The sequence below is a fragment of the Nilaparvata lugens genome, chromosome 10, assembly GCF_014356525.2.
Source record: "Nilaparvata lugens isolate BPH chromosome 10, ASM1435652v1, whole genome shotgun sequence".
NCBI classification, from domain to species: domain Eukaryota; kingdom Metazoa; phylum Arthropoda; class Insecta; order Hemiptera; family Delphacidae; genus Nilaparvata; species Nilaparvata lugens.
Genome location: NC_052513.1, coordinates 21,802,932 through 21,935,489, shown reverse-complemented (window position 1 = coordinate 21,935,489; position 132,558 = coordinate 21,802,932). Strand labels below are relative to the sequence as shown.

Genomic DNA, 132,558 nt, shown 5'->3' with positions numbered 1-132,558 from the left:
AAATCAGTATCAAAATTCATGTATATCACTGAGCTGAGCTTAGTTTTTCTCTTTCAGATTATGTTATTCAAATTCTTCAAAATTCAAATTCTTTATTAAAAAAAAATGAAATAAATAACAATCTAATACATTCCAAAAAGCAAATACAATATTGTTTCCTAATTTCTAATGTGTTCCCTATAAATAGGCTACCCTGTGTGGGGACACTTGAATATATATAATAAAATATTAATATACAAATTTAAATATTATAACATGAAGAACATAATAATTGAATATGACATTATATTGAAATAATCAATATGTCAATTATAATCATTCTTGCACACATTCACAGATACAAACACACACACACACACACACACACACACACACACACACACACACACACACACACACACACACACACACACATACACACAAAACTTAAAATTATGTACGGAGTGGTTGCTGTTTTTTCATATTTAGTTCAATTTTAATTCATAGTTAACGTTTCGTTTATTTCAAAGTGCTGATGTAATTAGACCATAAATCAATGAATACGCGTTTTTGAAGAAAGAGACAGTTATTGAAATTTAATACTGTCTTACTGTTATCTATCATTATAGATCATTGTAATAATAATTTTATTGATAAATAAATTATTAATTTTGCTTTTTTCATGCTATTCACTAACTTCAAATTATAAATATATTATATGTAACAATAATAAAATATCTCATTCATATGAGAGTACAATAGGTTATTCAAATAGAGTAATCTCAATATCTTATTTCTGACTGAAGTGGTTGTCCCAACAGTCATAAGCTTTATTGGTACGGTTTAGACAAGCGCTGTGCTGTTGATTCTTCACATGGAAGGGTGGTTGCTTGAGGCCAGCTCCGCTAAGAGACATTTATTTGCTTCGACTTCCGATTGGTTTGGAACCCACTTAAATCTTCATTACTTGCTTCTTCACCCATACACAAGCCTAAAGCTCAAGTGGACATCATCCTCATCAAAAACTAATACAGCCTCAATTTTTTATAATTTGACAATTTCAGAAATCAAAATAATTCTATTCCATGCCATGAAATAAGGTGCAGAAATCACGTATTACTCGCAGAGAATAATGAGAAAACGTGGATTTTGTTGAAGACATTCAAGTGGAATATCAAGTTGCCTTCTTATGGTTCTCCACTAGTTTTATCATTTTCATTTCAATGCTATTTATACTGGATTTGAATGCATAATTAATGCATTCATGTAAATTTTCTTATTTATAACTTATTTTTTATCAGCCTAATTTCTTTATTAAATACAATATATAGTGACCTGGCTGGCTCTGGTCTGGTGTCAGAGTTTTCAGGTCGCACCTGATCAATTTCAGGTCCTCTGACATGGCCCAACGACTGTTTGTAGGCAGCCGTGACCGATGAATTAACGTGTCCATCTGAACCACGGGAGTTCCAATAAAATGTATTTATTTGAAATACAGCTTGCTATCCCTGCATGACCATTCTTATTCTATAGTACTTTATTGATAACACTTTTATTCATTATTCTTCAGTTTCTATTCTTATTGAAATAAAAATTGAATTAACTTAACGCTACATATGCTAGGTAACAATTTACTTAAAGTTAATTCTAACCAGTCATGATGAATGATCCCATTTATCTAACATAGTGATCACAGTTTGCTCATACTAATTTGTCTACACATAATATAGGATTATAATAATAATTGTTATTTTCAATTATTCATGTTTGCATCCTATCATCTAACAATAATTACAACGAATGTCTGAGCTCACATTATTCTCCTTAACACATCATGTCATCAAATGAATATCTACTTTTTTCATGACTGTAATGATGTCAATGTTATTTTCAATTTATTGTTTAATGTCAGAGTTATTTCCTATTTTTTGTTATATGTCAATGTTATTTTCGAGTTCCAGTGCTTTTTATCATAATGTTAATAGAACTGGAATGAGAAGTAGGCTCGAACTTGAAATCGCTTCCCTGTGATTTGGAACCCACCTAAAGCTTTAGGACCACTCATCTCTCATCATAATCCGTCTCATGAGGGTTCCGACCCAGCAAAAATCTAGACTACAGCAATTCGCATTGTTACAATACGGTAGGGTATGGTCAAGTTACTGTTACTGTTGGTGTGGTCAAGTTTTTGCTTGAATACTAATAAATCGTACCGATAAAAACTTCAACTACTTATCACATTTACCTCAAACTACTCAAAAATAAAATTACAAATGTAGCTGTAAATGTAGGCCTATAGCACAATAGTTCATTTATATTGTGATTCATTGAAAATTCTGTTAATACGATTTTAAAATCTTGAAAATATTTATATGTGGTGTTTTTCAAAAGATGAAACCCCAAGAATTATATTCACAAAAGTGCCCACAATGGAAGGATACACAATTAATAGTGTGTCTATTTGAAGAACCTGTTGAATAGTTCTGATAAAGTTCATGAACATTAACAAATATTCTAAATTTCATGTCCTGTTGAAATATTCTTTTCCTACTATAGCGATCCACAATTAGGTTTTAATAATGAAAATTTTTCAATATTAGGGTAAAATTATTCAAATTTGAGGTGATGCAATTAAAGTCAAACTAGTCTCCGCTGTTGATAATTTTTTGTTTTCTAGAATAAGATCCTATGATTTTTTCATCAATCAGATTCTGAGGTTCAAACGCCTTAGTAAAACCTCTTTTTCGACGGACATTTGATACCTAGCATTTGAAAACAATGCCATCATTCAATAATCGATGAATCAACAATCATGATGGCCCATTTTCCAATCTGGTACACGGTGATCAGTCAAATTTGTATTATTATCTTTTACATGCTTTTTTCTTACTAGAAGAAACATGTATAGCTATATTTGTTTGATAATAGCTGATGAAACATCAATTGTACACAAATAGTATTTCTCATATCATTGTTTGAATTTATTTGTGCTGAAATCACAAAACAAACGTCATTGAAAAATAAATTGTGATTAAAAATATAATTTCATTAGCTCAAATAAATGACAAAAAATTATTTTCATTCATGACTGGGTATTTTTCCTGATGTTCATTTGTAGGTATGAACTGAAGTTTATGAAAGTGCTTCTAGGAACTTGTTACAATAAAATGTTGTTTCCTTTTCAATTAAAATTTGTTTTCTCATTCATAAGATAACGATTATTCATGAATGAATGTAATTTTAGGCCTAGGAGATTACCAGAAATTTACTATTGTTTCTCAAATATGGCTCTCATTCATCAAAAAATATATTTTTAGTAAAACGCAGTGTTATGGCGGATCTTACAGTAGAGATCCAATAGCAACAGAATAATTTCAATGAAATTTAGCTTCTTTAAGGATGTGTAGTTGGAAACACTTCTATTGAATAAAAAAAACCATGTAACTCAAGATTATTGTCCAAATATAATTTTTTAGAATGTTAGTGGGTTATAAAATCATTGAATTGTGCTGTATTTTTTTCAGAATACTGTACTCATTACAAACTGATCAAACATCACATAAATTTCATATATTAATTATAAACTTAGTTAGATTTTTTTGTTCTTCATTTATATTAGGTCTATATGACATTTCAGAACCAAAATCTAAAAGGCTACCGTACTATACGTTGGTACTGTACTATGGGTGTTTGCCGATTACAATCATTAATTAAAAGATTGCTTACCTGCTCTATCATAAATTATGAAATTATTATCATGAAAAATATAACATTACAATGGAGAATTGAATTATTTTAGAACTTGCAACCTGTATAAATGAAATTTGTATGCTTTTCACTTGAAAATAACTTGACAATCGACAGCAATGATTAAGTTGAATACGGTAATATTTTATAAATTTTTCTTCAGCTTTTTTATTTAAACAACACCAAAATTTTCGAATTTTGAAGAACTTCTTCCAAACTCGCAATCCTTCTTTGAAACATGCTGGCCAGGATAGCCAAGGCGACTAATACGTAGCTCCCGACAGTCTGCTAGCGCTACCTGGCTGCTGGTTCGAATCCCGCTGGTAAGCTTGGACGTTTGATCATTGCACTTCCCATTACCAAAAAATCTCATGTGGGCACTACCCGCAATAGAAAAAATAAAACACAAGAATAGTTTAGGTTTAGGGGAAAAACCATTTTGAGATGTCACTCTTTATTGTGTGTTAATGGTTTTCAGTTACGGTATTCAAGTTTTTTAGTTTTTATGCATGCGCCGTAACCCTAAACAAGAGTTCAATAAAGCTAAATTGATGAAAAGCCATTCCAAAACAATTTTATAACAATTTTTATTCAATATAAATATTTTTCAAATACATAAAAATCTTAATACTATATTCAACTAAATTTAATCTGAATTATTTACATCATGATCAATGTTCATTTATAACTCACTCACAGTAAAGTTGTTCCGGCCACCTTTCCTGATAACTTATTATCACTTCACTCTTTCTGCTCAGTGTGGACTTTTGAACCACTTCGTCTGTCCTCTCCTGTACTCAACAGTTTATAGACTGATGAGGAATCAATGCTGACTTCGTTGTTACTCCTACTACTTACTACTGTACTTCGAATATTATTCTCTCTGAAAAAAATAAATTATTGTACTTGGAATTCTATAATTCGTAGCAAATAATGCAGCAATCTACCTGCATAGATTTTTTCAAGTATTACTGATATACGGAATTTATAAATACCGTACTAACGACCAATCTTCAAAAGTTTACTTCCTTTTATCTTGTAGGATCTTATAAAAGTACTTTTACCAATATACCCAAATTGAAATTTATTTATTCTGAAACTTCGCGTTACATCAAATTGATCAGACATCCTTCTTGATGAGAAAAATTACTCCAGCTACCGTAATTTTAAAGTAGGTAGTGTGTTTCATTTAACATTCCTTTCCTTATTGAGAATTTTATTATCATATGCCATAGTTGAAGGCAAATTATAATTCTAGTCTAATGCATCAAGTAAGGTTCCAAAAAGATTGTAATCTAGTTGCATCTTTTAGTGGTGTTTGTTTAATCAAGTGAAGCTGAAGACAATAATTTTACAAATACATTAGGTAAACTTGTGCTGCCTGGGTTTTGTGTGGTGAATACCCTTAAATAAGTAAGTTACCTATGATTCAAATATGTGTCTTATATCAAGAATTCATTGTTTTATTCCCCAACCAAACAATTATTGGGATAGTTCTTATGAGAAGCGTTCAATTATAAACAAACATTCACTTTTCCAATTACAGTATCGATCTCGACAATAGACTGAAAATTTTAGATCAAATAAGTCAATCGTAACTTTTTTGTGAAACCTCCTTATTTTCATACATTTAATCAACGGCCACGGAGTTTTAAATGAAATCCTTTGCTTCATTAATTGATATCTATATTAATCACCAGTTCCCTTATTAAATCAATTTCATATTAAACAATATCAGTTTAATTGTGAAGTGTTCTTTCCATATTCATAAATTTGCATTGTAATTTTTGAAAACCGGAATGGATTACTTGGTAGACAATAAAATATTATTTCTCTCCAAAATGAATAATCAACCGCTGAATCATCTTCTAATTTAAAAGTCCATGCTGCTAGCTCAAACTTGGCCTATTTCTAAATAATTATGCAATAGTATATCAGTTGCAAACAAGATCTAGAATTTTTTTCTCCGTCAGCTAGAGTAGTTACGGTGCCTATACTACTACAACACATTTTGTCATTATTATCCCATTTCCAGTATAAAATAACAAGTAAGATAGTTAAACTAGGCTTCTGTACTAGATTTTCGCTATATATTTTATCATAAATATGTAGCCTAGTAGTGATGGACTGTTAGTTGATTGAAAGTTGATTGGATTCAAAATAATTCATTTTGTGGAATCCTGCATTTTTCATAGGCTTACCAAAAAGAATTGGAATTCAGTATTGGACACGTTCACACATTCAATCCACTAGCTTGTTTGAAAAATATTATATACATTCATGAGAAAATTATATTTATTAGAGAAGATTAATTTTAATTTGAATAAAGCTATGATCTATTACGTTTTGGATAATCCAACAGATAGTGCTAGAGTCAATTTTTTGTTGAATAGGGTAGGTACTGTTATATATTAGCGGTTACCCATTTAAAAATGTATATTACTGTGATGTTTTTTCTTTCGCAATACATTCCTTTTCAATTCTTCGAAACTATTCATGCAATATTGATTCAGTTATTAAAAATATAAAAAACAAAATAAAATGTTTGATCAATTATTGTTTTATTCAGGTATGCCTAACTTTGTATCAGAATGAATAATTTAAGGGTAAAGTAGATTGTCAGATTTACTCAGAAAATTCTGCGTAAAATAATTGTTTTCCTAGTGTGATATAAGATTCCCTGGTTTATTTTCAAATAGTTAATCAGTATTTCCCCCAGCGACTTATAGTATATCAACCAAATATAATATAAGTTGATATAATATGAGTCGCTGATTTCTCCACACAGTATATCAATAGACTAATATTTATTATTGAAAAAAAATCCCAATCAAATGCTGTAGCGACTTATATTATATCAAGCAAATATAATTTAAGTTGATAGAAGTCGCTGATTTCCCCACACAGTATCAATAGACTAATATTTATTATTGAACAGAAATCCCAATCAAATGCTGTAAATCATTTAAAATCATAAGTCTTCGGAGTGATTTACATCATCTTATTGGGATTTTTGTTTAATAAACATTAATTAGCATTTAACAAATGCGATTTCCAATTTCGTATCAATAATATTGTTGAAGTAAAAATAACTTATTTAACTTGATATGAAAGGAAAGTAAGTACCGTACCGGTACCGTAACTTGCATGAGATATATTTTTCGATTCTGAATAAGGTGACAAACAACTGGTAAATAAATAGATAAATAAAATTAATCCTACTTACAATTGTAATTTTCCAGTACCTCTGCTTTCCATGTGCCATCTGATCACTGACCACCCCAACCGTTCATCATTCCTTCATTTCCTTGACTCCTCTGCTCCTGTGATGAAACACCTGCATCATCTGAGAATCTTTTTCCAATCGAGTTAGTTTGAGGCGTTCCTTGTCCAGATAGCATTTCCTGATCAGTTACCGGTTCTACTGTTGCTGTAGGTGGAGGTATAAAACGATTACTGTATGTAACATACCGTTTGATCAGGGTAGGCGGCTGGAGAAGCATCTCTTGGTTACTTGATGGATTCACAAATGACGTTCCATCGTTTATCTGATTTTGAGTTGTTTCAATCGTACAAGGGATGCCTGAAGGGGTGAATCCATCATTACAAATTTCGTTGGTTGATATCCTTTGAAATCTTTGTTTCCCTGGTATTCCATTGGAATGTTTTTGTATCTGCGGTGACATCATCCTGCTCTGTGTTGGAAAATCGTTGTAGAACTGTTGATTTTGTGGTGTTGGTTGCATCATCTGTGGTCCCCACCCTTCCTGTATTCGAATTTCTTCTGGTTTCATTAGCTGATTCAAATTTTGCTGTATCATAGATCTACTACCCATTTTTTGTATACTATTGTCCTTTATTCTATTCTGTCGTTGAACAAACTGATTGTTTTGGTTCCAGGTTTGTTGATTCCAACCACTTTGTCCCATGTTATTCATCATAGAGTTCTGTGGCGCTTTCTCAAATTCAAAATCCTGCCTACCAAAGTCTTGCCCTTGTCCAGCACCTTCTTTCCTAAACCGCGAATTATTTTCCTCAATTTGTGAATATTTCGACGAAAGAAACGGCTTCGCTTTATTTTGTCTCTGATCAAAGTATTTCGAAGATACTTCTTGACGGTCGATGGGATAATCTCCAAGTCCTCTCATAGTCCTTGCTTGTTGAGGGGATGAATACCTAGAAGAAGGCTGTTTAGAACCATCACGAATATTCCCTGAATTCTTATCAGCTCTTGATTTATTTTGTTTTTCGCGATACAAATCCATTAACTGCTTTTGATAGTTTGACAAAAATTGAAGTTTTTGTTCATCGTTCATACCTTTCTCCCAGCTTTCTTTAGAATCTCTTAGTTGATTGATCTTTTGACTCTCAGTTTTCTCCTGATTTTTCATTAAACTTTGCTGGTTAGCTTGTTGTCTCATTCTCTTACGACGCTTCAACTCCTTTATAATATTGTGTAGCAGGATTTGCTGCTGTCTGGCTGAGTCTGGATCTTCGACTGATTCATCATCCTCTTCTTCACTACTATTAGCACGCTTCTCCAGACCATCATAAACAAAACTTCCTAGCTTCTCAATAATATTCTCCTTTCCAAGTTTCTCCTGCTTGTTGTCTATATTTTTCAAAACATTTTCAACTGACCTGGCACTCCTTGCAGACCTCATAAAGTCGCCTTGCCCACTTCCCATCGGTGTCATATCCAGCAGATGTCGTACTGATTGTACAATTACTGTCTCCAAAGCTTTTCCCATCACGTCTTGGAGTGGACTCTTTCCATAATTGTTGTTTGGTTGTCCTCGATCAAACGGTGACTGTTTAAAAGGATTGTTTGAAGCTCCTGGAAAATCATTTCCGCTGCGTCCAAATCCATAGAAATTATTGGGTGGTGAGTAAGCTGGGTTGAATGGGTCGGCTTGATTTGGACTCCCCCATTGATATCCTCCGGACTCGTAACTCCTTTTGGATCTGTCATCCAAATTATTATCGTCTATTGAATTAGTAAGTTGATCGTCTGTGTCACTTTTCAGTCCTTTCTCGTCTATTTCACTTATTGGAGGCGTCGCGAACACTGCACTTATTAGAAGCAATAGCAAATTCAACTCTAACAACATTTTCAAGCAACTACTCATTGGAAATATCTAACAAAATCACACAAACTTCTAGATACTACTATAAAAACTTTCTTAAACTCATTCTTCACTTCTCTCTTTCTACGTTCTCAATATACTGACGGTCAGTGAATAGGTCTACCTAAAACCCAATCGTAACAATACTTTGTTTTGCTTTCAATTTATAATTTACTATTATTCTTTACAAGCATGCTTATTTATTATTTATTTTTACCATTCCATGAGCGTGCTTCCCAACTCGTCTTGTCATTGTTGAAAGCTTTGAATAATAATAGATGTTTTTGAAAACAATTGTGATTTTTTCCATTCAAGGTTTACAATAGTTGTAGTGGTTAAGTTGAAATGTCACGTTGAGTGGAGAGTCAATCAGGCTTGCTTTAAGTTTGTTGTATAGGCCTATGTGAGGACAAAATTCATAACAAAATATTGGAAAATTGGGAGTCTAACCTATAACCAATTCTGTACCGTAACCATTACAATTATTTTTTAGGCAGATAATAGAATGAACTGTCTAGATTATTTATTTATAAACTATAATTTTTATTGATGTACGTAGTAGTATGTCGATATTCACCAAGTTTTAATAGTAGTGATTATAGAAAAATAATAAATACATATTCCTCGAAGTATTTTTAATTATGCAATTCTTGTTATTAAACTATCATGAAAAAGTAATGTGTTGGATAGCTTTTGGCTTAACCAATTTTAATATTGAAAGCATTGCAATACCAGTATTTTTTATAAACTGAATTATATGAACTAGAATATCAATCTCATTCTGTTGGATTGCAGATTGTAATTTAACTATGATTGTCAAATTATTTAGAAATCTGCAAAAGGGTTCTGCCAAAGCAGCAAAATGAAAAAAGATGCATTTTTTCCATCCTTGAGTGATTATTTAAATAACTGTTGTATGGTATTTATTACTGATGTAATTATTTAAAGAACTCGTATCCGCTTCAAGGCTTCTATTTTTTGAATACCTACAATTTTCCTTGAATAATTATATTGTCCAAAAACGTTGTATATTCCAACATGTGTGAAAAAATTGATTTGCGATGGTAATCAATAGAATTTTAACAAACTACAAATTTAATATAGAATGTGATTAGTATTTATGAAGAAAACCTATTTCTAGCTGTCTTTTACCAATTATATACCAATATGTAGGAGTAAATGCAATAAGCAGGTAAGTAGTGCAGTAGTCTGTATGGGTATTCATTCTCTGCAATCTGGAATTCAGTTTAGAGTATTTTTCACGTATTTCATAGGCATATGAATGAGAATATTTTCTAATTTCATTATTCATTTTAATTCGTAGAATCAGTAAATATTCATTCATTTCCAATACGGTACCATCTACTATATTTTTTATAGTACCTACTGTAGGTTTTTCAATGAGGATTAAAAACCTAGTTGTTTTTTATTACTGATCTGAGATCACTGCTGTGTAAATCTTATGAAAATGCATGATTTATGATAGCATTTATTCAATATTCTAAGCTCATTTAACTTGTGCTTGCTTGGTCCTCACATACGAACCTACTAAGAAAGTCCGTCACTTCACTATTCAATGAAATGAACTCTCAGAATATTGAGTAAATGCTATCAGTTGCATTGTAATAATAAAATGAACATTGATCACTGTAACAGAACACATCTTCTGAATTTTTATCCTCATTGAAAACCTGAAGTCTTCTTTAAATAACAGAGTTGAATGTGAATTAATTGACCGAGCGAAGTGAGGTCTAAGATTCAAGTCGACGGTTTGGCATTTCTCTTAATGTTTAAATGTTTATATGTTGCGCATTTACGGCGAAACGTGGTAATAGATTTTCATGAAATTTGACAGGTATGTTCCTTTTTAAATTGCGCGTCGACGTATATACAAGGTTTTTGGAAATTTGGCATTTCAAGGATAATATAAAAGGAATAAAAGGAAAAAATCTGGTGTGGCGCACTCACACAACTTTCCTTGCCGTTATGAAAATTGATCAGCTGACGCTAGTGTTCCCGCGCATTTCAAGTCTACTATTCAAAGATTTGAGCCAGCTGGTGACAGGGCGATAACGCTGAAGACACACGAGGTCTGCTTTCTCTTCATAGTGAATCATTTAATAGAATCAACAGTTGCCAACAGTTTGCAATTGGATAATCACATTTTCTCAAATTTCGAACTTATTTTTAATTTTAGGTGAAAATGTTACTGAACATTACTTGTAGAGATTCTCATGCTCAATCTTTTCCACTCGAAATTGTTTGTTTAAATTGTATCTGAAGCCTGATAATTGATAATCTAAAATCAAACTTTGCATAGATGGGGCGGAGCTCCTAGAATTTTTACAGATATGGGACTTGTGGCAGTTGATAGAGCTTATCGATGACTATTGTAGATATAACTTTAATCAAAATCGTTGGAGCCGTTTTCGAGAAAATCGCGAAAAACCCTGTTTTTGACAACATTTTCGTCATTTTAGCCGCCATCTTGAATCGCATTTGATCGAAATTGTGTCGGATCCTTATATTGTAAGGACCTTACGTTCCAAATTTCAAGTCATTCCGTTAATTGGGAGATGATATATCGTGTACACTACACACACACGCACACACACACACACACACACACACCACACACACACACACACACAGACCAATGCCCAAAAACCACTTTTTTGGACTCAGGGGACCTTGAAACGTATAGAAATTTAGAAATTGGTGACCTTAATTTTTTCGGAAAGCAATACTTTCCTTCCTATTGTAATAGGGCAAGGAAAGTAAAAAGGAGCCTCCTTCATACGCCAATATAAGAGTGAAAAAATCAGACTATAGAATTATAAATCATAAATCAGCTGTCGAGTGGATTAAAAAATGCATGCCATGACGCATGCAATTCAATATCTCAATGTAACTTGATAAAAAATCAGCAGCACTGTGTAGACTATAAAAGGCATGCCTCGTTGCATGCCTCATTGAATGCAATTTTTATGCACTATTAAAATAGGATGCAAAGAATCTATAACAGCTTGTCTAAGCGCCTAGATTTCTTCTGGTTTTCTCGCGCTAAATTCCGGAAAGCGTTATATGATAATTTATTAAATCTTGTGTAAGCATGATCTGATCAAATAAATAGTTGTTGTATCAGTGTGGATGTGCATATGGTTTGGGACGTCGTTCAGTTATAAATGTTATTCATTCTATTGATAAAATTTTTGTTCATTGTTTGTTATTATATTCTTTAATTTTTATAAGTTTTGGAATTTTGAATTCTCAGTTTGTTTTATTTTTACTTTTTCCATAAGTATTTGAAATCTTTGTATTTTTCATTTTTGAATTAAGTGGTATTTTTGTTGTTCGTATTATTTATTATTGCATAAGTTCGTATTATATTTATCATTATTCCTCTTTTTTCATTTGTATCTGTACAATTTTTACTTTCCTTGCCCTATTACCATAGGTAAGGATAGTATTGCTTTCCGAAAAAAATTGAGGTACACCAATTTCTTAATTTCTATACGTTTCAAGGTCCCCTGAGTCCAAAAAAGTGGTTTTTGGGTATTGGTCTGTATATGTACAATATAAGGATCCGACACGAACAATTTCGATCAAATGCGATACAAGATGGCGGCTAAAATGGCGAAAATGCTGTCAAAAACAGAGTTTTTTTTCGATTTTCTCGAAAACGACTCCAATGATTATGATTAAAGTTATACCTGAAATAGTCATCGATAAGCTCTATCAACTGCCACAAGTCCCATATCTGTAAAAATTTCAGGAGCTCCGCCCCATCTATGCAAAGTTTGATTTTAGATTCTCGATTATCAGGCTTCAGATATAATTTAAACAAAAAAATTTGAGTGGAACAGATTCAGCATGAGAATCTCTACAACTAATGTCTTGTAACATTTCCACCTAAAAATAAAAATAAGCTCGAAATTCGAGAAAATGTGATTATCCAATTGCAAACTGTTGGCAACTGTTTATTCTATTAAATGATTCACTATGAAGAGATAGCACACCTCGTGTGTCTTCAGCGTTATTGCCCTGTAACCAGCAGGCTCAAATTTTTGAAAAGTATACTTGAGATGCGCGGGAACACTAGCGTCAGGTGATCAATTCTCATAACGGCAAGGAAAGTTGTGTGAGTGCGCCACACCAGATTTTTATTATTAAGGACACATATTTGGGGAAACCCGTTGTCTCCATTGTGAATAAATGAATAAAATAATGAACTATTTATTGCAATAACACATGCAATTCAATTCAAATCAAAAATTATTTATTGGTTCTTCAACAACAATAAATATACAAAAATAAAAGAAACCAATCATCTGCAAGGAAAATCCTGTGCGCAGGTGAGAGTTGCTAATACAAATTCAATAGAGTCATTATGAACTTACAAAAGATGAAATAAGAATTTATATAATATAATATTTAATAAAAGAAGATGATGAATAAATGGAATAAGGGTGAAAGAAAGAAGGTGAAGAGAAAAAATGAAAAGAGAAAGAGAGATGGCAAACATACGGTACTATTGAAACAAAGATAAGAGTCACTCAAAAAGTATGTCCTCGATTTTACTGGTAATTATCCATTCAATAGTTCTTTTTTTAAGCAATGTAACAGAATTTAGATTAATATGCTCCATAAGGTAATCTGGAATTTTGTAATCTAATTAATAGCTAAAATAACATAGCATTGTCTCTCGAACTTCCTCTGCTTTGAACTCGGGCTGTCCTGTGTTGACAGTATGTCTTGAAGGAGATTAGCTTTTGATACACCAACCCCAACAGCCATTAGCCGTTTTCACACCGATATCTCGCCGACACGACATACAGACAGGATTTACTCTGATGGACAGTATAAGAGGAGGCTGCAGTTTATAACTGCGCGAGGTCTACTGTTCACAAAATTACTAGTAGACAACACTGTCTACTAACGTTGATGGAAAGATACATTTTTTTCAAGATGTTCGATGTTTTTGAACGGGTAGTATTAGGCCTATAGCCCACTAGACAGCTGATTTAAGCAGATTTATGGAATAATTCTATAGTCTGATTTTTACGGTAATATTGGTGTTCGAAAGAAACTCCGTTTCCTTTTGTATTATCCTTAAAATGCAAAAAAATTTAATATTATGTATACGTCGACGCGAAATTCGAAAAGGAACATACCTGTCAAATTTCATGAACATCTATTGCTGCGTTTCGCTGTAAATGCGCAACATATAAACATTTAAACATAAAGAGAAATGTAAAACCGTCGACTTGAATCTTAGACCTCACTTCGCTCGGTCAATAATCGTAATACTAGTAGTTCTGTGAACAGTAGACCTCACGCAGTATTCTCATCCACAAGTACCTGATTGAAACTACAGACCTTATGGAAATATAGCAATAGACTGGCTATATCTGTGTAATCACTTGTCAGCTGATTTATGATGAATAATTCTATAGTCTGATTTCGAATCAAATCAAAATTGTTTATTGTCATTACAAAACAAATATTGTATAACAAGGTCAGTTACATTTACAATTTATAACATTCTTCATTCATCAATACATGAATAAGTATGGTAACGTTTTGTAACACTAACAATAATAATAGTAATAACAAATCAACAATATAAAAACAGGACAACAACAATAATATTCCATATGTCTATAGATGTGTTATCAAGTGTCAAACATTCTACAAACTCATTAACACTATAGACACAAAGCTCACGCAACATATCTTTCACGCATTTTTTAAAACTGCTCATATTTAATTCTCTGACTTCCGTTGGCAACAAGTTATAAATTTTCTTACCAAATTCATGAAAACTGTTCAGAGTTAGTTGTAAGTTACATTGACTTCTATGCAACAATGTCTTCTGGCGTGTTCCATAATTGTGAATGTAATTATTTGTCTGCATTTCATGCATGTAACTTTTTACATACAACAGACTCTCAAGAATAAAAAGAGATGGAACCGTTAGTATTCTTAGCTCTCTGATCAAAGGTTTACAATGAGTTCTACAGTGGACATTAAAAATAGCTCTCACAGCTCTTTTTTGTAAAATCATGAGCTTTTTCATTTCAGACGAGTGTCCCCAAACCACTATGCCATATGACAAATGACTTTGAATGTGTGCATTGTAAATTGACAGCAATACATCAACATTGACAAAAGGTCTAAATTTCCTGATGAGAAATACACCCCTAGCAACTTATTTACTTATATTTTCAATGTGTATGCCCCATTTCATGTTTGACTCTAACGTCACACCCAAAAACTTCACCTCCCCATTTTCTGAATAATTAGCCAAGGAAAAATTCATCGTTTGGGTTTTGTTGCTGTTCAGACTAAGTGAGTTGGCTGCTGTCCAGTCTTTTATAACAGTATTTGCATCATTTATAAAACGTTCAACTGAATTTAAACATTTATTATTTACCTGAATTGCCAAGTCATCAGCATACATGTATGTATTCACTCTATCGTCTCCTATCGCTAATGGTAAGTCATTAACATATATTATAAACAATGTGGGTCCTAATATGGATCCCTGAGGTACCCCTGATTTGAGAGGCAGATATGCTGAAAAAGACCCATTAAAATAAACCGATTGGTACCTCCCTGACAAATATTCTTTAAAAAGTTGTAAAGCAAACCGATCAAAGCCATAGTATTTCAACTTATATAACAATATATCATGGGATATTGTGTCGAATGCTCTACTCATATCATACCAGCTCCCCATGACCTTTTCTCTACTATCTAAAGCATCCACACAAGCTTTCACAAAATTACGAATTGCAGTATTGGTTCCTCTTTTGGATCTGAAACCATATTGTTTATCTGAAAAAAGCTGTTCACCCTCAAAATATTTAACTAATCGAGTATTCAGCAATATTTCAAAAACCTTAGCAATAATTGGTATGATTGACACTGGTCGATAGTTACTACAATCAGATTTAGTACCTCTCTTATACAGTGGAATAACTTTTGACAATTTCAAGCACACAGGAATTACACCCTCTTTAACACATTGATTGAATAAATATGACAATACCTCCACTATATAAGGTGCAGCAAGTTTTAAAAGAGCAGAATTCAAACAATACACATCCAAACTCATACTATTACTGAGAGAAAAAATGGCGTTATAGACCTCTTCAACACTGAAATGGCCAACTGAGAAAACAGAGTTGATATTATTCTGTCTAGCATGAACAAATTTATTCAAATAATATGGCATATCATGTTTTGATTGTTGGATATTTTGTTTTGTTGACTCTACATTATCAAGGAAGCATTTATTAAATTTATCACTTGTGAGATCAGTTACCTGTGATACCAATGTTCTATCGTTAACATTCAAATTCTCTTTTATAACTGACCAAATAGCATGTGATTTATTTTTAGTCTGCAATACTTTATTACAATAATACTCACGCTTAGCATGAAATACCATGTATTTATACCTGGATCTCAATATCTTATACAATTCACAATGGTAAGCCAGACCCGTGTACTTGTGAAGACTATACATATTCAAACATTCCTCTTTGAGAGCTGATAAATTATCAGTGTACCATCTAGACTTTGGGGTTTTCTTCAATTTGGAGGACTTGACCGTTTTTAGAGGAAAAACTGTATCAACTATACTTAGGAATTTGTTCAAAAAGTACTCAAATTTCTCACTAATATCGCCTGTTGCATATACATCCAACCAATTAACTTTGCTCAGTAGAAGAGTGAAATACTTTTTATTACAACTATTTTTAATCGGACGAATGATTCGAGAAACATTATCACTCTGCTTCAAGTCATTTCCACCAGACAACGTGAATAAGCCAAGCAATGAGTGATGATCTGATACTAAGGTCGGTATAACAGACACAGACTTAATTCTATCTTTATGTATGGAAGTAGCCATATTGTCTATACATGTTCCTCTGTCAATACATATCCTGCTTGGTCTTGTCACATCAAACACAGTTAAATTAAGATTGAAGCTATTTAATAAGTTGACAAAAATAGATCTATGTACATCATTCACCAGTAAATCAACATTAAAATCTCCATTGAGAATAATGGATGCATTTGACTTATTTTTCTGTGATACTACACTCAAAACAACGTGAAGCGTCTCAATGAAATAATCAAAATTACACCTATCTGGTACTCTATACACCTCAAGACAAATCACATTCCATTTCGACACAAGAACCCCAGAAACTTCACATATACTGGCTATTGACATTTCCTTCAAGTAAGTAAGCTCACAGTATTCTAGATTATCTCTTACATAAATAGCCGTACCACCCCTCCGTTCTATAGGTCTACTGTATGCACTAGCCAATCTATAGCCAGTCAAACCAACCTCAATTATCTCACAAGCTTTCAACCAGTGTTCACAAATACCCAAAATGCTGACATTATGCTCTCTAATCAAATCACCCAACTCATCAGTTTTGTTCATGACACCCTGCACATTCCAAAAACCTGTGATTCCGGGTCTGCCTGTTCCGCATCACCAACAATGTTTTGGGATTCAGAGCACGACAATCCTACAGAACTCGATCCACTCCTAAAAAAGAGTTAGTGTAATAGTTGAGGGGGATTGAGTCAGATGTTTTTTCCTGTTGAGCTAGCTCACACACCACGTCCATGATCCTGTCACTCACGTATCTTTTCCCCAAAGTATTCAAATGGAAGCCCTGCGATGTGTGGAATCTCCTACCCAAGTTGCTGATATCCACGAAAGTGACATTTCTAAAATGCTTACACAAGTTCAAGTTCTCCTTGTTTGCCCTCCGAATTTCCTTGTTGACTACAGACCATCGTGGAAGATCATGCCTGTGAGGCACAGAAAACACAATCACTTTGCCAGCCCTCCGGTTTTGCAGATCACGCAGTTTATTTCTCAGAGCAGAATGCAGTTCTTCTCTCTCATTGCAGGCTATGTCATTTGAGCCAGCCAAGTAGACATTGACATCATTGTCGTTCAGTTGACCAGACTCCTCCACAGCATCCCTGAAGCGAGCTCCTGGTTTGATCATGGCCGTGAAGTTATTATTGTCACCCTTGTAGCTCCTGTGAACATCCCTGCCTTGGCTGTCAGCATATAAACGAACATTACACGACATCTTTCTTCGTCTCTTATATTGGCGTATGAAGGAGGCTCCTTTTTCCTTTTATATTATCCTTGAAATGCAAAATTTCCAAAAACCTTGTATATACGTCGATGCTCAATTTAAAAATGAACATACCTGTCAAATTTCATGAAAATTTATTACCGCGTTTCGCCGTAAATGCGCAACATATAAACATTTAAACATTAAGAGAAATGCCAAACCGTCGACTTGAATCTTAGACCTCACTTCGCTCGGTCAACTCACTTTGTCTTTCCAGAAGCTGAGGCCATGATTCTAGTTTTGAGTTTGGATTTATTGATAGAAAACATTTTTTTACAATTTTCTTTTTTATTCTTCAATGTTGTTTTCCATCACGAACTGCTTATTATCAAATCAGTTTTTGCTTTTAGAAATCTGACTGCTTGTCGTTTTTTCTAAAAGCAAAAAGTTTCTTTTTTAATCTGATGATTGAAATTGCAACAAATATTATGGTTAGTTTAGCAAGTGTTTATTGAGTGGCCTTGAGTGTATTCAGTCTTTTTTCCTTTGGTTATTGTTACAAAAGTTCAAAATAAATGTGTGTTTCGTTGGTTATTTGTGATTTTCTTGGAAGTCTACCGAAAGTTTTGTGTACATGAAACCAAAGTGAGCTAGTGCGCGTAATATGATAATCATGGCTGAAACATTGAAAAGTTTTGAAACTAGGATTAACCCGAAGCCTCTTGAGAAGGAGACAATCCATTCGGGACATTTCATGGTTTCAAAATTTGAAGCTGAAGAGCCAGATGATGACGATGATGTTGCTGTGCCTGTTCCGGATGCTATGCTAAATAAGGCCAATATGAATTTACAAGCGGTTACAAGTGTTACGGCTGTTCGCTCTAGTACAAGTAAAATAGTCAATATTCCGGGTCAAACCATAGCTATAGAGACTTCTTTAGCCAAACTTTTCCAGTGCATGTCTTTAGCTTACAGGTGAGTGATATTTTATTATAGGCTACTCCATAACTGCCGTATCTATTCTTGAGATTTCAGGAATGAAACGTCATTGTTCTATAGCCTAAAGTTAAAAATAAGTTTATTATGCTTTGCATGTTAAAATTAGGATTGCAGGTGTTTAAATATTTATTGATATATTATGCAAATTCTAAATTACATAATGACGCAACCTTCCCTGAATATAGGTACAAATATTAGTAACCTCCCCCCTTATAAATAAGTCAACCTATCTCGAAAGCACTAATCTCTTTTTTGAGACCCCCTCTGCTTCTTTGACAACCCCCCCATCATAGCTTTTGGCACTTTTTGATGAATAAGTTATTTATGGTCACGTTTGATATTTCACTGCAAATGGTTTCAAATATCCAAAGGTAAATATCCAAATCTTACTGACAGTGAGAAATAGGATACTCTTTGTAATCCTATTTCAAATTTGCAATTTGATGGCGGTAATTTATAGGCTAAATATCTTATCTCTTGGTTAAAAGCGTACGATTCTTTTCTTTACTAGAGATTTAATCTATGCACTCTTTCAGCTGGATCTGTAAAAAGATACCGTAGCCTAGCCAAGTTATTTGTACGCCTTGGTCCCACCTTGCTTCAATTCAGTTCAATATTACCACACTCTATGATCTCTGGGTACTTTTTGCAAGGAGGATTATTTGATTTAAGTTTACTTATTAGTAGAAAGAGTAGAGTGGAACCCAATATTCCGTTGTGAGAACCAAAGAAAATGTGGTGTACTTTGTGGTTTTTGAAATTATGCTGGTGTTATGTTGGCCAGAAAACATAAAGCTATGAAACAGGAGGTGATATTAAAGTGCCTGAACTTATTTTCAGATAACTGTTGAGTTGACAGTTTCAGCTTTTGATAAAATTATTGCTAGGGATGATGGAGTCAGGCAGTCAGATTCAGCTCTCCAGCTAGTGCCAGCCAGCTTGAGTACGGTATCATGTTGACTTTGCTGTATACCTAATAACAAATAGGTCTTAGTTCTATCCAGGAATACACTCAAGTAATTTAGATTACACTTGGAAAGCACTGCTTGCCTACTGAAGTCAACCCCAACCTGTGTTTGTGCCAAATATGGATACTGATATAAAAGAGAGTATTCGCTGCCTATATACTTTAAATTGTATAAATAAAATGGAAGAACTTAGAAACATTATTAATGTCAAATTATTTTGAGAGTCTTGTCTTCTGTAGTTTAGTACCTACTATACTTTATTCGTCAGAGTTTATGACCTTTTATAAACTATATCACAACGACGCAGCATGCATCTGAAATGTCTATTTTGGTATATTTTACAATCTCTTAAATATAGAATAGTTTCGTGAGGTGGTTCATATTAATTGGTTGAAGTATTGAGTACGAAATTAGGGAGATGTTTTGAAAATAAGGAATTTTCACCAACCTTAGTTTTAAATTTTTCCTATAACTAGGGTTATGAATTCATGTATGTATTTTGAACTCTGGCGGGCATTTACTTTATGAGGAAGAGTAAATTTTTTCACATGTGAAGTTGATTCCAATTCCATCAATACAAAAACAGGTATTCATTATTGAAAGATGAAACTCATACTTTACTTTACTTTACTTTACTTTACTTTACTTTACTTTACTTTACTTTACTTTACTTTACTTTACTTTACTTTACTTTACTTTACTTTACTTTACTTTACTTTACTTTACTTTACTTTACTTTACTTTACTTTACTTTACTTTTATTTTTACCACCTATATCATTGAGATCAGGGGCACGTCAGGTAAGGTAGGAGGGCGAGGTTAGGGTATCAGCGGAATCTCCGTTGAGCGCTTAGCTCCATGAATTCTTGTATTGAATACAGAGGGTTCTCAGTCAGATACTTTTTGAGAGCCTTTTTGAATTGGTTTTGACATTCAATTTGTTTGAGGTCATCCGGTAGACAGTTGAAAAATTTACACCCTGAGGAATCTGGCTGTTTTTGTGATTTTTGTAGTCTGTTGTAGGGAATTTCAAGATCATTTTTTCTTCTTGTGTTGTGCTTGTGGATATTTCTTCTGTGTGGCTTGTCTGGTTTGAATTTTTTTATATGTATTATTGCTTTAAGTATGTATAGAGATATTACAGTGAGGATCCTATCCTGTATGAAGTATGGTTTGCAGTGTGTATCGTGTGGTAAACCATTTATTATTCTTATTATTTTCTTTTGGAGAATTAATATTTGCACAATGTAGGTCTGCGGGGCTGCTCCCCATGCTATTATTCCATAGCCCATGTGTGATGCAAATAGCGAGTAGTAAGCCATCAGAGCAGTTTTTTTGTCAGCTATTGCCTTTATACGTTTGATGGCATAGAGGGCTGAGGATAGTTTACCTACCAACTTTTCAATGTGTTTATCCCATGTTAGGTGTGCATCAAGTGTAATTCCCAAGAATCGTGCTGTATCTGTCACCTCTTCATCAGTATCTAGTTGGTTTTCGGTTGCTGATCTTGTATTGAAATTTATTACTGTACTTTTGGATGTGTTTATATTGAGTTTTAGGTTTGTCAGGGCTGTTTTTGTTGAAGCTATGGTAGTATTATAATTTAATTGTAATTCGTCCTGGTCTTTTCCATTTATGATTAAAGTTGTGTCGTCGGCGAATAGAATACATTTAGAAAACATTGGTAGTTGTTTGGGCAAACCGTTTATGTAAATAAGAAATAATAATGGTCCCAGCACAGATCCCTGCGGTACTCCGTTTTTCATAGGTTGGGCTAGAGATCTGGCGGTCATGGTTTTGCCTTTGTCCTTGTATCTAAGCTCCACGCACTGGTATCTGTCTGTTAGGTAGTCCTCCAACCACTTCCCCGCTTGGCCTCGTATTCCTATTTTGCAAATTTCTGTTTTTAGAATGCTCCAGTCTAGACTGTCGAAGGCCTTTTTTAGATCTAGAAAGATTGCGGATACCTTTTTCTTTTGTTCCCAGTTTTGTGTGACAAAACATAAGAGGTCTGCTAAGGCTGTATCTATTGTCTTATCGTTTCGGAATCCATGTTGGTGAAGATGTAGTTTGTTGTTTTGTTTCAGGTAGTTCAGAATTTGCAGGTATATTGCTTTTTCCAGGTATTTTGATGAAGTAGGCAGTGTTGCTATTGGTCGGAAGTTTTCTATATTTGTTTTATCATTTTTTTTATACTTTGGATAGACAAGTGATATTTTCATGTAGTCTGGTACTGTTGCTTCTGCAATAGAGGAGTTTACTATTTGTAGAATCGGGTGATAAATTTCGTCACGACAGTGGTAGAGCAGTTTTCCCGGGATCCCATCTATTCCCGCCGAGTGTTTATGCTTGGTCATTAGGAAAATTTCAATCAGATCTCTTTTTGATATGCTCTCGAACCTTTCCAGTAGGGCCTCGTTTTCCTGGTTTGTGGCAAGATAAGAATTTGGTGGAATTTGCACTTGAATATTGGTTTGGCCAACATTTACGAAGTAGTTATTGAAATATTCCACTAGGGTGTGAGGGTCTGTTTCTAGTTTGTTACCCATTACCAAACTCAGTACGTCATTTCCTGTGCTCTTCTTCATTTTTCGTTCCTCATTTATTACCCTCCATGTTTCTTTAGTTTGATTTGTTGACTGCTTTATTCTGTCTGTTATGTATCTCTTTTTTCTGCTTTGACTTCCCTATCATATATTTCCTTTGACTGTGAGTATTTGATCTTGTGTTCGTGGGTTCCGGTCATCTGGTATAAGGTGTTGGCATCAAGTAGCCTCTGTCTTAGGTCTCTAATCCTTTCTGTAACTTCAAAATGTCTTGTCTTTTTTCTGTTTATTCTTCCTGCTTTGAAGGGGCAAATGCAGTTCATGTGGTATAGCATGGTCTCTACAAAAATGTTGTACTTCTGATTCACTGTTTTTGATCCCATTAGTTCCTTCCAGTGAGTGGAGTTCCTTCTTTGGAGTGCCAGTCTCACCAGATCCATGTTCTCAAGATTCAGTCGCCTAAAGCTCACCATATCGTCTTGTCTGCGGCTTATAGATGCATCAAGAGTGTATTCTATTCCCCTGTGGTCTGATATTACATTATCGATTACTTTTATTTTAGGATTGCACAGGTTTGTAATGCAGTGATCTATGCTTGTCTCAGAGTTAGATGTTTGTCTCGTTGGTGGAAGCTGTAGTGTTTCCAAGTTATGCTGGGCTAAAATGTTTTTTAGTTTCTTTAAATTGGGTGAATTTTGCAGTGAGTCAACATTCAAATCCCCCATTATCACTATGTCACCATTACCTGTCATGATATGTGTCAAGAACCTGTCCATATACTCGTAAAACTCTAGGGTATTTCCAGATGTTGGCCTATAAATACAAGCTATTGTCAGTTTCCTAGTTTTTGTCCTTAAAGTCAAAGCAGCCATTTCACTGGTGAGCTCCTTGGAAAAATTGTCTGTGTTCAAAATTTTATAGTTGTAATCTAGAGTGTCAGATGAGTATATGGCTACGCCGCCCCACATGTGAAGTTTCCTTGAGAAGTCGGTTTGTAGCGTGAAGCCTGGTATATTAGTAGTCTCTAGTCTGTCCTTGCTCAATCCGTGTTCAGCTATTAGTAAGAAATGGGGTCTTATTTTTTCCACCTCTATGATCAATTGTTCTATCTTATTTTGTAGGCCTCGTTGTATATTCAGGAAGAAAATGACTATATTTTTGTCTATTGTTTTTCTTGATAGGTTGCTATTTTTTCCATGGTCCGGTAAGTACTCTCCATTAGGTTGTGTCATTGGGAGTGGTCTTCTTTGTGTGCTTTGTCGTTTTTTGTAGCTTCACTCGGTGTGTCTGTATTCTGCATATTATTCTCTGTAGTTGTCATATTCTCCGTTGGATCAGAGGTGTCTGGGTTCTGCATGTTATTCTCTGCGGCCTTCATATTCTTTGTGCTTGTCTTTACTTTGGTATCATCCAGGCCACATGCTGAGTCATTTAGCGTCATGATTGTAGGATTACCCTGGAGTTTTGCATTTTTCATAATTATCCCGGCCAGGCACTCGGCTCCTTTTTTGTTTGGGTGAACCCCGTCATGTCTGTAGCAGTTGCTTCCACAGGCTGGTGATGTATCAATGAAGTAGGCTCCAAGTTGTAAACACATGAATTGAAATGCTTCGTTTGTCTCTGTAACATGTAGATCTCTTATGTCCCTTCTATACATTATACCATTTATGTACCATTTTGTGTTTTTATGCTTTTTCATGCCCGCCTCTATAGTATACCAGAGGGGTCGCATAATGTGGTTGGGTGTATTATAATTCATTAGGTTATTTGATCCTATGTTTATAACAATTTTTTCTGGTAGAGAATCTTTATTTGCCAGGAATCTGCTAATGTCCTGTATTCGCCCACCCGGTAGGATTTTGGTTTCTACATTGCATTGGTGGTTGTCCTTTATCATTGCAGCAGCAGCTCGAAGAGTTGAGTCCCCCAGCAGCAGGGCACTGGGTTCAGGTGCTTGTGTGATGGACACTCTGTGGAGGGTATTATGTATATTCTTTTGTGATTCTATGCCCTTTTCAGGCTCTGTAAGTCTCCTCGAGAGTTCAGTCGAAATTGTCCTGTTTCTGCTGAGGTCATTGTCTAGGTTGGTATTTGTCATTTTGTTTTCAATTATACCGTCATCAGATCCATTCACCAGTGTTATGGTATCTTTACGTATTTTGGTTCCAGCTTGGCTTGTTGGTTCTGGGTACATACCTTGTGCAAAATCATAAATTATGTTTTCCAGTTTATAAATAGTATCTGTTTTTCTTGCCACTATGTCGGACAGTCTGTTATTGTCACTCTTTAGAGTTTTTATTTCATTTTTTAGGTCTGTGATATCCTCCATTAAAATTTGTATAATTTCATCAAATTCTTTCTTTTGAATTGTCGTTTGTTTGTGAGCACTAGTTGTAGCTTGGTCACTGTGTTCTATCCAACACTATCCATCACTATCCAACATACTTGCTTGTTCAAAGACATCTATCGTATGAATTATCATCGTTTTGGATGATAACTGTCAACTTTCTTCCACTAGAAATTCTAGAATTTCTAACATAATTTTGATGTTTATGAACCGTATTCTGTATTATCAACAATATGGAAATTTTAGCGATAGATTTAAATTCTATTCACTAGTAATACTTATTTGAAGAATGATACATGACTATTTCATAGATTAGTATTGGAATGACATACACTGAGATACTCTAAATAAATTAACACTGCAGTCAATTGTTTACTTAATATGAAGCAACTATTTGTAGGATGGTGTTAGTGTGTCTAGTAAACTGCTGTGTTGAAAGTTCATGGAACGTGGGGGTGTGATAAGATCTTCTCTGACCCACTTTTGAAATATTTATAACATCTCTGTTCCAAGATTCAAATTTTAAAGGAATCAAATTACCGTTCGAAAGTCCATCAACATTAATAATTCTGAACTGGAACTATAGAAAGCCGGAATCTGAAATTCATTAGCTTGGATTTTGTTTTAAGAGAGCCAGAATGTAAAATTAATGGTCTCAGATTTGAAAAGAAAAAGTGCGCGTTTAGAACTCTTTCGCTTGAACACCTTTCATTCTGAGTTGAGTTACCGACCATCAATGATTCGTTCTGACTTCACTCTCTTCACTTCAATAGTTCATGTCTACTTTCATGCAATCTTGTTTGAGAAATAACAATAATAATTTATTGAAATGATTGACACCGATGTGTGGTTTGCTGAATCATTCATATTTTCATTATAGCCTAAATATTATGGAAGTAAAGTGGCGATAGAGGTTTTAATTGTGTTAGATTGAACATAATGTCTATCTAATGTGTTTAGTCTCATCATGTACACTAAATTATGGTCTTATGAATGAATTTGTACTATCATCGTGTTTACCCAATCACTGTAGGCTACCTGGTTGACAGCTGAAAGTGTCTTTAAATAACCAGACTGGCTCACCATTCTCACCAATATATTCCTCGGAGTGGAAACCTTAACACCAGGCCACGAAAATGTGGAAATTCAACAACAATAGGCGACCGCTGAAGAGTCACTAGAACTTCTACCTGTCCTTCCATTGTTTTCAGCGGCCCCGTCTCGTTTCCAAAACCCGGTGTCTCATAAATTTATCTGTATCCCTTGTACCAAAGACTATAGGAATAGATGTATTGTCATCTGTCGTACTCTGCAAATTTTTCTGGTTCTAAAAACATTTTGAATGATATAGGAATACTTTATTGATGTTGATAAATAGCATTAAAATCATGATCCAATACCCAGAATCACATGGATAAGTAAATGGTATCAATCTTGAAAGTAATTTGAAAAATTAACTGAATAAGTATCCGACATTACGAGCATTTAAGAGAGAATAACAAACTGTATAAGAATTAGGCATTACATATTTATAGAAATTAATTCCAGTGACTGAGTTCTTCTCTTACAAAGAGAGTTCTCTTTCCTAGAGTGTATTCTTCTGGCAATGCAGTATGTATGTTCATTTTTAAATGTACTCTATTCAAGTAATTCATTTCTTAAAATTCTCAACTATTGTATTATAAGTGAAATTACAGCTATATTCCCTTATTCTAATAATAATGTCATATTGTATTATGATGGAGATGTTGTATTGGATATATATCCTTAGGAGTACTTGTCCATAAAGTAAATTATAAATCTGTTTATTCCCTATTTCCATTTTTAAATGCATTCTTTATTGTGATTTACTTCTGACAACTTTTGCATTATAACTAGACAATTACTAGTATATATTTATTTCAGTATGTTCTCTTCTATTGAATGTAATTATGTCATAAATATGTGTTATCTTATACATCTCTAGAACTGTCCATAATCAAATACTTGTCCATCAAGTGACTCATCTGTTCACTCCTTATGATGTAAGCTAACATTTATTGTAATCTTTGTTCTAATAGCTTCTTCATCAACATATACATCTGTAACAATCAGAAGCATAACGTTTGACTGCTAAACAATGCATCTTGATTATTATTAACATCTTCACTCACGATCATCCAGAGTTCAAAGTCCAAAATGGCTATATGATTATGGATGCATTGTTATTGTTATTACTATACTATAATAGAAACTTAATTGTTATTGAAAAGATTTTCTGACCAAACTATGTGTTACTGCGCCGGTTACATCAAGGCACAAGTCGAATAGATTCTGTTTTCGAATTTATTGTTACTCCAATGTGCAAAAATAGCGTGTGACCTCAGTGTTATCAGAAAATGATTTGAACTAAACAGTATTATTAAAACAGTTTTGTTCTTCGTTATCTCTTAAATTTATGTTCAAAATGAAAAGAATCAACTTTTTCAGGAAAGAAGAAAAAGGTTCTTAGAGAATTGAAACAATTATGGGAAAGAATGAGTGAGTGAATAAGAAAGAGCAAATATTAGAGATAAAGTGGTGTAATCTGCTCATCACATAACCGTTATGCTTGCTAAATTTAAAGAAAATGGAAAGTTTATATCAATCAAATACTGAACAATACTGCCGTTCTTCTTAATTTAATTGATAAGCTATTTTTATTGATAAAATTTATTTTCGCTCAACCAAGTTGTAATGAGATCACCAGTTTGATGAACTAAAACAAAGTTATGGAGATATCAAAAATATTGAGAGATTGGCAGATTTCAGATTAATTCAAAATCAATGATAGATGAGATCGCAGGTTGAGAAATTGTTGAGTTATCTTAATTTTTAAATCAGATAATTACAATAATTATGATACCATCGTTTAGAATAACATTTCACGATGACTATATTCTTAAATTTCATATCAACCTATTCGTATATTATTACATTTTCTTTAAAAAATGACACTGTATCTCTTGCAGTGACCACACCATACAATTCATTTTTTATATTACTCATGTTTCTTCAATCAATGCTATCCTTTCCTCAAATGGAAAGCTTTACTAGTTTCAGTATTTATCATTATATTCTATATTCTATACTATAATAAAGGAAAGAACTGGCTTATACACGTACGGGATAGGAAAATTATGTTTGACTCTGAAATACTTACTGGACTGAGTAACTTGAAATTTTGCATAATATATTCTTGATTAACCAAGGATGGTTAGAGGCATATTTTCAATTCTTTAAGATTTCATCACGTCAAGTTTTAAAGTAGACCCTTGAGGAGCACGGGTTTCCTGGTAGTATAATATTTGGTTGAAGGGTTTTACGGTGAGAATAGTATAAAACATTTCTTGACCTAGACCTAAAATGAAGACGTATACTCTCTGGGTAATAATTAATATTACTTGTCCACAACCTGGTAGTATTATTAATTTACCTGAGAAATAAAAGGATAATCTTCAGAGTAGTTTTTCTTCTATTTTAACGTAGACAAAGTTTCTCCTTGTATTCCTCATAAATTGCTGCTTGAAAAATTTCAGCACCAATTGAGATTCCTTTACTAATGCTTTAGTAATCAAAGATTACCCAATAAAGCACAGGTTACTCTATAAATTCAAGGTTCTATCTCTTTTCTTTACAACTAGTAGCTCTAGTCAACCAAAGTGTGTAGATTTTTCAAACTTGTGGATGAATAATTGCAGTTTTGGGCGGATTCTGAACCATCTAGTCCCCACTAGTATTGTAAAGCATGTAAAAGATTCCTACTTCCTAAAAGTTCTAAGCCCTGATGTTATTCTGATAATTATATTATTGCCCGATACACGTGGATATAATTTTTCTTTTCTTCTCAAATAACTAAAGTTGAAAAACGTATTATGAAACGCAAAAGACTGCTAAGATCTGTTCAGCTGAGATAGATAAATTTTTTTGGGGGAGTTCCAGATTTTAAGAATATGATATAACTCGTTGTGAGTTATCGAAGTTTATTTTGTAGTCCATTTTGGACTAATGTTGTTGTGGATGAGAATACCCGCACACGCACCCGCACCCGGCCTACCATAGTCGGAGATAAACAAGCTGCTATAGTGTGAGATTCACTTCCGACTGTCAGCATTGGTTGACCCGAAAGCATGTATGTAATATATAAGGAATACTGACATTTTCAAGCCAATCTCACTGTAGCTGGCCTTGTAAAAACCAAGAACTTGCCAACTTGGTGCTTGGTCCCTTTTGTTATTAGCTGCATGCTTGGCATTTAGTGGAGTCCGATGTACAGATATACTGCAATGTAATATTTTAAAATATATAGATATACAAAAGGCATAATAATTAATATCTAGATATAGATATAAAGATTCTGGCAATCCGTTGAATGTAGCTAATACAATAAATAATCTATCGTAAAAATAGTTCACGTAATGTGATGTTTTCTGGTTGGCGCTTCTACTGTGTGATTTGTTTCTTTTTTCATGACTTCTTTTGATGGTCGTAAAGAGTAAATTATTTTTTCCAAAGTGACGCAATCTGTCAGTCATATTGCACTATAGATTAGTGAAAATTTGGAAGTATTGCAGGATTGAACCTAGTGGCACAAAATTAATAGAGCACATTTAGATCATTTTTTACTTTCCATGCCCTATTACCATAGGTAAAGAAAGTATTGCTTTCCGAAAAAAATTAAGGTACCCCAATTCTAAATTTCTACACGTTTCAAGGTCCCCTGAGTCCAAAAAAGTGGTTTTTGGGTATTGGTCTGTATGTGTGTGTATGTATGTGTGTGTGTGTGTGTGTGTGTATGAGTGTATGTGCGTCTGTGTACACAATATCTCATCTCCCAATTAACGGAATGACTTGAAATTTGGAACGTAAGGTCCTTACAATATAAAGATCCGATACGAACAATTTCGATCAAATGCGATACAAGATGAAAATCATTCGCTAAAATGGCGAAAATGCTGTCAAAAACAGATTTTTTTTCGATTTTCTCGAAAACGGCTCCAACGATTTTGATTAAAGTTATACCTGAAATAGTCATCGATAAGCTCTATCAACTGCCACAAGTCCCATATCTGTAAAAATTTCAGGAGCTCCGCCCCATCTATGCAAAGTTTGATTTTAGATTCTCGATTATCAGGCTTCAGATATAATTTAAACAAAAAAATTTGAGTGGAAAAGATTGAGCATGAGAATCTCTACAAGTAATGTTCAGTAAGTAACATTTTCACCTAAAATTAAAAATAAGCTCGAAATTCGAGAAAATGTGATTATCCAATTGCAAACTGTTGGCAACTGTTGATTCTATTAAATGATTCACTATGAAGAGATTGCAGACCTCGTGGGTCTCCAGCGTTATTACCCTGTCACCAGCTGGATCAAATCTTTGAACAGTAGACTTGAGATGCGCGGGAACAGTAGCGTCAGGTGATCAATTTTGATAACGGCAAGGAAAGTTGTGTGAGTGCGCCACACCAGATTTTTCCATTTTGGGCTCCATTAACTGATTAAAGTGCCTTTGGTTAGGTTCATAATAGTAGTTTATAAAACAGTTTTATGATAATGGTCTTTAACGCACGAGTTAGATGAAGAGAAGACGCAAGTGAGCGAGCGAGCGTAGGGAGTGAACGCGTGTCTTCAACATCCCACGAGTGCCATAATATGGCAGTTTTATAATATTATAAAACTGTTGTATGCACTATTTTATCTACAACCACTCAAGCTGACACATCACATTGCTGACTTGTTGTAAAGTTAGAAATCAACCAAAAGGTTCTCAGAGAGAGTAAACAGTAAATTTGAAATGAAAACTTTATAAACTGGAAACATGACGGATTTAAAACTTGCCATGCTGAGAACATGATGGATTGAAAACTTGACAAAATGAGAATTTGAAGTAATGAAAATTTGACGTACTGAAAACTTATAAACTAAGATCTTGACGTATTGGAAACTTTATAAACTGAAATTTAGACTAATTTAACATGCTGAAAACTTGACGGACTGATAACTTGACATGCTGAAAACTTGACGTACTGATAGCTTGATGAATTTAAAACTGAATAATTGATTTAGTGAACTTGACAAACTGAAACCTGCTGCCAGCATCAGAAACCTTGTTTTTAGGCTGTTCAGTACACTTTTAGGAGTGGCCGTAGTCGAGTGGATCAGATGCTGGCTTTATGATTCAAAGGCCCGGGTTCAAATCCCGACCCTGGCAAGATATTTATCTCTGGCCACTCCCGTGTTTCGGATGGACACGTTAAGCCGTCGGTCCGGCTGCCTAAAAAGCAGTAGTTAGGTCATGTCAGAGGCCCTGAAATTGATCAGTTGCGACCTGAAAACTCTGACACCAGACCTGAGCCAGCCAGGTCACTCGATATTATTATTATTAGTACACTTTTTATTATTATTTAAATTAGATAATTTTTTTCAATATAATTGTTAAGATCATTATAAGAGTGAGAAAAAGTGACAACTGAAATTTTTTAAGTGGTCTAATAAGCGAGTTATGGGTTATTGGAAGTGCTAACTTTCCAGATTCCGTTTTCTTTCCAGATCATAAACGGTTCGACTATATTATTAGAACTTGTCTTGAACATTCAAAAAATGTATCTTTTCAAAATAAAACATTTTATTCCCCTTATATTTCATAAATAAAAAAGTAACATTTTTTTGTAAATTCGATAACTTGTTTAATTTGGCATTAATCGCGAAAAAATGCATATTAGAACAAAGTCAATGATATACTGAATGTATTAAAAAAAAACTCAAATGGAAAATTGGAAATCGTTTATGATATGGAAAGAAAACTGAGTTTAGCACTTCAACAACCCATAACTCGCCTATTAGACCACTTAAAAATTTCAGTTGCCACTTTTTCTCACTCTCATATTTTATAATGGTTTACAATTATATTGAAAAAGATTATCCAATTTAAATAAAAATAAAAAGGTGTACGGAACAGTCTTAATATTGATGCCACCCACCTGCATCGGAAAACGTTTTAATGTTTAAGTCGTTGTATAATGTTCACATTATAGTATAGTTTTGAAAATCCATTGCGAAAAGGCCGCTGTTATGTGATTGATTATGATGTTGTAATGTTTCAATTATAACATGGTCGTAGATAAAAAATGAAAAGAAGTTTTGTAATACACAGAAAGCGTCTAACACACTAAAAATACTATTTTATTCGGATAGCAAATCTCTACCTTCACAATAATACTCCTTTCAAAAATATAATTCTCTGTTGAGTTGTGGACGATACCAGTGAATAACTGAATTAATTGAAAAAATAAGAATAAAAGAATAACATGTAACAGATTGTGCACTTCTTTATTAGCTCAAGTATTGTAGATTCTTCAGAACACTTCATTCTCTTACCAAATATTTATTTCCAATTTGTAGAAATTGTTCGTAAAACGTTATTCGTTATTTCCAAAAGAATTTGTTATCATATAATATGGATAGCATGAGTTATAAAATAATGTAATAATTCATGAGTTTTTACGATAATTTTCAATTGAAATCGACATATCCGAGTTAAAAAACGGTTTCAAAAGAATTCAAGTAAGCTAGAGATTACGCTTGCGTATTGATTGCTTAAACTTTTTAAAAGTTATTATTAAAATTTTCGACCTTGGTTTAAATTACGTGTGCTGTATAATCCTAGATATTTAGGAGTATTTATACTAGCGTTGTAATAATTCTGATACTATTATTAATACAGTACATTCGTAAATCAGAGGAGTATAATGCTCTGTCCACTAGAATATGATGCTCTAAAATATACAAAACTCTCCAGTATAAAGAAATTGGAATTTGAGATTAGTTTTTTTATTCTTCTACATTTATTTTTCATTTTCTTCTTGCAAATTCAAAATTTGCTTGTTTTTTTTCAAGTTTGGTGTGCAAATTGTTGATGTTGCACACATAACTCGTGTTTGAACTGTTGTACTATTAATTATTGTAATTTTAGTAATTATTTTGTGCTTGATCGTGTTGTGCAATTCCAAAAGTTCCATAATATTGAGAATAGTGGATTAAATAAATGTAAACAAAAATATGATTTGAAGCTACTTTACATAGCTACTACATAAATTAATAGGTATTAAACAATTTCGTCAATTTCGAAACAACTTCAACTTACTAAATAAATCTACAGAATCTATCGATTCATGTTGAAATTGGACTTGACTGGAGTATTTTTTAGTTTTCATAAGAATGTATGTTCACTCGATATTTTTATTAGCTCAGTACTCTATTTTATGAAGTGACTGATGATCTTCATTAATATCCAATATCTCGTTCCTGGTATTATTTTCCGAGCTTCAATAGCAGCAATTGGACATTTAAAGTGTTTTTTTTTTCATAATAGTAATCCAATTCGAATATTTTTAAGGTGGCTAGACTTTCATAGCTAGAAAATTCAGTTCTGAGAGGAATGACCCCTGATATTTATCGAATATTATTCCTGTTTTCCCTCGAAATTACATCAACATAATTCCAATAAATGATGTATAGTCCAGGCAATGAATGCTCAAAAAAGGGTATAGAGGTAAAAGTTTAGAAGACAATTTTTGACCCCGCAGTTCTGTTTAGGGTAGTGAGGAGGTAAACTTATAAAAAGTCCCCACCCCTACCCACTGTGCTAAGGGGGTGGGGGTGGTTCAAATGTACCATTTTTTGGTTTCTCGCATATAACTCGAAAATTATGCATTTTACAGACATGACTATTCTATAAGAAATTAAAGCTTACATAATTTCCTACAATATTGAATGTACAACTTTTTCTACATCTCTTTCACTTATTGAGATATCCCATCTAAAAGATGTAACATTTTCAAAAAACACATTTTCCTCAAATTTTTTGCTTTTATTGCTCTTATAACTTTTTAAATATCAATAGGAAAAATAAAATGCTAATAATGAGCTTAATAGAGCATCAAATTCTCTTCAATTTGATGTATAATTTCACAAGTTTACGCTGATTTCACAAGTTAAAAAATTAAAATTTCACCCCCCACATTGAATCTGCTATAACAATAGAAGAAAAATTAAGTATTGAAATAATACATCGAATTGAAGAGAAAACAAAGCTCTAAAAATCTACGGTGAGCACTCATTTTCACGATGCATTGTTGCAGAGTTGTAGGCCCTGAAACATCAAGAAATAGGATTGAAAGCTTTTATTTTAACAATTTTACACTTTCAAGAGCGTATATCTCGAAAACTGTTGGAGATATCACAAATCAACACAGAACAAATATTGTAGAGAATTTATCAAGCTTTATTTCTGAATGAGCGAGTAAACAAAACATTGAAAAATGTAACTTTCAAACCACCCTCATCTCTTTTGCACAAGGGGTAGGGATGGGGACTTTTGATATGTTTACCCCCTAACTGGTCCCAACAAAGCTGCATAGTCAAAAATTGTGTTCAAAAATGTTCTCCAAATTCCTTTTTCAATTGGTCTATTTTTGCATAACTGAAGATCTCACACTCAACACTGAAGCTGCTGCTTCAGTCGTGGGGATGTGCGTAAACTTGTGAAATTATACATCAAATTGAAGAGAATTTGATGCTCTATAAGCTCATGATCAGCATTTTATTTTTCCTATCGATATTTAAAACGTTATAAGAGCAATAAAAGCAAAAAATTTGAGGAAAATGTGTTTTTTGAAAATGTTACATCTTTTAGATGGGATATCTCAAAAAGTGAAAGAGATGTAGAAAAAGTTGTACATTCAATATTGTAGGAAATTATGTAAGCTTTAATTTCTTATAGAATAGTCATGTCTGTAAAATGCATAATTTTCGAGTAATAATAATAATAATATCGGGTGACCTGGCTGGCTCAGGTCTGGTGTCAGAGTTTTCAGGTCGCAACTGATCAATTTCAGGGCCTCTGACATGACCTAACGACTGCTTTTTAGGCAGCCGGGACCGACGGCTTAACGTGTCCATCCGAAACACGGGAGTGGCCCGAGATAAATATCTTGGCCCGGGCCGGGATTCGAACCCGGGCCTCTGAATCATAAAGCCAGCATCTGATCCACTCGACTACGGCCACTCCTATTTTCGAGTTATATACGAGAAACCAGAAAATGGTACATTTGAACCACCTCACCCCTTTAGCACAGGGGGTAGGGGTGAGAACTTTTGATATGTTAATCCTCTTACTATCCTTAAAAGAGCTTTGGAGTTGAAAATTGTGTTCCAAACTTTTCCTTCTATACCTTCATTTGAGCATTCGTTGCCTGGACTATATACTATAATAAAGTAAAGATCTGGCTTACTCATACACACGTACGGGATAGAAAAATCACGTGTGAACTACTGGACTGATTAACTTGAAATTTTTCATATAGATTCTTAATTAACCGATGATGATTATAGGCCTATTTTCAATTCTTCAAGATTCTATTACGTTAAGTTTTCAGTTTGTCATGTTTTAAAATAGACCCTTGCGGAGCATGGGTTTCCTGTTCAATCTCATCGACTCTTCTATAAACTTGACATTGGTTCTCTCTAAAAGGTTTGATATGCTCCAACCAAAAGAGGTGCTAACTCCCATCTCTTTTCACTGCAGTTCAATATAATTATTGCATTAGAAGATTTGAGAAGCTACTACCCTGACAGTCATTGATTGTCAGAAACCAACAATGTTTTCTTATAATAGCATAAAGGCGAAAGCTATTATCAACATCAATTTGAAAGCTAGCGAAATAATATGTCTTGGTTATTCAAGTCAATTAATATGATCAAAGCCTGACCGTATACAATTGATGAAATGTGGAGTTTGAACTGTCCCACAAGCAGCTTATTAATTCAAAACATAGCTCAAACTAGTGCTGTTCCAAATTACAGTTTAAAATGTTCAAGTTAAAAAAACGAATTCATACATTTTGAACTCTAATGACTCTTCCAACACTTATGTCATATCACTGAATGGAGAGTCAACCTTTTTCTTGTTTAATTGTGATAATGAATGAATGTGATATTATATTTGTTGAAAATTGCAAGAGAAACAATTCTCAGAGATTTGATTCTGCTATTTTTCTCTCATTGTAACTTGATGTATGAATAAAATCCATATAAACTCATGAGTGAGTTGAAAAAGGATAGATTTTATGAATACAAGTTAACAAAAACTTGGTTGACAACATAAGTTGAGTGAAATAAATTGATCTGTTTAGGTTCTTTATAAAATTCATACTACAATTTAGTATTGCAAATTGAGCATTGATAATAATAATTATAATACAAATTGGTAGAGTTCACCAACAAACATTGATATCTGTTTCTAAAAGTAGATATTTTGGATCTCGGTTTTTGAGTGTCACTGTAGGATCTGATACACGATACACATATTATTATATTGTGACGCACTTCACAACATCAAATTTCATCTTGTATTCTGTATCAAGCCATGTTTTGCTGGTGAACGCTTGAATAAATTAAGAATTTAACGGTCAGTCAAATCCTGTATTTCTGGTTTCGTTCACATCGTATTGAGTAAACAATTTTCAAATTGGCTGCAATACTGTTGAAAGAAAACAACAACAAAAAGTGTATGAAATTCAAATGGAACGCAATCAAATATTGTAAAACACTGTTGCATTACTTTGATATGCTATTTAATTAATTGCACCTATTGGTTGCATGTTTTCCTGTTCAGCTAAACTGCATTGGCAATGACTTGTTGATAAACATTCTATTCAAAAGCTTATAATAGAAGCAATACCTGTCACGTTCTCAAGATGAACAATTTCATTATGTTCATCCGCTTAGTAGTTGAAGTTTACTGATAATTGTTTCTTGAAACAATTTAGTGAGTACATGATGTATTCTAGATTTACGTCCACGTTCCAATCAGAATAGTGTATTTGTCAATAAAATCAAATTTGAAACATGGATTAATTCATTTAATTTCCAATTATTTGTACATTCCGCTAATAGTTTAAAAACTATTTACATTTCATTGCGAGAGATTCATTTGTACATTACATACTGTACAAGTTTTTAATCTCCATCTCAGTGGCATAGAAGTATTGTAATGAGAATTATTGTACAGATTTTATTTATTGAAGTATGCAAAAAATGAAAACCTTTGGAGAAGTACTATGCCTCTCTACTGAGATTCTATTGTTTATCACTTTCCAATTTCGTTTAGGCCTTTAATAATTTGTAGATTTTTCAACTCATTTCAAAAAAATGTGCCCGTTTTGTGTTGTAAACTGTAAAAGAGCAAATGAATACTGTCGTTTGTCCATAAGTCACTGTATAGCATGATCTTGAAATTCTGTAAGCATTATGAATTCGATTTCCGCGATTGGTTCATCAGAATTTTGATCACAAAATTAACCACTAATCAAGATCAGGAAAACGAAAGGGAGTCTCAATTCTAATTGGTTCCTAAACTAATTCATTACTACATTAATTTGCTCCAGAAAAGAGCTAATAATGTACATACATTAGGTTAATTGATTTTTCCTTAAAAAAAATTATGGGATTTCTCAAAAAACTATGGAGCTAATTGAAATTTGGAGATGTAATTTAGATCCAATAGAACTAAGAACCAATTGAGTGGGTAGTTGAATGTTTAAAACTTTGTATCTTCAGCGGTGAGCGATATTTGAACTCATAATGTGCTTGTTTAGTCATCAAGCAAAATTTTAAATTTGAGTTGAGGAGTTCGGTTTTATATTAGCTATTCAATCTTATAATTGAATAGGAAGTCATTTAGACGATTGCTTGAGTACGCCTCTTATGAGTGGAGTGGGTAATTATGCAAAATGAAAGGTGGGTTCCGGGTTCCAAGATGCCGGGAAACGATTGATCTTCTTCATAAAGAATATTGAGTTGAACCACGTGAAGTGATCACCGTTCAACGGAACGGGAGAAATGTATTTTACCTAATGAGCGATTAGGTTCAAGCTCGACCACAGACACAACCGCCTCTCTAATATTTTTATTCATTGAACTGCATGTTCATAATATTGTTCCAGTTTCCAGTAAACTGTCGAGAGTTGGTCTACAGAACAGTTAGATGAGTTGGTATGATAAGGTTCACTTTGACGTATCAGCATTGATTGTTTGGGATGTATTATTTATGTTATTGTTCTTTGTAAGGAATTCTGGCAGTTAATTTTAAAGCTTCCCTTTGAACCGTCAGCATCGGTTGAATCTTGATGATAACTGTTGATGCTATTTATACAGTACAAAGTGAATCTTTGGAGCGGAGGCTCGTCCTACTTAGACACACCTACTGCACAGAGGGACAGAGCTGCTACTTCTTCCTACTTACGTCTCTGTGACGTCATCGCATTGCTGCACAAATAATACTAGTATGCTCACTTGCAACTTGCAATAACAATGAACCGAATTTAGAAGCATCACTCGAAGTCACCGACCCGCGGTGTATGCTTTTCTTGGCTGTTACTTCACCATCAAAAGCTCTATTTTATGTGCCCCACGAAATATTTAGGTAGATTGATTCAATTTTTGCCAGCTCTCTGTATTATATTCATAACTTCAATGGGATGTTTTCAGATTGCATGAATTTAGTAAATTCAGTGTGCGATATATTGATGAAAATTTGAATTTTCTTATAAAATATGGGTACTTTTCAACTGAAAGGAAACTTAACAATGAGGATGAAAGGAAACTTACAATGAGGAGGGCTAATCCACTGGGTACAATTGAAATATTTAGAATTTGAAAAAAGAAGTTGATTAACATTTTTCTAAAGTCCTATTGCCAATCCATCTTCAACAAGTTTATTTTTTTCTCGCCAGTAACTCAACCCTCGTAGCGATCATACGAATTAACCTTGTATCTATGATAGGGAGTTCGAAAACTAAAATTTCCTGTGATGTCCTTCTACTCTCCTTTGCATAGAAATTTCATTTTGTTTGGTATTGAATTTCAATTTTTCATTTGATATTTTTCTTCAATCTTTCCAATCGTTTCCAATTAGATACTTTATTCACGTCAAAAAATTTTTTCTATTCTAATGTATTGAAAAAGCAATAAATTCCAATGTCAAAATAAATTAGTTAATGTTAGAATAAATAGTACATTCTTCCTTGAATGTACTTTATAAACGTTCGTGTTTTTTAATACTGCACTTATATGCTTACCAGAGATTTCATCGACAACAATATTAATTCTTGAGATTTTTTCCTCTTTTCTTCGGTGTAGTGCCTACTGCTAGTTTTTGCTTTAAAAACTTGTATCTTCCATTCAAGAAGATCTTATGCTTTGCTGTTATTATTGATATTCGTCCTTTTCATCCTCCAACGAAACTTATTGTTTCGCCTGTATTCTTGAGATTTCCTACCGTACTTAATCTACTCATACAAGACCAAATGAGTTGAATCATAATCAATTATAGAACGTGAATATACTCGTTATAAGCTAACAGGAAATTCCCAAGTAGATTTTCTTCTACCTAGAATCAGAATAGGCTATTCAGAAGATTATTGAGGAAAAGTAACTTTCAAACTGAGCTATCTAGACTTCTAAATTATAGGTTTGCAACAAAGTAACTCCAGTTCTTTCTGTATACCTTTTAAACTATTCGTAATTGCTACATAGATAAATTGAAACAAGACTTAGTTTCATTTTCGATTTCAATGATTTGAGTTTTAGTCCTTGCTGAATGAGTTTCAGAAATTCAAATTAACTACTGTCTTGAACCTTTCTTCCAGTTATTTTCAATTTCTCCTAGACTTATAATACTATCTCAGCAAAGGATCACATTCAATTCCTTTGTAGAAAAATATAGAGTCTGAAACAAAGAATTTGATGAAAAATATGATTGTATTATATCATTTATTAGGTTAAAATCTTTAAGGTTTTGGAAAAGAAATGCATATTTGTTCCACCCTGGGCTGATGACGAAAATCGTGTCAAATTCAATCATAGCACTGAATCTAATTAGCAATATTGATTTTTCCTCATTAATATTTCCACCTGTACTAATTGCATCACAAAATTTAATAGTCTGAAAATTGTTTAATAGTCAAACTTCAATTGTTTTGTTTGGATGAACCGCTTCAATACCTTGCTTCTGTCGTGGTTCATATTACACTCACTATTTTATTGCCGATTAAGATCTTGAAGTATTAACAAATGACCCAGTAAATTTTCTTTTTAGAACTTTCATCCATCCCTGAAATACTATTTGCTGATCCAAATTGTTTCGCAATTATTATTTCCCGAAGTTATTTGATACAACAAGAAATCAATCAATCTCATGCAATAAGAGACAGCGTTGAATAAGATGTAGATCACTATGTCTAATATGTAATACTTTGTATCCGATTCGAAATAATTATCAGAAACTTTAATTTTATATACAGTACGCTTTTTTATAGTAAATTGTTTACTTGAGTAATTTACATTATTAAGGTGCGTACAGATATACGCGCCGCGAACATGAGCAATTCACTTTTAATCAGCTGACTATATTTGTATTTTTACAGAAACGGTATAAGATATAGATATAAAAAGCTTGACATCAGCTGATTAAAAGTGAATTGCTCATGTTCGCGGCGCGTAAATCTGTACGCACCTATTGATGCATTTTAATTGGTTGTAACGATTTTGAAGTGCATTTATTCAACAATAATATTAATTTTCAATGATATTTGTTGAAGGAAAATTATCCATTTTAAAAACACTTATTGGGGGTTTTCCAAACATGATAATACTGCAACTTATTTCCTCTAATGACTAGTCGCTCAATTACCGGGTTAGTGGGGGGGGGATAATATACTTACAATCAACCACTGAAAAAATAAGATTCTATAAATTGTGGAATTTATTGCTGGTAATAGATGACTCTGATGATATTCGTTTGCCAAAAATTGAACATTAACAAGTTCATGATGATAAAACAACTTATTTTATTTTTTTGACAAAAAGATTACTTGATAGAATAAAATATGCAGTGATGAACCTTTTATTATGTGATAACCTTTCTTCCTCTACAAAGGCAATGTAATATTTGAATTTTTTGGCAAACTTTTGTAATTAACTCCTGTTTATCTTTATATGCTGACGTCAATAAACCATATTGACTGAATTATCTTACTTTTATCTCCTCAATTGATCAATTTATTATAGTTTAGCTAGCTTCCTTACAATTGTTCTGCCTGAAAACATGTCAATATTCTCATTTAGCACGCGCCATACTGATAACTGTCTCTCAACTTCAGTTGACAATATTTCCTATCCTGGAAAGTAGAATAGTTCAGAAATAATTTATTTTGCATGCTATAGTTGGAACACAATCGAAATTTTTTGGCTAAATGGAGGAAAATTTCTTTGTAGCGAATTATTTTATTATTAGGATTTATATAATTTAGATTTTCAGGTTATGACTTGTAACATTTCTTAGACATTCCCGATCATTATTTTGTTTCTATTTGAAGGTTTGAAAGTATAACTTTAACTGATTTATTTGATCTACAACTCAGTATTTATATTGTTTGCTCTTATTATTGTTACATATTAGTGGTAAGCTCTTCATTAAATTAGTTTGCAATTTTGGACTATGTTGCCAAGTTTCAAACTTTAATACTATTGCATATTCAACAGATGAGATTATTTGTCAACATTTAATTTTTTCTATCATACAATTTAGAAAAACTAAATAGTTCTTGCAATTGCAACCACTCTATTCACTAATTTTCTAATAAGTGAATAAAATCACTCCTGGTTGGGTTTACGTCTACATTGAACAGCCGGAAAGTTCTTTCAACTTGGAACTTCCAGTTTTGCTAATCATGTACTGTGTATAACTTTAATACAAATCAACTCAAACATTTGAAAACTATATGGAAAACGCGTTTTTACAACTGAATTTCTCTCCACCGATCACCCTTGAAATCGATGAAACATCTATGATGAAGTTGATTATGATTTTTTTTTCTATCACTTATTCAAAAAATGCTCTAGGTCTAGATTTTTTGTGTACTATTTCATAGATTAAGATGTAGATGAATGATTTAAAAAGACATATAATGCCACTAAAATCACTAATGGCTAAGCCCTCTGATAAAACATTCTTTATTCCGAAAAATAATATTCTTCAGTTATTTATCAAGAACAAGAAAATAATGTGAAGGTTCTTGATGGATGAAATATGCAAACAAAACAGCAATATTTATTAAACTTTCACGTTCAGTGCAATCATTGGAGATGCACCTGAAAACAATGGCAAAGATTCAAGCTATTTTAGAAACTATTTGAAGAAAATAGAAGGTCACACATCTCAGTTATTTGTTTGTTTTTAGTAAATTTTACACTTCAGCTCGGTGGGGTCCAACTCATGTAGTTAGAACGTTAGTAGTGTATTTGTTAAAGTGCCAACCAATAGGCATGAAACTCAGTAGTCCAGAAATAGAATGTGCTGTGTGACGGAACACATTTAGAAGTGTTCAAAATAGTTTCGATTTTGCATTATCGATGATCTTCAGATTTAATAGCTGCTCTGCTATTTCAATTACCTGCTTCCCTCTCGATTTGTTTATGGATGATCCGGTGCTGTTTACGATTGTGAAATCGCCTGATGTTGTACAGAAGTATCACAACGAAATAATAGAACATCTAAATACAGAGTTTTACCATCCTAAAACCAAGACAGAATTTGAAATGTAAGCTCATCATCCTTCCCTATTTTAAACTGTAAAAACCTCTGAGAATTAATGTGGCAGAAGAATGATGATAATCCCACTTTGGGCGTTATTTTATAAACAATTTTCCTGACAATTTTTAGAAGAGCACGCTTTGGGGTTTACCTAAACGTGCTTATAAAAGGTTTATAATTAATGCCATTTCCTGAAATCTACTTTTCATGGAAAGAAGTTTTGTAGTATTGATCCAACTAGTATCTTGCTATTCGATAGACGATCATATTGAATGAGATAACAAAAAATACATTGGAGCCTCGTTTATCCGATTTTGAAGGGACCAGAGTCATTACGAATAAGCAAATTACCGGATAAACCGTTTTTCCGATTATTTAGAGAAATAACTGAAAAACCTCTTCTGTTTCTTTAATACTGAAGTGGAAATCATTAAAAACTTGTTTCCTTGAAATTTTCCTAATATTGCGATTTCTAAAATCAATATCTGATCTGACTCAGCAGCGCTGGGAATGGCGGAAAAGGATTAGGAGGGCCGACCCCAAGAGAAATGGCACATAGGCTCGGAAGAAGAAGAAGAAGAAGAAGAAGAAGAAGAAGATTGCAATTTCTAAAATTGATTATCTTTACAGTATTTATACAGCCACTGACAGACCAGTTAATTTAGTCAAATGAAATCATAGGTATAAATATCGTAAGTCATCTAATAAATTGTTTTAATATCACTAGTACCCTTTTATTTCCTTTAACACGACTGGTTTTGTTTTGATATCATCTAAAATCAGTATGAAATTCATTATCTGAATATATTATACAGATTTTCACTGCCGGCGCACAAGTTTTCTTTGCCGGTAGTGCCATTTTGTAAGTTAGAATATTTATTTTATCAATCTGTATTATTTTATGGCAAATGAATGAATTTGAATTTGAAATTCTAGTATCATTCTAAGTATTTCTGCAATAGAAAAAGTATATTTAACAATAAATTATAAGAACTCTAATTTCCAAGATTTTTCCACACTCCACTCTTAGATATATATCGATCTAGGGAACAGAGCGCGTGTTGTATCAGAAAATTACAAAAAATATTGATCATATATTGGAGAAAAATATAATATGGGTTGGGTGAGACAATAATAAAGCGATAAACGAGATAATGGTAAGGGAGGTAAAGATTATGGAAAACCAGAGGCATTCTTGTTCAGGAATTAATAACTTATAATGTTGACACTAACTTAATAGTCCCTTCTCTTCTCTATTATCAGTAGTGTGATAACGGTTCTATGCTTGTAATCTTCACCAAGGTCATTGTCTTTTTGTTGTTGAATACTTCTTCTATGAATTTCATAAATACTGAACAATGCGTATGCGTGCGCTAGTCACAAATCTCATATCGATCTTCTTTTAAACATTCTCAAATTTTGGTGACATACTTATTTTCTATGCACACAACCAAGTCAAAAAAGAATGAATTAGTTTGATTTCATTTGCATTGGAAATTCTCTTGGAATAGAATTTACTGTTGAGATTATATATTATCTTATTGTGTTTTTTGTCTTCTAATCTAGTATTTTTTCTGTTGCAGACAAAAATTGACTTCACCCAAATGGAACAGGTTCAAAGGAATAAAATTGAGATGGAAAGACAAGATACGATTGAACAATGTCATTTGGAGATGTTGGCATATGCAATGTGAGTTCAAATGCAGTGTTCGTTATCTATTTGATAAAGATAAGGATGTAGATGATTTTATATAATATCTATTGCTTGCTACATGTATTGGGACATCGTGGACGTTTCGACTGTTTAATACAATAATAATAATAATTATTAAATTAATTATTAATTTCAAATTCTGAAAAAATCTTTTTGATTTTACTAGATTACTTCAAAACCGTTAAAAATACAAGAATACTAAGCCGAAATTGAAAAATAAAAACTATTTTATCATGACGTAACATGCTGATTATAGCTTCTGGTGTATTAACGTTATCTTCCGTAATACTGTATTATAATAATTTATTTATTTATTCGATACAAACATAGTCATAATGAAGAGGAGTTTTGTAAGCTGTAAGGGGAGAGGTCCTTCTAAACTTTGAATCTGTCGTAGATTTTTAACATCTGTATTTGGAGAAATTTCAAAGTTGAAGTTTTAGTAAATTGAAAACATGTTTGAGAATTTACTATTCAACAAAGGAGGTAAAACATCTTATTTATTAGTTGAATAGTTGGCTATTGTTGGTTTTTGTTGAAAAACAACTTGTTGGCTGAGAATTTAATCTTAATTACGAACAAGATTATTAAGTGTACTTTATGTACTTGACTTACTTTACTTAACCTAAAACATTAATTCAATGTTTAAAAATTAAGTTGAAGGAAAATGTGATCATTTGAGTGAAGAATCGAATTTTGGTTACTTATTTTAGATCTCTTTGAATTTTAGGGATCTGTATATTATTTTCTTACTTTCTATTGAAAACATACTTCTCATTAAAATGGTATTTTATATGTTATTTTTCAGTCATCACCAAGAAGAACTCCTTAGTGTGCCAGTTTGCCTCACCACTGGATGTGGACACTCACAACAAGCCAGAGGTAAAGGTCATGATCGATTCTAATATTACTAAAAACCTAAACTAAGAATTATACTAGTGAAAGCCACTCAATATTACTTTTACAAGGATAATTTGACAGTCGGTTTTATTGGGGATCATTATTCGAATTAAAAAACTACTCTTCTTTCGCTCCATCATTTTTGTCAGCCATCTTGAATCCGCCATTTTAATCCTAATTCATTTTTAATAGGAACGTGATACATTCACATGATTTCAATACAGAATTTGAATAGAAAATGTATGGCATAAACCTCACATCGAGACCTCATACCGTTTCAAAGATATTCACATTTATAACCAATAAATCATACAGAAATGGAATAAATGGGTTCTCTGCAAACCTAAACATAATCCAAATTATTGAATTCCACTTTTTAATTGTGAGTAAACATTCATAGTAACATTCACTTACATATTTAACACTGTGAACAAAAAAAATTGGTCTGTCATATTTTTAATGTACTCATTTGTATTTATTTTTTATATGATTCATTAGTATCTTCCAATGTGAATATCTTTGAGATATCGATGTACGGATCTAAGATGGTGGGCAACAATTTTGAAGCGAAGGAAAAGTAGTTTCTTCAATACGAATAGGATTCACCTTGAAACCTACTGTCAAATTATCCTACTAAAAGAAATATTAACCTGCTTCTATAATTTTCACCAACTAGGCCTATTTTTATTTGATTAATATAAAATTGAATAAACACAAAGGGATTCTGTCGCATCAATCATTGAATCTTCTAATAACAAATGTAAGAAAGCATGGCAAATTACCAAAACTTTATCCTCCAACAAGAATGTTGTAAACTTATCTACTCCTGAACCAAACAAACTTAATAATTATTTCACTCGATCAGTAGATGATGTGCACGAGAAGATAGACAAGCCATCAATTACAGCCAGTGCATTGCTCAATGATAATGTCAATAAAGTGCAAAATAGCTTATTCTTTTTTCATGAGGTGAGTCAAGAGATGATTTTTAAAGTGGTTCATAATCTTAAAGTTTCGAAGAGTGAAGATTTCTATGGTTTATCAAGCTGTCTTCTCAAAAATATTGCTCATTCTGTAGTGCCATTACTGACCATTTGTATTAACAGGTGTATTACACAGAGTGTTTTCCCCGATGTATTAAAAGTCTCCAAAGTTGTTTCCGTTCATAAGAAAGGCTCAAAAGAGGAACCTTCCAGTTATAGACCCATCCAAATAGTGCCTGTCTTCTCCAAGGTTCTAGAAATTGTCATGTATATACAGGTGTATGAATACTTGGTAAATCTTGGGGTACTATCGGAGCATCAATTTGGTTTTGTGAAGGGAAGATCCACTAATGACGCCTTTGATGCACTTATAAAATTTGTAATTGAGTCTTTTGAAAACAGGTGCTTTGCTCAGGCTGCCTTCTGTGACCTGAGCAAGGCATTTGACTGCGTGAATCATGATATTTTGCTTGAAAAATTAGCTTATTATGGAGTCAGTGGAAGGAGCCTTAGTCTTTTTAGATCGTACCTTGGCGATCGCCAGCAAGTTGTTTGTGTAGGAAATAAAGAGATCCGACCTTGCTAAAGTAAAGTACGGCGTCCCCCAAGGATCAATATTGGGACCACTCCTCTTTGTATTGATGATAAACGATCTTCCTCTCACAATCAACAGCAAGACTGTGTTGTATGCTGATGACACTACTTTTCTTAATTCTCATTCAGATGCACACACTTTACATAATATGACAGCTGATACCTTGGCGGAAGCTTCCAAGTGGTTCAGAGCTAATGGCTTTAAATTGAACGAGGATAAAACTCAGCTTATGACATTTGGTCTCAGGGATTACACACACAACAATAACAATAGTTTAAAGTTTTTAGGCTTAATGTTTGATCACAGGTTGACCTGGGAACCCCACATAAATTTCGTTTCTGCTAGGTTATCTAGGGTTATCTTTTTGTTAAGGCAGTTGAAGAATCTTGTACCGGAAAAATACCTCAGAAGCTCATATTTTGCTTTTTTCAAAGCATAATTGCATACGGAATTTTAGTATATGGAAACAGCTGCCACATCAATAAGGTCTTGCTTTTGCAGAAAAAGGCTATCAGAATATTGACAGGTGCAGGGTATCTAGATCACTGTCGACCTCTTTTCAAAAAAACAAAAATATTGACTGTCATAAATCTCTATATATTTCAAGTAATCATGCACACTAGAAAGAATCTCCATCACTTGAATAAGGTCCAATATTCATGCTTATGATACTAGGAAAAACACCACATTGATATTCCATATCAACGTCTTGTCATAAGCATGAAACACTATGACAGCATAGGCTTGAGAATGTACAATAAGTTGCCATTGGATATCAAATGTTGTGAAAATATTGTTATTTTTAAAAAATCACTTTTTGAGTGGCTGGTTTTGAGACCTTTCTATTGTTTGACAGAGTTTTTCGATTCTACTTGATGTAATTCTACTTTGTGACTTTAAACTATTGCTTTGACTTTATTATTTCGTAATTGTATTACCATGACTTTGTCAATTACCTATATTGGTCTACGACAATAAAATCTATTTATTTTATTTATTTATTATTTATTATCATTATACATACATTTCACGTAGGTACTCAAAACAGAGAAATACTATCACAGCCAACAGTCCCGCGTACTTAGTATCTTCACAGTTATATACAGTCATATTTCTAATTGGCAATAACAATATTATCATAGAGGTCAAATATTAACATGAAATATCAGCTGCCAACATCTCCTCAATCGAATAAAAAGCCCTATTTTTGAATAGTTTGGAAATTGCGTACCTGAACGATCTAGAGTTTTTATCACGGATACTTTCAGGCAGTTTATTAAATAATTTTATACCGATATATACATACATATTTTGTGTTTTGGAAAGTCGTACCCGTCCGGTATTTATTTGTTTACGCTCTCTTGTAAAGTGCTGATGTACATCGTATCTTAGATCGAATTGCCTCAGATTATCTTTGACAAATGTCAGAGCTTGCAGCATAAATATACAGGGCAGAGTCAATATGCCGTTTCTTTAAAAGAATGGCCTGCAGGAATCCATTCTACCAAGATTAAAAATGGTTCGCAGAGCTCTTTTCTGACACAAAAATATGTCACTGGCACCAATTGAATTGCCCCACAATAGGGTGCCATACTGTAAATGAGAGTGGAAAAGAGCAAAATTTGCCATCAACGTTAAACCAGCACTAGTACACAATTTCAACCTCTTCAATAAAAATATTACTCTGGATAAGCGACTGCAAAGAGCTTCAGTGTGGGTACTCCAAGTGAGTTTGGAATCAAGGTTAATCCCTAGTAGTTTTACTGATCTTTTTTCACAATTTCTACTCAAACCAAACAATATAGATTCTGTTTTGCTCTCGTTCACCATAAGCTTATTTGCAGAGAACCAAATATTGGCTCTGTTGGTCATAAATGTTGTGATAATTTTATTTATTTCAGAAGACTTATTTGAACACAGAAGCGTCGTGTCGTCTGCATAGAGAACAGTTTTATAAGGGATGTATGAGGGTAGATCATTCATATATACTATAAACAGGAAAGGACCCAGTACAGAGCCCTGAGGGACTCCTCCTGAGACCTTCTTACAATCAGATTTCTGCTCACCCATTTTCACATACTGGAATCTATCAGAGAGATATGACATGAAAAGTGACAACTCATTACCATTCAATCCATAGTAGTGCAGTTTTTCTGTAAGTTGCTTGTGTGGGACAATATCAAAGGCTTTGCTAAGGTCCAAAAGCAGAGCACTAACCTCTTCATCATTTTCAAAGCCATCAATAATAAAAGACACAACGCTTTCAACTGCTTTAGTAGTGTTCAAATTACGTCTGAAAGCAAACTGCGCCGACTGAAACAATCTATTCTGCTCAAAATATTTCTCAATTTGAATTTTTATTGCGCTTTCCATTATCTTGGATATGACAGGTACCAGAGAAATTGGCCTATAATTATTAATGTTGTTCTTATCTCCTTTTTTATATACTGGTACTGTCACAGTGACTTTCAAGCAATCCGGATACACCCCTACTCCAAGAGCCCAATTTATAAGGAATGTTAAAGGTTCTATGATGGCATCTATAATTTTCCTCAAAACAAAATTGGATAATCCAAAAACATCCTCTGCCCTGGAATTATTAAGTCTTGAAACAATCGTACAAATAACGTCTGCTTCAACCACACACCACACAAATGGCTGTTGATTTGTCTGAGGCTTCAACCCAGATGCAGATAGAATATCAATAGAACCAATATTGTTGCAACTATCACTCTTTACCGAAATCATATTAGAAATTCCTGCGAAAAAATCATTTAACTCTTTAGCAGATAGTGGTTCAGATTGTGACTTATTCTTTGGCAGTCGCCCTGTTTCATCATTTATAACCCTCCAGGATGCTTTGCACATATTATTAGATTTCAATATAAAATCATCATTTGCCTTTCTCTTAGCCAAAGAGAGTAAATATTAACTCATACTTATTTTAACTCATACTTCAATTAATTATGCAGTAATACCACAATATAACTCACAATAGAACTGTATTAAAATATTTTGCCCTTCATATTCAATATCTCCTGCTCAAGAATTATTGTATTCTCTACTCACTTTTTTGACTTCATTAGCTTGAAATAATAGGCCTCTTCAATGCAATTCTATTGATTATTAATGAATCATACTCAAAATGTTATATTCTGATTAACTGATTATTTTTTTTGCATTGAAAGAGTGTATTGAAGATCAATATTTATTCCTTATAATGGTGTGTGCTATATCATTTTATAGATTTTCTATGTTTGTGTGTGTAAAACAATCATTCAATATCACACATATTGATTTATGTTCAAGTTATGTTGTGTTCAATGTAAAAATGACAAAAATCAACGTACCTTACTTCACAATTTTTGAAAATAAAACAAAGTGAGTTCACTCACTTGAAATGACATGAATGTCGAAACATGTTGTGTGAAATAGAATAAAGTTTAGTTTAATAAAGCTGTATAGTCGAGTAGAGCTCGCACAGCATGTGTCACGTCAGAATTTTATAAACTTACATTCAAAAGAAACAATGTTTTGAGAGATTATAAAGTTGAAAAACGGGTATTTTGTTTTTTTTACTCTTATTTTAACTATACGAATAGCCCTTACCAAGAAAAAATATGTGTATAATTTATAGAACTAAATCAATTTCTTCACTTTTGATCAAGCATAAAACAAACATGCTCAATTATAATAGTTGCGTTGTAAAAATCAATAGAAGATGAGTTTTAGAATTTTTTGATTTCTCTGAAATTTTATGCCACTTTCGTTGACGTAATTGACGGTTTCGGAGAATCGTTGAAATTGAAAAAGGCCACAATTTACTGTAGAGTATGTTTTCGAGTAATTCCAGCTGAATAAGCAGAGTTTGTGGAACGGAAACAACATCTACAATTCCTTCTAATTTGCATTTCTTTGTCTTCCTACTGAAGGCATCCAATAGAAATATATGGATTACCGAAGCCCTAAAATCGTCTTCTGAAAGAATACCCTCCAAATGTGATCGACTTGTCATTCCAACAAACTTTCTATATATTTACTTTTCAATCAAGTTAGATTTTTCATAAATTTAGCTCAATAACCAAAAATTGATTTTGCATAAACTTTAACATTCAGTACTACCACAATTTTCATTTTATATTATTTGTTGGACTTGGAATTTTTATTCAAGCAGAACTGACTGTTTTTTTCTTCTTAGAATAATGAGTTGATTTAGTTTGTGTTGATTTACACTGAAAACATTCAATATTTTTACTTTCCTTGCCCTACTACCATAGGTAAGGAAAGTATTGCTTTCCAAAAAAATAAGGTACCCTAATTTCAAGTTTTCTATACGTTTCAAGGTCCCCTGGGACCAAAAACATGATTTTCGGGTGTTGGTCTGTGTGTGTGTATGTGTTGTATGTCTGTGAACACGATAACTCCATTCCTAATCAACCGATTGACTTGAAATTTTAAACTTAAGGTCCTTATACCATGAGGATCCGACAATTAGAAATTCAATAAAATTAAATTAAAAATGGCGGATAATTACTGAAAAACCATGTTTATCACAGTTTTCTCGAAAACGGCTCATACGATTTTCTTCAAATTTATACCATGGATAGCTATTTATAAGCCCTATCAACTGACATGAGTCTCATTTCTGGGAAAATTGCAAGAGCTCCGTAATATTCTTGAGAAAAATGGCGGATGATTACTTAAAAAAACATGTTTTTCACGATTTTCTCAAAAATGACTAGACCGATTTTTTTCAAATTCATACCCTGTATAGTTATTTATCAGCTCTATCAACTGGCATGAGTCTCCTTTCTGGGAAACTAATGGTGGGTCCACCCCATCCTTGAGAAATGGACTTTGTAACCTCCTTCTCGTGCATGAGGTAGGTAGGTAGAGCAGTTCATAAAAATCTGGTGTGGCGCACTCACACAACTTTCCTTGCCGTTATGAAAATTGATCACCTGACGCTAGTGTTCCCGCGCATCACAAGTCTACTATTCAAAGATTTGAGCCAGCTGGTGACAGGGCAATAACGCTGGAGACATACATGAGGTCTGCTATCTCTTCATAGTGAATGATTTAATAGAATCAACAATAATTTTGCAATTGAATAATCACATTTTCTCGAATTTAAAGCTTATTTTCAATTTTAGGTGAAAATGTTACTGAACATTAATTGTAGAGATTTTCATGCTCAATCTACTCCACTTGATTTCTTTTGTTTCAATATTGTATCTGAAGCCTGATAATTGGGAATCTATCTGCTTTGGTGGGGCGGAGCTCCTGAAATTTTTACAGATATGGGACTTGTGGCAGTTGATAGAGCTTATCGATGACTATTTTAGGTATGAATTTGATCAAAATCGTTGGAGCCGTTTCCGAGAAAATCACGAAAAACCCTGTTTTTGAGAACATTTTAGCCGCCATCTTGAATTGCATTTGATCGAAATTGTTCGTGTCGGATCCTTATAGTGGAAGGACGTTAAGTTTAAAATTCCAAGTCAATCGGTTGATTAGGGATGGAGTTATAGTCGTGTTCACACACACATACACACACACACACACACACACAACACACACACACACACACACACACACACACACACAACACACACCACACACACAACACCCACACCACACACCACACACACACACACACACACACACACACACACACACCACACACACACACCCACACACACACACACACACACACACACACACACACAGACCAACACCCAAAAATCATGTTTTTGCACTCAGGGGACCTTGAAACGTATAGAAAACTTGAAATTTGGGTACCTTAATTTTTTTTGGAAAGCAATACTTCCTTACCTATGGTAGTAGGGCAAGGAAAGTAAAAACGGGTATTTTGTTTTTTTACTCTTATTTTAACTATACGAATAGCCCTTACCAAGAAAAAATATGTGTATAATTTATAGAACTAAATCAATTTCTTCACTTTTGATCAAGCATAAAACAAACATGCTCAATTATAATAGTTGCGTTGTAAAAATCAATAGAAGATGAGTTTCAGAATTTTTTGATTTCTCTGAAATTTTATGCCAATTTCGTTGACGTAATTGACGGTTTCGGAGAATCGTTGAAATTGAAAAAGGCCACAATTACTGTAGAGTATGTTTTCGAGTAATTCCAGCTGAATAAGCAGAGTTTGTGGAACGGAAACAACATCTACAATTCCTTCTAATTTGCATTTCTTTGTCTTCCTACTGAAGGCATCCAATAGAAATATATGGATTACCGAAGCCCTAAAATCGTCTTCTGAAAGAATACCCTCCAAATGTGATCGACTTGTCATTCCAACAAACTTTCTATATTTTTACTTTTCAATCAAGTTAGATTTTTTCATAAATTTAGCTCAATAACCAAAAATTGATTTTGCATAAACTTTAATATTCAGTACTACCACAATTTTCATTTTATATTATTTGTTGGACTTGGAATTTTTATTCAAGCAGAACTGACTGTTTTTTTCTTCTTAGAATAATGAGTTGATTTAGTTTGTGTTGATTTACACTGAAAACATTCAATATTTTTACTTTCCTTGCCCTACTACCATAGGTAAGGAAAGTATTGCTTTCCAAAAAAATAGGTAAGGAAAGTATTGCTTTCCAAAAAAAATAAGGTACCCTAATTTCAAGTTTTCTATACGTTTCAAGGTCCCCTGAGACCAAAAACATGATTTTCGGGAGTTGGTCTGTGTGTGTGTGTATGTGTGTATGTCTGTGAACACGATAACTCCATTCCTAATCAACCGATTGACTTGAAATTTTAAACTCAAGGTCCTTATACCATGAGGATCCGACAATTAGAAATTCAATAAAATTAAATTAAAAATGGCAGATAATTACTGAAAAACCATGTTTATCACAGTTTTCTCGAAAACGGCTCATACGATTTTCTTCAAATTTATACCATGGATAGCTATTTATAAGCCCTATCAACTGACATGAGTCTCATTTCTGGGAAAATTGCAAGAGCTCCGTAATATTCTTGAGAAAAATGGCGGATGATTACTTAAAAAACATGTTTTTCACGATTTTCTCAAAAATGACTAGACAGATTTTTTTCAAATTCATACCCTGTATAGTTATTTATCAGCTCTATCAACTGGCATGAGTCTCCTTTCTGGGAAACTAATGGTGGGTCCACCCCATCCTTGAGAAATGGACTTTGTAACCTCCTTCTCGTGAATGAGGTAGGTAGGTAGAGCAGTTCATAAAAATCTGGTGTGGCGCACTCACACAACTTTCCTTGCCGTTATGAAAATTGATCACCTGACGCTAGTGTTCCCGCGCATCACAAGTCTACTATTCAAAGATTTGAGCCAGCTGGTGACAGGGCAATAACGCTGGAGACATACATGAGGTCTGCTATCTCTTCATAGTGAATGATTTAATAGAATCAACAATAATTTGCAATTGAATAATCACATTTTCTCGAATTTAAAGCTTATTTTCAATTTTAGGTGAAAATGTTACTGAACATTAATTGTAGAGATTTTCATGCTCAATCTACTCCACTTGATTTTTTTTGTTTCAATTGTATCTGAAGCCTGATAATTGGGAATCTATCTGCATTGGTGGGGCGGAGCTCCTGAAATTTTTACAGATATGGGACTTGTGGCAGTTGATAGAGCTTATCGATGACTATTTTAGGTATGAATTTGATCAAAATCGTTGGAGCCGTTTCCGAGAAAATCACGAAAAACCCTGTTTTTGAGAACATTTTAGCCGCCATCTTGAATTGCATTTGATCGAAATTGTTCGTGTCGGATCCTTATAGTGGAAGGACCTTAAGTTCCAAATTTCAAGTCATTCCGTTAATTGGGAGATGAGATATCGTGTACACAGACGCACATACACTCAAACACACACACACACACACACACACACACACACACACACACACACACACACACACACACATATATATATAACTTCATATATTACTTCGTATACTTCGTATATTACCAATACCCAAAAACCAGTTTTTTGGACACCAAATTTTTTTCAATTTTTTTCGGAAAGCAATACTTTCCTTACCTATGGTAATAGGCCAAGGAAAGTAAAAAGAACACAATAGTCGAGATATTTCATCTATAGAACAGCTGCTTTTACGAAAAATCATCGAATTTCACAATTTACACAAAGGAAAAAGTACTCTGAAAACAATAATTATTATATACACTTATACTGAAGTCTGATCGTAGTTTCAAATATGTTGCCGCCAATCGTCATTATGTTATTCTCCTAAATTATTCTAGTTTAAGAATGGGGCTTACAGTTCAATGAGCAAGGAAAGTTGTGTGAGAGTACCACACCAGATTTTTTCAAATGATCTATAATTTTTTCACTTCTTATTTCCAGTTTTCTTTTTTAATGGGTTTGATGCCCACATGAGCCCTAGATTTGTCGTTGGGTGAGTTGGCTGTGGTTGTGAAGGGCATTACTCTTTTTATGATCAGCCCATAATTTTAAGAATAGTGTACTGCATTTTAAGAAGTACATGAAACGTTACTTGTTATCCTAAATCCTACGATTAAATTTCATTTATTTATACCATTTTACATTGAGCCGTATTACAAAAATTTCATTTTAGTCAGAGTTTATACTGTTGATTCTAAAGCGAATTCTATTGTAACTCTTCAAATGGAAATCTTCGCCATAACTTATCTATAATTCATTATTAAATAAAAATACTACAATTTACAAATTTTCTATTGAAATAATAATTCTATTATACTATATATATATATATTATATATATATATATATATATATATATATATATATATATATATATATATATATTCTGTTATATTAATAACATATTCTATTCTATTTTTTCACCATTAGCATTTTATTTTCCCATCATCAAGCTGTGACAGCTACAAGGCGTTTTATTCAATATATGTATCCACTACAATATCACGTACGTCAAAGAAAAATTTATAATCAATTTTGTTGACTGTTTCAATAATTTCTTTCCTAAATCTGTTTCAGGCGGTAGTTCTGGAGGGAAAGTATTGGAAGAGGAAGCTGAATGCTGTGACTGCAGAGTACAAAAAATGGAGGATGTTCGCTCGAAATCAGGTGATGGGTTGGGGGCCCAAAGATGCTCAAGATGTGGTTTGTACCTCTTTCATGCTACTTTCATAGATAAATCTTCAACGGTGGTTGAACAAAATATAAATAATAATACCTTCATAAAGTATACGGCTGTGTCTTTAGACATCCAATCGCAAACGTCAACTCCACTCAAGGAGAAAAAGGTTGGAACTGTAGCAGCGTTAAGGGTAACCCACCTTTTTCTCGTGACTCAACCATCTAAATCATCCATGAATAAACAATTTGGATGGACTTCACTTCTATTTGAAATCCCCCAAAGACAGAGTTCATACTATAAGTTTACGAATTTTTCAAGCGTTATTCATTGTTCTCTTGAATGTATGAGTGGAAAAGGTTGACACACTTTTCAGCTTGAAACTGCGTCAAATCTAAAAACTACAAATATTGGGTTATGAACATTCCACTTGGAAGAGCACTATTGATTTAATAAGGTTGCTTCAGCTAACTTATATGAAGTCTAGTATTCTTTAAGATTATCAGTTTTACTTCCGTATTGTTGAGATATTATTATGCTGCTGGCATTACTTCACAAAATTCATTGATTTGAGAGAGCTCTTGGCATTCATGATTCAATATTATTCGACTGCAGTATTCTGCTATTAATTATTGCTTTAATTCAGGAATAATCATTTCTGAAAAAATGCCACAAGGAAATATTGTAGTTATTTTTAAATGTATTTTAGTGTAGTAATTTGTTTCACTGTAGATTTTATAACTCACTCACATTTCCTGTTTGAAATAAGGATTTTTTTTAAATGATCTAATCCTTAAAAGAATCTTCCTCTTGTGGATGAAACCACCTGAAAATCTTTGTCATTATTCATATCAGTATCTTTACTGGTTAATAAATAATGCATAGTAGAACGCCTACAGAATCTTTTCATGTCATTGCAATACGCACATGAGTTCTGTATTGGCAATACCATAGGAAGATATCCCATGATATAGGGCATTTCGGTTTCAAATTTTATTGTTAACTCAAGCCGATAGTCCTAGTAGTTATTTTTCATGAAGATATATGACGCTGGTAGTCTCTCATACTGTGCCGTTCTTACACTCTCACCCTCATTTGGAACATTGAGTATTTTCTTATTATATCTTTTATTTATGGCAATACTAAAGATAGATGAATAAAAAAGATTATTTTTTTATTTTAAATGATGTATTTGTAGTTTATTTTACCATCTCAATCTCACTGATTGATGTCTTCATGACATGATTCAGTTTCTTGATCCACTTTAATACAATCTATAAATATTTGGTAGATACAAAATTTTGTTAGATAGCCTATTAATTGTCCAAAAAGTCGGTTTGCTTTTTTTTACTACGATACATGAATTTTGATTGTCATTCCAAAAAATAAGTTATTAGTTGAAGTATACAATTAATTGGCGAGTCATCTTATACTAGAGGTGTAGATTATTTATGTTGAGTTGAATAACGCTGCATCGGTGATGGAATTCATTCACCCATCCATATCATCTATTCTACTCACATCATCCCTCATTTATAACATGTCTAATTCTCTTCTCTCACTTGGGGGTAACTGCAAGAGAGGGTTTTTATTGTTCCAACTTCGCTTGCAATAATTGCATTTTGTAAAGTGTGTTATTAAAGTAAATCATCTGTTCCTACTATGTTAGCACTTTATAATTTTTTGCAATTCATAAAGTCAACTATCCATCAAATGAAATAAATCTTTCAAAGGAAAATGGCCGGTTCGATTGCAAAGATTGCTGTAGAGATTCAGTTTTGGAACAAGTTTCTGCTTTCACTCACTTGGGCTGCACAGTAACCTATAAAAAAGACGTGGATACTTCAAAGAAAATCCGTAAATTTAATCTATTTGTGGAACAATTCATAGCAACCTGAAAAAAAGTCAGAAGAAACACCAAATTAATTAAAGTTTTACCAGAACTTGGGCATCCCTGTTTTGATGTATGGAAGTGAATCGTGCGTTCTTGGTTAGAAAGAAGCAAGCAGGATCCAAACAATCTAGAATCAAAAATTTTATTTGACGTAAAACTTTACAAAAAAACAATAAGCATTATCAGCAGAAGAAATTGCGCTTCCTTAGGAATGTTAAGGGATGTAAAAGACTGGATTTCTTACAAAATGAAGACATTCAAATTGAACTGAAAGTGGAAACATGAAATTATTTGATATCAAATGATAGAGTCAGATGGAAGGAACACCTTGAAAGAATGCCAAGCAGTAGGATCCCTGTCCAAGCTCTACAATGTGCACTAACAGGACGGAGAGATGTGGGGTGGCCTAGAGGGCACAAAATTGAGAGAAAAAAATGAAAAGAGCTGCTAGAACAGGGTCATTTTAAGGACCAGAACAGGGGGTGATGCCTAAACCATGGATGTCAGAAGATTAAGAAGAGAAATAAATTTTTATTTACACAATTTAAATTATTCCCACCTATAAGTTATCAAACTATGTAGGTATCATAAATTAAATATAGGCTTACCATTATTAATGATTAATCCATATTCAACACATTGAATATCAGTTCACAATTTACTGAATCCCAAAATCATAATTTCTTGATAGAGTAAATATTGAAATGAATGAAATTTCAGCTTTCGGAGATGGACCTACTGGGCTGGCAGCCTCACAGCAACGACTGCAGCCACATGATGGTGGATGAGGACTACATGGAGTTCATGTCGGACACTCTCTTCTCATCAATTGCGGCTCAACCGTTCGCCTTCCCTGACCCCAGAGAAATTGGTGAGTGCTCCACTGTCATTCGTCAATATCCATATCCGAGGAACTGCTTCAGACGAAGTCTAGTAGCATTGGCATTCAAAGTTGATCAATTGAGCGATTAATACAAGTATCATGCTGATTCAGTATGAAAGCTTCCATCTGAAGTTACGTTTAGAGTTGTGTACAAGTTTGAGGATTTGTATGAGATTTTTGTCAACTTGACAAGTACGAGGAATCTTCCCTATTACAGTTCTGTTCTTGCTGTCATTCACGGTATCCTCGATTTCTTGAAATGTATGAAGACACCATGCGAATACTATAAACGTTTTGTCTCATCTTATCTGTTACTCCTCATACTTGTCTACAAGTCTAATCGTACCTTAACTCTGGCCTTGAGCATTTCATTAGAGCATTAGTCGTAAGCATTTTATTTGAATCTACTAATAATGCGTTTGGTGATGCACCACATCTAACACCCATAAGCTTTTTTCTAACATCATCTACAATTCGACTAATGGATATTAATGGATTTTCTCTTTACTGTCTTGGTGTGATACCTTAGTTTAGTTTACGTTTAGGTTAACGTAAGTTTATTTCAGATGAGTTTAATGAATTTAAAGCTCCCTTTGGAATAGTGTTATTCAACTTTTGTTCTTTTGTTATTCCAACACTTATGTGCTATTTAGCTTCAAAGCTTAACTGAGGGTCTCTATTCTACTGATCTTACTTCAGTTAATTCATTTTTTGTAAAACATTCTAATACTAGAATCCAGGTCAGGAGTCAGGACTAGACTCTGATTATACCTGCCCATTTTCACAGGTATGATTTGAAAAATAGTGGATCTTTCCGATTTCGATAAGTATGGTTAGATTATTCGATTGGTAACACTATTTTCCCATATAACTGCGACAATAATTTTCATATAGATTGTTCAGTGACGAGGCAAAGCACGGCTGCCATTACTCTGCTGCAATTTCCACTTACTGTTGAATAATGCCAAACTTTTTCCCCGTTAATGATCTATGTATAACAATAGTGTGTACATCTTGTTTTAATGTTACCTCCTTTGAACCGTTGTCATTAAAGAGAGTCATTTGACTGGGAAAGATCCGAAGTTTTTGTTAGGAAGTTATATTGTAAGTTAAATCAAAATTTGTACCATAGAAAAGTTGTGGGAGTACGAATGCAGTGTCCAATTACTACTGCAGTTAATTCAAAATGAATTTATTGTGATGTTATTCAGTCTGACCCAGTTATTCAGACCGATCTATTGACCCTTCAGTCCGATTTTCATATACCTCTTATATTATTTTATTATATTATATTATATTATATTATTTATATTATTATATTTTATCATTTATATTCATTATTATATTTCTATTATTCTGATTTTTATAAGTATACTTTTTTTAATAACTAGTACTAGAACTCTCTCCTTTTTATTATTTTTATAAAATGTATTATTAATATGCCATATAAAATAAAAACTGAGTATCAGATATATATATATATATATATATATATATATATATATATATATATATATATATATATGATTTTTATGTATTATATTATTTTAAAAACTGTGGTCTATTGACCTAACAATAATGGCCGACCATGGTATTGAACGTAATTAATATTGCTAACTAATTGACATATTGGTGATTTGGGTATTTCTTTTAATTATGATAGATGAATATTTATATAAATTTCTAAGATTATTTGAATTTAATAATATAGTTCTAGCTCTAGTTCTAAATATAGTTCTAAAAATATTTGAAGACCAACATTGTACGGAAATACTGACTATTGATTATTAGCTCTATTTTTGCAGTGCTATCATAAGGTGTAACGATCAATTCTATATTAGTTATTTTTATTAGTTGTATATTTTTAGTGATAAGTTAAATTTATATCCAGAAAGATCAACCAACAATATATATATTGTTTCAAAAATAATTATCAGAATGAACAATAAAGTTCTGTAAATTGAATGAAACTGATTTATTCTTATACAAAGTATTGCAGAGTACTACTTTAAGAACCCTGAATGATGAACATCATTTGAAAATATTGAAAAGGTAAGAAATAATAGATAGTAGATATGCTACTATTATTTCGATCATTAAATTACAGATTCATCAAACTGACTCACAACTCCATTAGTGAGAAATACTTGTTAGAGGTAATCAAAAATTTAGATTTATTCAAAGCTTCCAGTTTTACTCTTCAACTTCAATTTACACTCTGAGGAAAAATACATTATGTGTATGCAAAATTGTAAAACAAAATAATAGCTGAAAATACTTGAAAATAAGTAGATTACACTAGGACTAGACGTAGTACAGATTTAACAAAACTTGATGAATACACCAATAATAGACAATTGGCCTACTAATTATCATAGACTGAACTGGTATGATGTTACTTTCAAAACTATACTATATTATATATTTTTTATTATTCCAGGAAATTGTTCTATTATTCTAAGATTATAATAATTAGTGCATTCATATTAGACTACAATACTATTACTGGCATTCATGTATTTTTGATGTCCATGTACTTTTTTAATACTTATGTCGAATAAAATTATTGATTCATCAATCAAGTGATTAATTGATTATTCCTTAAAAACTCAATTGGTTACATTCCTTACAAATACCCACCATTTTGTGAAAAATGATGTAAAGCATGCACGTATACGGTTCGACACTTGACTTATTTGAAGTAGCTGTGGTGGTAGGAGAAATATAAAAGTTGAATGATTAACAGTCTCGAAACCATTGTGATATCAGAGTTAGCTAGTCGATGCAGTTATTATGTCGGCTTCTACATTCGGCCAGCATTATCTAATAACTTACGAATAGAAATTTTCTTATCATTTTTGAGTGGTTGTTATCGGAACGTCGGCTTGAGGTCCAGTTTAACTGCACTCTCAAATCAATTTTTACAGTTTTTTCTCCTGAACACTAGCGAGAAATATATTCTTTTCTCGATGACTGGCCAACCGCTGATTTTGTAAAAGAAATTCAGTTTTCTCTTCGTGTGCGAGCACTTAGATTTTTCTAGTCTAATTTTCGGCACTTTGCTTCTCTTTGAAAAAGTAATGCCTCTAGTGTTTTTCAAGTCGACCAAGAGCATTCAGTACGTTTTTGGATTTATTAAAGCTTTGCACGTTAAGGAAGAGGTGATCTTTCCAAGGAGCACCATTAAGGCTTTGCTTGTCAAGGAGGAGGCAATTTACTTGAGGAGCGTATCAAGTTGTTGTACCTGTAGCGTGAAGCAGCGGTACACGGGTCAAACGTATGTATATTTTGATCCTATTATCTTTTTCCAAAATTGTAAAAGTTAATGTTGAAATTTTCTGAGTAATATTCCTAAATCACAAAACTTACTCGGATGGGAATGGTTCATGATAATTTAATCAATCGATTAAAGATAATGTTTTTTAATATGTATTAAGAAAAAATCCATGACTGTTGACAATGAACACCATGCGATTCGAAAGCATGCTCCAGTGAGTGATTAGTATATATTTTTCACAATTAATAGACCTATAGTCTGCAAGTCGTCATTTTACTGTCGAAACTTGATATAAAAAATACATCTTCCACTACCGATTCTGTATAGTCTACATAATATTCAAAATACGGATAAGGTATTCATTCTTATTATATAAAAAGTACAAATTTAATAATTATTCATTCGTTCAAGTATTTCTTATATAGGATTAACTATTTAAAAATACTGTACTCTCTGTTCTATACTATAATATACTATATTCTGGAATCTTCGTACAGAATTATGTTTAATTCAGACTACCGAAGAAATATTGTGATCAGCAAATTCAATGTTAGCATCATTGCGAGCATTGAAAAATAACATTCTTAATTTATAATTTTCTCACTGCAATACGGGATATTCTCATTTATATTATGGATATGTTTTTCTTTTAGAAAACTGCTAATATCGCTCTAATCCACCGTATAATACTTTCAATATTTATTTTAACAAATCATAAAATTAAATTGTGATTGAAGAAAATATAGTATTTGTGTTAATCAGGGAAATTAACATGATTTTTCCGTGACTCTATTATTATCCTTAGATCCATCCATCAAATATTTGAAAAAATACGGTGCTTTCATAAAGTAAATAACTCATTTTTGTTTTAACGACTTCACCTGATAGATAGTGGTACTCCACTTGATAGACCCAAAAACATTATTTCAATTCTAAACCATCTTACTGAAAACATATATAGCATTACTTTGAATATATTTCGCAATAATGCAATCTATTCTAATTCAAAGTTCAACATTCCAATTCCGAATCTTATTTCAATCAATGATAGCAGAAATTACTCTATTATTATTCAAAACATGATTACTATTTACTTTGTTTCCTCGTTGGGAATGCAGGTTGAGCACCGTATTGGTATGTCTGTGTACCGTTAACGAATGAACGACGATCGAAATCGAGCATTTGTTTGCTTTTTGGTTGCGAATTTCACGTGAGAATCGTCTCAGGCAGAAGAGAAAGACAATCACATAGATTGTCCGTTCGAAAATCGCCAGAATCCAGAGGCAGAAGCGCCGTGCTACAGCCGTGCTATGCTGAATGTGTTGCATGCAAGATGTCATACGTTCGGATGTCAGGCCCACGACAAACACAAATCCTACTGGCAGCGACTTTTCAATTCTGGACCACAGAGTAAGATTTGTTTCAAATGTTACACCTTAAAATGTAGTGGCTTAGTAATAAAGACATTAATTATTCTTTGGTTTGTTTCTTCAAATCACTGAATTAGATCTATTACTTTCAAAAGTGGTTACTTTCTTTAATTGGAATTGCATACGTTTCGATTCTGTGACTTCGATATCTATGTTAGATGTATTTTTATATTAATTTCTTAGCTATGCTACTGTAGTGAATCTATAAGATTCTTTTCTGTTATGTTGAGTAGTCAATGTTTTGAATGTAATTCAATATTATATTGCAAGAATGAGTAGTGTAAATTGAATGTGTTTCCTAGTTATTCTGTTATTGTAGTGAATCTATCACATTCTTCTTTGTTTATTTATGTCAGTTTATTATTTTTAATGTAATATTTTAAGTATTAGTAGTAAGGTTGTGGTATGTGGCGTATATAACATTCCATGTCTGAATAATTATTTCCATAGTATTCAATGTTGGAGCAAATAGATACAATTTTTTCAAAGTACTAATACTTCACTGGATTTCATTTTTGTTGATAATTGTTTTGATTGGTATAACAGGTAAACGGTTAGTTATTAAAAGCGATACATGACAAAAGCGACTTAGGTAGTTGTAGAAATGGCGTAGATGTTCAGTATTTCAAATAGTAGTTGTGCAAATCTTAATATTGAAATCTCTTCATTGAAATTTTATATTGTGTTTCTGTTCAAATGGCAAACGTATAATCTTTATAGTTGTTTGGTACACTTATCTGAGAAGCTTAATAGCTGAAAAATAGTTCCATTCAAATTATAATTTGATTATTCAATAATTAAACTGTTGACATTTTTGCACTGTGTTCCAACAATTTTTGCATTATTTTTTCTGTACAATCTCTAACAGATACTAACGATTGAATGCCAATTTTATCCTGCTGAAAATCAATGAATTTCCAAGAAATGATCTGAAATCAATTTCCAATAAAAAACGTATTTCTATACTTCATTGTAATTATTATCAGCTCATTAGAACTCTTTCAGTAGCCTATTATGAGCAAACCAGCATGTAGCTTTCCCAATTAAAATACATAGATGAATTATTAAGCATCTGAAATGACAGTTGACTCCTACATATTTTGAAAATATTCCCAGTTCAAATGAAACAGTGCAATTAATGCAGTGCGATCAAGAGGTTATCATTGTTAAGTTGAATGAGAATGCATTTCTCTTTGATTAAACAGCCACTGGATTTGTTTTTTGTTATGTGCTCGTGTGATTATTTATGATACACCTTGAATTAATCAGGTAAACTTGGCTCAATACTACTTGTATGGCTTATTTCAGCGATCCACCGTTTAATGTATTATTAGATTTTACCTTTAACACACACAATTTCCGATGGTTGACATAGTTATTTAACTTTAATAAGTAGTGTGTAGTTTGGATTAGTTGGGAAGTTCCATGGTTCCATTGCTTACGTTGATTGCATGAAGTAAAAAGTAAAAAATTCTTTTTTTGTTGTAGAATTTCATTGTTAATAACAATGTTTGCATGATAAGTTGTTTTCTAACAATCATTACTGTAAGTTACTGGATTATTGGTTGAGATTTATGATTTGGGTTTTACTGTGTACAGTAGCTACATTTAGTGAGAGAGTTAATATTAAATTATCTTGAGATATTTCAGTATTTTTCAACATTGATGAATTTTTATTACAATCTTTAGTTATGTAAAGTGCAATTTTTATAAATAAAGCACTTGGAATGCTAATTGAAGATTATTCAGAGGAAATTTTTCAGACAGTTGACTTATCATATTTTTCAACTTAAAAAAGGTGTGAATGACTTTCTCTTTGACAATTTATCTTTATAATTGTTTGAGAACAAAAAAATTGCTTCTGTGCCGTTTCGTTGAGTGTTGGATGTTTTAATATTGAGTTATCAGTTAATCCATACGTACGATACCCATTTATGAAAGTATCGATCGAGCTATTCAATTTTATCTGGTACTCGTGGAGATGAAAAGTCACATTTCTTGTCAATAAGCCTGTCATGATTTATTAGCCAATTGCTTGAGCAAATTTCCAGTTAATATGCGTCGCAAGTAAAATGTATGCAATTTAATGTATCAATGGGATACTAGAAAAGTATGATACTATAAAGTATTTATTAGAATAAATCAGTAAAAATCATTTTATTTGATAAAGGACGGAGAATTGAAAAATTTATGAGATTTATGATCATGATAGGATTTTTACTGATATATATTAACAACGAACCTGTATTTCATATAGTAGCTATGCTATTACCTCAACAATATTATCGAGATCAGTTGTGTTTAACAGCTAAATTAATTCTCTAGATCAATTTATATGTTCATGACTCATCAAAATAAGAATTCCCTATTCAAACAAATCAAAATTTGATTTGATCAGACAATTTAATTTCTGAAGGATCAAAAATGTAGAGGTTGAATGAACTTTTCCATCACGTTTTTACAGAATGCAGTGGAAAAATTGGAAGTGGTTACATTTCAAGCATTTATGTTTCTAATTCTCTTATCTCTATTGGAAATTTCTGATATCCAGACTGTATTTGCTTTAGGCGCTAAATGAGAGTACCGTACGTATAATAAAAAATGTGTTATTAAAAATCGACAGAAGCTCCGCGTATTTTTATCAGAAAATGGAAATTCACCTGCAATATTCCATTTTTTTGAGCTCTTGCATTTAGTAAAAATGGATTATCATTGACCATCCTTTTTCTAGAAAAAAATAATTGTTCATAACTATAATACGTTATTGTAAAAATGAGTTGTCAATTCCATGACACTGATAAATTTGAGACTTATGTAAGATTTTGACTATGGTTAATTTTCAGGTTCTTTGCGTCGAATGTTTTAGTATTGTGGAGTTGACTGTTCCAATCCATTTATATTGTGAATAGTTGAAAATATATCTATAGAAGTTCTTGAAAAATTATTTTCAATATGAAAAGTGTTATTGTCTAATTTAATATTCTCTGTATACTCATGCTTGGGTATATTATGAAAATTTGTGTATGATGAATTGTGACTAAGCTGATATTCTAAACAATTTTTGTGTTATTCAGCTCGGGGGGGAGCTGGCCTATGGGCTGACCTAATTCAACCCAGTCTGGTGCAGCTACAGCCAAACCTTGACGATGATGTTATGGACACATTTGAACCTCTGCATGGTGCGTATCCAATCACGCCCAACTCAACTTGTTATATGTTTGTATGCTAAAAAAGTCCTAACTCCACCCAATAATCGATTTTTTCAGCACTACAGCCCAATACGAGCTTTGGCCGCCTCCACTACAGCTCTCCACGCTTCTCAGTCCTCTGTTAATTGTCTCTTTCCTCTATAACCCTTTTTAACCCTGTCTCTCATTTTATCTTCTCACCACCTTATTCTCGGCCTTCCTCCCTTTCTTTTTGAATTTAGCCTCTCCTTGAATATTATTTTAGGCATTCTGTTCTTATTCATTCTACAAATATGTCCAAACTACAGTAACTATATTACCCACAGTATGGCCATTGACTGTCACGCTTCTGATTGGTTAGCTCGGTCACATGGTACAAATCCGCCATTAAGATTCTAAACAAACTTTCAAGTCCTATCTTATAGCATTCGACATTTGGAACTTGTCACTTATTTTACCGATTGGAAACATATTATGAACTTAAGATGAGATTGATGTATCATTTTCGAAGAGAAATTGATTATACTTTAATATAGACAAAAAATATAACTTTAAAAAACACTAATAAAGCTTAAAACATCAATTTTCCTTCTCTCGGACTCCTCGCGGACCACTTCTAGAGCTTTCGCGGACAACTTATTGGGAACCAGTGATCTATATAAATATGTAGAAAGATAAATTTCAATTTTGTATATTTCTTCATCCCATTTATTTGATCGAACTTTAAATAATCCAATTTCAAAATATTTTTTGTGGCTCAATTGAATATAACATTTTATGAAATATTTAACCATGATTAAGTGCTGATTAAAGACGTCTTGACTTCTCTGATTGATTCTCTTCAGTACTGAGTACCCTACCCACAACATGTTGGTACAATAGCTATTGATATGATTTTCGAGTTGCATTACCACGAGCAGTGGTTAAGATTAGAAATATCACTAAATATAAACAATAATGGTTATGTTGTGTTATTTTTAATTCCTTACATGTTTATTAAATTTAACAAGTAGTAATATGGCTAGAATAATTGGCTCTTCCAGAGTTTATATTAAATGTTGTGCTTTACAATATTTTCGTCAGACTTATTGGCTGAATAAAACAAACTATTTAAATGTTATGGAATCTATTGTGATGAGAATTCCACTATGCTTGAGAACTTTATTATTTGTCAATGGAACAAAATTTATTACAATATCATGACACATTTAAAAGTTTTATGGTATTTTTTTAGAAATTCAGCTTTCAGGTTACGTTACCTACCTTTCATTTTTACTTGCTATTATCTACGATTTACTATTTCAAGTTCCAAAACTATATTGGGAATATAGAGAAAACATGAAAGAAATAATTATATCGAAGTTAATAATCACAAAAATATACTTTAATAAGTAAAAGCAAGCGATTTTACTTATAATCCCATATAAGCCTATTTTAAAATTCAAATATTTGGAATCTTCATGGCGGCGGCGGGAAAAAAATTCCAATGGCCATACTGCGGGTAATATAGTTATAGACTATATAGTAATATAGTATGGAATAGTCCAAACCACCTAAGCTGCTGCGCCTTTATAAATTTTAAAATATCTCTGTCTTTAATCAATGCATCGAGCTCTGAATTGGTTATTCTCCTCCACTCCTCTCCTTCTTTAACTACTTCTTTAACTCGTAGATTCACAGCTGTAAGTTACAACAGGTCGAATTAGCTTTCATATATTTCAAGTTTTGTGTCTCTACATACGAGCCTGTTCTTCAAAAGTTTCATGTTACTAAAGTATGCTCTATTTCCAGCCAATGCTCTTTGCTTTATGCTGTAACTCATCTTGTTTTTGTTATTCAATTCAACCCCCAAGTAGCTGAAGTTCCTTATACCTTGAAAGACTTTGTGACCAATTCTGAGATTTTGTAGAAATCTTCTTGTTTGACTCCTTGATATTTTCATATACCTCGTTTTACTTTCATTTACTATCAACCCAATCTTTTCCGCCTCTCTAGCAACAAATAAGTTTCCTGCAGGACATATTTCCTTCTTGCAATTATTGCTACATCGTCCGCAATGCACATACCTGATACATTCGGTGGAAAATATTTCCCCTGTCAATTCCTTCAATAGCTCTATGCAATGCAATATTGAATAGAATTGCAGATGGTCCATCGCATGTAATATACAGAGTGTTTCAGAAGTAGTGTCGAACATTTTAGGGTATTGTTCCTGGATGTTAGGAGACTACAAATGTCGTATTGAAGTGTCGAAAACTCAGCGGTTATCCTTATAGCTGCCATTTGGTTTTTTCACTTAGGAATTTTTCTCTCAAGAACGAAATGTTGGATTGATCTGAAATTTGGCATGAATATGTATGCTATAAAGACTCAACTGTAAAAAATGAAATACAATTTTCGATGTACATATTCAAAATGGTGGCCATTTTTTATTTTTTTATGGCAAATTTCACGAAAACCGTTCACTTTACAGAAAATTTACAAGACACAAAAAAGTTAGCAAATTTTATCAAGATTTCAAGGATACCTTATTTATTAAGATTGGTCAAAGAATAACAAAGAAACTAATTCTTTTCGTACTGCATGAATGCACAAGACAAATAAGATAATCTGAAAAACATTGTAAAATCAGCTGTATGGCCATATGGAGCCATACCGAGTTTCAAAGCTTCATCTTAAATACAATTGAAATTAAAAATTGATGTTTAAATGGTGAAAAGTGGTCAGGCATGCAGTACGAAAAGATCTAATTTATCTGTTATTTTTTGACCAATCTTAATAAATAAGGTATCCTTGAAATCTTGATAAAATTTTTTCAACTTTTTTGTCTCTTGTAAATTCTCTGTAAAGTGAACGGTTTTCGTGAAATTTGCCATCAAAAATTTAAAATGGACGCCATTTTGAATATGTACATCGAAAATGTGTACGTTCTGTGTACAGTGAATTGTTCCAGTTCCAATCGTAAATTGTTCCATCACGTGACTAGTGCAAAATGTTCCCATGGAACGCCATTTCAAAATCGTTGGTTCAAGCTTTTGGCGCGCACATATAAAGTTGATTTACACTAAAATGTGTCGTTTACTAGATGCGTGAATGAAGAAAGGCTGTTTCACAAACCTACCGTCTAGAAAAGTGTAAATATCTTTCATTCAATTACTCTCAAATTTTCTATCGAGAAAAATTCATTTAATGAATGGTTATCAAACATCATTGTTGGTTATGTATTCTATGCTATGCTATGGTAAACAAACTATCAGCGCATGCGCAGAGAAGCAAGCAGACTACAATAATTGACCAATGAGAGATTAGTTGGAACCTGTTGGAACTGTACCAGGTCGGACAATTTACCACACTTCGACTGTGGGGCAGAAAGTTGGAACTGGAACAGAATCTGTCAAAATTCCTCCCATGGAACGTGGAACTTTTTATACTTGGTAAATTGGTGAATCGGAAAATTTACCACATTCCATATACACAGAACGGGCCCATGGTTTTATTTTTTTAAATTGAGTCTTTATAGCATAAATATCCATGCCAAATTTCAGATCAATACAACATTTCGTTCTTGAGAGAAAAATTCATAAGTGAAAAAAAAAACAAATGGCAGTTATAAGGATAACCGCTGAGTTTTGGACACTTCAAATTAATACAACATTTGTAGTCTTCTATCATCCAGGAACAATATTCTAAAATGTTCGACACTACTTCTGAAACACACTGTATATTATGTCTTGCAGAACCATATGCTTGAAATAAATGAATAAAATATATAATATAGACTATGAATATCAATACTAATTTATTTACAATTTATTCACATTTACAATTTATAAGCTTTTACAAATTTTCTAACAAATGTATATTTTGTTGAACATATGTTACTAATCTGTTTTTACTACGTTAGAAAGAAGAAGAAGAAGCTGAATGAGTTGTTTAATTTTTCTTCTGATGATTCCATTGTTTTTGAGTTCATTGTTATTGATCTTACTCATAAAACTTCTCTGCAATTTGCCTGATTGTAAAGATTTGATCTGCTGTTGCTCAATAATCGAATGCATTTAAAAATATTTTTCCGAAACTACAAGAAAATTAAGTACAGAGAAAAAACAATCAAATATATCTAATTTATTTATTTTATTCATTTCACAATCACAACATCAAATAAATGATTAGGAGAAAATTAACAGAATAAATTAATATCATAATTACATCGATTACTGGGAGACTGTTCATCAGTTTGATCTACTCTAAAAGAAGACTATCGATGAAGATAATGGTTCTATACAAAATTATGCATTTGCCTTCAAATAATGATATTATTAATTTGTGTATAATGATTTTTTCTTTTAATTCATATAACATAACAATAATTGAATTTACATTTTTAAAATTCCATTCATTTTTCTTGTACAAAATATATCAATTTCCTCATTGTGTTTAAATGTCAAATATCGGTTTCATCGTCTCCATAATCTGCAAAGCAAGTAGCTTCCCTATTCATTTCATTTTAATATTGTTTCTTATAATAAAGTAACCTTGATTGTTTAAATCTAAATATATGATAAAGAGTCATTAAATTCTATAGTAGATTGTTCACCTCTTGTTTTATCTTTATAACCACCAAAACATATTACTTATAGTTTCTTTCCCCCGTTACATATTTGGTGAAGGCATTCCTTAAAAAGATAAATGTAAAATGACTTGCATAGTTAATAAAAGTATCAAACCTCTTCTGAGAAAATATGCCATTATTTAACATTCAATCAATATGAAATTATGCCACATCACACAATAAAAAAATGTTAGTTGTCTTCGTTTCATGTATCTCTCATGCAATTTTGTTGAACTAATGTGGCTTCATGTATATGATATGTATGGTATGTGGACAAAATTTATGAGTTCTCATGTTTTCAGATGTTTTCACTCGTAATTTTGTATGGTGAACTCATTTTTATTCATTTGATTTGTATGAGGACTATGGGTTTACATGATTTCAAATGATTTATGAGTTTGAATCTCATATAAATTCTCATACTTGTACACAAATACAAGTTTGAATGCACATTTATATGGAAATAATGTTGTGTGTTGAATTGCAGACTTGCTGTGCTCCAAACTGCCGCCAGTCCCTGAAGAGATAAGCACGGGTACAGCGTCAGACAGCAGCATACAGGACCTGTACAGGGCTCTGAATGGCACCTACCAGGACATGACCTCTGAGCCACCCCCTCCACCTCCACCCCTTCCCTCTCCCAAACCTCTGGCAGGCCGAAACTCCTCTCTGTATCGACCTGTTGTTAAACAGGAGCCGCAGTACCCCTCATACCAGTATGCATCGCAACCGGTTGCCAGTCCGCGAACGTCGACATACAAACCCTACATGCCTTTGACCTACAATATGCCAACACAACAACCACAACACCAGTCTGTCACACATTATCAACAGCTGTCACCCCCTCCACCTCCGCCGCCTCTACCCCCTCCACCAGCCCAAGCGCCGGCGGCAACTTGCATCCAATCAGCGCCGAGCCCGCCAGAATTCAAATTGCCATCGACTCCGCCTCCGTCGGCAGCTGCAGCCTATCCGTGCAGCCTGTCTTCCCTGCAACGCACCAATATGCGCTCGAATAGTCTGCCCCTGTGCGACAAGCCTATGCCGCAGAGACGGGCTACCGAGCAAGTGTTCGCTATACCTAAGGTAACAAATCAACTTCAACCCTGTTCTTAATGAGCATCTGGTTTATGTTGTAATGGAGACTGAAAATATTTATATAAATTCTACTAATAGTTGATACTACAATAAGGATACTTCTAGTAATCAGACAGTATACCCGTAGTACATTTTATCTTCATTGGACATCAATCACTCAAGATTTAAATAATCAAGAAATAATAGAGGATCCTTTTGTTCGAATAAAATTTGCAACATCTCAAAGTTGACATTTTGTAACATGTTCATTTTGTACATTCATTGAAGGTTAAGGTTCTGTTATTATTTAAAAATCAATTGCTGGGTTCGTTCCAGCTTTTAAAATTACAAAAAATATAACATTGATGTCTAGGAAGTACTTTGAAGTCGGTAGGCCTAATGTCCCAGATTGCTATTGATGGCAATCAATTTTCAAGTGAGGCCCGTTGACGCCTTGAAAATAAATATCAGACGACGTGGAACTCCCCACCAATAAAAGCCATACAAATATAAATAAAAATTAGAAATCTAAGTACCCTTTTAAAATTGTTCATTCACGGCATGTTTTTCGGCTATATAATGCCAAAACATATCGTGATTGAACAATTTCAAAAGGGTACTTAGATTTCTAATTTTTATTTATTTAGTCATTATTTTGATAATGGCATTATATAGCCGAAACATGTTGTGATTGAACAATTTTAAAAGGGTATTTATTATTTTTCAAAGGCGACTTTCTAGAAGTATTTTAAGCCTAGATGATTATGATGATGATGATGGGATGAATGATAATACAATGAAGGTAGAGTTATGAATGAATAAACATCATAGGTTATGCTATCCACGTGAATAAATTGATGTGAGTCCACTTTTCAGTCCAGAAATAAATAAAGTAGAAATTTTGAATTTTATTTGATAAAAAACCGAATATAATAGAATGATTACATTCAATAAACTCTCAGAACTTGAAAATATTGAGTTATTAAGAAAAATGTTGAACCAAAAATAAAACACAAACTAATTAACTATAAGCACAGCTGAATTCACGTACTTGAATTTCTCATTTTTATTTATTTTTAAGAGTAGCCCTAAAGAAAAAAAGACAAGCCATACAAATGTTTATTATTATTTATGTATACTAAAGTAAACAATGAAAAATAACTTTTTATAATTTAATTTGTATTTTTTAGTTAAAACACCGCAATCGGTCCCGCAGTGGCTCAAGTCTGATGACACCGGGCAAGTCATCGACGCCGACTCTCATCTCAGCCGGAAGTGATCCCGCCCTCAACACCACTCAGACGCCAAATGCCTTACTGCATCAACTCCTCACAAGTAACAACAAATTAACTTATATCAAGTTATCAGTTCAGATTTCATTCATCCTAAGTTATAATTGAACTTTTTATTGAAATTACTGTACATTACTGTTAAAATTCTGTTCATTAGATTACTGAGGCCATTTTTCGATTCGACGGTTTGAAATTGAGTTGACTTGACTGAATTTGGAAGCTATTTCATGGTTCTGCTTGTAACATTTTTTGAATGAATCCAGAATATATAGATATTCTACAGTAACAATATACTTGAATAAATTTATTCATTTTCTAACTGGGGATAGACTATAATGGGAAAATAATTAGTCTTAGAAATCATTTAGTAATATTGCATTCCAATTTTAAAATAATGTTAGTTCAAAATTTAACTACAATTCAATTGTGTTACCAATTTAATCAACCTTTTTCAGGACATGACTTGCCATAGTGCAGTAGGTTGACTCTGATTTCCTAGTGTCATATTATGATTGGTTCGTAGACTCTGCAACAGTATGTGAGATACTTTTAGAATTAATGTAACATGTTGTTTTTCATGCTATCATGAAAATGGAATTACTTTTTTTATTTTAATCATTGTTCATATTTCATTTTATTATTATGGCTCCTGTTGCTGGAGAAACCCAAAGGTTGTTTCATCTCCCCAATTTTCGGGTAACTACTAGATGAATATTTTACCCATGACGCCATGACTTTTCTACATTGTATTGATGAGTTTTTTATTTTTATTTACCAGCAAACAATAACAACTGCAACACAGCGACCAACTACAGCTACAGAGGAGTGAGTGCGTCGAGTCCGTTGATCGACAAGAGCCTGGCTGATAGCATGGGGGGCCCCGCAATGGCATCTGGCAGCCCTGTCGCCTCATACAGCGGCTACACTCACACTCAGAGCTCGGCAGCTGTGCATATCATCAACACCAACACAGACTCCAATGATGGCGTCGAACACATTATGCCTGACAATACGCCCGTTATGTACTCTAGTCATAGTCCCAGGTAAGAACATGTTCTTCGTATTGGTATCATTTTTTGTCTGAGAACCATATCGGTTCCATTGTTAATTTTGATAATTGGTCAAATTATCATCGTGGGTTTCATGCTTTTTAATCATAATTCAAAATATAGTTTTTTGTACTATTTTTAATGTTTGATTGCTATAGTGAGGTCCACGTTATAATAGCAGCGTTTGATTAGCAATGGTATTGGTATCCTTGTCTATCATTCGTCAAAGCAAGATAGCGCTATCATCTTCTAGTTCCGCACAAGGTTTATAAATACAGGTCATGACACTCGTGTTCCTTATGGAGCGGCCATTATGTGGGGTCTTTATGGCGGTACATTTGTAGTATTCCAATCTGCTCATAACAAAATCATGCATTATGCTTTTTAAAAACAATATTCTGGTTCAGATAATATGTAAATTCAGGTTTCCGATTTTTTATTAATGAAATACCGATATTAAATGGTTCAATAATTCATTTTTTATTATTAAAAATTGTTCTTATTCTTGTAACTTGTTATGATTAATAAGGCATTGGGACAAAAGGCAAACCTCAAAAAGAGTTTGAAGTTCCCAATCTAAAAATCAACAATTCAGTTCCTAGTTGGAATCTAGATATTGATAATCTGTGGGAAGAATTTATTTCACAATTCAAAGTCAGGCAATATTCCATGAACAATATAACAAATCATGTTGTTCAATCTATAATGATAACAGCTAATAAATTTGAAAATTTGTGAAAATCCATAAAATGGCCATTTTGCAATGCATCACGGGATTGTGTCATGACCTGTATTTTTATAGACCTTGGCTCCGCAACTTTTTCAGATTGTGTTTTGTGAAAATATAAATAATCAACAATCGCTTCCTCACTTTGCTCTGTTGCCAGATCGTCTTTTAACAATGTAGAATTGATAATTAACAAATATTTATAAAAAGTTATTGAAAAATATAATTTCTTGCTTAATAAAATATAATAATTATCTTAAACAGAATGAACAGTTAATATTACATCAATAAATCAGCTACCGTCTATAGAAGGCATTGACAAGACAGACGATCAGCAACGATGTTCTCCTATCTTTCTCCACTGCCATTATAACGTGGACCTCACTGTAGTACTAGTTCATGAAAATAGTGAACTTCTGAATAATTGTAGCCTACATTATCTAATATTAATTAACAAATAATAATAATTCAACTATTCAAATGGACATGTACAGTTTACAAAATACACGTTTGACTTATTATCAGATCTGATCAGAATTATACGAGGTGTGGCTATAAAATAACGGGACTGGTATTGTAAAAACTTTCATTTTATACATAATTACTTATTATCACCTTCAATATACACCCCTTCTATATCTCTGCATCGTTCCATGCGAATTTTCCATTGTTGGAAACAGTGCTGCGAGTTATCTTCTGTGAACTCTTTCAGTGACCTCAGAAAAAGGTTATTCATTTTTGAAGTGAGAATTGGATAAAAATGAGGAAGTTTTTGGCTAGCGCCTGTTTTTTCATAATATTGTAATTTTCCTATCCAATGAATAAATAAATAAATAAACTTGAAATTTTGCATGAAGATTCTGAATTTACAGAGGATAATTGAAGGCATATTTTCATTTTCATGAATAAATTAATTTTTATTTGATGATTGAAAATTTTTTATTCAATTCGTGATTCAAAGTTTATGCTATGATAAAAGTGTAAACAAATAGAAAATACAAAAAACTACTAACTTTCAAAAGCAGTTGATGCCTCGACCCAGACTATTGGTTGCTGCAAGTGCAGGTGTGCAGATGGCATACAGACGGTTGGATTTCTCTTTTTTACTGAAAATCAAATTACTTAATATTCCTTCTTCAATTCTGTTTCTCACACTATGGAAATTGAAAGTACGAAACATTTCTTATTCATCTCTCAAATTATCACGATTTTCCTGTAAAGTAACATTCTGTTTCTTTGCAAACAGTGACACATTCACATTCTCTGCCAATGTGACAACAGGTGCGTTATCCAGGAGGATGGCCACGAATCAGCAAATGCCGACAATTTTGTCACAGTCACCCTCTTCTACTATTGTGGTCAACTCGCCGTCTCCACTATCAATCTCAGCGGAGCATTCACCACAGGTTAGTAAATATTCCATTTCTAAGTTTAGTTTTGAGACTCAATGACTAATCTTATGTGTAGTAGCAAATGTGAAATTGTGATTGATTTCCATATTAAATTTAAAGACTTCTAGTCTTCACAAGCTCTTGATACACCATAAGCAATCCATCGTGAACTGAGATGAGTTATTCCTAGACAAAAAATCATCCTCACTTTTGACTTCTGAGTTTGATGATTCTTTTTCACTTGTTTCCTGTAGAATACTTGAGTGAAATGCAGATTAAAGTTTCAAGCTCTTAAATTTTGAATGAATTATTCAGATGGTTGGCAGTGCATCGAACAGTCCGAAACACCCGGATTCGCCAGGAAATGATAGTCTCAGTCTGTCTCCTCTGAATGTCGGCAGTCCGAACTCTCCAAATTCCAAGAGCGGAAGACGGACATATAAGGTAATATTGCACGCTAATCGCTTTTGATTCATGCTGAATTCTTCTTTCACATCACTTTCACGCTCGGTCTCATTCTAATTTGACTCATTTTCTCTCTATCGATTCTCAGTCATTAAAAAATATTCATTTTTTGGGCTTATAAGATGTACTGTGGTTCACATGTTAATACTCTGAACTGAAATTGGAGACATGTTTATAGTACTTATTTAATTCATTTTAATCATACTAAAAGTAAGGACCCGATTCAATTATTCTTTGAATTCAAGAATTCTGAGTATTCTTTGAATACATGATATTATATCCGATTAAATTGTATATTTTGTAATCAAATACTATGTAGTGATTAACGTTCAATATAGTTCCAGATAATTCAATAATCTTCTCCAGATTGATTAAAAATTCAATTCTTAACTGATAAAGCATTATTTAATGTTTTCTGGGCGTTACGTGAATGCTCAATTCAATGTTCAGCGTTACGTCGAACTACCTGTTTCACTAAAAATTTACTCACTGCAAATTTACTCTGAAAAAAGTTTTCAAGTCTAAGCGCATGAAATTTTTAAGAAACTAGTTTATTATAAAACAGCGGTGAAAGGGTTATAATGGGATGACCATTATTCTTTCCACAGATAATGAAAAATTAATTAGCATGTACAACATGTATAATAAATACATTGTATATCAAAATATACAATAAAATAGTATTTTTAAATTAGGTATCCAGTAGTTTATGAAAATAAGTATCTGTTTTAGTAGGTAACCTGGGAAATAAATAGAAGTAAATGATGTGGCTTGGATTTGTATGAATGTTGTTGAGTGTGTTCTAGTGGAATGTAGAACTTCCCAAGAGCTTAAGATGTAGTTTTTTGTGAGTCTAGGAGCACCGAAGGGTCTGTCACATCAACGCTGAGCAGAAGCGACGCTGCACCATCAAGAATGGATTCGACACCCTCCATGCCCTCATTCCGCAGCTCAACCACAACCCAAATGCCAAGGTAATTATTTCAAAAAATAATATTAGAAAAATATTATCATTATTATTTAGAACGTTGTTTCTAAATGTCATGTCTTATCTATCAAATGTAGACTCAAATATTGGCTAGTGATCAAAATTATTCCAAGTGAATGTAGATGAAGTTCACAAATACGATACAATAGTTGAAGGTAATCAATGTTGGTTAAATTATTTTTCTCTGAAGTTTTTCTTCAGTTTATCAGACGATAACTCACCTTGTAAGAATGGACTCTCCCCATTCATGGCAGAAGAATTCTCCTTTAATACTATTTATTATAAGTGTAATCTATTTGAAATAAAAATATTCGTTCCTTTTATATTCTACTAACAGTTAACCCGTGACAAACTGAAAACTTGATACTGAACTCTTAAAGAATTAAAAATAGGCCTATAGCCATCCTCGGTCAATTGAGAATTAATATTCATAATTTCATGTTAATCAGTTGAGTAGTTCAGATTTAATGATGCGCCATTTGTGTGTTTACTATCCCGTTAATGTATATCATTTTTTTTTTATTAAATTTTATATTTCTATATATTCAAAGAGTTTCTATTCCTATATCTTCGAAAAGCTTTTATCTTTTTTAGTCAGCGACTATTCAATTTTCTACGTAGAAAATCCTTTCAAATGAATCACATCATAGACTTCTATTGTATCGTTACTGAGTATTATTTTTATTATTTTCAGCTGAGTAAAGCGGCAATGCTTCAGAAAGGAGCTGAATACATTAGGCAGCTGAGGAACGAAAGAAATCAGCTGAAAGAGGAAATGGACAGTCTTCGTCAGCAGGTTGAGTGCCTCAATTCAGCAATTAGGTAAGCCTTTACACTGGATTCAACTTCATATCGCAAAAATAAGTCGCTTAAAATGAGACATACTATTATTAAACTTATTAATTAGAAAACCCTATAGGTACCTTACATGTGGCGTAGATTTTTGTAAAACAGATCTTTACTAGTAGTTCTGTGAACAGTAGACCACACGCAGTATTCTCATCCACAAGTACCTGATGTCACCTGTAAATGTTAACAAACTCAGTTCACGTTTGAATTTGTATTCCATATGATATAATTCATCCAGTTCCGTGATAATCTTTCCATCTGATGAAAATTAATTATTTACAATCGAAAATATTATAATTAATTCAGCATTATTTTTAGTTTATTTGATTATTTTCAATCACCTATTGAATTAGTTTTTTTTTCAAATGTGAGGATATTGATACTGATGGGCACGCATAATAATACCATGACTGAAAAACAAAATATTGAAACCAAATACCTTAAAGATGCATACCTCTTCCAGGTCTTTGATTGAATCTATAGACCTTATAGAAATACAGAAATAGGCTGGCTTCTCCAGACATCTCTGTAATAACTTGTCAGCTGATTGATTAAGAATAATTCTATAGTCTGATTAATTTTATCTTCAGAGTAGATGATATATAGTGATATCGGAATATCACTATAAGGAGGAATTCCTTTTCTTTTCATATTATCCTTAAAATGCAAAATTTAAAAAAAAACATTGTGTATACATCGACGCGCAGTTGAAAAAGGAATATTTCTGCCAAATCTCATAGAATTCTATCAACGCGTTTGGCCGCGTATCAATTGCGTTACATATAGACAGACAAAAGAAAATCTGAGTTAAAACATAGACCTCACTACGTTCGGTCAATTAGGCGTCTCTTTGGTTTACAACTAAATTACAACGATGCAATGAATCTTATTATCTAGGGCTTGAACATTTTTGTTTATTTTTCAGCAATTGCCAGTCAATGTTACCAGCTACTGGAGCTCCCGTCTCCAGACACAGAACAAGCCGAATGAAGGAAATGTACAACGAGTATATTCGCTCAAGAACTCAAGAGAATTGGAGGTTTTGGCTGGTATCCTTTTATTCCAATGCAGTTTTTTACTAAATTAATTTATGACCAATGATTTTCTGACATTATACGATGTTTTCATACTAATAAGAATATATATGATAATTATAACAATACATGAATGAAAATTTAATTGTCAAACCGCATGAAGGACAATAGAGGTGGCATGCCGTGATCCATAAAGTGCATCTAGCAAAATAATGTTTATCATTATTATGTTCACTTCATACATTGGTTCATCTTCAGCATATCATTCATTTGATGCAATCTTAGAAATTGACATTGATCAAAACTCACCTTAAATTCATCTTATAATTCCTATTTTGTAGCAAAAAATGAATGATCAATTTATCAGGAGGATTTCAATTAAAATAATATTCGGAAATTAATTATGAAAATTTTCGAAAATCCTTGAACTAGAGAAGAGAATTCATCCATCAGATTCTATATTAAAGCGGCCCATACACTGCTCGTGCATTGCACATCCTGCCATTTTTTGTATTGGCACGACCAGTTGGCATAGCACGATGAGCACCATACAAATTTTTATCGCTGCAAATTCAGCTCGCTCCGTGCCGTGCTAGAAGTCGGTTGTGAAAGTGATATTTTTTAGTTCACTAGCTATGCCAGTAGTAACGAAGAAGAAAGATTTAGCAGTATTGTTGATTGGTGCTATTCAGGGAGACAGGAAAGTTAAGTTGGGAAGGCAAGTATGGACGAAAAATTGGTTGCAGGAGAGAGAAAAATATTCAGACAAAATTACGTGAGAATCATGCAAATGATTATAGGAACTACCTGCGGATGGATAATGATACATTTAATTATAAAGGAAAAATTTGGGTCGCGCATTGAAAGACAGGACACTAATTTCAGAAAAGCTATAACAGCTGGACAACGCTTAGTTGCCACGCTTCGATATTCAGCCACTGGGAGGTCACTAGAGAACATGAATTTCACCTCCAGCTCCAGCTCTTGGTCACATCATACTTGTAGAGCTCAAAAAACAGGAGTTTGTTGTGTCACAGTTTAGGCACGTGTAGTGAGTCTGTGCCAGCTCCTTATCTCTTACTGTCAATTACCTTCCTGTGTTCTCTGCAAAAATTACCACGAATCAAATCTATTTTCTTCTTCACAAACTCAATGTTGCAGTCAGGTATGACTATTCTGCACAACTCAACTAGGTCCAAATATGCCTTTTCATTTAAATTTCTATTAGAATATTCTTTGCCCTTGACACGCCACAAGCAGTGATGATTTCTGTACTCATCGATGAATATTGGTAAACAAATGGAGCGAGGAACACTTGTGCATCAGCACTCAAGATGAAAAAAGAGAAAAGCCAGCAAACGAAATATAACCTCAAAACACTGCACTCTCGGCACGTGGCACGAAACTGACTCACGCACTAGCAGGACAACATGTCGCCGGCTGGCCTGGCGCGACGGAAATCAAACAAACCTTTCCGGATTGCCATCGTGCTGTGCAATGGAGGACGTGCTTAGCACGAAATTCCTTCCACACTGGCACGATCCTTTCTTTTTTGGCCCGTCCTGCAAACATGACATGCAATGCAGGACCAGTGTACGAGCCGCTTAAAGGAGCGTATTTCATGGATAATACAACTCATATTTTTGTTTTTAGGTTTTGTTTTAAGAGATTGATTGAGCTTTTGCAACGTTTTTTAGTATTGTGTCTAAGATTATACTTTGTTGCACTTACCGTTTTTACTGAGTACCTTTTCATCAAGTTGAATACATTATATTTTGAAATCCACGCCCAACTATGTTCATATAGTCCAATAACTGCCTTATTTCAAAGTATTAATTAACCTCCTAACCCAACACAATTATTTCAAAATGATGTTAGGCTGTTTAACCAAAGTGTTAGTTTGATTGGTGACTTGTGATATGTTTTCCTTATGAGATGATTTAGCTGAGCCTGATTTGTGAGCCACTGCTGGTCTCGTTCAACAACACAGTCTCCACTGCCAGCCTTGACGATCTCTACAGAACCACGTTGATTTGGGTCGAGCAGCATTGCTCGCTCGTTGATCTACGGCCTGGTCAGTACTAGCTTGCATTATAATACAGTTATTGATGAACATTTCATTTTCAATTACTTACAATTCTGGCTCCTCAACTATAGACCCTCTATATACAATCAACTATAATTATACAATCTATATAGACCCTTTCAACTATATCCTAGCAACCTCGAAATGTACTTAAAATTAAACATTTAAGAGTTGAAATATTATTTCATTGGTAAGGACCAACAGTTTCAAACCAGACTTGTTTAATCTGACGTCCATGCTTAGCACTGAAATCTTTTACTGTAGTCATTTCACATTTTACTACAGAATTTCAATAATTATGGCATTCTATCGCAAAATAATACAGATGGAATCTTCTTTTTTCAAAATATTTTACCTGCTAACCTGCGAGAATAAAAATTACTTATAATAATGTAAAAATGCAAAACATGTATTTGTCACTTGACAAAACTTTTGTATTTTAATCATTTTTACATTATTTCAGTAGGTAATGGAAATAGTTATTTGTGCAACTAGTGCGCAAAGTGACAGTTTGCTGCACCGAAAGAAACGTTTACGCCCGAGCCGTAGGCAAGGGCGGAATGGTTTCTTGAGTGCAGCAGAGGAACTTTGCGCACGTATTTCACATTTAATTTTTCCTACAATTACCATTGAATATGAAAAGTGGGTAATTATGGATAAAATGATGGCTGAAATCCATCAAATGTTTGTGTGTGTGATTCTATTATTAATAACAACATAAATTCATTTAAAAATTAATAATCCAATTGAAGTTGAAAATTCTCAACCAAAGTTATCATCTTTATTCATTCAAGAATCAGAAAAAATACAGATAAAACAAGAAATTCGCATTTAAAATACATGCCAACAGCCGGTTGGGATGACTACAGAATGGCTGAACCGACAAGCGCGTGACCTAGCGGGAAGAATCGTACCTAACTTCGTTTCATCCAACTAAAAACAGTATTCAGATATTTAGACATGGTTAACTTACTAAATTACCGAAAAATAATATAAGTAAACTAAAAAATATTTATAAAATAACATAGACAACAGAAAATATTTTATTGTAGTATATTCTAATGTTATTTTATTAATTTTATTGACATGGATTTCGAACGGTAATTATTTAACCTGAAAATTCGAATTTCATAATGTGTGTTTGCTACATTTCTCATTGCTTATAGTTGAAATAATTATTACTGTCAATAGAAAATAAACATTATTTATTATTAAATGATGATAAGTTATTATTCAATTATGATTTAGATAAACATTATTCTTGTTTTGGATTTCTAGATTGGGATCTTATCATAAATGTAGGGTAGCCATTGAAATGATTCTTATCTAAATATAACCACAGTCATTGTTACCAACATAATTTTTGTTTTCGTGCACTAATCCTCCATATAACCCACCAACTATTTTGTGTTGCCATGTTGCAAATCTGGAGTGCAGGAATAGTATATTTCGCACCTAGGGCCGAAAATGAGATATTTCCGGCTCGAAATCGGTTTTTAAGTCCGAGGCCGTAGGCCGAGGACTAGAAAAGATTACTTACTTACTCCGTGGCTCTACAACCCATTGAGGGTCTTGGCCTTCCGCAATATGCCTCTCCATTCGTCTCGGTCTTGCACCTTTCTCCTCCAACCTCTGATACCCATTTCTTTCAGGTCATTCTCTACGTCATCAATCCAGCGCATTCTCGGTCTTCCCTTTAATCTTCTTCCACCTGGATTCATTCTGTGGACTTTTTTCGCACTCCTGGAGTCACTCATTCGTTCAAGGTGTCCCAGCCAGCTAAGACGCCTAACTTTTATCTCACTCACAATGTCTGGGTTTCCGAAAAGCTCTCGTAACTCCTGATTAGTACGTATCCTCCATTCTCCATTACTGAAGATAGGTCCATATATTTTCCGGAGGATTTTTCTTTCCCAGACATTAAGTAGCGCTTCGTCTTTTTGAGTTAGGACCCAAGTTTCTGCACCATAAAGCACTACTGGTCTAATAACGGTGATATATACTTGTATTTTCACTTTCCTAGTGATGAGCCGGGAATTCAAAAAATGTTTCATGGCATAATAGCATCGATTACCTGCTGACAGCTTTGCTTTGATATCTACCTGCACTTCATTTCTATGTGTTATCATAGCACCTAAGTACTTGAATTCGTCAACTCTTTCAAAGATACTATTGCCCATCACTAGTTGCCTTTCGTTTTCTTGACCATCTATCCTGCTGTTGAACATGTATTTTGTCTTGTTTGCATTTATGGTGAGTCCTGTATTCTGAGAGCCAATTTCCAGTTGGTTGAAACCTTCTTCCAGAGCTCTTTTGTTCCTAGCAATCAAAACCACATCATCCGCATATGCCATATATTGCAATGTTCTATCCATGATTGTTCCATTTGGATTGACAGTCAAGTTTCGCATTACTTTCTCCAAACTTATGTTGAACAGCATTGCTGATAAAACATCTCCTTGTCTCAGACCTTTGCTTGCCATGAAACTGCTAGATAGTCTCCCTTGCACCTTTATTTTATATTTAGTCTCTTTGAGTGTCATTCTGACCAATCTCACCAGCTTACAAGGTATACCAAATTCTATCATAGCTTTAATGAGACTATCTCTTTTTATGCTATCAAATGCTTGTTTATAGTCTATGTAAAGTTGATGTAGACTTATATTGTACTCATAGCATTTCTCTAAAATTGTGCGTATTGTGAATATATGATCTGTACATGATCTGTTCGGCCTAAATCCACATTGATAGTCTCCTATTATCTCATCCATATATGGTATCAATCTCTTGGCAATTATTTTGGTCAATATCTTATAAGCAACACTTAACAAGGCTATTCCTCTGTAGTTTGTGCAGTCGATTTTGCTTCCTTTTTTGTGGATAGGACATATTAACGCCGTGTGCCAGTCTTCAGGCATTTCTTCTTCTCTCCAGATTTGCACTATCAAACTATGTAATGTGCTGAGGAGCGCAGGGCCACCAGTTTTGATCATTTCTGCCGTGATTGCATCTTCTCCAGGCGCTTTGTTGTTCTTCATCGAACCAATGGCTTCTTCCATTTCATGTAGTTGGGGGTCGTGGCTGAATGGTTCTGGACCTATACGGGTGATTCCTTCCATTCCACCATCCTCTTCTGCAATCTCTCCAAGTAAATCACTGAAATATTCTTTCCATCGTTCAATGACTTCTTCTTCGCCACCAATGAGGTTGCCTTCCTTATCTGTGCAGAAATTTGTTCGTGGTTGGAAACCAGCTTTTCCTTCACGTATCCTCAGGTACATCTTTCTTGCATCCTTTGTTTCAGCATATGCCATGATTTCTTCCAGCTTCCTCTTTTCAAAATCTCTTTTCTTTCTACGGCAGACTTGTCTGGCAGACGATCTCTTCTCTTGGAACAGGTTCATTGTTGCCCTTGTTCTCCTATTCAACATACTTATTCTTGCCTTATTTCTCTCTTCAAGGGCTTGTATGCATTCTTCATCTATCCATGTATTTCTGACTTCCTTTCTCTTGTATCCGATTGTCTCCTGAGCACTCATCACAATACTATGTCTCAGATTTTTCCATTTCTGTTCTGCTGTTGTGTCCCCCGCATGCTGGTATTCTTCTAGCTTATCTTGTAATCTTTGTTGGTAGGCTTCTTTCAGACTTTGGTTTTTGAGTAGCTTTTTACGGGGTAGGATTGTTAGCCCTACCCCAACCCCCAACCTGGAGGACCAGTCCAGTTTTTCTTTCACGGTGGCTATTTTATTTCACCACTACCCCCCGACGCTGCTGGCTGCAGGACCGGTGAGCATTCCCCGATTCCAACGGGGACGCGCCCGATGGAGGTAACTGGCAAGTCCCCACATGGGACTAGAAAAGATTGAGAGCCGGAAATACTTTTTTGCCCATGGAGTGAACGCTATTTTTCGCCACACCAAAAAAAAAAACTTCCCAATATATAAGAAATTAAAAAATAAATAAAATTCAAACAGCCTATTTTGATAGTTTGAATCTTGGTTATGACAAGTTTCACTGTCAATTAATTTCAATATTACTAATTAATAATTTACAATAGTGACAATATTTTTATACTATTAATATTTCGAATAATTATTTGAATTTTTATAGCTCGCGCTTTGCGCCTGGTGCAATATCTCATGGATAGATGGATGAATAGAATTTTCATTACTATTTTGAAATAATGTGATTAAAAAATTAATATAATTTCATATTTCACAGTTTTGTCTCAAAATATATCTAAAAAATTGATTGAAATTTAAATTACGGTAACTAATATAAAAAATAGCTAATAAAAGTCGAAATTCATCGACAAAAAAAATGTCACTGACCGAGGTTCGAACCTAGATCATGTTTGTAATTCACTGAACTTTGAGTTCTGATGTATTAATAGAAATGATAGATAATAGATAATAGAAATGTAAACATAGCGGGAGTACTTACGCGTTCCCAAAACCAAAATTCAAAAACGCCAAAACCAAAAACCCCAGTTCTTCAAACTACTTTAGCCGAAAAAGTTGCTCAACTACAAAGTAGCCACACTAATTTAAAAAACCAATTAGAAGTAACTTTAAAAACGTCTGAGGAAGAAAGGTTAGGGATGGTAGAAGAAATTAAATCTTTGGAACTGACTATAAAATTACAAGATGAAGACCATAAAAAAGAAATACTAAATCTAAAAAATCAATGTAGTCTAATGTCGGAGGAAATAAAGAAACTAAAATCTAAATTTGATAATACTAAATGTATGATAGAACCTCCGTCCAAATGCAAAAAAATAGAATCCAACCTAAATGATGGGAAATGCTCTGAAAATGGTCGAAATAAAACGTACAGTGAGGTTTTGAAGACAGCAACCAAAAATATAGCTGAGGGAAATAAAGATAGGAAAGGGAGAGTTCTGCTACTGACGTCCAGTCATGGACGTGATTGCAGTGATCTCCTTGATAAAAGATTAAAAAATAAATTTGATGTCTAATGTTTTTTCAAGCCAAGTGCATCAATTAATGCAGTTGTAGAGTCAGCTAGGGAACAAACTAAAGACTTTGATGAAAATGACTATCTAATTGTACTGGGTGGCTCAAATAATATAAATGAACCTAACTTGAATCATCTTCCTCAAGTAACAGAAAAAATCAAGGAAATTGTGCCACTCAGCAAAAAAAAACAAACTTAATAATAAGTACTATTCCTAATAGGTTTGATAGGCCAGAATTAATGAAGCAATCAATTCGACAAACAAATCAATCCATAATACAATCAACAGCCTAAAAAATAAGAATTCTAAACAACTGGGGATTTGTTTTCTAAATGAAAGGCTGAAAAGACATAACTTCACTAATCATGTGTTGCATCTAAATCGATCTGGCAAAGTAATCTTTTGTAATAGATTGGCAGAGCTGATTGAAAGCCGTTTGCAATCCTCTGGTTTAAAAACAGTCAAAAAAACAAATAACGATTTTTTAGTAAATTGGCTCAAAACAGGGAAAGGGAAATAGCTACAAATGCTAGAGATAGAGTAGCACAAGATGGTAAGGTTTTTAGTATTTATCATCAAAATATTCAGTATCTTCGCAACAAAATTGACAGATTAGAAGTATTTCTTAAACAGGAGGATCCTGACATTGTTATTTTCACAGAGCATGGCATAAAAATAAAGGAAATAAATCAAGTTAGGATTCCAGGCTATTCACTGAGATCAGAATTTTGTAGAATAGCTCATAGAAGTGGTGGTGTATGTATATTCACTAGCAATGCTAAACATACCCAAACTTATGAACTGGATTTTGTTAAGAGATTTTCTGTTGAGATGGATTTAGAGGTGACGGGACTAAGGTTAAAAATTGATGATCGATTTGAGGTAGTAGTGTTAGGTATTTATAGGTCACCAAATGGAGACTGGCAAAAATTTTGTGAGCTGCTCCATACACTTTTGGAAATTACAACCGCTCGTTTCACAAATGTTATAGTAGTAGGAGATTTCAATACCGATTTTGCCAGGCAGGATAAAATGACAGAGGATATTAGAGATATTATTAATATGAATAATTTAGAAATTAAGGTCCACGAATATACAAGAGTAACTCGAACTTCACAGACAATTATTGATAATATCCTCACAAATATAGAAGGTTGTAATGTCAGGTTAGGTAGCTCAGATCTATCAGATCATAACTATCAATTTTAGATGTTAAGTTGCAGGGCCAGAATCCAAGCAGAAAAAAAACTTTTGTGAAAGAAATTCAGCAATATGAGCTAGGAAATATAAATTGTTTGAAGCAGGAACTGCTTCAAGAAAATTGGAGTAGTGTTTATAACAGTTGTAACCTAAATTACAAATATAAGCAATTCATTGATACTCTAAGATTTCACATTAGTGTATGCTGTCCGATAAAAAAAGTCAAAGTAAAAAGTAAATTAAACAAAGTAGATGAATGGATAACTGAAGATATCCTTACTCAAAGAAATATTGTTAGGGAAGCTTATGAGGAATTTAAATTAGTGAGGGATGTTCCGAGTGAGGTCAAATACAAATGTCTAAAGAAAAACTATGCAAAAGAAGTGAGGAAAGCTAAGTGTAAGAAAACAGCTGAAATATTAACAACTAGTACCAATTTTAACTCTGCTGTTTGGGAGGTAATTAATAGAAATAGGAGAGCAGCTCAAAAGATACAGTTACTAATGTCCCTAGGATAATCGATGAACATGGAAATTATATGGATGATAGTATAGACATTTGTAACTTTTTCAATAAATATTATCAACAGGTTGCATATAATCTCCAAAAGTCACTGAACACTAATACTTATAATACAACTACATTAAATGCTGAGCCAATTGAAAAGGTATTTAAATTTCATCCATTATCAAGAGATGAGTTGTCAAGAATAATAAAAAATTTGAATAACAAAAAAACAGTAGGATTGGATGGGGTATCAAGCAAAATTTTAAAAGAATGTGAAAATGAATTACTGGACCCTTTATTGCATCTCCTTAATACTTCACTAGAGCAGGGTATTTTCCTTTATGATCTGAAACAAGGAAAAATTTTGCCAATTTTCAAGAGCGGTGATTCTGAAAGAGTTGAAAATTATAGACCCATTAGTATTCTAAATGTAATAAGTAAAATTTTTGAAAGAGTAGTTTTAAATAGGTTATTGATGCACCTGGAAGAAATTAATTTCATATGTGATGAACAGCATGGGTTCCAGAAAGGGAAATCTACTAAGACTGCAATAGTATCCCTTGTTGAAAGACTAATAGATATAATAGATTCAGGTGAGAAGGCAGCCGCAATATTTCTTGATTTATCCAAAGCTTTTGATTGTGTGAACCATAGAATATTATTGGAAATACTAAAAACTGTAGGTGTGAATGGTATAGAACTAAAATGGTTTGAATCATATCTCATAGGTAGAAACCAGTGTGTTGAGCTTACCAAGGTGGATGGGAATGAAATAGTAAAAATTAAATCTCAAAAACTGGAGGTCCAGGCTGGAGTACCTCAAGGCTCAATTCTGGGTCCCTTACTGTTTCTGTTGTATGTGAACCAATTACCAAAAGAGTTAAAAGATCACAGAGCTCTGTTGTTTGCTGATGACACATCGCTTATCTTTAACAATTATTTATTAGATAGTCTAGAAATAAATGCTTTTACTGGAGTACAGTCAATTGTCCAATTCTTGAAGCAAAGGCAATTAACAATAAATAGTAAGAAATGTCAATTCCTACAATTCAAAAGTAAATATAATTCAGTAGAGGATAGAGAAATAAATGTGTTTGTAGAGGAAAATGAATTAGACCAAGAAGAGAAAGTAGCATTCTTGGGAATTTTATTGGACAGGAAATTAACATGGCATCCTTACATTGAGAGGATATGTAATAAGATATCATCTGGGGTATTTGTCCTGCGGCAGCTTGCTAGGCTGAATGATAAAAAACTACTGTTAACTGCTTACCATGGACTTATACTATCTCATATTAGGTATGCTATTTTAGTATGGGGTAATTCATCTCAACAAAATATGGACAGAGTGTTTAAGATTCAAAAGAAGGCACTCAGATGTATAGAGAAAGTGAATAGGTTAGACTCTTGTAGGCCTTTATTTAAAAAGCTTGGTCTATTAACTGTGCCATCTTTGTATGTATATGAAGTTGTAATGCATGTGAAAAAGAGTGGTGTGATCCAGAATTCAGATGTTCATGAGTATAATACGCGAAACAGAGCAGATTATCATATAATGGGTCACAATAGTAGGTTATTTGAACAAAAACCAGATTATATTGGTAGGAAATTTTATAACAAGCTACCTCAAATCTTGAAAAGTAATGATGATTTGAAGATTTTCAAAAAACAAATGAAAAAATATTTAGTTGATAAAGCTTTTTATAGTGTACAAGAATTCCTTTCAAACCTAAACTAGGTTGAACTACTTAGTGTTAGAATTATTATGTAATAACATGACTTGTCTTATACTCCATGACTGGAGTCTTTAGGACGTAATCTAAAAAAAAAAAAAAAAAAATTACGCCTTTACGCTCTCGGCCATTGCATATTTATGATCGAAGAGGCCTGTAAGTTAGGTAACGTATGTAGGCTACTATAATATAGTGTAGGCCTATAGCGGCAAACTTGAAGCCGGTTTGCCGGCATTTTCTCAACAAAATATTGCTCTGAAAATAGTTAAATCATAGAGAAAACATTCGAAGATTCAATCTTGAGTGGGCCTAATGTTTTCTCTATATGGTTTGATATTGAAGAAAAATTATCTAAAAGTTTTAATAATGAATTACGGAAAAATTACTAGGAATTTTTCAGTCAAGGCTGAGTTTCACCAGTAGGCTTACCTTAAACTTTAGATCTCTGCTGTATTTTCCTATTATTATTGTTGATTGTATTGCATTAAGAAGTGGAATTCGATAATAAAAAAGAAACAATTATTACTCTACCTCACTTTTAAATATTGATACAATTATTGTACTTTGATTTCAAATTCGATTCTTCACTTTTAAAGACTTGCGATACTTAGGCTACCTTTCTGACAATGGACAATGCAGCCAACATTATATTGTTGAGGCTATGGAGATATCATCGTATTCTATTGTTTGATATCAAAAACACAATAATAAATATTAAATTATGAAACAGTAATTCATAAAATATATTATAGACATGATACCGCGATTCACGATACATAATTATATAGATTATTACAGTCGTTATGAGATTATCTCTATGATTTTTGTGAGATCGGACACGATCAGCTGTTATTCAAGGTCATTTTACAGCCCTAGGGCCGTAAAGTTCTACCGGCCTGGTCGGAAAACAATCACTTTCGGCCTCCATATGACGCACGTAAACCAGCTCATTACATCCAAGTGTGGCGAAAAAATTTTTAGGGCTGTAAAATAACCTTGAAGTCAGCTGATTCTGATTTGATGTGAACGTGTTTACAAAATGGTTTATGAAACGGAATCAGTTTATGCTTCTAGAATGGAATAAGTATTTTGCAATAAGATACTATCATTTTATTTGTATGAATAAAATACAGATAAGATATATTATAAACTATTCAAATTCGATTTTCAGAGTAGGATAGAACTTCTAACCTAAACTTCCGAAGTCAACGACAACAAGCATTGTTGACGTTGACATTCAGATTGGCCAAATTTCAAGTGTGCTAAAACAGCTGATCAAAAAACTGTTCATTATTTGTGTTTATTATTCAAGAATCAAAACATTTATAATAATATCATCTTATTGTCATTTGGAAGAATAAAAAGTATAAACTCAACCTCTTACATAATTGAACATAATCTTTTAGGTTATTTAGACAAATCAGAATAAAAAATAAAAGTACTTGGACAATTTTCTGATATTCAGATTACCTCAGATTTGCTAGAGCTATGACCTTCCTGTTTTGCTTTCGGAAGTGCCTAATAAACAGTTATTCTCATATTTATATTGTTTTTTTTCTGTGTGGCGAAAAATAACGTTCTCACCATGGGCAAAAATGTTTTTCCGGCTCTCAATCTTTTCTAGTCCTCGGCCTACGGCCTCGGACTTGAAAACCGATTTCGAGCCGGAAAAGTCTCATTTTCGGCCCTAGGTGCGAAATATACTATTCCCGCACTAGAGCGGAAAAGTGATTCTTTGCGTTCTGTAATCAGTGCAGGAATTGCCACTTTTCAAGGTAACTGTAGGAAAAAAAATAATATTGGCCGTTTATTCTTTTTTTACAAAATTGAGAGACCAAACTGTACATCTGTACTGTGGAACTTATATGTAGTACTCCTTTCAGTTCATTCTGTGCTATGTGTAATATCACAGCTTTTGGTAACACACACTTCCAAACATTGAATAGCTGACTTCATGATGCCCAAACACTAGAAGAGTATTTATTACTACTTAGCAAAAAGTGTTATGCATGTCTAGAAGTGTCAGGATAACTTTTCAATTTTTTATAAAACCTGCTGTGTAATATCGACCAAAAGTTCAGAGCTAGTAGTACAAATTGCTGTGCTCTGGCTTCGAAGCTTTATTTTAGTATCTCCTACCCATTTTGTTCTTAGTCATATCAATATCTCAGATATTGTAATAAACTCTTTTAAAATGAATTATCATTGTGTTCAAGCAGCCATTACATGATTTCACCATCCATAAAATAATACCGTTTACATGTTGTTTGTTGCAGTTGTATTGAATGCATTGAGGCATCTGTGTACATCGACTGAATTCTTGTCGGATCCTACCAAGCTGCCTTCAGAAGCTCAAGCTGCTGCCATCAAATCACACAGCTCAAACTCCTCCTAGTTGTAATTTTAAATGACATACACTTACTGGTCTCATTTGAAAATAGGTTATTATGGTTTTTATGAAAACCGCCATTTTTCTTCATGAAGTTAAACTTCTTCTTATAACTGTCATTATTAACAGTTATGTGCCTTCGAATAGAAGCCTGAAGGCTAAAATCCTGAAATCCTTGAAAAATCTTCAACTCTGTATAACTGAATTTTTTAAAACTGGATAAATGTCAGTTTTGTAGTAGCCCTACATTGATCATACTGAATTGAGAAAGTTGTCAATGTTTCAGAAATTCAAGTATTATCAACTTTAATCCTCATTCGAACTGAAGAGTTCTCATAAACTTCATTGAAAACTTATCACTTCTATCCCTATGGTCAGGTCCACGTTAAAATGGCAGTGGAGAAGGATACCTGGAGGATAGCTGATACCTGTATATCTGAAGTAATATTAACTATTCATTCTTGTTTAAAATTATCATTTATATTTTTTCAAGAAAATTTATTTTTGAATGATTGAATAATAAATTCCCATAAAGATTGAATATTTTGGTGATTAATTATATTTTCACAAAGCACAATCTGAAAACCTTGCGGAGCTAGAAGAGGATAGCGCTATCTGCTTGGTCGAATGATAGACAAGGATAGCAACAGTAATGTTAATCAAATACTCCCATTATAACGTGGACCTCACTATAGTCAATTTTATTGAAATTGAACCATTTGAATTAAACATCTTTAATACCATTTTATAATAATACAATTTTTTTTAAATGAACTTCCTATCCATTGCCATGTATTGAAGAATTCTCAATTTCCAATCAAATTGATTTGATTATAATAATTTATTGCCAGAAGCTTTAATTGTATCCATACGCTAAGTGAATCTTTCATCTATTATTAATACTTGAAAATTCAAGTTGAAATTTTACCATATCAAGCCATAGTAACAATAATATAATATAATAGTAAGGAAATGTTGAGATATCAATTTTTAAATTTTCTTATAAATTTTGAAAATGCGTTTAGATAAGTTGGAATTCTACGAATAAGAACTTAATATTTTAATACATATTATTAAACTACTGTTCTATTATTGTTGTAAGAATATTGTGATAGATTGAAGTTACTGGCCAAAAGTCAACTACTGTCTTGCACAAACAGTTTCTGCTCCGAATTTGAAGATTTTTCATATCAATTAGATTAGAGAATATAAAAAATAAAATTCAGAGTCTTTTTTACGAAGGTAGAAAGATCATTGGAAAACATGTTTTCAAATGGAATTTGGAAACCATGACTTTACATTTTTATGATAGTTGAAAATTTAGAACACCTTTATTCATTTTCGCTGTGTTCTATTTTTATAAATGTTTATTAATCTTTCAAGTATATTCATATTGTATGTTATGTTCACAATGATTAGTAAACCTACTTAAGTATATTATCAGATAGTTGATTTGCATGAATACATTAGATATTTTATACTAGTGTACTCTAAGGATGGAATTAATATTCAATAATATTTTATGGATTTTACAAATATGAGCCATTTTTATTGTGAAATGAATTGTCTGTAACTGTAAATTTTGTTAAGTTTTAAATATATATATATATATGTAAAACAATTCTTTTACTGTCAACATGTGCAATATTTTTTATAGTATTACTCATTCCATCAATAATTATTATGCTTGACAATTATACAATGTTCTAAATCAGCTTAAGTAAATGTTTCAGTAATGGTTAATTATAAACAATTGACTACTATGGGATAAACAATGCCTTTCATAACTGAGTATTCAGAATCTTAAATAGCTTTCTGAACATGTTAGAAAGTTATATGAAAGTAACCGGATAGGGTTCTGTAAGAGACTTGCAGAACGTTTGCAGAACAAATTAGAGAAGTTGTTAAGAACAAATTAAGAAATTTAACAGAGAACTTGCAGAACAAATCATTTCATAAATTTATTATCGTACACATTACGATGAGTTTATTACTTTCAAATCCGAGGGGGGATACTATCTATGGCCGTGGTGTTGCCATGTTAGAGAGGAGAGCGTTCTGTGGTCTGTTGTGTTCCATTATAAGGAACGCCTCTCACCGTCGACATGATACTCATACGTATAGGCCGTGAGTTATAACAAGAACCTCAACCCCTTAAACGATGGCTGGCATGGTAGCGATGTAAGGGTGGAATGTCTCTCTCACTGCATTCATAAGGCAATGATTCATAAGGTTCTGAAAATTCACCAGAAGGATTATGATTGGTAGTAAAAAATTACAAAAAGTTGAATAGAAAAATTATTTTATACCAATATACAATCGCAACATTTACAGCTATCTTGTAAGTGAACATGTGCAACATTAATTAGGCGCGGAGCACCAGTAAAAGTATAAACAAAATTCGAAATGAATAAGTTACTCAAGATTTTCTAGAATTACAAAGATATTGAAATTACTGAACATTAAAAGGTTTTGATACAAAATGTCAATTTTTTGATACATAGCTATCAGTTTTCAAGCAGTTTTAAAAAAATAATTATAATAGAATTTTCACCGGTTAATACGTAAGTATATATGCAAATTAATTCTCAAGTACTATACATGAAGAGTTCCATCTGAAAGATTGGCATATATTGAGTTCTCTGGTTTATAAATAATGAACAAAATATTCATATAAAAGTATCAATGCTAAATAATAATATCTCACTGAATCGTTTACATACACGTTTTGCTCCTACCATACACCCACTGCATAATTACTTAATGATATCATCGCAATTTCACCAAGATAGTTCAGTCGATACGAAAATGTCCACATTTAACACAACTGTAGAATTAACAAAATGAAGTTGATGATGGCTCTGCGGCCCTCGACTGGGACACGTTTCCATCGATAGACCAATTATTCAAAGCAACAGGAACCTCCAGAGTGTAGGCCTATGGTCGTGACCACAAGGAGGAAGGTGGTCTCCCTATTCCTGAGGAGCCATAGCACGAGCTTGCGCTCGAACTCTTTTCTCGTATTCGAGACGATTCTGACTGCAATAGAACACAAATTATAAAATACGAATATGGTTATGTTGATGTCTTAGAATAGTATACAGTAATATTGAGAATTATTATGATTTTTATTAGGCATGCCTTTCAATGCCAAGACAACAAGGGAGGGATAATTTTGACCTTCGACTGAGAAAGTTCATCAAAACATAAATTGGCCATTCTCAGTAAACAAACCAGGCTCTTTCAACTTTTTAAGCTGATCAACAGATAATTTTATAAATCAATAATATTAAAAATTTCGAAATATTGGAGATAGGATTTTGTGGTTCACTAAGTATTTTTAATGTGAATTTCTATATTGTGAATGTCTGAAAATTGATAAATACACTTACTATTAATATTACTTCAGTAAAATTTCATTGACAGTTAGTCCAGTCAAAGGATGGTTGTAGAGGGAAAAGTTGGGAAGACAATTTTTGACCCCGCAGTTCTGTTATCCTAAACACAGAACTGCGGGGTCAAAAATTGTCTTCCCAACTTTTCCCTCTATACCCTCTTTTGAGCATTCATTCCCTGGACTAAGTAGAATATTTTAAGAACGTATTCATACAAGGTGCGCCAGAGAGACTTACTTATTTGAAAGGCCAATAAAAAATAAAGTACTTTAGTTATTGTTTTAATCTTTTTTTCATATAAGAATACAATATCCCAAATTTTTTTTCATGCATTCTTGAAAATGACATCAGATCAATTGCGACCCCCATTGCGCATACACTGATGAAGTCGATTTTAAAAAATTGCTATCCACACGTTGCAGTATATCAATCGATATATTGGCAATGGTGTAGCGAATGTTGTTCTTGAGGTGTGCTATGGTCCGCGGTCGATCGACATAAACCAGGGAATTCAAAAACCCAAAGAAAAAAATCGCATGAGCTTCGTCGAACAGTGGTCAGAAATTGCCATAGCAGCTGCGTGTTCGCGAGCCGAACGCCTGAGAAAACGCACAACTGACTGTCTCACTCTTTCGATATTTTCTGGAGTTCTGATAGTTCCTTGAAGTCCATTTTAGCGACACTTCCACTCCCGAAATGAGCTAATCCACGACAGAATCGAATTACGGCCAGGAACGAGTCTGTGAGGAGGAATTTCAAATCGAGCGCGGAAGACACGTTAGTTACTTTGCAACAACAAGATCGACCATTACAAAAGAAGCTCTCTACTGCGAAGGCCCGGTGCTCTCTAGACCAGAGCATGATGGCTACTTACTTGAGGGAGGATAAATTTGAGAAATTCCTCCTCCAGATGTGACCTTTCTTGCCCCTCTACACGACCAATTCACCGCGTGGGATTTTTTTCAAATAAGTAAGTTTCACTGGCGCACCTTGTATTTTAATCACAATGATGGAACATATAGGATACAGTTTTCGACGGTAGAAGATGTCAAACAACAATTTACTAAAATTTAGTTATTGTGCTGCTGATTGATTGTGTTACTTTAAGACTGAATAAAACGTTATGATGGAACAATTATTATTTCGGAGTTGTGGATAATAATTGCAAATTCCTTCAAACGGAACTCACCAATTGCTTATAATTATCATTAGGAAGAAATAGTAAAAAATAATTAATTGCCACATTTAAAACTTACAAAATTATTGAGTTACTCCCAAATTAATATCATAATCAATAGTACATTATTATCATGTCACGAGGCCGAGAAGTATGAGTTTATAGGATAAGCAAGACGTTTTTAGTCGAAGGATTGCCGATATTGGAATTTTATGCGAGTTCCGATATAGACATTAAAGATTAGTCATGTCAAATATTTTTGCCACACGACTAATATAGTATATTGCATTACAGATAATATCTATAATCAATGTGAATCATACATTCGAAAAGCGGAGAATGTTAAAATGGAACTCGAAGTTACAGTTTAATAAATGACAAAAGACGAATTCGAAACATTGAAATATATAATCCTCTCAACGGTTACTGAAGAAGAGCTGCTAATTTACTTATTGCAAAAGTCCTTGCTATAATCTTATGTACTATATAAACATTTCAATCTATAACTTTTCTCTCTCTCTCTCCAATGGCGCTACAGCCCAAATCGGGCTCTGGGGCTTCAACCAAACTACGCCTCCATCCATCTCTATACAATACCGCTCTCTTCCACCCATTTAAAATATAACCCATTTCAATAGGAAAGTAAAATTTATCATCCACACTTACCAATAAATAGTGTATGCTTCTGCTTGAGCAGGGTCCTTGATATTGGGCTCGTTTAGAAGGTCTTGTATACCAAGCAGAATTAATTTGATCGTAATGGCTGGTCGCCAGTCTTTTTCCTCGTCAAGTAATGAGAGACAAACGGTACCTGAAAAGAAAGACACAGTTAACTTATCAGAGATGCTATTTCAACAGAGTACACCAGAAAACGCCAGATGTAGAAATATTCCATTAGAAAATTATAAAAAATGGGGAAAATGTCAACCAATATTAGTCCAGTTCCTTGGTGCTTCTGAGGGGTAGGCGTCATATATTCCAAGCTAGATGCCAGATTTATTCGTTTTTATTCTATTTATTTGACAGTGTGGGAGCATAGGCTACAGGATAACCCAAATCAGGGATATATCCCTGATCAAACGATAATAATTAAAAAAATAGTCAAAGAGAGAAAAAAGAGTATCAAAACTGACAAATCGTATTGAAAAAAGAAACAAATTTCAAAATTACGTAAAATTCAATATTGAAGCTGGAAAACATGAATATGAAAACTAAAAAATCTATTATTAAATTAATACTACAAACTAAATATTAAACTATGGAATTCTACATTACAATATTATAAAGCCTAATATTGAAAAATGAATTTAGAGAAATTTATAAGCACATCAATTTCGTGAGATTCACTTCAAACAGTTAATATTGGTTTAAATGAGAAGCAATGATGTTATTTAAAGAAATAGGGATGGGGACAGTTCATAGTGAATCTTACTACAGGAGGCAAACCTACCCTACCATACTACACACAAATAGTTCACCCATCATCTCCTCAACTTGTACACTGAAAATCTTCAACTCAGTACTTCCACTGTACCACTAATTAAGAATTTGAAGTGAAATTAACCAAGAGTAGGCTACTTGAAGATAAAACTGCTCAACCTCCCACTCAACTTCCTCACTGAGATTACAAAATATGTTGTGTGGTAGCCTATTCGACATGCCATCACAATAATATTAATGTATGCAAATAATGGGTTAACTTTTAAGCTGAATACCGTATAGGCAATTATTCATAATCATAACCGCTCAATAGTTCATGTTTCTATGTTGTCATTTTATTGTCTGATTGAAACAAGCAAACACATGTAGATTGAAAAAAGACAACCGGTTGGGATTTTTGAACTTAGCTACTTAAATATCATCACTAGTAAGTAAGACTATATCATCAATATCAGTCCTACAAATTTGATATATTTTCAGATGTCATATTTTTTATTCCAACTTTATTCTTACAAGAATCACATCATTAAAAATGAACGAGAGAGGAATATTAGGTATCCTTGTGTTATTCCTCTTCCGAATTTCAATTGAAACAAAGTCTGATAAGTTGCAATGATAATGTTATAACAAAGGTAATAAGACGGTTAGTACCTGAAGGATATACGTTGGGATGGAAAAGAGGTGGCTCAAATTTGCATTTGGGAGGACTAGACGGGTAGTCATCCTTGAAAATCATTCGGAGTTTATATGAGCCACCTTCCCAGGGTGTGCCTTTCTTTCCTGGGATAGCACACTCCCAGTTCATCAGGTTTAATGATCCATCTGGGTTCTTAGCTGGTCTAGCTACAAATCCCTGTAACAATGGCAAAGAATTAGTGGAACAAAAAAAAAAAAAGATTAATCAAGTTGCCGGTAGTTATACAAATCTAGTGGAGTGCATGTCTAATTTAAAAAAATGTATAATTTGAAGATATACCAAAGACACAGCTTCGAACTATGAAATTATATTACAAAAAAATATTTTTTTTTTAAATTCTGAGACGAAAGATGCAATTACGTCTCAGTAATTTTCAGGTATCAACATGAATAAATAGAATTTGTTAAATAAAAAGGCTGAGGAATTGTCAAAAAACACAGAATTATTGATAGTTAGAAAGACCGGTTTCGGTTGTTACACCATTGCCAATCTCTGATAAACTAAAACATTAGTTTTCAATTTCTTAGTCTTTTTATTTAATATGAATAATTGCCACAATCTCAACTTCTCAACTACACAAAAAAATAGAATATGAATATGATGAGTTTCAGTTTTAATATCAAACACTTCAAATTATATTTAAATCAATATTACCGTTTCAAAATATCAATATTCAAAAATTTTACATGAGAAGTAAATAGTAATTGTTCAAGTTAATAGGAAATTACCAACAGGTAAATTAATCTTTTCTATGGGCTATAAAAAATGAGTACAGTAATATAAATGATCATAACCACTATTATGGATACTATATTTAGTGTTTCATTTGCAATCTCTAATATTAAAAGAACTGTACTGTCTCTTGAGAGTGTAAAAACTGTCAAGTAAATTAATATAAATAACTTGGCAAATTTGAATAGAGAATACAGGCATGATGAAATTTCAATAACATTCTGAATAACTGAGTTTGATTTTAATAAGCTGATAAAAACTTACGAATGGATGATCTTTCCTCCAGCCTTTCCGCTCTTCAGCTAATCTCGCAATAGCTATACCAGACATTCTACAACAAACAAGATTAAATATAAAAAAGGTAAAGAAATACTCAATTACTGGGAATAATTAGTAGGCTAGTAATATTTTAAAATTAAACATTAATTCAAAATTATGATACACCAATTCAATAATTTTGAATTTATTTATGTCAAATTAAAAAATATTACAAGGGTACTAATATGTTTACTTATCAATACTTCTATTCCAAGAGATATTAATTTCAACACGGCTCTTTCTCCAAGACAGAGAGGCCCGATACTCTTTCCTTCACTAATACTACCTCATTCCTACTACCTAATATCATTTTCCCTACCTTTTTGTCAGCATCCAATTGTACGCAGCATGTTTATACTTACTCATCTCCATTTCTCTGTCAAACTGTAAAAGGAGAAATTTGTTTTCCCTCTTCATTTTAAAAGTAATATCACTCGCACTATAGTTATTTTCTACAATTGAACATTCAAGTAGCTCTAATAAAATATCTCATTAGGCTGGCTAGTAGGCTAACGGTTGAACATGCATGCACATACAAAAAATCAGCTAGGGGATACTAACATAAAAAAAACAACCAATAACAATAAATAAAACAATGGAAAATAACAATTTATAATGATAAAAAATAATTCAACCACAAGTAGAGCAACAAAGAAAAATGAACAACATAAATTGAAAATACAAATACGTAACCTCAAAAAATTTAAGCTCTAAGCTTTTTGCTGTGATCACAAAACATTCAAGTGTGTAAATATGTGCAAGCTCGTTCTACCCTTAGACCAGAAATATATATAAGGTCTAAGGTTGAACTATTAGTGGCCAGCCTTAGAATAAAATTATTATAAGTTGATTGGTTATTATAAAAATAGCAAACTAAATAGTTTAACAGACCAGAAATAAATAAGAAATTAAAACTCATTTCAAATAGGCCAACTGATTAATTTTTCAAAAATAGCTATCTATTCATTATTAGTAGTGTACCAGTAATATCAATTTTATGGAGAATAAAACTGAAAACTTAAAGCTGCGCAACAGGCTAAATAGTCTTTAAACTGGTGATATATTTTAAATTTTATAAATTGTATACCATCAAGCTATCAAAATAAAAAAAATTTGTCAGGAAAAAGTATTTTTTGAGGAATAAGCGCCTAAAGCTTAAATTTTGGAAGAGATTATTTTTAATTTAGTGAGATATAAATTCATAAAAATTCTAGGGTAGTTTTTGAGAGTTACATTATAAAATTCAGGCCTACCAAAAAAACTAGAACTACCTAGAAGCAAGGTCTATAAAATACAGGTCATGACACAGTCCCGTGATGCATTGCAAAATCGCCATTTTATGGGGTCCTAGTTCACCAAATTTCAAATTTATCAGCTGTTATGATTATAGATTGAACAACATGATGTGTTATTTTGTTACAATGTTTGGCTTTGAATTGTAAAGTAAATTATCCTCACAGAATAATAATATTTAGATTCCAACTAGTAACTGAATTTTTTATTTTTATACTGGGAAGTTCAAACTCTTTTTAAGGTTAGCCTTTTGTCCCAATGCCTTATGAATATCATAACAAGTTGCAAGAATAAGAACAATAATAAAGGCCCGGTTGCACAACAGCCGGTTAAATTTTAACCGTGATTAATTTCACGAGAACCAATCGGAGAAGGCGTTTTTGAAAAGACGGCTACTCTGATTGGTTCTCGTCGAATTAATCACGGTTAAAATTTAACCAGCTGTTGTGCAACCGGTACTAAATGATACAAAATGAATTATTGAACCATTTATTATCAAAACTTCATTATAAAAAAATCTGGTGTGGCGCACTCACTCAACTTTCCTTGCTCATTGAACTGTAAGCCCCATTCTTAAAGGAGAATAATTTAGGGGAATAAAATAATGACGATTGGCAGCAATATATTTGAAACTACGATCAGACTACTGTTTATGTGTATATATAATAAATTGTTTTCAGAGTACTTTTCCTTTGTGTAAATTGTGAAATTCGATATTTTTCAAAAGTCGTCAAAACAGCTGTTCTACAGATGAAATATCTCGACTATGTGTTCTTTTTATGAACTGCTCTACCTACCTCATGCACGAGAAGGGGGTTACAAAGTCCATTTCTCAAGGATGGGGTGGACCAATACCTACTATTACTAAGTAATAGTAGGTATTGGGTTGACCCCCCTTTAGTTTCCCAGAAAGGAGACTCATGCCAGTTAATAGAGCTGATAAATGACTATACAGGGTATGAATTTGAAAAAAAATCGGTCGTCATTTTTGAGAAAATCGTAAAAAACACAATAGTTTTTAGTAATTATCGCCATTTTTCTCAAGAATATTACGGAGCTCCAGCTATTTTCCCAGGAATGAGACTCATGTCAGTCGATAGGGATTGTGAATGCTATCCATGGTATAAATTTGAAGAAAATCGTTAGAGCCGTTTTTGAGAAAACGGTGAAAAACATGGTTTTTTAGTAATTATCCACCATTTTTTCCGCCATCTTGAATTGAATTTTATTGAATTTCTTATTGTCGGGTCCTCATGATATAAGGACCATAAGTTTAAAATTCCAAGTCAATCGGCTAATTAGGAATGGAGTTATTGTGTTCACAGACACACACAGACCAACACCCAAAAATCATGGTTTTGGACTCAGGGGACCTTGAAACGTATAGAAAACTTGAAATTAGGGTACCTTAATTTTTTTGGAAAGCAATACTTTCCTTACCTATGGTAATAGGAGAAGGAAAGTAAAAATCGAAAACCTGAATTTACATATTATCTGAACCAGAATATTGTTTTTAAAAAGCATAATGCATGATTTTGTTATGAACAGATAGGAATATTTTAAACGTACCACCATGAAGACCCCACATGATGGCCGATCCATTAAAAACACGAGTGTGATGACCTGTATTTATAGACCTTGCTAGAAATTATTTTTTGTCATTTTTAGTGCATTTCAAAAATATTTTCAGAAAATTTTTGTTTTATTCAATCAATAATATCGTGAAGGATATTTCTTGAATTTTAAATTATGTGTCCTAAAAATTTAAAATTTGGGCGCTTATATCCATCTCAAAAAATACCTAATGATTGGAAAAATAAATTTCCTGATTTTTTTATTTTCATTGCTTTGTAGTATACAAATATTGAAGAACTCCAAAAATATCACATGTAAAAAGTTTTTTTTAGCCTGTTGCAAAACCTTAAACTAAAAAAAATTGACTTAGGCTATAAAAAATTAAAATATAGGCTACTAGAAATCAATAACCTGCTGTCTATAAAGTTCTAATGATAATTTTCGATAATTAACACAAAATAGAAAATGTTGAAATACTGAACAATAACAGATAAAATAAATGTTAGGCATACCAATTATCACTGGTGCACTGAAAGCATAGTTTAGCAAAAACCTAACCTAACATTTAACTTTTTCATGTTTGAACACAAAACAAAACTATTCCAAATCACTTAGCTATCAGAAATCAATATTTTTTTCTCAAAGTTTCATCATTCTTTTTTTTACATTTTGTAATTAATATTGTGGCAGAGCATGGATCCATGAGTTATCGGAAAAGTAAACAACTAAGATATAAGAATAAATTAAAATAAAGGAGTCATATAAAATTAATTTTATTAAAAAATAAAGTGAAAATGTTGAATACTGTTGGAATTATAAAAGATATATTATAATAATTATACGAAATAGCATTATTATATCACAATTGCCGTTGTAGCAGCTTATACGACAATGCGACTTATATACTTAAAACCAACAGAGAATAAAAAATAATCAATAGTATAACAAGATTATTATCAATTTATCAAAACTTGATTACATTTTTAATCAGCAATGCAACAATATTTTAATATCAACGCAAGACGCTTCTACAATACTCCTAGCCTAAATGGTAAACTTAGATGTTAAAAGAATACAAGGCTACGTTGTGAATAAAAGTTTGAAATAAATATAAAAACTATTATTATTATATAAAAAAGTTTAATTTTTGAGGTTACCTTATTAAAAATTAACAAATTCACCAAAACACCAACCAACAAGTATTAAAATAAAAATTAGAAAACGAACCTAAACCCAAATAGACTACCACACAAGCCCAGAAACACAGACTTATAACACCAAACAGCAAAGCACAAAGCACCAAACACAAACACAAGCATAGGAAATATGCAGGTGCAGCTGATGGGAAGAATATAATTTTTCAGAATTTGAAAAATTTATCTAGAAAAGGTATTTAATTATTCAACAAACACATCTATTATACAATTTTCGTTATAGAAATATGAATCAAGGCATTTTTTCCGAACTTAGATCTTTCTCAATTCCATTTCACAGCATTGTGAAATTTGAAAAAAATATGAATAAATATTAGAAATATTCTATTAAAAATGTACAAATCAATTTTATTCATATTTATTTGTTGAATAGATTTGATATTAAATAAGAAATGTTCAAATACAAATCAATCCAATTTGAATGTCGGTTTAAAAAGCGAGTAATATAAAGTCAGCATTGACATCAGCGTCTTTTTTGAATCCTATGAGTTAACCTCACTTTGATTTGCAATCAGCAGTGGATTGATGGAGGAAAAAAATTATTTACCACTTTGAATTTTGAAATCAACGACAGAAAAAAATATCAACATTATTATTATATTCAAAAGTTTGGATTTATAGCTGCACTTTTACATCCATAAAATGGGTTCCAATGCAGATACTCCAATTTTGAAGTTTGGAAGACGTTCTGACTTGCAAGATAAACAAGAAAAATGTACAATATTGGTAAGTTTAAAGTTATTTTTTATAGCTCCATAATTTTGAATAAATTTCTTCTGTTACAATAATAATTTTCCTTGAGTTAACTATTGTTCCGTGTTATCTTAGTTTGCCTAAAAAGACTTGCTTACTTCCAATGTCTTCACGACGGTCCGATTTGGGGTTGCCACCCGTACTATATATTGAAATAAATAAAGTATTGTACTTTATTTGGAGGTCTTGTACATTATACTTTGTAAGCAAGATAAAGTACGCAAAAATACTTTATTTTGCTCAATAAAGTACAAGGAAATCAAAACATTTTAGGTTATTAGATTGGCGGAGACTGTCAAATTTCAAATAAATATACATTTTTACTGATAGAAAGTAACAGGTAGCAGGTAACAAATGGAATGGAACTGCTGATGATTTCAAGAATTTGTATAAAGTGGTTTCATATTTACTCTCTATTCCTGCCACTTCAGCATTTGTGGAAAGGGATTTTTCGGCGATGAGTGGAGAGATGATAGCATAGCATCTTTGAATCTCATAGCATCTTTGAAATGAACTACCTAATGATTATTTCAATTTGAATGTTGATTGCAAAGATTCTTTGCAACTCTTCACCAGTAACAATGATTTATTGATGATGGCCAAAAGCAATAAGAAATATGTTTTCAAGAATAATTAATTGATTTTTTACTAAATTTAAAATTTATTATTGATTTCATTAAATCATTACATTATTAAACTCATTTTGTATTTCATTATATTCATGTATTCTATTTTGAATATTCATTCATAATTATTTTATTTGCATGGGCTGCTTATAAAAGTTATTAAAAACACATTATAAAAACATAAAGTTCCCTTTATTTATTTTGTCCAGGAGCAAGGTGTAAAAATGTTATATTGGAGGTGTTTTGAAATAACGCCAGAGATCCGCTCAAAATCGGCGTTTTTCTGTAGGTTTTACTTTTTTAATAAATGAAAGAAAATATTTATTCAAATTTGGTACACAGGTTTAGGGTACAACCACACTGAAAGCGGAACGGAGAGGAGCGTGGCGTGGCGTCAAGGAGCGTCGTGAACAATATCATGTTAAGTAATGAGCTAAAACACACTGGAAGCGTCTACTCGCAGAGCAGAGCTTGGCGTCAAGTTTTGGAACAAGCTGGTTTGTTTTTTGGAGCGTCTACAAGCGGAGTGTCATAGCGTCAACATGCGAGTGCCCTACTAATGTACATACTAGTGGTCTACTCTTGTACATAATAATGCACTTGTTCTACTACATTCTCCCACCATCTAGTACACTACTATATTGATTTAATGTTTTCCCAAATCCCCCTGTAATGTAAAAAAAATATGAAGAAAAAAAATCTGGTGTGGCACACTCACACAACTTTCCTTGCCGTTAAGAAAATTGATCACCTGACGCTAGTGTACTCGCGCATCTCAAGTCTACTATTCAAAGATATGAGACAGCTGGTGATAGGTCAATAACGCTGGAAACACATTATATCTGCTATCTCTTCGTAGTGAATGATTTAATTGAACCAACAGTTGCCAACAGTTTGCAATTTTTGTAATCACATTTTCTCGGATTTCAAGCTTATTTTCAATTCTAGGTGGAAATGTTACTGGACATTAATTGCAGAGATTTTCATGCTCAATCTTTTCCACTTGAAATTTTTCGTTTAAATTGTATAGGGAGGCTGAATTGAGAATCTAAAATCAAACTTTGCATAGATGGGGCAAAGCTCCTGAAATTTTACAGATATGGGACTTGTTGCAGTTGATAGAGCTTATCAATGACTATTCCAGGTTTAAATTTGATCAAAATCGTTGGAGCCGCTTTCGAGAAAATCGCGAAAAACCCTGTTTTTGACAACATTTTCGCCATTTTAGCCGCCATCTTGGATTACATTTGATCGAAATTGTTCGTGTCGGATCCTTATAGTGTTAGGACCTTACGTTCCAAATTTCAAGTCATTCCGTTAACTGGGAGATGAGGTATCGTGTACACACACACATATACAGACCAATACCCAAAAACCACTTTTTCGGACTCAGGGGACCTTGAAACGTATAGAAATTTAGAAATTGGGGTACCTTAATTTTTTTCGGAAAGCAATACTTTCCTTAACAGTTAAGGAAATAGTTACTATGGTAATAGGGCAAGGAAAGTAATAAAAATCTCAGTACCGTACCCTTTTTGAATTATTTTTATCACAACATATTTTTATTTTTCTTTATATTTTTATTACAAGTACCCCCTGTAATGTGTATTATTTGATTATTCATAGGAGAACATTCACCTATTGCACTTTGAAATCAAAAGTAAAGCTATTCTAATCCATTTCTTTCATATTTCTATGAGATATGGTTACCTTAGTGTTATTTATTCATTTACAATGAAAATGACACTTATGTAATAGCATTGGTAGATAAAATAATAAGGTAGTACTTTTCTTCCAAATTTATAGGTGACAAAGTCCAAGATAATATGGTTAGAATTTCACGTGTACAATTTTTATAAAACTGTAGTCCAAAATAAAAATTTGTAACAAAGAATATTGAGTTATTTAAAAAAAATTGAACCATTGTAGAAACACAAACTTTTAAACTTTGTAATTATTTTTTAATTAGAAGACTTTCTTCAGCAGATATTGGATTCATCCAAAGTGGACTTGCTTTTCAAAATCAGGCTTCACTCTCATCAAAATATAATTAAAGGTTGAAGTTGACAGCATGAAGGCTACTCAAAAAATCTGGACTCATGCTTTCTTGTCACATTAAACAGATGGTGATATTCAACAAATAGTCGACGATTTAGATTGAATTTCATAAACCCACTCTGTCCTAGCAGGCTTAGCTAATATCCAACACTTTAAGTAATTATTCTCACAGAATAATATCCATGCAAACTAGACAACGCTATTTTCTAGGCGTTTGACGCTCAGACGCTTCCTGTATCATAAACGCTCTGACCACGCCACGCCACGCTCCGCTCCGCTTCCAGTGTGGTTGTAACCTTAGCTGAGGTGAAAAAATGTTGTATCAGAAGGGGTTTGAAATAGGCTACGGCCAAAGATACGCCCGAAATATGTGTTTTCACTGCTTTCACAAGACCAAACTGACAGAAGACGTTAAAATTAGGTACAGAGTATCAGCTAGGGTCCAAATATCTTATGCTGAGAGAACACCAATATTTCGCCAGAGATACGCTCAAAATTGGCGTTTTTTTAAAGGTTTCAGCGTTTTCTTCATCTTATAGTCACAAATTGTTCAAGTTTGGTACACAGGTCGATCTAATATTTTTCTTGAGTAAGTTTTTCCAAGGTTTTCAGGAACAAATGAATTTGAAAGTTTTATCACTAAAGTGTACTCAGGCTTAGCTTAAGTAATGGTGGGGCTAAATTGGAGGGTTGTCTTTCACATGTTCATTCAGTTCTCAATGCATTTTTCTACATTTCTCTAGTATCTCAGTCCATACTTAAGAAAATTATATATGGATGTTTGTTAAGTCCACATCATTCCTGATTCAAATTCCGAAGAACTACATTAGACTGAAATACAACAATTCTCATTATATCTTAACCAAGTTTCTAATAATAAGGTAATATTTATTAATTCTGATAACGATAAAAATTCTTGCAAACTGGTGATTGAATCGAGCCTGAAAGTCTCTTTTGACTTTTTGACGGAAGGAAGCTAGCTCAAATTAAAAAATGCAGACGAGCGAAGCGAGCCTGCTCAAGCTATTTCTGGATGATTCAGCGGGGGTCCAGGGGGCGGAGCCACATGGCTAGGCGATTAAGGCAAGAGAAGCGAGCCTGCCGGCTAGTATAATAATAAACTCTAAAGCAACGAAGTATTCTTACATCTATGAAAAAAACATTCAAGCACAAGATCATTACTAATAATTCACAAATAAAAATCCATGCACTTTTCAATTTTATTTCATTATTGAAAATTAGATGTACCCAAATCAGAAATATTTTCAAATGTTATTGAACTTTTGTCAATAGAAAAGAAAATCCAACACTAATTGCAATAAAATAATCGTAATCTTGCCTCACCGAACAAAAAATTGTTCATAAATCCTCCCATAGACGCTCACCAACATGTTTGTATACATTATTTTCTTCAAGAATAGCTTTACCTGAAATCATTAGCAATTGTTAAAAATTAAAAATTTAATACATTATCGTAGGGGTGGAGTTTTACTGTATTGGTAGCTTGAAAATAATAAAATTAATGTTACATTAATAATGTTACTTTATTGTGACTATAAATCTTCAGACAGCCCTAATATACTGTTCAGATTTCTAGAAACACTTGAAAAAAATTATACTTTTCATTGTTTAAAATTTATGGTTAGGATTATGTTTAATATAAGGTTAGGATTTTCCTCACCGCATTTTAAAACTATAACACTCGTTTTGTTTTTTTAGCTTGTATCTTCTGGATCTGGAGTTCTGAAATTCCTGCAGAGGTTACTGGCAGTTAGCAGTGATGAGTTCAATGTCCAGTTTCAGATCAACGTTTGTGAAACTATCTCAGAATTCTTGAAATTAGATGTTGACGGTCATATTGACTATGTTGTTCTCTTTGTCAATCCAGTCATGGACAGATGGCTAGAGGAGGTAAGTTTTAGTAACATTTTTCTTCGCAATGTAGTTGGAATGTGTTTGTAGATTTTACTAAACTGTAACGATTGTGACTGTATTTGGTCACTATTTGTTATGATGAATCACCTTTCCAGCTTTTGTAGATGAATAATTTCAACAATTATAGAAAATTACTTGTAGTTACCCTTATAATATTTTTTAATAATTTCAAATTCATAAATATTGGGAAATTTCATTCTATTCCCGAATAAACAAAATGAATGACACTGGTCTGACAAAATAAATATTTTATTTCTCTTCAATAATAACAATAAACTAAAAAATAATATATTCAAGTGAATAAAAAAATTCTTAAAATGTATGTATTCAGGGCTAAAGTTTCATAAAAAGAGTACTATAATGCTATTTTATAAAAAATATTAATACTACCGAGTAGATTAATGAAAATAGATGTCTACTCAATCAAAAACTGAATAATGAAAATGCGAGATTCCAGGTAACTGGAAAGATACGGCACTCGAGAGACACGAAATTTTCGAAAAGAACGTTTCAAACAATATGATAAGTTATTGTTCTGAAAAAATTATATGATTGGTACAATCAGGCAGAAAAAATGAACAAAGAGAAGGAATTGAGTGTTTCTACAAATCGACAAAATTTAAATAAACTCACTTTGTTGTTGACATTTATTTATATATTTATTTCAAAAGATGTGATAATGTATAAATGTTAGTAAATAGTGAAGAAAACTCACCATAAAATAACAATTAAGTGCCGGTTGCACAAAAGCCGGTTAAATTTTAATCGTGATTAAATTTATGAGAACTTGACAAGCCTATTTTTCGAAATAGCCTTCTCTGATTGGTTCTTGTGAAATTAATCATGGTTAAAATTTAACCGCCTGCTGTGCAATCGGGTCTTAGTGCTTTAATCACTTTCACGGTTCATGATATCAGTCTCGATCATTACCAGCATATAAGACTCGCGATATCAATTTATCAATAAGAAGAACTAGCTAGCCGTCCTATAGTACGGTATAGGTCTTACTATTATGAGATTCACTTCAAATTTCAGTTTTGCTTATAAACAGTGCTCAATTTGTATAATTAAAGGTTCTTTATTGATTCTTCATCACAAATGACAATGTATTGCCAGGTCTTCCAAGACCCATTGCATACTAGCACTACATTATAATGAAAACAAATGAACAATTAACATATTCAGAACAGAAAATAAATATGTAGATGAGTGTATAACTTTTAGAAACAAAGAGTAGAACCTATTTGTTCACAGAATAGAAATGAGAATACACATGAAATTCTATCAATACTAAGTAAATAGAATAACTCAAATGTTCTTAACGGATATACATACACACACACACACGCGCGCTCAAAGAAAACCCAACTCAAAAAAAAATGAAATAAAATACTGTAGAGAAAAAAAAACTACTCATTGCCCTCCAAAAGTAATTTGAAAAGTCTCCTCTTGAAAACGCTTAGTGAAACAGAAAAAATGACATGTTCAGGAATAGCATTCCAAAGTCTTGCAGCAGTGACCACAAACGAAGAATTGTATCTTGCAGTGCGATGGATAGGAAACTGCAAGGTATACAAATGAGATGTCGTGTTGCGATCTGGATTGACATCAACAAGAAGGTTCTGGTAAGGAGGGGGCAACCAAAGGGGTGTCTGGGGGTTGTGTATTTTTACCATCATTTTTCCATATTTTCAATAAAATATTTATATTACTTCTTTATTATCTTCCAGAGGTTTGACGTACCGGTGCATACCGTCAAAAAATCAAATAAAATCAGTTTTTTTTGCCAAAGCAATATTACAAATCAATTTACATACAAAAAATCCAGAACTGAAAAAATGCAAAATCTTATAAATTACTAAGAATAAAGGATTAAATAAAATTAAATTAAGCCCTATTTGTAAATAGCATCAATGCTATCAGTTAGAGGTGAACGGTACTTTAGATACATACCATACATATGTGCCAGCATGTCTTGAGTTTAGGTGTCTTTAACCAAAATTAAATCTTCGAGAAAAACGTTTCATCAAATAATATTTTGTAGTACCTCAGTACTAGTTTTAATATTACTATTTGGACATATTTGTGGTTGAAGGGATTTATCTATTCCAGTTGCAGTTGCTTATCACAAATATGCCACAGTAATATTAACCCTATAAAATAATAATAAGTATTATTTTCATATTGTGACCAACAGGTAGAGAGAAACATTGCACTGTTGGATACAGTGTACATATGCGGCCGCCTCTGCCTCGCCATCGACACGTGTCATACCATCCCTGCCGACATCATCGAACCCATCCAGCTGCTCAACAAAAAGTATTCTCCTGCAACTATTTTCGGAGATCTTGCAGTAAGTAATCATGTATGAATCATGTCATGTATAGATCTTGCAGTAAGTAAGCGAAAAATCTATGTTCGTTGTTGGTTATCCATCTTGTTTTCACTGCAATTATTACTATTGTATTCTTATATAAATTCAAAGTGAAAAAACACTCACATTCTTTGGTGTGGCGACGACCGTTTCGTGCTGGTGTTGCACATACTCAAGCCAAACAGCTGTATGTGCAATACCAGCACGAAACACGGTCGTCGCCACACCAAAGAATGTGAGTGCTTTTTCACTTTGAAGTTGTATAAGAATACAATAGGAAAAATCTATGGTATAAACATGCCGTCACTATATTTATTTATTTCATTGTCAATCAAAAATCATAATTAATATATGATTGGGAGAAGACAACAGGCATAGCCCAAAACTGTCTTCTCCCAAATTTTTACAAATTACACTTTCAAAAAAGAATGAGGTTAGATTTGACTTTTCACTTAAAGAAGTCCAATTTACACTTCAAAACTAATGACTAAACTAAAAATTTTAAATTTTAGTCTCTAGTGAGACTCACTTCAAAAAGTCAGCATTGCTTATAAAAATAATGCTCTCTATTCAACCAATGCTGACAGTTTCGAGTGAATCTCACTATTAATAATATTCCAGTTAGTAGTAGCCTATGTGAAGTCAGTGAAGTCAGTATGTTTTTATGATATCTGGTAAGAAAACGAATTGGCTGGGTTGCACTGGATAAAGTAGCTAAAAACAAAATTACTCATGAGAGTAGTTCATTTCAATGTGTACTGCATTCTTTTTGAGTCTGAAACAAATTTTATTTCTCAATCAATTTCTGGTTCAATATCCTATATTTGAGAAAATGAGCTTTTTTCTAGGAAAGGTTAAGATGATAGGTCCCAATATCCTAAAAGGTTCTAATGAGCATGCATAATAAAGACGGAAGTCTGTGTGCGTTGCAACAATTGAACACCAGGGAGGGATTTTTGTTCTGTCTGTTGCTATGTGCGTTTGCTCAACAGTGGACAAAAAAGCTGCAATATTATATGACATTGTCTTCAAAACTGATTTGCTTTCACTTTTTTAACTGCAATAGCAGTTATAGCCCAGTTAACAAAGTGTTATAGAGGGAAAAGTTTGGAAGACAATTTTTGACCCCGCAGTTCTGTTTAGGGTTGTGAGGAGGTAAACATATCAAAAGTCCCCACCCCTACCCCCTGTGCTAAGTGTGTTGGGGTGGTTGAAAGGTACCATTTTTTTGGTTTCTCGCATATAACTCGAAAGTTATGAATTTTACAGACATGAATATTCTATAAGAAATTAAAGCTTAAATAATTTCTTACAATATTGATCCAATATCTATCTCTCTCTATTCAACTTCTATATCTCTCACTTTTCAAGAAGATATCCGCTCTAAAAGATGTGACATTTTTGAAAAAACACATTTTCCTTCGACTTTTTGCTATTTTTGCTCTTATAACTTTTTTAATATCGATGGGAAAAATCCATGCTGATCATGAGCTTATAGAGCATCAAAATCTCTTCAATTTTATGTATAATTTCACAAGTTTACGCACATCCTCACATGTTCAGTTATGCGTCATACGCACATCTTCAGTTATGCAAAAATAGACCAATTGATAAAGGAATTTGGAGAGTATGTTTTGAACACAATTTTTGACTTCGCAGCTTTGTTGGGACCAGTTAGAGGGTGAACATATCAAAAGTCCCTATCCCTACCCCTTGTGCTAAAGGGATGAGACTGGTTTAAAAATTTTAATTTTGTAACAATTCATCACTTGTCAATGAAATTTAAGTCTGGAACATCTGGTACACAATTTTTACTTTGTAGAACACTTTGACTGCCACCTATACTTGAGAAAAAACTTCCATTCTGGCCAACCAACTTTTTTCTTATATTATTTCAAAATTATGTATATACTAAACAAATATTTAGTCCAAAATAGTTTTGCACTAAAATTGAAGCTGTTATTTCAATTTTAAATTGTGGTGACGCATTGGTCTCACGCGGCCATAAGTGGTCCTGGAGACCACATGAGCCGCGTGAGATCAACGTGTCACCACACTTTCCTAATCATTTTTCAGGTCTTGTGAAGAAATAAACAATACTCAAATGTTTGAATCTTTTCTAATAATATTAAAATATTAATTCACACATAATAAAGTGTATTTATCTTGAAAAAACAATCACTATCGGAAATCAGGAATTCACTTATCACTCTTTCAATTGTATTAGTTATTGAAGAATTTATTGGTGGAATGCACTTGTAGAAGCAACTGGTTCGCCTACATTGGAATTTCTGACATTTTTTTTTTTTTTTTTTTTTGTTGAGGTTGTTCTTCACTGGAGTCATCACTATTTTCACTAGGTTTGTATTCATCAGACAAATAAGTATCATCTAACTCTTGAATATAATCCGACTCTTCATTAGATAATAAGTCCTGTAAAAGTTTATTTATACAAACTTGCTCGGATTGATAGTCACTTGCCATTTCAGAAACTTTTCACCATCACAATCACCACTAACAAACTTCATAGAAACACGTTTCAATAATGTTATTGAAAATAGGTTATCAATACAGAAGGAATAAGCTTCTTGTTGATAGCAACTCCTTGTGAAACAAAAATATGTTATTGAAGCTAAAAAGAAACAGCTGATTTCATGTGGAATTAGAAATGTTCGAATTAGAAATGAAATAAATGGAAAAATATTATTTCAAAGGTTTAAAAGGAATTGTGATGGATTTTTACTTTTATGCAAAATAAAAATAGAACAAACACTCATATGAACAGGCCATGGCAGTTTTAGTACCTACTGGCCATGCACTTTCGAATAGTATTGAAATGCATAGGAAATGTGAAGCCACTGCGACATCACACGGCCTTTTCTGAAAGAAGTGCCTGTGAGTCCACCTTGGATTCACGCGGCCGGTAGGTTCAATACAATGTGAGTCCTCTGTGGACTCACGCGCAGTCAAAGTGTTAATGAAGACTAGTTGGGATGTAAATATAGCAAAAATACGCATCTCTAGCCCGTCTATTGAAGGTGTGGAACTGCTAAGTTGACACTTGTTGCAGAGTTGAAAATTTCACAACCAACATCGAATCTGCTATAACAATGGAAGGAAAACATTAAGTAGTGAAATAATGCATCAAATTGAAGAGAAAACAAAGCTCTACAAATCTACGATGAGCATTCATTTTTACGATGCATTGTTGAGAGTTGTAGGCCCTGAAACATCAAAAAATAGGATTAAAAGCTGCTATTTTAACAATTTTATACTTTTAAGAGCGTATATCTCGAAAACTGTTGGAGATATCACAAATCACCACAGAACAAATATTGTAGAGAATTTATCAAGTTTTATTTTTGAATAGTTATTCACGTCGGTTGAACGCATTTTTCTCAAGATATGAGCGAGTAAGCAAAACATTGAAAAATGCAACTTTTAAAACACCCTCATCCCTTTAGCACAAGGGGTAGGGATAGGGACTTTTGATATGTTCACCCCCTAACTGGTCCAAACAAAGCTGCGAAGTCAAAAATTGTGTTCAAAACATACTCTACAAATTCCTTTATCAATTGGTCTATTTTTGCATAACTGAAGATCTCACACTCAACACTGAAGCTGCTGCAACAGTCGTGGGGATGTGCGTAAACTTGTAAAATTATACATAAAATTGAAGAGAATTTGATGCTCTATAAGCTCATGATTAGCATGGATTGCTAATCCCATCGATATTAAAAGAGTTATAATAGCAAAAAATCGAAGGAAAATGTGTTCTTTCAAAAATGTCACATCTTTTAGAGCGGATATCTTGAAAAGTGAGAGAGATATAGAAAAAGTTGTTGGATCAATATTGTAGGAAATATGTAAGCTTTAATTTCTTATAGAATGTTCATGTATGTAAAATTCATAACTTTCGAGTTATATGCGAGAAACCCAAAAATGGTACCTTTCACCCACCCCTCTCACTTAGCACAGTGGGTAGGGGTGGGGACTTTTGATATGTTTACCTCCTCACTACCCCAAACAGAACTGCGGGGTCAAAAATTGTCTTCCAAACTTTTCCCTCTATACCCTTTTTTGAGCATTCATTGCCTGGACTATTAATTGATAATTTTTTATAACAAACAAATTTTCATGTTTAAAAAAATTAACAATTTCGATAAGATACAACCTATTAAAAATTTGAAATGAATTTTCTTTTTTGAGAAAATTCCTCCTGTTTCATTGATTGATAGATCCTTTTTTTTAAATTCACTCTTTTCTATTCTGATTTGTTTTTTAGATTGAAGATGGAGAAGATACCGAAATGATGTGCCGGAAAATACTATCACTTGTGAAACTCACATGCCTTAATCAGTTTGGTCTACCTCTTGTTATACAATTTCCTTCAATTCAATAGAAAGTAGATGAATGCTTAATTAGCATTTTCAGACATTATCCAAACAATTGAGCACGGATTTTTATTTTTGTATTATTTTACCTCAGTGTGTATCATTGTTACATATGTACAAAACAAAGAAAAGTTGGTCGTTCGATACGTAGATGTAAGTACATTTTTATTTATATTTATGTAGAACTAGCTGGCCCGGCGAACTTCTTACCGCCAAAAAGTCAATGTATCTCATGTCACACTTGACTTTATTTGATGAATCATGAAATTTATCTAACAATCATTTTTTTTTTCATTTACATCTCAATACAGACTTCCTATGTGCTTAGTCTTGCAGCATTTATTATTCCGAAGACATATTCTTCTCAATCAATTAGTAGTAATATATATCAGTACAGTGTTGAATTAAAAAAAAATGGAAATTATTCTGTCATTCTTCAGTAATTAATGATGCAATAGGAACAACTCTCTTTCATGAGGTGAATCATTTTTCCCCAACATTTTACAGTTTCTCAATGGTAGGGGACTGATAATATTATTTGTATAGATCTTCTAAGGAATCATCATCTACAGCCAATCAACTACACTTCAACTCCAAACTACCCAGCCAATCAACTACACTTCAACTCCAAACTACCGTATAAAAAGGCTACCAGTACAAAATCTATCGACAGTACAGAATATTAAATAAAATTCAATGAAAATTCTTATAATCAAAAACACGTGATCCGCTGATCGATATATATATTTTACTATCGATGTCTATCTAGTAATAATTTGCTAAAAATCAATTAATTCTAAACACCGAAGACAGCACAACAAATATTCGAAACAAAGCAATGTCTTCAGAGCATGTAAGTCTTTAACCTGATGCCGCACTGCTGGATGGTTACACACAGAACAGTCATTTTGTTTTAGTCGGGCCGTTTAGAATAAAATACATGCACGATTATGGAGCAGCACACGCTCTTTTCTACTATCTACCGACGGCTGTTGGATGACGTAATGATTATAACCTCTGATTTTTATTTCTGTGTGTGGCCAGCTCACAAATTTTGTCCCATAAGGATTACATGTAAACTTTGAAGGGCCGTAGGAAAGAGTCCTGAATTCGGATTATAAATTTGATAGGCTATAAACCTGGTCCTGAACATAACGAACACAACTAAAAAAATCATCAAATTCGGTGCAAACATAAAAAAGTTATTGAATGTCAAAATTTGAGGCTCGTTTTTTATTTATATAGATTACTTGAAATTTGTTATAATAAAGTATTTTTAATAAAATATTCCTTACTTTATCATTTCATTGAACTTGTCCTATATTGTTTGATGTTTGCTGATGACTTGAAAATCTACAGGAGAATTGATTGCCATAATGATTCTGTTCTGCTGCAAAGTGACCTGGATTTTGTCTCGGGGTGGTGCACGGATAACAGCCTCGATCTCAATGTTGGCAAATGTGAATTTATGGTCTTCACTCGTAAGCTGAATTATCCTATTTTCAACTATACAATTAACGGCTTTCAACTCTCTGGAGTCGATAGTTTCAAGGATCTGTGTGTATTGTTTGATTCTTCTCTGAGTTTTGCGCCCCTGTCCATTCTTTGGTTGGTAGGGCTAATAGGATGCTAGGTTTCATCATGATATCTACGGCTGGGTTTAGAGATGTTGAAGCCTTGATGGCTCTCTTTCCTAGCCTTGTTCGGAGCTTGCTTGAATATTGCGCGGTGGTTTGAGAACCCCATCAGATGGGTCTGATACATGAGATTCAAATTGTCCAGAATAAATTTTTGAGATTGTTATTTCATATAAAACAGAATCGTCCTTGTCGTTTGGGGTTTCCAACTGGTGTGTTGCGCAGCATGTTTGGCTTTGAGACTTTGGCATCCAGACGGAAGGTACTTTCTTGTTTATTCCTCTATTGTCTTGTGAACGGTTCCGTGAGCAGTCCTAATCTGTTGACAAGGCTGAAATTCAGGGTTCCTGTCTTCAATAATTGTAATCGGCAAGAGTTTTCAATCTGTAACACGGTTGGTCATTATTACTCACCAATGAATCGTATTCCTCGTGTATTCTTCTGCTGTGATGGTCATGTGGATCTCTTCTCCTTGTCTAAATGTAGCTTCAAGAGGAAAATATCACCATTCTTCAATTGAAGGGTAATATAGACCTGTTGCTCTTAATTTACTCTGGTTCACAATGGCCTTTTCTTTGTTCTCTCAATGGTCACCCTTTTTCCACTAACTTTAAGATTTTTTCCACTTCCCTTTTGCTCCCTTGTTTTCTATAGTTCTTTCATCACTTCTCTTTAGAATTGACCATATGTAATACTTGGGTTATATTTTGTTATCTTATGTGATTATAATTGATCTTATTGAATAATGAAAATTTTGTTTTATCAATATTACTATTAACATTAATATTAATCTTTTCTTTCTCCAAGTAGCTATAATACTTTTTCTTGTTTTTCATATGCACCATTTTAATAATCCTCTTTTATTACTTTTCTAGTATTTATATATATATATATATATATATATATATATATATATATATATATATATATATAGTTGTTTGTATGCTTGTTGCTTGTATGCTGCAGCACGTTTGACTGGTTCTTCAACTGGCATAATAGTTGTCATTGGTGGTCCCTGCTGTCTATACCCTTGTTGCTTATCCATTACTTCACATGGCATAATAGTTGTGATTGGTGGCCCTTGTTGCTTGTATGCTGCAGCACGTTTGACTGGTTCTTCAACTGGCATAATAGTTGTCATTGGTGGTCTCTGCTGTTTATACCCTTGTTGCTTATCCATTACTTCAACTGGCATAATAGTTGTGATTGGTGACCCTTGTTGCTTGTATGCAGCAGCACGTTTGACTGGTTCTTCAACTGGCATAATAGTTGTGATTGGTGGTCCCTGCTGTCTAAACCCTTGTTGCTTATCCATTGTTCAACTGGCATAATAGTTGTGATTGGTGGCCCTTGTTGCTTGTATGCCGCAGCACGTTTGACTGGTTCTTCAACTGGCATAATAGTTGTGATTGGTGGCCCTTGTTGCTTGTATGCTGCAGCACGTTTGACTGGTTCTTCAACTGGCATAATAGTTGTCATTGGTGGTCACTGCTGTCTTTCCCCTTTTTGCTTATTCATTGCTCCAACTGGCATAATAGTTGTGATTGGTGGCCCTTGTTGCTTGTATGCTGCAGCACGATTGACTGGTTTTGCTTGAGTTATTCCGCAAATAGTAAGAGGTGGCTTATTACCTCCAAATGGTATTTCTATACTGGAGAAATTGTTCATAAATTCGTGCCCAAGAATAATATTATCACAGAGGTCTTGCATAAGCATTAAGGTTGTGTTTGTATAACTTTCTCCCTGAACTGTTAAATTCACGTTAACTTTGCCTCGGATTTGTGGTGTGAAGCGTTTTGAGCCTAAAGTTACTTTTCCTATCTCTGGTATAACTTCTAAATTCAGTTTTTTTGCATAGGTATCGTCAATAAAGTTGCCAGTTGCTCCAGTATCGATCAGTGCTTGACTTTCAGTTCCGTTTATGGTAATAGGAATAATAACCTTTGAAAGACATTTTTCGGCTTGCACTGAAGGTGTTAGTAATATCGAATTACTAAACTCTCTTTTTTTTCTAATACGGTAAGATTTTGAGTTACATACCCGAGCAAAGTGTCCCTTCTTTCCACACTTCTTGCAGAATTCGTTTTTAGCTGGGCAAAATAGTCGAGAATGTTTTTTGTTGCCACAAAAAAAGCTTGTCCACTAATACTAACAGCTGATAAGGAGTCTGAAGTGTTTTTTTTATTAGGAATTAGATTTGATGTTTTTTCTGTATCTTTGCAAGCATTAAGCTCAAATGGAGTATTAGATTTATTGTAGCATTGTGATTGATCTTTTGCAGACTCAAAAGCTTTTGCTTTATTAAGAGTTTCATGCAAAGACATATCTGGGCTTTCTAAAATTCATTGGCGAATTTCGGATGAATATAAACCTGCAATCAATGCTTCTTTTATGTGCTCTTCTCGATTCTCTGTAGCAGAGATCGCTGTAAAGTTACATTCTAGGCTGAGTTCTTTCAGTTTTAGGAAAAAATTATCGATGGACTCACCTTGTTTTTGTTTTCTTGTAGAGAGAAGGTACCTTGTAAAGATTTCGCTTTTCTTCTTGATAAATATGCCTTCAAGGATGGAGATACTTTCCTCGAATGTAGTACAATCTATTATCAATTTGTAATTTTCAGCTGACAGCAAGGTAACTAAGATATCCAATTTCGTATCTTCAGTGTAATAGTTTCCTTTCAAGTAGGCATCCAGCATTCTTTTCCAGTGTCTCCATTCCATTGGTGTACTAGGAGAATCTGGATCCACACTTAGACATTTTGGTTTGAGAATTTTCCCAATTGATTCCGAGTTGAATGATGTATCAACAGGTTCATTTCGAGATAATTCGGTAGGCTTATCCTGATTCCGTGATGGAGATTCAACATTATTTCGATCCCGGGTTTTTCTCTTTGGCATTTTGATTACCGGTACTTACTTTAGTCAATAAAATAGTAATAAATAGAGACCATTGAAGAGCTAGAATAATGGCTTTTATTGACTAAAATAAACTGAGATAAAATAACAAACTTTCTGATGATTAAGAATAATTCAAACAACTGATTCATGACATACGATTATCAGAAACAGTAATTCAAAATCTCAATGACTTATTCACCACATACGGCTATCCTTCATACATACACACTGATAGAGGGACCAGTTTTCTATCAAAAGATGTCAAAGATTACTTAATGTCCAAGGGTGTAGCTACCAGTTCCACAACACCTTACAACCCTCAAGGTAATGGACAGGTGGAACGCTACAATGGAATAATTTGGAAGACAATCCGTTTAGCCCTACGGTCCAGGAACATGGATACTTCTCACTGGGAAAAGGTACTCTTAGAATCACTAAGCAGCATTCGCTCGCTTCTCTGCACGACCATCAATTGCACACCTCACGAGCGAATGTTCATTCATCCTCGTAATCCCACGTCTATGACAAACTTGCCATCCTGGCTGATCAACGCCAAAGAGGCATGGATGAAGACCTTTGTAAGACGCAGTAAGCATGATCCTGAAGTTGAAAAGGTAGAAATTATTCATTTAAACTCTCTTTTTTTTCTAATACGGAAGATTTTGAGTTACATACCCGAGCAAAGTGTCCCTTCTTTCCACACTTCTTGCAGAATTCGTTTTTAGCTGGGCAAAATAGTCGAGAATGTTTTTTGTTGCCACAAAAAAAGCTTGTCCACTAATACTAACAGCTGATAAGGAGTCTGAAGTGTTTTTTTTATTAGGAATTAGATTTGATGTTTTTTCTGTATCTTTGCAAGCATTAAGCTCAAATGGAGTATTAGATTTATTGTAGCATTGTGATTGATCTTTTGCAGACTCAAAAGCTTTTGCTTTATTAAGAGTTTCATGCAAAGACATATCTGGGCTTTCTAAAATTCATTGGCGAATTTCGGATGAATATAAACCTGCAATCAATGCTTCTTTTATGTGCTCTTCTCGATTCTCTGTAGCAGAGATCGCTGTAAAGTTACATTCTAGGCTGAGTTCTTTCAGTTTTAGGAAAAAATTATCGATGGACTCACCTTGTTTTTGTTTTCTTGTAGAGAGAAGGTACCTTGTAAAGATTTCGCTTTTCTTCTTGATAAATATGCCTTCAAGGATGGAGATACTTTCCTCGAATGTAGTACAATCTATTATCAATTTGTAATTTTCAGCTGACAGCAAGGTAACTAAGATATCCAATTTCGTATCTTCAGTGTAATAGTTTCCTTTCAAGTAGGCATCCAGCATTCTTTTCCAGTGTCTCCATTCCATTGGTGTACTAGGAGAATCTGGATCCACACTTAGACATTTTGGTTTGAGAATTTTCCCAATTGATTCCGAGTTGAATGATGTATCAACAGGTTCATTTCGAGATAATTCGGTAGGCTTATCCTGATTCCGTGATGGAGATTCAACATTATTTCGATCCCGGGTTTTTCTCTTTGGCATTTTGATTACCGGTACTTACTTTAGTCAATAAAATAGTAATAAATAGAGACCATTGAAGAGCTAGAATAATGGCTTTTATTGACTAAAATAAACTGAGATAAAATAACAAACTTTCTGATGATTAAGAATAATTCAAACAACTGATTCATGACATACGATTATCAGAAACAGTAATTCAAAATCTCAATGACTTATTCACCACATACGGCTATCCTTCATACATACACACTGATAGAGGGACCAGTTTTCTATCAAAAGATGTCAAAGATTACTTAATGTCCAAGGGTGTAGCTACCAGTTCCACAACACCTTACAACCCTCAAGGTAATGGACAGGTGGAACGCTACAATGGAATAATTTGGAAGACAATCCGTTTAGCCCTACGGTCCAGGAACATGGATACTTCTCACTGGGAAAAGGTACTCTTAGAATCACTAAGCAGCATTCGCTCGCTTCTCTGCACGACCATCAATTGCACACCTCACGAGCGAATGTTCATTCATCCTCGTAATCCCACGTCTATGACAAACTTGCCATCCTGGCTGATCAACGCCAAAGAGGCATGGATGAAGACCTTTGTAAGACGCAGTAAGCATGATCCTGAAGTTGAAAAGGTAGAAATTATTCATTTGAACCCTCATGTCGCTCAAGTAAGACTTTCTGATGGAAGAGAAGTTTCTGTCAACATTCGTAGATTGGCCCCGGTAGGTTCCACTACTGGGAGGGGAGAATGATATGATAATCATATGTCATGAATCAGTTGTTTGAATTATTCTATATCATCAGAAAGTTTGATGTTTTTTCTGTATCTTTGCAAGCATTAAGCTCAAATGGAGTATTAGATTTATTGTAGCATTGTGATTGATCTTTTGCAGACTCAAAAGCTTTTGCTTTATTAAGAGTTTCATGCAAAGACATATCTGGGCTTTCTAAAATTCATTGGCGAATTTCGGATGAATATAAACCTGCAATCAATGCTTCTTTTATGTGCTCTTCTCGATTCTCTGTAGCAGAGATCGCTGTAAAGTTACATTCTAGGCTGAGTTCTTTCAGTTTTAGGAAAAAATTATCGATGGACTCACCTTGTTTTTGTTTTCTTGTAGAGAGAAGGTACCTTGTAAAGATTTCGCTTTTCTTCTTGATAAATATGCCTTCAAGGATGGAGATACTTTCCTCGAATGTAGTACAATCTATTATCAATTTGTAATTTTCAGCTGACAGCAAGGTAACTAAGATATCCAATTTCGTATCTTCAGTGTAATAGTTTCCTTTCAAGTAGGCATCCAGCATTCTTTTCCAGTGTCTCCATTCCATTGGTGTACTAGGAGAATCTGGATCCACACTTAGACATTTTGGTTTGAGAATTTTCCCAATTGATTCCGAGTTGAATGATGTATCAACAGGTTCATTTCGAGATAATTCGGTAGGCTTATCCTGATTCCGTGATGGAGATTCAACATTATTTCGATCCCGGGTTTTTCTCTTTGGCATTTTGATTACCGGTACTTACTTTAGTCAATAAAATAGTAATAAATAGAGACCATTGAAGAGCTAGAATAATGGCTTTTATTGACTAAAATAAACTGAGATAAAATAACAAACTTTCTGATGATTAAGAATAATTCAAACAACTGATTCATGACATACGATTATCAGAAACAGTAATTCAAAATCTCAATGACTTATTCACCACATACGGCTATCCTTCATACATACACACTGATAGAGGGACCAGTTTTCTATCAAAAGATGTCAAAGATTACTTAATGTCCAAGGGTGTAGCTACCAGTTCCACAACACCTTACAACCCTCAAGGTAATGGACAGGTGGAACGCTACAATGGAATAATTTGGAAGACAATCCGTTTAGCCCTACGGTCCAGGAACATGGATACTTCTCACTGGGAAAAGGTACTCTTAGAATCACTAAGCAGCATTCGCTCGCTTCTCTGCACGACCATCAATTGCACACCTCACGAGCGAATGTTCATTCATCCTCGTAATCCCACGTCTATGACAAACTTGCCATCCTGGCTGATCAACGCCAAAGAGGCATGGATGAAGACCTTTGTAAGACGCAGTAAGCATGATCCTGAAGTTGAAAAGGTAGAAATTATTCATTTGAACCCTCATGTCGCTCAAGTAAGACTTTCTGATGGAAGAGAAGTTTCTGTCAACATTCGTAGATTGGCCCCGGTAGGTTCCACTACTGGGAGGGGAGAATGATATGATAATCATATGTCATGAATCAGTTGTTTGAATTATTCTATATCATCAGAAAGTTTGTTATTTTATCTCAGTGTATTTTAGTCAATAAAAGCCATTATTCTAGCTCTTCAATGGTCTCTATTTATTACAGTGGCCCTTGTTGCTTGTATGCTGCAGCACGTTTGACTGGTTCTTCAACTGGCATAATAGTTGTCATTGGTGGCCCTTGTTGCTTGTATGCTGCAGCACGTTTGACTGGTTCTTCAACTGGCATAATAGTTGTGATTGGTGGCCCTTGTTGCTTGTATGCTGCAGCACGTTTGACTGGTTCTTCAACTGGCATAATAGTTGTCATTGGTGGTCCCTGCTGCCTATACCCTTGTTGCTTATCCATTACTTCAAATGGCATAATAGTTGTGATTGGTGGCCCTTGTTGCTTGTATGCTGCAGCATGTTTGACTGTTCCATCAAGCATCATGATTGGTGTACGTTGCTTGTATGCTGCAGCACGTTTGACTGGTTCTTCAACTGGCATAATAGTTGTCATTGGTGGTCCCTGCTGCCTATACCCTTGTTGCTTATCCATTACTTCAAATGGCATAATAGTTGTGATTGGTGGCCCTTGTTGCTTGTATGCTGCAGCATGTTTGACTGTTCCATCAAGCATCATGATTGGTGTACCTGATGTTTCCTGGTGAATATATTAGAGAATAAAATGAGTGTGCAACAGTAATTAAATCCACTAAAAAAGTTATTCTTGTAATTTCTGTTAAAATTAATTTAACTATCTTTTTTTATTATTCTAAATTTTATTGGTCTTCACTTTGTTTTATGAATTTGAAAACTGTCATATTCTTTTTGTAGCTCTGCTTGTTCTCATAAATGATTGTGCAATGTCTCATTTCTATTATGTTCACTCATCATAGAGAAAAAAATATATAGTGAAAAAAGAAAATGGAATCTGTGTTATTAACTAAGGACTTCCGGATGGTTTGAAAATGATATTTAGATATCTTTCGTACACAGATTATTGGTAGGTAGTTTGGAAACATTCTGTATATTGGTTGCCTTTCGTGCAGTTGTTTTCCTCTCAGATAAAAAAATGTGTCATTTGTATTTCCTATTCTGTACGTGTATATTACAATTCTTTCCTTCATTATAATAGATTATTTTTCAATAATATTTTCTCGATTTTATTCGACTTGTGTATTATAATTATCACAAACATTGTGTAATGAATTTTTTTCAGGAATAAATCGTTATCTCAATTACGGTATATTATAAAAAAGAAAGCATATCAATCTATTGAGAATTATACAATGTGTGAGGTGATCAGAAATGTACTCATAACAAGAAAAATATCCTATTAATGTTGGAATGAAAAAATATGAAATTGGAAGAAAAACTTTGTTAACACTCCAAATGAATTGTTTAAACGAATTTGAGTGAATATCATTTTAATGATATTTGAAACTATGAGTAGCCTACATGTGTTGAGGAACTGTAAGTTACAAATAAACTCACATTTTATAGTTGTGATTGGTGGCCCTTGTTGCTTGTATGCTGCAGCATGTTTGACTGTTCCATCAAGCATCATGATTGGTGTACCTGATGTTTCCTGGTGAATATATTAGAGAATAAAATGAGTGTGCAACAGTAATTAAATCCACTAAAAAAGTTATTCTTGTAATTTCTGTTAAAATTAATTTAACTATCTTTTTTTATTATTCTAAATTTTATTGGTCTTCACTTTGTTTTATGAATTTGAAAACTGTCATATTCTTTTTGTAGCTCTGCTTGTTCTCATAAATGATTGTGCAATGTCTCATTTCTATTATGTTCACTCATAATAGAGAAAAAAATATATAGTGAAAAAAGAAAATGGAATCTGTGTTATTAACTAAGGACTTCCGGATGGTTTGAAAATGATATTTAGATATCTTTCGTACACAGATTATTGGTAGGTAGTTTGGAAACATTCTGTATATTGGTTGCCTTTCGTGCAGTTGTTTTCCTCTCAGATAAAAAAATGTGTCATTTGTATTTCCTATTCTGTACGTGTATATTACAATTCTTTCCTTCATTATAATAGATTATTTTTCAATAATATTTTCTCGATTTTATTCGACTTGTGTATTATAATTATCACAAACATTGTGTAATGAATTTTTTTCAGGAATAAATCGTTATCTCAATTACGGTATATTATAAAAAAGAAAGCATATCAATCTATTGAGAATTATACAATGTGTGAGGTGATCAGAAATGTACTCATAACAAGAAAAATATCCTATTAATGTTGGAATGAAAAAATATGAAATTGGAAGAAAAACTTTGTTAACACTCCAAATGAATTGTTTAAACGAATTTGAGTGAATATCATTTTAATGATATTTGAAACTATGAGTAGCCTACATGTGTTGAGGAACTGTAAGTTACAAATAAACTCACATTTTATAGTTGAGAATTTAGTTTAAAACTCTCGAGTTCAGTAAGAGACCTTCCAGTTGAAATTTTAAAATTAATTAATATAGTTACCAGACATATAATTATAATATAAATGGTCAGAATACTTTTAATGCTTGATAAAAGAAAATATATAAATGAAGGTAACAATAATCACTACATGCCGTAACTGCTACCACAAAAATGCACAAACTCAAATACTTCATTGTTTGACTGCACAAGCTATCTGATTGTGAGATCAACCTATTTGTCGGCTGTATTTATACTCTACAAATTCAATATACCAATTTGTTATAATGTCAAAATCTCCATATTTTCACAAAAAAAAATGTTGATAGAATAATAATACTTTGAGACAATTATTGTAATAATTATTCTAATGATACCGCATTACTATCGAAATTATAGTGTTTGGAGTATGATAGTAGTAAAGAATATAATTTTACACTAATATCAACAGGAAAGTTTGGTACATACAGAATGTGATAAATAATATTCTATAAGCTCTGAATATGTATAGCAATTCCTCATTTTTTGATGGACTGTAAAGTTCAATGATGAATCGTCTTGTTCACAATCACTGCATAATGTTGTATTTTTTGACACTATTCATTCTTTCAAACGATTTTCCAAATTGTAGTTTAAATCTATACCTTATTAATATCATCTGATTATAATATATTACTATCACTAAACTCTGTAGAATTCGTACTTATTGATTTATTCACTTAAACTCAATAAATTTGAAATATTTTGTTCCATTATAACAAAATGATAATGTAAAAACTACTAGATAACTTTCCAAAGTTTCTCCACTAGTGTTGTTTAAACCCTTCATTAGAAGGTTGAGTTGAATGTCATCTAGGGCTTAGGAAACTTAGATGCCCTAAAGGCATGTTTGTAGTTTGTTAATACTGCCTACAACTCTCTAGTCTCATGTACGAGTCTCTAGTCTCGTATTCTCCTACATGGCTGTGTATACTATAATAAAAACTACAAGACTGTGTAACGATTGTTCATGATTTGTTGCTGATTAGTCTATGCTGTGAATACTTGGGTGATATTTCACCCACTCTAGTAATGGTGTATTTTTAAAAAAATATATAGTATTTTTATTTGTTATATTCAAGTTTTTTTCAACATATTGTTTGAACCATAAACTTGGAATAGAAAATTCATTTTCCGATGATTTTGAACTAGATGACAATTTCATAAGTGATGCATGTGGTTGAAGAGGATAATGCGGCTCCCAATGAATAACAGTAATTTTCTCAAGAATAGAATAAAATGGTATGAAGACGATTTTTGAAAAATACCAAAGACACACTGAGTCATTTTTCATAGTATGTTGATGTTAACATGAAAAATGACTAACATCAACATAATATGAAAAATGACTCAGTGTCTTTGGTATTTTTCAAAAAACAATTGTTTTTCATGACGAGACACTTAATAATAACTCCGTTATAGTTAAGAAACTGTGTTTCAATGTAAATAGTTCAAAACACTAACATTTTATTTGAGAAATGCATTTCAGGAAGAGTTTCATCAGCCTGACATCAGCAGAGGCGCTTTTTTAAGGGTTGTACTGTGTGGCCAAAATGTATGAGAAAATTGGGCTTGATTTGTAATTGCTACGTAATTAAATGAAGATCTCTCTTTTTTGAGATGTTTGTAAATTTCGTATATTGTCCCAGATCTAGTGTGTGTTGAGTTTCTGGCTTTATTGGAGGCTGTGTAGTATTTCAATATATGTTTTTGTGTTTTATGTTTTTGAGATTATGTCTTGTCGCTATTAAATGTTTTGCATATGTTGATTCTAAAATCAATTCAATGCTTTCGTTGTGTCGTTTGTATCGTATCTTGAAACTGTAATTCTTCTAATAATCATGAAAATTACGATAAAAAGTAGGTAGATTTTTTAGGCACCACCAGCAAAAGAATAATTCTTAAGATGAGTATTGGAAGTGTTGGCTACTTTTACGATCCATTGCTAATAAATTCTTTGGTTATGTGCTCCAACCTGTAAGGTGTATAGTATATTTAATATTTTAGGTCCATAATAGTTATAGATTAGTCGCTATAAAGTTTGGCTATGAGATTTATAGATTCGTCACTGAGGAATGTTTGTTTGTAAGTTCGACGATAAATTTTTATTGCTTTCATCAGTCAACTTCAAATTTACACACATACGGTATTATTTGAACTATTATACAGATTAAGTTTTTTACAGGATAACATTGGAAGTACATTATATAAGAATATCTTTACAAATCGCATAAGAGCTGCCAGCTGGATTATCAATTACCGGTACAACTAGTTTCGGTCTTTGGCCATTTTCAAGTTTAAATGAATTTATTCATAAAGGGTACTTTATGTTTTCATATTACCGGTATTTATTCTAATAAAAACAGGTACCTTGGTAAATTAATGAAGTGAGTAGAAAACATATTTATTTTTTTAAAATAATAATTCAATTTATAAAAATTTAATTAAACTCATTACTTATTATTTAACTTGGAAAGAAGAGTATTCAATAAATTCGGATAACTGAACTTCCTAAATAAGAGAGCTACCTGTTTAGTATCAGCCTCTGATGAGAGCGGACGCACTTTGGATAGCTCCCTTATCTATTTGTAAAACGAGCGTGTTTGATCATAATGAATTGCCTTAAATGTACGAAATTAATAGTGTGGTCTTCAAAGGATAAAACGAAAAAGGTCCAGTGCAGTGTATGTAAAGAGAATTTCCACGGACAGTGCTTGGGTCTTAGTGATGCTGACCTGAACGGTCTCCTCATCTCTGGTCGTGCGTGGATGTGTTCTGACTGTGCGTGTGAGCGTCGGAGGAGTCGTAGCCACAGCGATGGTGACATTGTGTGTACCGTAGTGTTGACACAAACGACGTAAGTAGCTTAGACGTCTTAAAAAAGTTGATTAACGAACTAGGTGAAAAAATGGACAGTGGTGTAAAATGTCTTGAACAAGACTTAGGTGAATCGCTTGATTCGTGTCATGAAAAGCTCGACGAAAACTCTTGTATACTGGCTACACAGCAAGCTATCATTGATAAACAAAACCAGTTGATTGAATCTCTCAGATTGGAGAATTTAGCATTGTCTAAAAAAGTCTTGGAACTATCAATGAGATTGGATGATGCAGAACAATATTCGAGGTCGAACACTCTTGAGATTTACGGAGTTCCTGTCACTCAGAATGAAGACGTCTCCAGCATTGTAAAAGAGGTTGGTAAAGCCCTGGATGTTGCAATTACGGAGGATATGATCGATGCCTGTCATCGTTTGAAGCAGCAAAATAACCGGCCATCTCCTGGGATAATCGTACGCTTTGTTCGCCGAGCTATTAAGGAAAAGATGTTGGAGAGGCGACGGGTAAAGAGGACTCTGTCTACAAGACATATAGGCATGCCAATGGATACTCCTATCTACATAAACCAGTCTATGTCCGGCTAGAAGAATTTTATTTGCTAAAATAAAAAGGGTGAAAAATCAGATGAATTTTAAGTTTCTATGGGTTGATAGAACGGGTAACATAAAGATAAGAAGAGACGAAAACTCGGCCATTCATCTAATCAAAACTGATAATGATATCGCAAAACTTGCCGGCAGCGGAAGCGGCGTTGATAAGACGCCAACACAGCTGACTGCGAGTCCAAAAACTACCTAACTTAGATAAAACAGTTATCAGATAAATCCCTGCTTTGCACTCTACTATTATACGGTACCAATGTTATCTTCTTTTTTGTTGTAAATCTATTTATCCTTCTAATTCAATGTACTGCTATAGTTTATTCTTTCATTACTAAAAATGAATTCTCCTGATGTTAACTCTAAATTAATAAAATTAAATTATCAAAATGTTCGAGGTTGTCGCACAAGAACCAATGATTAGTTCAGATCTGTACTAGGTGAAACTTATGATATTGTAGCGTTGTATGAGACATGGTTGAGTAATGAGATTCATGATAGTGAATGTTCGATTCTCGTTATTGGGTATTATTAGGTGTGACCGTGATAGATTGGTGTCTGGGAAGCGGTGGTGTGGGGGTGTACTTTGTGCAGTGAAAAGCAGTTGGCATTCCCGACTCATTCATGCCCGGGCGACAGCGCGCTATGAATCTTTACTTGTCAAGTTATCTACGCAAGATAAAGTAATCTTTATCAATGTTGTCAATTTCTCCTCTGAATCTAGTCTTCTCGATTACTGTGACTTCTTTGATTTTATTGAAAGTGATAGTAATATTTTTTCACATGATTTATTAATATTTGTTGACTTTAATCGGAATGAAATGAATAATAATATTTTTTCACATGATTTATTAATATTTGGTGAATTCAATCTGAATGAAATAAATGGTTCAAGTTTTAATTTTGTTGGTAGTCTCAGTAAAAATGCCAGACATGTGTTTATTCAACTTTAGTATCCTTTAATAATGCGATTTAAATGCCAATGCTAAAACTCTTGATCTAGTGTTGAGTAATCTACCTCTGATTGTTTTCCATGAAACAAAACCTCTGCTTGCTGAAGATCCACATCACCCAAGCTTAGATATTAGTTTTTTGATTAAAAAGAGCCTCTTTCATCCCCCTTTGAGTATTGAGTATTACACTTTTAAAAAAGCAAACTTCTATGAATTTAATCTTACACTTAGGGATTCAGATTGGCATAGACTTATGAATTCAACGATGTCAATCTCGCTGTAGACTATTTTTACGATTTATTGAATAATGCTTTCGCTTTGCATGTGCCCAAAATTACAATTTTATTAAATCGACGTATCCGGTTTGGTTTACTAGAAACATTATCCAGATGATTAAATTGAAAAAGAAATGTGCATGGAAAAAATCTTTTTCGGGATATTATTTGAACAAATTCAAGGAATTGAGAGCTGCAATAAAAAGTGAAATCAACATAGCCCAACAGAATTATATAGAATTATA

At 33.2% G+C, this 132,558-nt stretch overlaps 4 protein-coding genes across 9 annotated transcripts; 2 read left to right on the top strand and 2 right to left on the bottom strand.

Annotated features, from left to right (window-relative positions):
• Window positions 1-4,288: 4,288 nt before the first annotated feature.
• Window positions 4,289-9,020, bottom strand: LOC111044836. Of its 2 annotated transcripts, none has more exons than XM_022330066.2 (2): window positions 6,953-9,020; window positions 4,289-4,609 (listed from the first exon to the last, which is right to left on the bottom strand). In XM_022330066.2, exon 1 carries the CDS (start codon window positions 8,853-8,855, stop codon window positions 6,996-6,998), a length of 1,860 nt encoding a protein of 619 aa, XP_022185758.1. In that variant the 5' UTR covers window positions 8,856-9,020; the 3' UTR covers window positions 4,289-4,609; window positions 6,953-6,995. The 2 variants fall into 2 exon arrangements, with proteins under 2 accessions (XP_022185758.1, XP_022185759.1); XM_022330067.2 differs by having other exon boundaries at window positions 6,972-9,002.
• Window positions 9,021-18,458: 9,438 nt separating this feature from the next.
• Window positions 18,459-95,608, top strand: LOC111044828 (MLX-interacting protein). 2 transcript variants are annotated; one of them, XM_039436559.1, is made up of 16 exons: window positions 18,459-18,949; window positions 44,092-44,198; window positions 45,031-45,110; window positions 55,727-55,852; window positions 58,441-58,591; window positions 66,385-66,489; window positions 71,598-72,196; window positions 73,378-73,522; window positions 74,258-74,522; window positions 76,502-76,661; window positions 76,962-77,090; window positions 77,969-78,085; window positions 78,794-78,921; window positions 79,874-79,997; window positions 81,927-82,056; window positions 92,766-95,608. In XM_039436559.1, exons 1-16 carry the CDS (start codon window positions 18,639-18,641, stop codon window positions 92,882-92,884), a joined length of 2,796 nt encoding a protein of 931 aa, XP_039292493.1. In that variant the 5' UTR covers window positions 18,459-18,638; the 3' UTR covers window positions 92,885-95,608. The 2 variants fall into 2 exon arrangements, with proteins under 2 accessions (XP_039292493.1, XP_039292494.1); XM_039436560.1 differs by having other exon boundaries at window positions 18,465-18,949; window positions 45,031-45,104; window positions 92,766-94,486.
• LOC111044837 (SUMO-conjugating enzyme UBC9-B) lies at window positions 93,744-104,979 on the bottom strand. Of its 4 annotated transcripts, none has more exons than XM_039436561.1 (6): window positions 104,663-104,802; window positions 100,957-101,021; window positions 100,584-100,650; window positions 99,542-99,743; window positions 98,117-98,261; window positions 93,744-95,917 (listed from the first exon to the last, which is right to left on the bottom strand). In XM_039436561.1, exons 2-6 carry the CDS (start codon window positions 101,007-101,009, stop codon window positions 95,851-95,853), a joined length of 534 nt encoding a protein of 177 aa, XP_039292495.1. In that variant the 5' UTR covers window positions 101,010-101,021; window positions 104,663-104,802; the 3' UTR covers window positions 93,744-95,850. The 4 variants fall into 4 exon arrangements, with proteins under 4 accessions (XP_039292495.1, XP_039292496.1, XP_022185762.1 ...); XM_039436562.1 differs by having other exon boundaries at window positions 104,733-104,798; XM_022330070.2 differs by lacking the exon at window positions 100,957-101,021 and having other exon boundaries at window positions 104,663-104,979.
• Window positions 104,980-105,162: 183 nt separating this feature from the next.
• On the top strand, window positions 105,163-117,590 carry LOC111044838. The gene is made up of 4 exons (XM_022330071.2): window positions 105,163-105,445; window positions 109,876-110,067; window positions 112,289-112,444; window positions 116,751-117,590. Exons 1-4 carry the CDS (start codon window positions 105,362-105,364, stop codon window positions 116,865-116,867), a joined length of 549 nt encoding a protein of 182 aa, XP_022185763.1. The 5' UTR covers window positions 105,163-105,361; the 3' UTR covers window positions 116,868-117,590.
• The last annotated feature ends 14,968 nt before the right edge of the window (window positions 117,591-132,558 follow it).

Bases quoted from the DNA above. Each gene is read 5' to 3' on its own strand.
- LOC111044836 (XM_022330066.2), bottom strand. From the start codon at position 8,855: ATGAGTAGTTGCTTGAAAATGTTGTTAGAGTTGAATTTGCTATTGCTT.
- LOC111044828 (XM_039436559.1), top strand. From the start codon at position 18,639: ATGATAATCATGGCTGAAACATTGAAAAGTTTTGAAACTAGGATTAAC. The intron at 76,662-76,961 runs GTTAGTAAATAT...TGAATTATTCAG, and splicing joins CAGCGGAGCATTCACCACAG to ATGGTTGGCAGTGCATCGAA. The intron at 78,922-79,873 runs GTAAGCCTTTAC...TTTATTTTTCAG, and splicing joins TGCCTCAATTCAGCAATTAG to CAATTGCCAGTCAATGTTAC.
- LOC111044837 (XM_022330069.2), bottom strand. From the start codon at position 104,824: ATGCTTGTGTTTGTGTTTGGTGCTTTGTGCTTTGCTGTTTGGTGTTAT. The intron at 100,651-104,732 runs GTTCGTTTTCTA...TGTTTGTTGTAG, and splicing joins GGTAGTCTATTTGGGTTTAG to AATGTCTGGTATAGCTATTG. The intron at 95,918-98,116 runs GTAAGTGTGGAT...GTTCTATTGCAG, and splicing joins GAAGCATACACTATTTATTG to TCAGAATCGTCTCGAATACG.
- LOC111044838 (XM_022330071.2), top strand. From the start codon at position 105,362: ATGGGTTCCAATGCAGATACTCCAATTTTGAAGTTTGGAAGACGTTCT. The intron at 110,068-112,288 runs GTAAGTTTTAGT...TGTGACCAACAG, and splicing joins TGGACAGATGGCTAGAGGAG to GTAGAGAGAAACATTGCACT. The intron at 112,445-116,750 runs GTAAGTAATCAT...TTTGTTTTTTAG, and splicing joins CTATTTTCGGAGATCTTGCA to ATTGAAGATGGAGAAGATAC.